The sequence below is a fragment of the Antennarius striatus genome, chromosome 22 (genome assembly GCF_040054535.1).
Source record: "Antennarius striatus isolate MH-2024 chromosome 22, ASM4005453v1, whole genome shotgun sequence".
Lineage (NCBI taxonomy): Eukaryota > Metazoa > Chordata > Actinopteri > Lophiiformes > Antennariidae > Antennarius > Antennarius striatus.
This window is the reverse complement of record NC_090797.1, coordinates 6,380,690-6,505,095: the sequence shown is the minus strand read 5'-3', so window position 1 is coordinate 6,505,095 and position 124,406 is coordinate 6,380,690. Positions and strand designations below refer to the sequence as shown.

The 124,406-nt window shown below is 39.3% G+C and overlaps 10 protein-coding genes across 21 annotated transcripts in view; 3 read left to right on the top strand and 7 right to left on the bottom strand.

The window, feature by feature from the left end:
* Window positions 1-5,061: 5,061 nt before the first annotated feature.
* On the bottom strand, window positions 5,062-39,110 carry apaf1 (apoptotic peptidase activating factor 1). Of its 2 annotated transcripts, none has more exons than XM_068306743.1 (27): window positions 38,979-39,110; window positions 38,457-38,636; window positions 37,283-37,472; window positions 36,995-37,195; window positions 36,672-36,861; window positions 36,139-36,251; window positions 35,851-35,982; window positions 35,494-35,732; window positions 35,070-35,237; window positions 34,817-34,948; window positions 34,540-34,653; window positions 34,163-34,347; window positions 33,936-34,062; window positions 33,585-33,710; window positions 33,344-33,484; window positions 32,806-32,931; window positions 32,502-32,648; window positions 31,784-31,912; window positions 31,350-31,475; window positions 30,362-30,481; window positions 30,033-30,158; window positions 25,791-25,916; window positions 24,098-24,226; window positions 23,878-24,003; window positions 22,063-22,188; window positions 20,627-20,770; window positions 5,062-7,063 (listed from the first exon to the last, which is right to left on the bottom strand). In XM_068306743.1, the coding sequence occupies exons 2-27, from the start codon at window positions 38,598-38,600 to the stop codon at window positions 6,917-6,919; spliced, it is 3,774 nt and encodes a 1,257-aa protein (XP_068162844.1). In that variant the 5' UTR covers window positions 38,601-38,636; window positions 38,979-39,110; the 3' UTR covers window positions 5,062-6,916. The 2 variants fall into 2 exon arrangements, with proteins under 2 accessions (XP_068162844.1, XP_068162845.1); XM_068306744.1 differs by having other exon boundaries at window positions 36,998-37,195.
* Window positions 39,111-40,050: 940 nt separating this feature from the next.
* Window positions 40,051-47,034, bottom strand: tcp11l2 (t-complex 11, testis-specific-like 2). Of its 2 annotated transcripts, none has more exons than XM_068306939.1 (10): window positions 46,924-47,034; window positions 44,511-44,690; window positions 44,086-44,218; window positions 43,524-43,644; window positions 43,208-43,431; window positions 42,471-42,613; window positions 42,191-42,375; window positions 41,803-41,984; window positions 41,494-41,666; window positions 40,051-41,355 (listed from the first exon to the last, which is right to left on the bottom strand). In XM_068306939.1, exons 2-10 carry the CDS (start codon window positions 44,677-44,679, stop codon window positions 41,093-41,095), a joined length of 1,593 nt encoding a protein of 530 aa, XP_068163040.1. In that variant the 5' UTR covers window positions 44,680-44,690; window positions 46,924-47,034; the 3' UTR covers window positions 40,051-41,092. The 2 variants fall into 2 exon arrangements, with proteins under 2 accessions (XP_068163040.1, XP_068163041.1); XM_068306940.1 differs by having other exon boundaries at window positions 46,929-47,008.
* A 250-nt stretch (window positions 47,035-47,284) lies between these two features.
* On the top strand, window positions 47,285-48,628 carry LOC137589293 (cytochrome b5 domain-containing protein 1-like). 4 transcript variants are annotated; one of them, XM_068306937.1, is made up of 2 exons: window positions 47,285-47,357; window positions 47,965-48,628. In XM_068306937.1, the coding sequence occupies exon 2, from the start codon at window positions 47,984-47,986 to the stop codon at window positions 48,626-48,628; it is 645 nt and encodes a 214-aa protein (XP_068163038.1). In that variant the 5' UTR covers window positions 47,285-47,357; window positions 47,965-47,983. The 4 variants fall into 4 exon arrangements, with proteins under 4 accessions (XP_068163038.1, XP_068163037.1, XP_068163036.1 ...); XM_068306936.1 differs by having other exon boundaries at window positions 47,294-47,450; window positions 47,969-48,628; XM_068306935.1 differs by having other exon boundaries at window positions 47,294-47,450.
* Window positions 48,629-49,253: 625 nt separating this feature from the next.
* Window positions 49,254-53,935, top strand: depdc4 (DEP domain containing 4). 2 transcript variants are annotated; one of them, XM_068306932.1, is made up of 9 exons: window positions 49,254-49,342; window positions 49,616-50,030; window positions 50,349-50,500; window positions 50,625-50,817; window positions 50,994-51,244; window positions 51,476-51,618; window positions 51,742-51,867; window positions 52,065-52,143; window positions 52,339-53,935. In XM_068306932.1, the coding sequence occupies exons 1-9, from the start codon at window positions 49,264-49,266 to the stop codon at window positions 52,536-52,538; spliced, it is 1,638 nt and encodes a 545-aa protein (XP_068163033.1). In that variant the 5' UTR covers window positions 49,254-49,263; the 3' UTR covers window positions 52,539-53,935. The 2 variants fall into 2 exon arrangements, with proteins under 2 accessions (XP_068163033.1, XP_068163035.1); XM_068306934.1 differs by having other exon boundaries at window positions 49,261-49,342; window positions 49,834-50,030.
* A 345-nt stretch (window positions 53,936-54,280) lies between these two features.
* On the top strand, window positions 54,281-63,296 carry scyl2 (SCY1 like pseudokinase 2). 2 transcript variants are annotated; one of them, XM_068307006.1, is made up of 19 exons: window positions 54,281-54,420; window positions 55,946-56,142; window positions 56,234-56,391; window positions 56,813-56,957; window positions 57,304-57,453; window positions 57,547-57,768; window positions 57,944-58,060; window positions 58,148-58,273; window positions 58,376-58,552; window positions 58,775-58,786; window positions 58,973-59,095; window positions 59,204-59,317; window positions 59,437-59,569; window positions 59,670-59,788; window positions 59,887-59,987; window positions 60,183-60,246; window positions 60,391-60,468; window positions 60,573-60,695; window positions 60,777-63,296. In XM_068307006.1, exons 2-19 carry the CDS (start codon window positions 55,966-55,968, stop codon window positions 61,374-61,376), a joined length of 2,739 nt encoding a protein of 912 aa, XP_068163107.1. In that variant the 5' UTR covers window positions 54,281-54,420; window positions 55,946-55,965; the 3' UTR covers window positions 61,377-63,296. The 2 variants fall into 2 exon arrangements, with proteins under 2 accessions (XP_068163107.1, XP_068163108.1); XM_068307007.1 differs by lacking the exon at window positions 58,775-58,786.
* Window positions 63,297-63,505: 209 nt separating this feature from the next.
* Window positions 63,506-67,097, bottom strand: LOC137589332 (protein mono-ADP-ribosyltransferase PARP12-like). 4 transcript variants are annotated; one of them, XM_068307010.1, is made up of 10 exons: window positions 67,053-67,097; window positions 66,046-66,090; window positions 65,649-65,862; window positions 65,267-65,411; window positions 65,050-65,182; window positions 64,793-64,913; window positions 64,613-64,691; window positions 64,279-64,378; window positions 64,067-64,187; window positions 63,506-63,993 (listed from the first exon to the last, which is right to left on the bottom strand). In XM_068307010.1, the coding sequence occupies exons 2-10, from the start codon at window positions 66,052-66,054 to the stop codon at window positions 63,938-63,940; spliced, it is 978 nt and encodes a 325-aa protein (XP_068163111.1). In that variant the 5' UTR covers window positions 66,055-66,090; window positions 67,053-67,097; the 3' UTR covers window positions 63,506-63,937. The 4 variants fall into 4 exon arrangements, with proteins under 4 accessions (XP_068163111.1, XP_068163110.1, XP_068163109.1 ...); XM_068307009.1 differs by having other exon boundaries at window positions 66,053-66,090; window positions 67,053-67,090; XM_068307008.1 differs by having other exon boundaries at window positions 65,999-66,090; window positions 67,053-67,069.
* Window positions 67,098-68,823: 1,726 nt separating this feature from the next.
* Window positions 68,824-82,230, bottom strand: epyc (epiphycan). Its single transcript, XM_068306949.1, has 10 exons — window positions 81,986-82,230; window positions 79,275-79,472; window positions 74,851-75,022; window positions 74,094-74,516; window positions 73,605-73,808; window positions 72,680-72,811; window positions 71,533-71,691; window positions 71,224-71,426; window positions 70,977-71,072; window positions 68,824-69,833 (listed from the first exon to the last, which is right to left on the bottom strand). Exons 2-10 carry the CDS (start codon window positions 79,464-79,466, stop codon window positions 69,663-69,665), a joined length of 1,752 nt encoding a protein of 583 aa, XP_068163050.1. The 5' UTR covers window positions 79,467-79,472; window positions 81,986-82,230; the 3' UTR covers window positions 68,824-69,662.
* A 1,497-nt stretch (window positions 82,231-83,727) lies between these two features.
* On the bottom strand, window positions 83,728-89,887 carry kera (keratocan). 2 transcript variants are annotated; one of them, XM_068307139.1, is made up of 3 exons: window positions 89,629-89,887; window positions 84,973-85,847; window positions 83,728-84,827 (listed from the first exon to the last, which is right to left on the bottom strand). In XM_068307139.1, exons 2-3 carry the CDS (start codon window positions 85,832-85,834, stop codon window positions 84,658-84,660), a joined length of 1,032 nt encoding a protein of 343 aa, XP_068163240.1. In that variant the 5' UTR covers window positions 85,835-85,847; window positions 89,629-89,887; the 3' UTR covers window positions 83,728-84,657. The 2 variants fall into 2 exon arrangements, with proteins under 2 accessions (XP_068163240.1, XP_068163241.1); XM_068307140.1 differs by lacking the exon at window positions 89,629-89,887 and adding an exon at window positions 86,874-86,932.
* Window positions 89,888-94,493: 4,606 nt separating this feature from the next.
* lum (lumican) lies at window positions 94,494-98,758 on the bottom strand. Its single transcript, XM_068307116.1, has 4 exons — window positions 98,601-98,758; window positions 98,327-98,405; window positions 96,319-97,197; window positions 94,494-95,926 (listed from the first exon to the last, which is right to left on the bottom strand). Exons 3-4 carry the CDS (start codon window positions 97,190-97,192, stop codon window positions 95,772-95,774), a joined length of 1,029 nt encoding a protein of 342 aa, XP_068163217.1. The 5' UTR covers window positions 97,193-97,197; window positions 98,327-98,405; window positions 98,601-98,758; the 3' UTR covers window positions 94,494-95,771.
* Window positions 98,759-108,132: 9,374 nt separating this feature from the next.
* Window positions 108,133-124,406, bottom strand: part of dcn (decorin) — a 16,664-nt gene continuing 390 nt past the window's right edge. The window contains exons 2-8 of the mRNA XM_068306782.1: window positions 117,657-117,889; window positions 114,350-114,462; window positions 113,325-113,538; window positions 112,426-112,539; window positions 111,916-112,009; window positions 110,628-110,766; window positions 108,133-109,513 (exon numbers count right to left, since the gene is read on the bottom strand). Of these exons, the coding sequence (XP_068162883.1) occupies window positions 109,313-109,513; window positions 110,628-110,766; window positions 111,916-112,009; window positions 112,426-112,539; window positions 113,325-113,538; window positions 114,350-114,462; window positions 117,657-117,870 (1,089 nt within the window). The 5' untranslated portion in view covers window positions 117,871-117,889 and the 3' untranslated portion in view covers window positions 108,133-109,312. The remainder of the gene's footprint in view (window positions 109,514-110,627; window positions 110,767-111,915; window positions 112,010-112,425; window positions 112,540-113,324; window positions 113,539-114,349; window positions 114,463-117,656; window positions 117,890-124,406) is intronic.

The following is a 124,406-nucleotide window of genomic DNA, read 5'->3' as shown; positions in this document are numbered from 1 at the left end:
CACCATCGTGGAGATAATAATCACACTTGGGTCTCCTCTGCAGCTTTGACTGGATTTCCTTCTGACTCTGAATATTACAATGAATATTTCGACTCTCTCATTCATTGAAGCCTTCCAGCTGGATGGAAGAAGAAGAGCTCAGCCACCCACCCCTTCCTTCCTGTGGTGTGTCAGTGTGGGTGCTGCTGGTCTGACTGGGAAGCTCCTGGATGAGTGGAGGTGCAGGTGGACGTAGCATCTGTTCCTCCTGGACGTCGCTCTGTTGCGACCTCTGATCCGTTCCTCCTGCATCCTGACTAGGACACATAGCTGAAACTAGATTCTGATTTAGCCGATTCCCAAATTCTGCTCCAACCATCTGGGCAGAGAGGTGAGGAAAAGTGAGGAGAAATAGGACGCGGCCCAACGTCAAACGAGTTGTGGCTCTTGGCCCTGTGGTTCCACAAGAGAAAGCAATAAAGGTGGAGCAGAGCAGAGCCAACACCTGCCAGGAACAGGAACCAAAGCCAAGCCAATGTCAGGTGAAACACACACACACACACACACACACACACACACACACACACACACACACACACACACACACACACACACACACACACACACACACACACACACACACACACACACACACACACACAAATCCACCAGGGTTGAGGATGGTACAGCAAAGCAGGGTCAAAAGACACCAGGCAACGAAGATGAGGTCACCAAGTGCTCAAGGGAAGCCGCAAATCTGATGGTCAGAGAGGAGAAGCAGCTGCTGCCACTGGCAGGAGTCACCAGATGGAGGAACCACACATACGTTCATAGCCGGCAGCAAAAACATCGAGTGCAGCTCGGCATTGAAGTCTGTATTCAAGAGTTCTGCTACAATACTTTGTGATGTATTATGATAGGTAAAATTGTGTTCTTGAGGGTTTTTTGGGTTTTTTTCAAAAGCAACCTGATGAATTTCAAATCAGCTCAATAAAAGTTGTGCTTTCAATGTAACAGGACATTCCATTTCTGTAAATAAAAAATACTGTTAAGATATTATTGTGTATATGAACTAATAGTGATAAAGGTTATCTGAAAATTATGTAAGTTAGAAAAAATTAGACTGATGGATTGGATGTCATGACCCTTTCTTAGGATGATCAACAATGTATTTCATTTTCTTAGTTTGATTAAAAAATAATTTCAAGATGTAAGTAATGAAGAATGAATTCTTGTTTGATCAGAGCTGATGATGACTGACATGTTCGAGTTGCATTTACTGCTCATTGATCCTCGCTCTGGATGGTTCCCCTGCAGCCCCGGACCCCCAATTACATGTCGTGTAGCCGTGAGCTTAAAGCGGTGAAAAATTAATGAGAGGAAAGAGGGAGAGAAGGGAGAAAATGGAAACAAAATGAAAGACTTAGACAGCAGACGGAAAGCCGGAGGGGAGCTTAGTTCTTTTGAAACAGAACCTTTTCAAATCTCCTGGGAGTCCACGTGTGACTCGCTGGGAAAGTAGAAAGGCTTAAATATCAGCCTCACATTAGCCCACCACACCCCAAACAGATACGCAGCTAAATCAGGTTAATTATTCTAGGAGGCCCATCAATTACATCTAAATGAGTCTTTATGTCCTAGTTTAACTTTTTCACTGACTTTACTCTTTTCTGCTTTTTTTTTCATCAAAACAACTTCACATTCTTCAATCAATAATGATTGAGTGTCCTTTGTCTGCCACCTCTGTGAGGACAAAATGCATTACCTCTAAATCTAAACCACCGTGAACCCAATGGATGGACCGAAACACTATTGTGAGATCGTACATTTTCCTGCTTTTGCTTTTAAGTTCTACACACACACACACACACACACACACACACACACACACACACACACACACACACACACACACACACACACACACACACACACACACACACACACACACACACACACATGCAAACAAAACCAAGAGTTTCCAGGAGCTCATAGGATGAATCCTCTGTTCTCCTTCTGCTCCTGGTCATGCCACAACGAATCAGTGCAGACGGTATGACAGCTGTCACAGGCCGTGGGAAGAGAATCCCGGCCCAGCTGCAACGGAGAGTCGAAGGTGGTGTCGGTGTTGTGTAGACACTCAGACAGCCTGATAGCTGTAATTACTCCAGCAGCAGACAAAGATTAATTAAGGAGGAGAGAGGAGAATTAATGAGGTTAGCTCACACCTCAACCAGACTTTTAAAAGTCCCCAACATTCCTGTGGAGACGGCAGGATGAGTGCAGTGTGTGAATGAACGTGAGAATGGAAGCCTTAGAACCCAGTAGGTTTTCAGTTTTAAATGCTGTTTTTACACAAATATGCACTCTGGGAAAACATCCGATGATGTAGACGTTCAAACAAGACACCTGGGACTAATCCCCCGCGTTCAAGAGCTGGAAGTATGAGGGAATGAAGGAGAAGCGGTCACACCTGATTATCTACATTTTGGCAAAGCAGTCTGCATGGATGTAATTGCTGAGATCAATGACATTAACAACAATTTAAGGTCCTCATTCTTTCCACGCGAGCCCTTGGCTAAATGCATGCTAAAATCAGACACCTAAGCCGCTTTTGTGCTCATGCAAATGTTTCTAATCGTAGCAGGAATGTGGCTAATCGTTTGTGTTTCATGCTGCGTGTTTCATCCCACATCTACGTAAAACCCCTAAATATGTCACATTGTCTTTCCTTTCTCAAAACCACTCTAAAATTCAGGATAATCTAAATAGGGCCGTGCAACAAGAAAAAGAGGGCATCTTTGCATCACTATTATATAAATAGGAAGTGCTGACGTCTAAAGGACAGCTGGTTACATTGCTTTAGCATGTCGTATGGCTGCTGTGAGTTCTGCACCACGATTGGACCAATTCCCACATCTGACTGGCAACCAGGATGCTCTGCAGTGCTCAGAATGTCTAAAGAGCCCAAGATAAATGGTCTGAAGGTTGCTGTCAGAGCATAAGTAGGTGATGGCGTCCTGTTTTGGCCAGATAACAAGGCCTCTTGTTGTGTGGTGGCACTCATTGTCATTCTTTATATAAAGGATGGATTTACCGCAAGCACAAAGAGAGGGCCGTCACGATGACATACAAGTGATGATGTCATGGAAACCGCATTTTTAACAAGGAATAGATCTTGTTTTGCAGGTTTTCAGAAGATTTCATTTCATCCAGGGTGTACCCCGCCTCTCGCCTGTGGCCAGCTGGGAAAGGCTCCAACGTGACCCATGACCTGCATTACAGAAAAGAGGCTGAAGACGAGATGATTACAATCATTTCATCTTCAAGAAGAATTGATGATTTTAGTCGTCAGTTAATTGTCTGTTTAATCAACGATATTTTTTTTTATACAGGGAAATTCATTGAAGTGGATCAATCACTTCAGATGTCTTCAGATACTATTTTCATACTCAAACTATTCACTTTATAATTATATGCTGTAAGTATAACCAAATCATTTCATTCAAGCTGGAACTGGATAAGTTGCTCACATATTATGTTTGATCAAGCATTGCTATAGCTATAGTCAATGAATTTTCTCCCAGGAAAACAGGATGAGACAGTAAGTCTTAGAATTGCCTGATAAAAACAGATAAAAGCTGTTTAAGATTATAGGATGTAGCAAATCAGGAAAAGCCCTGAAACATATAATTTATTTGTGGCTATAGATCAAATAGAAACAGTGTGAAAATAAATTGCTGTCATAACCTTAAGTCTTTTAATCAGTGCGTAATGTAAAACTATAAACACAAGCATAGAAACGACTTTCATTATCTAACAGGTCCATAACTTTATGGTGGGGAGTCATGATGGATCCTGATAAAGATGTTACATCATTATCACTTCCTGCTCTTGGAGAGTGTGGAATTGGTCACACATATCTGTCATCGCAAAGAAATCTAATTAATTAGGAGCTGATGAATCTCACCGTGGCTTTATCAATCACTGCTGCAGCGCATAACTCAGCTGACAATCCACCCAGTGATACCAGTTCATCAAGGTCAGCTAATGAATGACAGGGAGGAGTTGCGAACATATCTGCTCCGTAGCCTTCATTGGGTTTAGACTGAGACTCGTCGTTGGAGATCCCAGACCTCTGATGTAACCGTCCAGAATCTGGATGGTAATCCAGCCCCACTGCAAGGTCATGAAGCTTTTATTTTGTCCACTGGTGTCACTGTTCTAGGGTAGCTTAGAATTTACCGACCTGGCGGCGATGATTGGTTTTCTTGAATTAGTTGGATGAGACCATGATGGCAACTGTAAAAAATGTGCTTTTAAACCTACGCTACTCACAAAAATCAATCAAGAGGGAGCAAACCTCAATAAACTGACCTTACATAAAGACGTGCAGTCAATTTTAAATGAAGGAATTCTTCAATTTGGGCAGAGAAATAAATAAATAAATCACTAAACGTATTGAAATATCTTTTTTTCACAAATTCATCTCTATGTAATGAGTGATGACAGCTCCAGTTTCAGTTTCAGCTGTTATTACTGAATTACCCAGTGACACAGGGTGGTGGTTGTTTGATTGGTTGTTGTTTGGATGGGACACTGCAGACTTTTGAGGCACAGAGATGATAATGGACGTCTTGGTGGCGGCTTGAAACAGTCTCTTATGACAGTGTTCAAAGTGTCAGTCAACTCATATCCAGCCAGGGATGTTATCAGGCCCTGCAGCTTTACTCGCTGGCCTCCTCATGAGAGTTTTTCTTAACATCTGCTGTGGAAACCGACGGTGGCCGATCCTCTGGAGGTGGACTAGACCTGACAGCTGAAGCTTTGTTGGGGAGATCAAAGCGAGAATAAAATGTCATCTGGCAGCATGTTCTCCTATTGATGGAGGCGCTACTAAAAACTCAGGTGGGAATTTGATCTCAGCCTTTTCCAAATTTAATGAATCAGCTGATGGATGCAAGGATGGGAAATCAAACACACAATCGTATTGCTTTAATTAGATGTCAACCTTTCTTGAATATAAAGAGCTTTTACACCCAAAGAGATTAAATAACACCTTTTTTCTTGTTTTACGGCTTATTATAGTACATTATTACAGCATATTGATTAACGTATCATGGCAATGACTCTTCCTCATTTCATTTCAGGTGTGTGTGCATTTTCTATGGGTGACATTGGGAGCTGAACTGAAGTTCAAGACCAATCCTGAGTCAGCAGTTCAGCGACTGATCGTTCATTCATTCACTTATCAATCATTAGACCAATAGAGTCATTATCAAAATACAGAAAATCCATTTAGAATAATGAAGAAGGACAAGTCAGACACATGCCATCATTAGAGTTTAATTTTTTAAAATTGTACTCATCGTATTATAGTATCAATGCATCCTGAGAAGACAGAACTTTTCAATGTAAGGAAATCTGTTGATTAAAACTGACAAATTTAAAGCACCAATTACAAAGAGCACAGCAATAAACTGACAACAGAGCATAGATCAAAAATTCCGATATGTATCCTGACTTTTATTCATCCATTCATCGAGAGTTTATTAGTCCAGATGGACCTGGACTCGCCTCTCAGTCTTATACTTAAGAATCAGCTCTTCTGTCTTGTCCGATCAAAAGTGAGGATACACTTATACACAGATCAACAACAAGCTCATGAACAAAAAATTCATATAAGATTGTACACCTGCTTCAAAGTGCTTGGAACAGCAGAAGGCTCAGTAGTTGGATTAAAAATATGTAGTAGAGTTAAAAGGACTCTAAAACAAAATTTAAAAAGAAAAAATAGTATATAACTTCAGAAAAATGGAAATTCTAAATATAAATTATAAATCAAATAAGGCATTTCTTTTCAGTAAAAACATTTACTTTTAATTTTTGATCAAAAGTACAAAAAGAGTGGATGTACAAACAGATCCACAGGTTTTCAAACATTTTTTAATTCAATGTCAGATCATTAAAAAGTTAATCTCAGCATTAATGTTGAATGCTTATCAAAGGGGCACCAGAGGTACCATCTATCCTGGTGGATTTAAAAACGAATGTGTATGACATTCAGCACGTGATTCTCTGGTACCTGCAGTATTCCTTTCAGATTAAGGCTGCAGTGTTTAGGCTCAAAAACAGCTCATATTAAAGACAAGCTTTCAAAAAGGAACATGCAAATGTCCAAAATCCTCATAGTATAAATGTGCACAGTAGAAGACAAAGCCTCTCACATCACATGAAGTAATGCTCACACCTAAAGGCAGTATTCACATTTGTTATTTAAATCTCACCTGATGCTCACCTGCTCGCATTTACCTCTTAAAGAGGTGTCAAATGATCTGCCTGATAATCAAACACCAATGTTCATTTTCAACATCTTGATTTTGATGTGGCGTTTCCCATTCTCAATTTACTACAGAAAAGGAGCAGGAATATTTGGGATACCCTACTGACTTTAGGGTTTTGATAGTGCCTTACAACAGGATTGTGTCTTAAATGCTCTTTTGAGTTGTCGCTGCAATTGAGTGCAGTAAAAATGCAGATTTGTGCAATTATGGGATACCGCAACTCTCAGTTTAGCCTTCTTAAAGAATCTTTAAAGCAACTGAACTCAGAAGGTAAAGCTGGGCAATAAATGGAAAATGTGTTCAAACAGAAATCTAGAACCTCATGACTACAACTCACATTGAAATCCATTAATACACTGCACAAAGTTGTGTGCATTAACCGTCTTTAAAAATGCAACTGATGTTCGACAATGAGTCCAGTGAAAACACAGGTTCGGGTAAAGATGACATGAGCACGAAAGAGGAGTGTGTACCTTCAAAGAATGCTGTATCACACATTTGGAGAACCAAAAGAGGAAATATCCCAATTTTTTACAATTTGTTCAAGAGGATGATGCTTCATTTCTTTCTGTTTCTGGTCTTTCGGAGTGACGTCACACCACTCTCTGTAGGATGTAGAGGATGCCCATGTTGTCAATGGTGATGAAGGTGGAGAAGTCAGATGAGATGTGGATCCTCTTCAGGGCGGTTCCCGTTGGATAGAAGGTCTGCAGGGCTTCTCCTTTCTGCACGTCCCACCACTGGTGAACAGAAACAGAGGTGAACGGATATTGTGAGCTTATGGCAGAGCTGGGTTAGCAGTGAATCTAAGAAGAGTCCTATATCGTAGAGTTGCCAGACTCAAACTCACATGCCCTCAGGCTACCTCACACACAAATACACAGTGGCATATACACACAAAAACACACACACACACACACACACACACACACACACACACACACACACACACACACACACACACACACACACACACACACACACACACACACACACACACACACACACACACACACACACAAAACCGACACAACTCGCCAGGTTCCCTGAGTGATTCAGTTTAATCTCGGTTTGAAGTTGACATTTATCCATTGAAGCTCCATCTCAATGGGATGAATCATCAATGGCACTTCAGGTCAATCATTTTTAGACTAGCTGGAGTGTGTGTGTGTGTGTGTGTGTGTGTGTGTGTGTGTGTGTGTGTGTGTGTGTGTGTGTGTGTGTGTGTGTGTGTGTGTGTGTGTGTGTGTGGGTGTGGGTGTGTGTGTGTGTGTGTGTGTGTGTGTGCGTGTGTGTGTGTTTGTGTGCGTGCATTTTCAAATTTCAATGGTTGCAATGATAACACCCATATCTCATAAAATGTCAAAACTGTGTTTCTTTATGTGTGTGTGTGTGTGTGTGTGTGTGTGTGTGTGTGTGTGTGTGTGTGTGTGTGTGTGTGTGTGTGTGTGTGTGTGTGTGTGTGTGTGTGTGTGTGATAAACAGAAAGATGCTGAAAGTGTGTGACAACACAGAAAGTAATAGTAAAGTTCAACTGGTTGTAGAAAGAAGGATTATGGAGGAAGATAGAGAAAAAGAACTGGTGCAGAATAAATGTTTAAATATATCAGTTAGCTCAACGGAAAGAAAATGTGAAAATGTTGCTCACTTCAGAGTAAGACTGGATTTACTATGAAAGGGGAAAAATCCTGAGCATCACTGTGCTGAATCATTTACACCACTTACACTTTTAAGTGAAGGCAAAAACAGGAAGTACTAAAACAATGAGAGTTCTTTGATTCCAGATGAAGCAAAACAAGAAAAAAATAAAGGGGTGCATGGGGGAATGTAAAAGACAGAAAACACAGGAAGGTGCCCCCGAACCGAGCCTGCAATGAGTTAAAAAACAAAACAAAACAGTGACACACACGTTTCATATGATTCCGTAAGGGTTTGTAATCTCTTATAGGTATACCCAGCAGTTTTTTCCTGTGACACCTAGCGCCTGTACGCTCAGAGCAGATGGCTGATATCCACGCCATCACTGTGGGACCATTGATTTATGAGAGAGTCAGTGATGTGCTTAGATGGTAAATAACTGTAAAGTTTATGTGTTACAGTGGACAATACACCAGGGCATTTAATTTTTTTTTCATCCCCGTTTGTGTGACTGTAGCAGTTTTTTTTAATAATATTGGACGGAAAACATCCAGAGTGGCATCCTAGTTTTCGTCTGTGGTGCAGCTGCTGAAATGAACTCAGCTGATTTATGAGAATGTTCAGCTCTACGTTACATGAATACTAATGCAGAGAAGGCACGTATGGGCTGGAGTACAGTAAGGGGAGGTACCGTATATTAACAAACGGGAAAATGACAAACTCTTAATTTATAATGTGTAGATTGCAATTTTAAAGTTATGTTGGTGTTGTTTACATTTTTGTTTTACATGTTTAAAAAAAAAAGGCATCTCTAAATATAATGAAATGAGAATAAGCAATAAAAGATCAAAATAAGATCTGAAGAATTGAAACAACATAAAGCCTGATTAAAAGAAGATTAAGTAAAAATGCATAAATGTTGATTAAAGAGAATTACAAGGCTGTATATAATTAGCCTGGAATGTAAAAGTTTAATATAACACGTATGCAGAACTCTTAATCATATGCTCCTATCTGTCTTATTATTCACAGAACATTTTGTTGCCGCCTTACTTATGAAGACTACCTCTATGGCATGTTGTGTGTAAAGCGTCTCCCTGGTGGCGAGTTCATGAATATATTCATATGAGACAGCAGAGGCTGACTTCAGCAAGATTTCTTCTTCATAAGCATTTTGATGTAGGATGCTTTTTGGAAAATAAATCTAGAAATATGCATTTGGATAAAATCAAACAGAATGTCTGTTCAAATTCAAACAACATGCCTGGAGATGACATATCCCTCAGACATCTCCCAAAAACAAACAAAGAAACACATATATATGTATATAGATATAGAATATAAACACTTTTCTAAAAAGGCTCAACCACGTGAGGAGCAAATGAGTTTGAGAAGCTTCAATAAGATGTGGCCAGGCAGGATTATGCACACACACTAATGGCTAAGGCAAAGGTCAAGCATGCTGAGTAGACATACTGTATGTAGGGTTGTTCTCTGAGGTATCTCCCCTCAGTACTTCTGCAGGTCATTATAAATTAAGAGTGACATGTGAATAGAAGGTGCCCAGGAGGATGGGAAGCAGAGTATACCTTAATGTCATCTACTTCGTTGGAAACATGATGACACAGAAAAAGAGGGGCCACTTAAACCTTATCTTTAAAGCCACGCCATTCTGCCTGGGGAGATAAGCCTCCTTCCTGGTGTCAAAATCACATCTGGGGAAGCTGAGTCCAGGAATAAATCCGATTCCTTTCATTGGACCACCGAATCCACTCTGACAGGCCCTCGCCGTTCCCTCTCCTGAAGTTAAATAGGTCTACTTATTCAGGTTACCTCAGGGAAAGTCAACACTGTTTACATAACACAAATACCTGTCCGTGTGTTGTTGTGAGGGCCGAAGAAATGCTTTAGCGTGAGCAGGCATGCAGTTGTGGAAGAGGTGGAAGGAAGTAATTAATCCTTGTCTACATAAATAGCTCAGATACAGAGTCTGAAGGGAATAAGTGAAGTTTCTAATGCTTTATAAGGAATTATAAAGACTCATCAGCCAGCAGGATGCACACAGTAGGTGGAGGCAGGAGGGGAGGGAGATTAAGAAAGAGGGGATACCAGCTGGAGTAGATTCAGGAAATTTTTTAAGACCACCTCCATTTGAGAACAAATAACAGGGATTTAATGTAAGTGTGTGTGTGTGTGTGTGTGTGTGTGTGTGTGTGTGTGTGTGTGTGTGTGTGTGTGTGTGTGTCCGTGCGTGTGTGTGTGAGAGAGAGAGAGGGAGAGAGAGGAGGAGAGAGAGAGGCCACGCCAAGAGTGTTGCAGAGAGAGAAACAGCAAGACTCCAAGGTTGAATTATTCATCCAAGGTTCCGACCATTTAAATATTGATGATCAGACAATTCTCTACACACCTCTCCCTCACACACAGCCCTTTCTACACTTTCGTCTACCTGCATGCCTTTATTTCCTTTTCTTCTTCACTGATGTGACCAAAAGAAAATGGGACAAAAAAAACAAAAACAAGGAGACCTGAATAAAAATAAAAGAAAAAGTGAAAATGATGAGAAACTGGGAGATGTTACATGTATTCATTTATTCTTTATTCCCTCACATGGTTCTTAACTTAATCCTAACTCTGATGGTAACTAAAGAGAGAAAGATAGATTAATAAAAGGAAGGCATAGAGACAACATAGAAACAAGAAACATCAGAAAACAGACAGATGAAAGAGAGAAAATGAGCTGTTGGGAAATAGAGGAGCAGGAGAGTAAGAGAAATACTTACAGGAATATAAAAAGAATAAAAAGAAAATATTATCCACTAACCCCAGAATAATAGACCAAAATGACTGGTGGAAGATTAATTTTAGTTCTGTGAGATCAGAATCTGTACGAACAGATTTTATTACATCATTGGTGTCATTCTAAGATTTCTTGCTGCTTATGATGGTGTTACAGATTAATACTTTGAGTTCATATCAGAATGAGGATTAAAAATGCTTTGGAGAACAAAAAAAAAATCCTTTTCCTTCAAAGGAAAATCATGTGACTTCACCACCACTTCTGACTTTTTAAGAAACTCATTTGCTTACTAAGGATTAGAGAATAAGGCTGCTTTCAGACTGCAGGCATTTCGGATTTCCTTCCATATCCGATTGCGATTTTTAGGGATGACTGTTCACACTATTTTTAGCAAGTGTCCAAATGCGATCTGGTTCTGTTCAGACTGGGCAACATTATTGGCCGATCTGAAAGGTTGCCGTACCAACGACGTCAGGGTGGAGTCGTCGTTCAGTGCGTGTAATGTGTGAGGTCATATAATTGCGATGGCGGCAACAACAACAACGACGGACGTGAAGTTTTGTTACCTTACTTGTCAATGGGCTAAAAATCCGATATAGGCAACCAGTTTGAAGAGTTTAGTGACTTTGGCGTCTACCTTGATATTTTGATTTTGTAAATCTTTTTGGCTGCGGGGTTGAAGATGTGTGTGAATCATTAGAGTTTTAGAATCTGTATCTTTTTTGCAACATTTGTGCCATTCCCCACCACAAACTCATTGATTTCTCTGATACTGAGGTTCAGGTAATTGTTGGTGTAACATGTATATACACAGCGTGACTCTCGATGCATGAAAACTGCTGACTGGTACAAGAGGCCTACAACTGTGAGCAAGTAAATTCGGCTGAGATGAATTTGTTCATAAATTTATTCTGTTTTGATTCAAGAATTAGAAAATAAGAAAATATCACCAGGTTTTAGACGAATATCCATAAAAATGTTGTTGTTTTCTGATGGCAGTAAACACTACAAAAAAGTGAGTGACATTCCTGAAAGCACAACACAGACTGAACAAAGTAAATAACAAAAAAGGCAGCATGTGAGAGCGAGTGGGAAAGATGAGGCAGAGAGACAGTGTAAGAGAGTGTAAGTTTGTGTCTATGTATCCATGCATTTTACAAAGTATACGCCATTACCAGCTGCCTGCACTTCAATCACCGATCTCCCATCTACACTCTGCCTCATCTCAGTACGATTTGCACACAAAAAGGCCTTTCTCCTCCAGCCAGAGAGACAATTAACCTCGGCTTAATGAGCAACACTGGGGAAACAACTGCCTCCCAGAGACAGATAAATATTTCACCAGCCTGTGTTTATACCCCAAGCGTGACAACACAAGCACAGAAACAAGGCCAAAGATGAACTCTTTTAAACTTCTTCACTCTTGTTTTGTCTCAGTTGGAAGGGAACAATGGCCTGAAAAAGTAGAGTGCAAAGGACCTTTAGAAATGATATTTAACCTGGATAGATTTTATCCACGTGACAAAGAGCATGTGCCTCCAAAAATAATTTTTGTTTTAAAGTCTCTATGATAAGAGAAAAAATAGAACAAAAGATTATGAGAAAAATAAATAAACGCACGTCAAGGAGTTGTTTTGCATCTCATGGCTGTGTAGGTATTTTTAGAGATCAGTCTGTTGCTATGGTGGTTGCAGCACGGTGGGGTGCTTCATTCTCCAACAGCATGATTGCAGTAAAGCACTGAATGAAATCAAAACTGCAATTGCAGCCTCAACCAATGACCCTGTTACACATCCTCATTTACATACAAGTCCACTCAGGAATAGCAGTCACCAAAATGGGTCATTTTCATCTTAGGACCAAATGTGAAGGAGGTGGGGGTGCAAAAATCAAAGTAGAATCCAAGGGGTGTAACTGGCCTGTTAACCAACATTCAGCAGTCATAGCTGAGAAGGATATTTTTGTTATTATACAACTGCAAAAGATTTGTTGTTGGATGATCAGATAAAAGATCACTGAACCCTTTTGAGCAAAGTCATCCATTGCTTCTGCAAATAGTCAGGATGTTTAGTTCAAAGCAGCAGTGAAGCGATTAAAATTACAAAGACAGAAAACAAAAAAAATCAGCCTTGCTGCCAGAAAAACTGTCACAACTGTCAATAAAATGTGCAAGAATATTAATAGACTACACAAAAAGCACTCTCGAATTAAAAATAAAAAGTGATCTGGACACCGGTGTACATTTTTGTCTTCATCAGACATGTCAAAACTCCCCTATAGCACTATACTGTTCAAAGACCAAAACAGTCGTAAATTGTGACAGTCTTACAGCTCATATGACTTTAAAAGACCTGGCCTGCTTAACTTCTCTTTAATCACCTGAATCTAAACATGAGTGTGTAGCTAAGGTTAACCTACAGGATTGTAGGTATAAAGCTGTGGAAACTAGAGAAGAAGGATGGAAAGGAAGATCAACAAACCAAGACAAATAGCCACAGTTCATATGCAACTAACAGCATACATGCCTGAAGTCAGAATGATGACATAAAATGTCCTCAGATGGAGGCATATGAAGGTAACCTAAGTCTCATTTGAGAATAAGAGATGAATACTTTGACTCGAGGCTGTTTAGCCTTGTGAGAAATCATGAAGGTCTTTGCCAGCAGGGCTAAATGACTACATTTACTCATGACTTAGTCAATATCATTATACCGGACATCCTGACAGCTTGATATCCCATCCATCCCTCTGAGAGGTGATTGCGCTTCTTCTCCACTGTCCTTTTTGCCTTGTGCAAAACTACTAACTACCACACAACTGTTCAATCTAAGTCTTTGAAGGATCAACAAAAAAGATTGTCCATCAAATGTCTCTGGAGTGAAGGTAAGCCAAACCTTCACTGGTCGATAATATTCATGTCTTCCTTGCCTCACTTTGAGACTTGGCTTAGAGTGATGACTCCCTGTGACAGTTCATTAGCGGCTGACGCCTCATTAGGAAGAGTTTCATGATTACTCAGGCTGACAAAGCACAAGTGAGACAAAGTCTCCTTTACATAGCCTGTTCAGAGTGGGATTGTTCTGCATACATATACTGCACCTCGGTGTTTTATATAGATGGTGCAACATCGCTATGGAGGCTGCTGTGCAGCAGTGTACATGCCAATTGAACATCCGTCTGGATTATTATGTGTGTGATCCACAACGGGAAATTTACAAGGAGCAATTAGCAGCTAATACAAAGAAAAAATCAAATATAATGTTTGTCATATTCTTTCCCTCCAGACAAAGACTGGCGTCAAACAGCACATCACAGTAAAGCTAAATCATTGGGTTTGTGGTATTACTTTTTTGTTTACACCACATTGTTCAATACTTATGAAAAAACTGCGTTGTTGTAAAGAACTCCTATTTATTAATACGCTAACAACAAGAAGTCATTCCAAGACGGAGTGATGGTAATCAATAGATGCTTTCAAACAAAAGATGCGACATCTCTTCTCAGAGCTGCGGCGCCGTGATTTGGCAAACTTCCACAACCTGGCATCAGAGGTGGAGATACAAAGGAGATTGACAATTGTCTGTCAGAGTTTCACACTTTCACAGTTTTATTTGCTCAATCCAATCGAAAGCATGCATGTGCTATCCTTTTCGGGAAGATGCTGAGGTTGATTCAGTCGCATTAAAAATTGCAGCAGTTTCACCTGAATGCTTCTGGAGTGGAAGATGAGATTTTAAAACTACAAGCCAACATTTGCTTGAGGCTGGCTTTCAGCTACTGTCCGGAGTATGGATCCCTGGCTGATTCCATTCAGTGCAAGTTATCAGAATAAACTCATGAACATGGAAAAAATGTACATATCGATTTTTTGTTATGCAATATGGGCTCGTGCGGTTATTAAATGTACATTAGCATTCATTGTACATATAAAGAATTTTCTATTTTTTATAAATAAATATATATTTTCCATTTTTAAAGCAATCTTCAGAGTTCTGAAGTGATTTTATTGTAACCTGCTGCACACTATAAGCATTTTAAAAGCAGCAATTTAGACAGCAGCAGGGTGTCCATGTGATCATCAAAGAAAAGCTTCAGAGGGTTGGCCACCAGCAAAGTGTGGCAGCTTTAAATGTAGGGTCACCAAAGAAGACAGAAAGAAATTGACAGCAGTGAGAAACAAATGCAGGTGTGAAAGACAGAGAGATAGCAATATAAGAGAACACAGTAAGAGCAGGTCTGCTGGGAACTCAGACAGCAAAAAATAGAAAATGAAAACAAAGGGAGTGTAAAAAAGGTGAGATAAGGTGAAATTGCATTTCTGCCTTTCTCCTCCATCAAATGCTCCACTGATAAGTGATGTCTGACAACACTGGTGGCAGGGGAGGACTGTCATCTAAAACACTTCCATCCATCTGGTGAGGCAATGTATGTCAGTGTACAAACATGTGGGTTGTGAGGTAATAAAAAAAAAGAAAGAAAGAAAAAGTAGAGCCATTTAGTACTGCAGTCCTTACAGGGTTAAACATTAATCACAGCCGGTTCACACAGCCTGTTCAATGCAGGACTAGAGCTCCTTTAATCCACCTCACCATTCTGTGCAACAGTAAAAGTATGAGGGCATTATGGATGGAGTGATGTGTAGAAGACATAGTACATGTCACATGACTCAGAAAATTTTAGAGCCGCTAGAAACAGTCAACTCAAAGCAAAAAATAAATATCATCAAGGTGGGGGGACAGGAACTCTTAATTTCGAATCAGACTTTCATAAAGTATGCCAAGTACACCATTTGCACACACTCATAGAGCCGGAGTTATTTTAAGTAACCCCGGTGTCTGATGAGTGCAGACTGTGAATACTCCTTAGAAGTTGATGAGGTTGTCACGGCGCATTGTCATGGCTTACTTGTCCCGAAGGACAAAACAAATAAAGTAGGCAAGAACAGAGTCAGTAACGGATTTAACATCACATTTGTACTTCAGAACTTGAAATAAAGCACAGCTCCCCATGGGGGTCACGTCATAACATGCAATATTGATGTAGAAATATGCCATCGTATATTTGCACAAAGAGTAAACATGTTTATTTGTTAATATATATCCCCAGACTTCGGAAAGCTATTTATTTGGTGTCAGTTTTTTAAACTCTTGCTGTGATTGACTTAAATTAAATGCTTCCTCTAAACATCTTCACTTTAGACCTTTCATTGCTGAAGTAGGCAAAATACCTCATGTAATGAAAATATAAGAAACTGTTCATAGCATTAATACAAAACAGATATGTTTAAAGAGATCTTTACTCCTGTACTGAGCTTTGGTAACAATATGTTAATGTGGTGTGAACTGTTCTGGGCTGTTGGGCTTCTGTGTGTTTGTGCAGTCAGAATGAGCCTTTTCACACCTGCTGCCTCTCTCTTGCATCATGGCACTATGACAGATCGGGTCATTGTTTTGAGTGTGTGTGTGTGTGTGTGTGTGTGTGTGTGTGTGTGTGTGTGTGTGTGTGTGTGCGTGCGTGTGTGTGTGTCAAGATCAGGTGTGAGACAGGTACAACATTTTCTGGCAAGACCCAGAGCAAAAGGACCGAAGACAGTCAGTGTCAGACGTGACATTCTCTCTCACAGGGCTGGACCGCAACACTTCATCACACCCGACACAGAAACACAAAGGCACATTAGCGGTGAAACGAACCATAGTGGATCCATGATCTGTATAGAACCCACCAATAACTTTTACAAGGCTGCTACCAGATATTCCATTTAATTCAAAAATGGAGTATTTGTAAATTCTGTTTTCACATTTTATTTAAACATTGGATATTCAGTTAAAATTGGCCAGCTGTTCAATCATTCCTTTAAGTAATAAATAGAAGGATACATTTATCCTTTTTAGGCTGATCTGGAAAAAGTTTAGGGCAGGTGATTCAAAAAACTGTGACACAATCTGAATCACAAATTTCATTGCCCCTTGCTTCCCTAACACACACATGTTCGTACACACACACACATGCTCGTAGGCATGCATGCTGAAAATTGTACAACCAAATGTAGTGCACCATGCCATATGATGTTTGTTACTATGTGACATGTAATGATAAGAAGCATAAGAACTGCGTAATTTAACACCCTGCACAGGTACCTTCATACAGCAGGGGATCGAACAAGCACATATTCCCCCACACGATAACCCGCTGCTTTTAATTACACTAGCACCATTCATCCAAACATAGAGAGAGAGGGAGTGATAAAATAGAGACAACAAGAACAGCAGAGACTAAGTGGAAAAAAAAAAACAGCTAGAGAAAGATGATTAAGGAGGGAGCGCTGACAGAGTCGAGGAAAAAAAAAAAAGAGAAGAGAATTCTACAAGGGGAGCCAAAGAGACAAATAGAAAGAGGCAAACAATGACGACTCTTCATGCGTCCACCCTTAAGCTGAGAGATAAGCATGGGAGACATCACCCGCTGTCTTCTTCTGCTCTTATCTGACCAATAATCATCCTGTTCAACAGCAGGAGGAGACATACTGAGTCTCTCTGTAAAAAAGTCTTCTGATGTTTAGGGAGACAACAGGGAACATCTTAGAGCTGAAAACTCCACTGAATCACACCCAAACACCCATTCTTCACTCTGGTCTGACTATTTTCTTATTTTTCCAATGAGGCTCCTTTAGGAATAATGTCACAACAATGAATATCTTTGCTCACTGCACTTGTAAGCATTTATGTGAGGTTTTCATCATAGCTTTTGAATGATGCATCTGTCATGAATATAAAAAGATATCAGTTAGAGAATACAGATTCTATTCAATTAAGAAATGCTAAAAGGTTTTTTTTCTGTCGGTACATAATCCAGAATAATTTTATGCAGAAAATTCTGATTCACCGGATCTTACAGCTGTATGTTATTGTTTATTATTAACAACCAACAGGAAATACCGTTTAGAAATACACAGATGTGTTTTTTGCATGTTAATAATTTTCTACAAATGGACTATTTGGTTTAATTTCCATGGAAATATTACTTTTAAGGTGAATCTGAAAGGTGGCTATCTTGAACGTAAAATATGTCTCATTTTTGTGATTATTTTCTTTCCAGGAAGATAAAAAGATAAATTATCTTAGCAGAAGTCTGCTGTGTGAGACTGACCATTTTTATTCAATCACTAGTCTGTTTGTCCATGTCATAAATCTGCTTTATGTTAGTTTTATATTCATTTTCAACATGATTTATTCTTTTTTCATTAGCTATGTGAAGTTTCTACTTTCTTAGAACAATATTAGGTTTGTGCCATTGTGCAGAGCTGTAACGGAATCCAAGCCAAACTTTGTCTGCATCCATGATCCAAATGCACTGTTCATACAATCCCACTGATCCTTCGTAATGAAACCTCTCTCTTACACCAGCTGAGGATAAATAGAAAACAAATACCCTCAGGAATGCGTTCGGATGATTGCCAAGTTTTTTTCAAGACTGACAAACAAATAATTACAAAGATACATGATTTTTTCTCTTTACGACATAAGTAAATATTTTATTTGACCACAATGGTAATCTTGTTTCATATTTATATGGAGATTCTATTCCTTTTAACTTTTCATTCCTTCCCTGAAGTTAAAGTATGAAGGACTGTTTTTAATGAACTTACTAAAAAATCCATTTACAGTGTCATGTCTGAACATAATTGCCAAATTTAAGCTTCACAACATTTTCTGATAGAAAAGCAGGTGATCAGAGTGGGAAGTCTTGGAAATTATCATTAAAATAGACATTTAGCTAGTGAATCCTCTCTCTGCAGGGTATATCATCTGTCATATGTGGTACACAGTTCTATTAATTACAGTGACAGGCAGGATGGCCTCTCATTGCTGCCCGGCCGACATACAGTACGATTAATCAATCAAATCTTGCAGCTCAGGGGGTTCAACCTTTAAGACAGCCATAATAATCTGTCACTGGTCTTTGCAGCCGCATGATGATCCATCATGTCAACATGCCTTACTGAAGAAGCGAGAAAGGGAACACTTTAAAAAAAATCTGTAAATTAGAGTAATGGAGTGATACATTAGCTGATTTCAAGAATAATTATGACTGTCATGATGAGGTTAACGTAAAACAAACCTGATTAGCTCTAAATCAAAGCACATCAAGCGGAGCAGCCGTCTCTTTATGCATAGTAACACACAAATAAAAAAGCATATTAGTCAACTCCAATGGGTGTTGACATTTAGGTTTATGTTGAAATGCAAAGTAAAATATAACTATATATAATTTGTTTGCATGTATATCTACATTGCTAATGACAGCTGAAAGTGAAAAAGCCAGAAATAAACCACACAACAAACCAGTTCTTGTAAAAAAAAACAATCAGCCAGGGGGGTGTGGTTACCCACTGACTCAGGTTTAACATTAAACATACAGATACATACAGTATAGAATTAGAATAATTCTTCCTCATTTACACTCCTCCGTACAAAAAAAGTAAGCCTGCCCAAACTGAAAAATTATTGATTCATTCTTCAATTGATCCCTGAGCTCAGCTAAAATATCGAGTTTATTTATATTGTCATACAATGCAGAGCCTGTGTACATAAAACTGTATCACCATTAAGTTCTTTATGTCGCTCAGCTCTAATACAAGACAACACAAAATCTAGAATAATAGCAAAAACAAAAAAAACATTGTCTGGATCCTCTGCAGTTAGCTTATTTGATTTGCAGCTATTTTAGCTTGACCTTATGCTCATTTCTATTGGATAGGCAGTAAATTCAAACATTTATGTCGTTCATATCACGTATGATGTCATACTTCTGCGGCTGGTGTTCTTTCAAGCACCTCATCTTTCTTATTGATGGCATGCTGACACCTTTTATTTTGCCCTTTAAATTACTTGCACTGTGCTTACCTTGGGTCTGACAACTGACAGTATTCTGAAAATATTCTCTTTCTTAACACTTCAAATAAAATACAGACTAACAAAGTTGTTCACTGAGCTCATTTAGACAAGATTATGATGCACGTTTGTCAATCTGTCTGTGAACAGCTAAGGCTGCCTTCAACGGTAAAAATCTGTCGAACCACACAATAGGATTTTTACAAAGACATGCATACACATATTCTGGCACTAATCAGAACCTGCACACTGTGTCGGGAGTAATCAGAAATATAAAGCCTCATCGATCATTCGCGCTCCCTGGTGCATTACGTCATTGCCCAGCAAATACAATCATTACATAGCTGAGCCCGCCTGCTCTTGCAAAAGAAAAGGTAATAAGTGAGAGCTAAACACACACACACACACACACTGTACAGGTACAGTAGTCCTCAACTTACAAACACAACTGGTGGCGAGTGGCTCATTATTTATTAAACTTCAATCTATTATGGCAGAATACTTATGTCATTGAAATGAAATCCGAATGTGCGGAACGAGCGCACGAGCGCAGATGCCTTTATAGAATGAATTGAATGCGCGTACTGTATCATGTGACTGCCGACCAAAAAAATCCATGATGAGGTGGAGCCGCAATCGTTGATGCGCGATGCGCGAGGTTGCACTGTATATAATATAAAAGCTAATGCTTGACAAATAAATAAAGAGATTAATTAGCACCTGGTTCGGAGTCAAGCAGGAGGAATTTGTTGCATTTTATTCTTGACCTTGCTCTACGCATTTTTTTTTTTACCTCACCACTCTCCTGCTGACTCACTAATGAAGGTAAACCGGTGAAAAATAAAATATACTGCAGACAAATGAATAAATTATTTTGAATCAGGGTCATTCACATAAATCAAATTGAGTCTCTATTTCTCTGTGAGGCAGAATATGAATCACTGAACGGGCCTGAAGCTGCGAGCCTGGTAACGTACCTTTATGTAGCCGCCAGTCGACACCAGAAGAGAGTCGTCTTTGGAGAAGTGCAAATCAGTCGCCCAGCCTCCATGGAGCGAGTCCATGTCGTTGCTGCCTTGGGAGCAAATCCTCAGCAAAGAGCCGTCCTTGACACTCCAAATCTGTGATGGACAGACAAATATTGTAAATCGACCCTTAATAGAACTGTGATACAACAATGGTGCCAAATGTTGCAAATGTTACGGAAGTGAACACCAATAAGTGGTTAAGAGCACAATCAACGCAATCTTGTGCTGAACAACTGCAACCTTTCCAAACGCCATCTGTTCATGAAAGCTGTGGCTAAAAACAAACTGACCTCTAACTTCTACACTTGAGGTCAGGATGAATCTTAAAAAATGAAAAAAAAAAAAAAGCTTGAAAAATTGAAGAAAAAAAAAAGAGAGAAAGGAGAAATTGCATATAAGACATGACTCCAAATAACCCACAATCCACTGCATATGTAAGGAAAATATGGATCAACATCGCCAGTTCACCACATACAGTCAATTACAGTGGTTATGCAACTGTTCACATGTCCATTTGACAATGACACATCACACGTACAGCTATATTTAACACTTGGCATGCTTTTGTACAGAGTGATTCACATTTGTTTCCATAGAAACAGGGTTGAGATTTCAGTGTGGTTTGTGCAGTTGGATCTGATGGATTTGTCCATTTCTGAATAATAGAGCAGTTCAGATTAGAGGCCGCCAAAGAGCATTAACCCAACGTTGGCCGATGAAGAGCTGACAGGCTCCTACAGGCTGAGCAGCGCTTCCTCTCTACCTCTCAGACAAACTTTTTATGTGTTTTTGTATGTCTGTGTGGATCTCTGTGTACGAGCAGTGCAGATTCTAAAGCCTCGGGGATCCAGTTTGGCAGCCAGAGTCCTCTCCTTCACCTCCCACTGTCAGACATCTCCGCCTCTTCCTGCTCTCCTCATCCCAGCTCCAAACAACAACCTGCACACTCCTCGCCTCATTCCTTTCATCTCGGCCCTCCTCTTTGCACTGCAGCAATCATGATGCATTAGTAAGAAGTTTATCTAAATAAATGATGAGATTTGATTACGGGGTGATCTCTGAAAAACTGACGGAATTGGGAAGGGGGGGGTTTCTTGCATTGATGCACAGCAAATTTGATGGTTTAGGCATTTTAAATTCATTTTTCATGGCAGAAATATGAATATTGGTGTTCGGACACATGGATTAAAACATCTAGAGGCAATGTGCCCGTAGGGAGTCTTTAATTGCTCATTTTCCTCATAACTGTGAAAGGTTCTATATCCCTCCCTCTATCACTTCACCTTTTTTGTATTCAGACACTCAGCTGAGGGTGACTTGAGCCTGAATCTCAACATTAGAAAGAAATACTGGTTAAGAAAAGACTGTTTTTTTCAAGCACACACCCGAATCTCTCCATTGTCGTCTCCTGTGGCGAGGTGTCGGCTGTCCCAGGAGAATCGGCAGCTTCGGACACACTCCCTGTGGCCTCCCAGTGTGTGGACATGTTGCCAGGACTCACAATCCCACAACTAGAGGCCAAAGAGCAATAGATCAGGAAGAGTAAAATACATCCAAACAGGAGCAAAGAGCTTTAATCAACACATTGTGATGGAAGTTATAGTCTGTGTTTATCAGACACATTTCTTTTCCCATTGCAGCAGAGCTGAAGCGAGATTCAAATCCTTATTTGTTGAAAAGCACCATTTGGAAGATTCATGTTTCCGTAACACAAGTGAGACTGTGATATACTGTAGATAAAAGTAATTATCAAAGGTGTCACAGCAGTGATTACCTGGAAATAACACATCATCATAACAATAATAAAGTTTTATATCTGTTGCTCATCCAGTCATCACCTGTTAATAGGTCTTATGAGGACAAATAATTGCGGCGAATGCACAGTTAATGTTGTAACAGGGCTGCATCAGTAATGAGATCGCTCTCACTCTGTTGTTTTCATTCTCATTTTGTTTGAATTTGCATTCATTACCCTCCACGTCTCTCTCTATTGTTCCCTTTACATTCCTCCCTTCTGTCTTCCCTCCCTCCTGCTCCTCTCTCTTGTGTTCCTTCCTTACCCCGGTCACATCCTGCGCAGTGCAGAAAATAACATGGCTCATAATTAGACACTTCATTTGGCAGCCGGCTAACTACGTCTGCACACAAAGTACAATTCATCTGAAGGTCGGCAGAAAAAGTAAGGAAAAGCGGAAGGGTGAGGATAGATAGAATCATTTTGTGGTCTTGAACAAAGACACTCATGGTTAAAGTGTGTAGTTTGACCCCTATATCCATGAAGATTGTGTTTTTTGTGTGTTTGTGTGTTAGTCACTGGAGCCTGTACCCAGTCTGGAGAGTACTGTCGATACAGTGTAACTGGCTGCTAACCAACCCAAACACACACACAAGGCACGCACGCACGCACGCACACACACACACACACACCTCAATTATTATCTTTGCCAAATCCATATAATACACATTCTCTCTCACTACCATCCATTGACAGAAGCCGGGTCGGCTGCCAACCCAGCGGCTGTTCTCTACAATGAACATCAACCAAATCCAAATTCCTGTGTGGAACTTGGTGGCGTGGCTCTACCTCAAACTGCTTTAACAAATGCCTTTGGGGTGGTTTTGCATTGTTTTTCATGGCAGACGCTTCAGGAACACCAGTTGTCATCTCTGGCACAAAACTGGACCGAGAAGGAAGTATAAATCTAACATCAAAACCACAGATATTTTCTCCATCCAAGAAAATGAATGGCACCAAGAGGAGGAGGGGGGTCGTCATCATAGCAGCACATGGGCTATGTGAAAGAATTCAAGTGAAATCTGACCTAATCTCCAGACCAGAGCAAAGTCTGGCTAAAGTCAAGAGCAGCGGTGTTGGAAATAGCAGCCTGGGCAACAGAGAGGTGGGTCAGTTACCGGCCAGCCAGCTTGGCAGTCTAATGGGTCAGCAGCTCCACGAGCTGTGCTTAGACTGTAACCACTGGATGTGGGTGTAGGCCAGACTGACCCACAGCCAGCTCTGCAGCACTGGGATCATCTGCTGTAAGCTATCCTTTAAGGTCACTCACCTCCCTAACTGAAGAAACTCTCAGCCTCAGATATCACCCACGGGCAACAAGTCAGACTGCATGTGTCACTACGTTAATGAGAGCAAAAGCCTACATGTCTTATCCATTGATGTGTTTGAGCGTTAAGAATGGAACCTTGGCACTCTTGTCAGCAGAGGTGGTGGCAAACAGGGATCCGTGCGGGGAGATGTGACCAGACAGAATGGCTGCCCGATGAGCCTTGATGTCCTGCAGCTTCTCTCCACTTTCTGTGTCCCACAACTGGTAGTAACCAAGACAGAGATATAAGTGACTTTATATTTTATTTCAGGCAATATTTGACGGTATTGTGGGTCTGTTTCTGTGTGAGCTTTACCTTGATAGTTCCATCAAAGGACCAGGACAGCAGTCTTGTGGTGGGTGAGCTGGAGATTAGTGAGAAGCTTCTGACTTGTTCCTCATGACCCCGCAGGACTTTACATTCCCCTGACTGCCACCTCCACACCTACACGGCCAACATAGAAGCAGTTATTTGTTATCTTTCAGTTGTGGATCGTTTTCAATTATGTTTCCCACATCCACTCTTGTCAACTTTGACATGTTTGCAAAGATGAATTTCTAGTCCTCTCAACATCTTGGAAAAAAAACAAAGAAAAAAAAAAGCATTCTGATTGTTTTTTTCTTTGCCATACAGCTACAGTATAGCCTCGAATATTAGAATAAGGGTGAAGAAACCCAAATGTGGAAAAAATATAAATACTAATTTTCATCTTCCTGAGCAAATTGAGAGGTAAAGTCTCTCCCTTTCAGATAGACAACCGACGGACCATATCTGCGGAGAGGCATTTTTTATTCCTCTGAAATCGGAATTGATTAAATTACAGAACATATAATTTTTGATTGGTTTAAAAAAAGAAGTACATAATTAAAAAACACACACCTCTCTTTTCTGTGCTGGTTAACATACTTTGAGAGATGTGGTCATTCAAAGAGCTAAATGTTTCTTTGGTACATACTGTATAATAAGCATAGTTAAAGGCACACATGGGATCAAATAGTAAATTATGTCTCCAATAACAAATATACACCTGTACATATAAAATAGGAAAGGGAGGGACTCTGCCTTTCCATCTAAGCTGTGGTGTTCTCTGCTCATCTGGAGTCTGGACATGCACATCTGTCTACTTTTTTAAAACGCTGGAGGTCTGTAAACGACCACAGACAGGAGTTCAGCTGGATCAGAGCGTGTGGGCTGGACACACAATGGACCTCTTCTCATACTGAACACAACCTGTCATTGGTTTAAAGGTTGCAATCCATCACCAACTAACATCAGTGTCATTACGTTCCTTTACATTCACTGGGAGTCTGCATTCGATCTAAATACATACTACTATTTCCTTTGAAGCACACGTGGAAATGCATGAATATGAATATCTTTTGTATAAGCTGCACACGGTGCGAGAATAGTGATGGGACAGGAAGCAGCCGCATGAATATGGAACAGAGCGCTGCGTTTTCGGAGAGTAAAGGAAACACTGCAATGGACAGGTCTGTCAGCAAGAAGAAATGATGAAGAAGGAGAAGGAGGACGAGGAAGAGATGAGAAGGGAAGAGAGGAAAGGGGAAATGAGCAACGAAGCATGAACGGTGGGGTAGGCAGACCGTAACAGCCCCTGCACACACATACTCATAGTTACACACATTACAGTGAAGAGCAGAAGGGAGATAAAGAGTTATCCAGAGTGGCACATCCGAAGGCAAAGAGAGGGGGGAAAGGAAGGAGATGAGACAAAAGTGGGATGAAGAAAAAAAAGGAGTGTCATAGGTGCCGGTCAGGTGTAACAGGTGAGGGAAGGTGAACGCACCAAAGAGACCTACAATACTGAGGTTGAGTAATTCTGTAGAGCTGGCAGTTTTACTCACGATGAAGAATGGTGACAGAGGATAAGAACAGCCGATAGTCAAGAGAAAGATGGGAAAATATGGAGGGAGAAGACTGACGAACATGTCAAGGTTTAAAGCAGGAGGATAAGCAGGCATAGAGAAAAGAAAGAAGTTGGGCCTACCCTTATGGTGGTGTCCTCAGAGGATGTGATGAGCGTTTGGCCATCCTGGGTGAACTGGCAATGGAACACTGTCTTGGTGTGTCCCAGCAGAGTGGCCAGGAGCTTCCCTGAGGGCACCTCTAACACCTGAATGGAAGAACCAAACTTTAACACTACAAATATCCACATAAAGAGCAACTCAATCAAGCGTCCTTGAGCAGATTTGCACATCAAATCAGGTCATTTTTGCAATTAATCAAGCTATGATGCTAATGCAGCTAAAACTTTAATGCACTGCTCATGGATGGACTTGTGCATATTATATATATGGTTATTTGCTGAAAGAAAGAAAAAGAAACATAGTAATGTTAGCTCTACTGTACCAAGACAAACAAAGTTCACTCCCTGTGTCTCAAATAACTATACAAGTGTCCAATGACTGTTCACTTGACCACGCTATACTCAGCGTATGAGTTGTTAAAGATTTTAATTTAAAATCTAAAGAGAAAGTTACATTTTGGACTAGTAATTGAGAAGAATAAAAGAGAAGGAGTGTGTCAAGAAATGTGAGCTCCAAAACACTTCAGTCTGGTCAAAACAGAGGAGAAATGCCAGGGGTCTGACAGCCCTGGAGACGATACTGGGGCAGCCAGAGAACAAAATAGCTTTGATGCTCAAAAAAATTCCATCCGCAATTAAAAAAAATGACATTGTGCATTCTCACTTGCTGCTGCACAAAACCCTCTTATAGAAAGCTTGAGATGGGAATTCTTAACAATATGTTCAAAGCAGATTTTGGAAGAGACTCTGGGAATGCCCTCCAGAGGTCAGTTGGATGGCTGGTATCAGAGGTGCTAAATGGAATGTGGTGCTGAGGATGTTTGGTCACTCTGTCTAGAGTGAAGAATCTCAACAACTGGTACACACATTAGCTCCATGATTCAACAAACTTTAGTGGCACCCGAACTGGAGCTAAATGAGTTACAACTAATTAGCAAATGTTGACATGCTAACAGGCAGGACTAAAACAATTCAATGCTTTTAGTAGCCAAACCAGCTACATGTTAGCATTCCAGTTGCATGTTAGTTTGCTGATGTTCATAACAGCTGTGCCTGAGTATAAAACTGGTTTCAGTGACAACTAAAATGACTTTTACAGAAGAAGCTTAATGGAGGTGTTATAATTTCAATCACTGATACAAATTTTATTATATACATTGCAAAAACACATTTTTGTGGTACTTATCAACTTTTCATTATTCCATTTAACCCCAGATGCATCAATCTGAGAACATGACACATGATTTTTGCAAACTTTGCAGACTACAAAAGCAAAGTATCATTCCCATTTTCTTACTCCGCATGCTTAAAAAAACATGTAGGAAAAGACAAAAATCTCACATGAAAATGCCTCAACTACCGCAAGAATGCAATGTAGTTCACCTGCCTAAAATAAAGGCCAGCAACACAGGATTTTAACCCGGCACTAAAATATTTACATCTCTCAAGAAAGAGTTGAATCACCTGAGCAGAACAAGCCTCGGGGCTCGCTGACCCTGATTTTCAAGTATTAAGACACAAGCCTGGAAGGCAAAATTTTAGAGAGCGTTGCACATCCAACCTAAGGGTTCTCGACTGCTGCAGTCAGGAAAATGCCTGTCGGGGTTTGGTAAAACATTAGCAAAAAAAAGTAAGTTAATGTAAAGAAGAAAGATGGGGCACATTTGTTCGAACACGTAATTTGCTGTTATGTCAAGCAAACAGACAGCTTTTCTCTGCAGCAAATAATATGCGTGTTCTCTAATATCGATTGCATATAACTGTACAAGCGGCATGTGTGCATTGTTATTTAATGTGATCTTTGAAAGATCTGAAAGATACATCGTCTGTGAATATCCCTACAGTCTGCATGAACTCCTTGGGAGAGGTTAATAGTCCCATCCTGCAGGCAACCATCTTCAGCCCAGCACACAACCCACACTTTTTACACACACATCAACTGAACTTTTCAGAAAGAAACAGATTTATTTTTACACCAGTCAACCAGCTGTGAATACTGTAATGATGAAAGCCTTCCACTGCAGGGGTCACTGGTACCATGGACATCTTCAGCTGACACCAGGTTGCCCTCTGGTGTTTGCTCTGGGAGCTACAGCCACAAAATTTAAGAACCCTGTTGTAGGCAACTGATCAACTTTAAAACAGCAAATAAAATACTCATTGAGTATTGAGTATTTTATAAAGATGTTAACCGTTCTTTTGTGTTTCATCTTACATTTTGTGTTGTACTGCCTGTTGTACTGCCCGTGTTTTACTGCCTGTTGCCCCACAGATCTGAGAGGACTGCAATTTCATCTGTGCTGTATGTCGTGCATATATGGTACATTTGACAAAAAAGTTGAGTTTGACTTTGAACAATTCATAGAAATGTCAAGATCTGTATAAGGTAACTAAACTGTGTTTGTTTCATTTCAAGCAATATTTCCGGACATTTGTGAGGTGATAATTTGATATGCTGTAATAATGGATATGCAAGAAAGTAGCAGATGTGACAAGAGCAGTAACTGTCAAATATCAACCTTTTTTTTTTTTGCAGGAAGCTGTGCAAGATCAGAGCTCTGGGTTGGGTATTACATGACAAGTTTCAACATGTTTTTGTCTGTGCTGGAAGAGTGGTTGCAGCCCTTGCTGGTAAAGCTTCTCCTATATCTCTAACTCTATACCTCTAAAAATCCCAAATCAGACTGATTCATAAAGGAACTTCTGTTGAAACTCATGGGAAATGTTGGTCCACTCAAAAAAAAAAAAGGAAGTAAATAGAACTAGATTCATATTTCTGTGCATCAACTGCAAGGATTTTATTATTCTCTGATGCTTCTGTTCATTCCTTTCTAGTTTAAAGGAGTCAAATTACTAATTATCTACGCTTCTGGTCCATAATTCCATTCTATTCACATGTCAGAGACTTTAAAAGTTGCTGCAATTAAAATCATAAACTCCTGTACTCATTAGGAAGGTCATTATTGTAATAATTTCTGCTGCAGGATTCGAGCTTGGCCAAAGCCACGACATGCATGAATATGTTTGTTTTAGTATGAGTCAGTAACTTTGTGAGATGTCTTAACAACATACACTCACACAGACACACAAAGAAACACACCTCGGTCACAACCTCATTCCCTGACCACAGGCAACCATTAATCATTAACCTCTAGAGAGCTTGTTGTGCCCATCTGCACTAGATGCACACAGTAGACTGTCAGCATACAAGCAGTGGAGCACGGGGAGCAGGTGGAAGACAAATAAACTGAAGAAAAGGGGAAATTAAAAATGGTAGTGTGACAGGGATGATGGAAAAGAAACCAGAGGGCAGAGGGAAGGAACAAGACATCTGCAAGCTGGTTGAAGGAGAGGCAGAGCAGTGAGGAGGACAGTGAGATGAAAGAGGTGGGTTGAGCTAACCCGACGTACGGCTGACAGGAAGGATTGAAAGGGCGACAAAGTCACACTAGATGATTCAACGTGTTCTGACAGACACCTCCTACGGTAAGAAAACAGAGGGACGTACACATTTGGGCTCAAAAATATTGTATTGATGTTTGCAGAAAGATGTTAAAAGAATATTTTGATTTGATTTTATCTAAGCCCTGAAGAGATGAGAGACGAAACGTCTTCAAGAACTTTCTAAACGTCCAGTGGATTGACTTCAACAGCTTTTGGATAACCATGACCTGGATGACTGAAAACCTACACAGACATCTTACTGACTTATATTACAACATATAGTGATTATTAAAGTCCTATATTAGACGTACACCAAACCACATTTATTAAGTATAGGTGCTGGTCATTTAGAATATCATGAAAAAGTGTATATATTTCAGTAATTCCATTTAAAAAGTGAAACTTTTTGTGAAACTACATAACATTCATTCATTACACACAGAATGATATATTTCAAATGTTTATTTCTCTTAATTTTGGGAATTTTTACTGATAAAAATCCCCAAAATTAGTATCAGAAAATTAGAATATTAGCTAAGACCGATTCACAAAAGGATTTCAAGAAATGTTGGCCAACTGAAAGGTATGAACATGTGCAGCACTCAGTACTTCATTGGGGCTCCTTTTGCCTTAAATACTGCAGCAGTGCTGTTTGGAATGGAGTCGATCAGTCTGTAGCACTTTTTGAATGGAATTGCTGAAATAAACCTTTTCGTGATATTCTAATTATATGACCAACACCTGTCGGAATGTCTCTACCTGCACGGTGCCATCTTCCTGGCCGAGTACCACGGCAGAGGGCTTCCTGCACAAACACGTACACCGGATCCTGGATGACTTCTCCTCTGACTGGAACAACACCAATCCTGTCCTGCCATCACGTACCTGACACACAGACACACACAGTGAGACAATGAGAATCTAATATGAATACATCATACCACAGTAATGTGTGTCTGCACTTGAACTCAAACGTAAAGAGAGCAGTTACTCCAGTATCACAATCCTACTTTAAACAAATCTCTCACTCATTCATTCACTCACTTATTCACTCACTCAGTCTCTATTTCATTTTCCCTCCCACTCACCTGCAGCCTGTTGCAGTTGTCTGCAGCACATATTATGATTTCCTCATCAGTGAAGAGAACATCTGAGTCTCTTTTCAGGCAGACGCCTGAGGAAGTGTGCACCTTCTTAGTCTCCCACAGCTACAAAAGGAAACAGGCATGATGAAATCTAACACAATGTGAACTCCTAGTGGAAGAACTAGCGCCAACGTTATGTTTCTCTTTCACTTCTTTATTTTTATTGCCTTGTGTCTCTGTAGAGGATCTGATCCTGGGTGAGCAAACTTTTATTTTTTATACTGCAAATTGCCTATAAAAATTTTGGCTTTTATTGTGAGACTCAGACAAACTGTGACAAGCTTGTCTGCAGCAGTCATCAGTGTCTGTCTCTTACATTTAGCTTGGCACTTCACAATGAATTTCCAGATGGTGCAACAGCTGAAAACATAAACTGGTAATGGAATGTCGACAGGGTCCAGTATGTTTCCCTTTTTGCCCTGATATATCAGGTTAGGTCGAAATTCAGGTTTTCTCCTAAATTACTTATAGAGCAGAACTCATCCATCTTTTCACTGGTTGTATTTCTGTGGGTGGGCATTTTTTATTTTACACTCAGGCTAACCCACACGTACTGATTTATTTTGACATATTCCAAACTAAACTAACTTTGTAGTCACTGATGGTTCTTCATTATTATTGGTTCCTTTTATCTGAATAATTCCTGTATGTTATTAAATCCTGTTTATCTAAATAAAAACCGGAAACATTACAGCTACCATGTTCATTTTCAAGAGATCAAACAACATCATATTTTATAAGATGCTGTTGAAGGGATCCAAGTAAATGAGTCAGAACAAATCAAAAGCTAATACAACCGCAGGATTAAAGATGAGCCAACAGAGTGTCAAATCGCTGAAAATCCATGCGTTCATGTGACATTGAGGAAAATAGAATGATGCTGACACTTTCTGTGCAAGAGAAATGAAGTGATGTGAACACAGTGCATCACCCTGATAGTCTGGTCATCAGAGCAGGAGAGCAGCTGTGAGCCATCAGGAGAGAACTGGACGCGCTGGACCCAACTCAGGTGACCGCTGCAGTCGGCCATCTTCTTATTGGACTCCAAGTCCCACAGCTGAAAGAGAACCACAGTAGAACCAAACACCCTGAGTCTAACATAGCATTCCAACAGGAAAGAAAGGCAGAAAATGTCAGAAAAAAATAATACATAAAGCAATTTCAATAAAATACATTTCCAACGTATCTTTAACAGTATGGTGTAAAATTAATGGAAGACTTTGTATAATATAATAATACAACAATAATAATAATAATGATAATAATAATAATAATAATATCTATTACTTTTGAAAGGATTTGAAAAATAAGTTTAAAAAAGACATCACAAATATAGGATTTGTATGTATATAGTATGTTGTATACCTCCACAGCGTAGTTTGAGAAAGCGATAGCCAGCAGGTTACTGGTAGGACAGGCGTGGCAGTATTGTACGGTACTTATACGGTTTGTTTTAATCTCCAACAACATGTTTGACGTCTCCACATCAAACACCTGACAAAAAGACAAAAATGACAAAAAAAAATTTAGTTGGTGAATTGTGACCAAGATAACCATTACTGTACATATACTATGTAAGGTGAAATTGACTGCATTACATTTCAAATCTAGATCAGTTCATCATGTAGTATACAGTATGTGTGCGGCACAACACAAAGAACTCTCTTCTGCCTGAAGACTTACACATTCAAGTCTCATTTTCCTTTGCCTGAAAGCTAAAACGTGTCTGCAGCGTCAAGGCGGCTATCGGAACATGATAGAATGACTAGATCGACTCATTATGCAGCAAGAATGAATGACCGTTAGGCTCCTCGCATTTAAATCAAAGACACACACTGTGCAACACAACAAACTAAAAAAACAGTCAAAATAGATAATAAAAAGGAATTCTTGAAAGACAAAGTGAAACCTGCAGTCTTGGATTTTTATAAGTGCCAGTCAGAAAAGTATGGTAGCACATTTCCAAAACATCTTCATCTTTCTTCACACATTGCATTGCAAACAAAAACAAAAATGTTTCAACTCATTTTAATCCATAGACACACACCTTTTATAACTTTAGTTCAGTTTCTAACATGCTCACCAGAACAGCATTCCTAGCTGCGCATATGATGTTCTTGCCATCAGCACTCCAGGTGCTGCATTTGACAATGACGTCTTCATCGTTCTCTGCAATTATGTCGCTCACATTGATCGTCTTCCACTCATTGGCAGACGATACCTTAAATAGCTGCAAGTATGCAGGAACAAATAAAAACACAGTCAGAAGGCAGCATTTCAGTGCAGGATATGTTCTAAAAGTTAAGTTCTTAGAACTAAAGTCCAAGTCTAATGCTAAGTGTAATGTTTCAAAAGCTTTGAGTAGTTACTTATTTAATGACAATCACCTTAACTGTACCGTCGTTTGAGGAGGTGGACAAATAGGTGTCATCGGGGGAGAAACAGCAGTGGTTGACTGGCTCAAAGTGACCAAACATTGTGTTCTGAGAGGATGGTCTATTGAGGTTCCACAACTGTATAAGCAGAGAAACACAATGAGGAAAAGAAGAGCACATGAGAACTAACCAACAGCTGCTTTTAAGCAAAAATGAGAAACTCACTGTTTTTTTTTTTTCATTTTAATGAACTTCATTAATCCCCACTGGGGAAATTGTTTTCATGCTTGATATAAATAAACACGTATATGGGCTGTAGCACTTACACACACACACACAGTTACACAAAGGGCTTATAGACATGCAATCCTTGTGGACTGAGCTAATGCTGCCCCAATGTCTGCTTATAGTTTTTTACTCTTAAAAGTGTACTCTTGTATGGCAGCAATAAACCCTAAAAAAAAAAAAGACAGAGCACACTAGGAGGAAAGTGTAATGAGAAAGATTAAGCCATAAGATCATTATTTGAATGTACAAGAGACTTTTTCACCTTGACATTCATAACGTCATCCTTGGAGCAGGTGGCTAGTAGGAGGGGCTGCATTGTGTTCGTAAACTGACAGTGGTTGACCTGCTCCACGTGTTCCTCATCAAAGACCCGTATAAGCATTGCTCGCTCCACGTTCCACACCTCGATACAAAAAAGAGTTTCATAATCAATTTCTGATGACAAAATGTCATATTTTGCACGTATTTTTCTCTCAATTTTCAAGTGTTAGTTATCTTCTCACCTTAACTTTCCTGTCGCTGGAGCACGTCGCAATCAACCGATCATCCGGGGAGAAAGCACAGCACAGCACCTCATCATCATGGGCCTGGATCTCTGTGAGCTTCTCACCTGAGGTGCTTTTAAACACCTGTGAGCAGAGATAAGTATTTTAAAAAAAGCAAGGAAATGTATCTGCATATCAATTGAAATGTTTGAAACACAAAAAACACATCAGTTTTAAGTGGACACAATCTCTGACAAAGTAGATTACCCTCTCTATTTTTCTGTTTGTCTGTGTGATTGCACACAGGATGGTCTGTGTGATTGCACACACAGACATTTATAAATATACTCAAATAAACTGCTCTTATACCTTCAGTGTCTTGCCGACTCCACCGGAGGCAATTTTGGTTCCATCATGGGAAAAGCAGGCAGAGCAGATTGAGCCTTGGTGGGGGTGGATCACCAAACGGGACAGGCTCTCTACACTGCTCTTGTTGCTGGACATAAAAAGTACCACAAATAAGAGTTCAACCTACATAACTTTGTTTCAGCTTTATAACTATAGTGTTATAGTGAAATATTAGCTTGCTTGCATACAGCCAGTCAAAATAGAGCTGCCCCATTCTGGCCCGGTTCTGTGCCTGCAGTAGTGCCTGTTTGTAAACCTCAGAGGTGTGTGGCTGAGACAGAGCGAGCTGAACCACATCAGGGAAAGGTCGCTGCTCAAGGTGGTGGCCATTCAGGGACAGAAACTCCTGGAACTGACTGCGCTCCTTGCTGTTCTGAGGGAGAAAAAATCGGCACTTAAATGACTGAAAACATCATGGCTGGCCAATCAACATCATATTGTTACAAAGACATTTTATAACCAATAGATGACGAAGTGACATTATAGCAGATGCTTCAATAAAAAAGACACAGCCTTGAAATGTTCTCAGCAGATTCTGTGGTGTGCAGTTTTGTTGTCTGCTTACCTCTTTGTCCAGAATGTGTCCATACTCCACATAGTCATTGATGAGGTGAGCTGGACCCATTATCTGGGCCTTGATGCTGATCCAGTCCAGAGAAAACATAAGCAACCGGAGCTCCTTCACAGAGAGAGAAAAAGATTTCTGCCTCTGTCCAGTTTACATTACAGCTGTGCAAGAATGTTTTTGTTGTTGTTGTTCTTTTGATAAATATATGAACATTAAATTAATACAAGTGGAACAAGTTGTAAAATTTTAATAATTATAATACTGTGTGTTTTACCTGGGAGAGATTGGCTTTGGCCATGTGGTAGGTTAAGAATCGGGTCCAATAGAGACATTCCTTATCTCCTGAGGTGGGATGACCATCTCTATAGTACTGCTGGTACTGCTGCACCACCTTAGCATGGAGGCTCTGATTATGAAAGAGTGTTGACATAGTTATGTTTTGAGAAAAATCACTAAAATCAAACAGTGTAGTCAACACAATTACATTTCCATAATGAAGAGTTGTCAACACATCAAATAAGAATAACCTCAAGCTGATTGCGATTCTGCTCCACCAGGAAGTCAAGCTGGAGGTCATGGAGGTAGTACAGGTAGGGTTTACTGTGATTGTCCACAAAGAGCAAAGACTTGTTGGCAAACTCCTCAAGAATGTCCTCCACCTCCTCTGGGTCCAAGTCCCACAGAACAGACAGCACCTGGAAGATGGAACAGTGTTGTAACCTTTGTGTTTTTATCACATCATTGGCATAAACTGCCTTGTCTTCTCAGGGAAAGTAAAATAAAAAATATGTGTAAAAACTGGGTCACAGTGTTTTCTGTAATGGTGTCAACATAAGAAACCTTAGGAGAATAAAACTGTTTAGTTCCCTAAAGAGAAACTTCAGAGACACTACTTTTGTACAGTCTTATGGGGTCATTTCAAATATTTGATGACTTGAAGTGAAGCCACACCTTAGCAGGAATTTTGATGTCCTTTTCGAGAACAGTAAGATCCTTATAGAGCTCTCGATGCTCCTCGGGTAAGACTTCAATGCTGGCGGACATCGCTTGGTCAAGGGCGTCATAGTCATACGATGAGGACTTCCTGATACGTTTGAACTGCTTTTTCTGTAGCTGACGGAGGTAGTAATCCCAGCGGTTGGGTTTCTCTTTGAGTAGAGCACCGATCAGAGACACGACTAGAGGGGAACCTACAAGGATGGCGCAAAGAGGCTTAAAAGTGTTTGTTAAAGATACAAAGATCCGTATGTTACACTGATCTGTAAGTCATGTTGTTAAAACAATAGACTGAATGTTTGGTTTGCAGACCTTTGCATTCTCGGACAATGCTCCGAGCCTCATCGGGAAGTCTGTTGGCTTTGGTTTCAGTATACAAAGAAAGAATTTCCAACGCCTTGTTTTCATCTAGACCGCTCTGCACTTCTACCTCATATTTAGCACCTACAAAATAAAGTCATGAGCACAGAATATTTAATGGATGCAACTGTTTCCAGAGTAAGTAAAAAGAAGAAACACAGAATGTCACCTTAATTTAATTTATTTGTTTCTGTTTGTACCATGTCCGAGGAAAAATAATGAAAAAAAAAGGGTACATACCACTAACAGAATCGGTCAGACTTCTATTCCTGGTCGTCAGAAGTATTCGACAGTGAATGTCAAATGTCTTCAACACTGTGCTGTCCCAGATGTCATCTAGAATCAGCAGAGCCCTGAAGCCCAACAGAAACAGACGAGTGGTCAGAGGCAAGGAAACAATGGAACACTGTTTATCACAGACACCTACAGTGGATTACAAATGAATATGTATAAGAGGTAAATACACATATACCATATATGCAAGTCTGGTTAAAGATCTGTCTTTCAGTTCAGAGTTTACAATCCTGGTTTTAATGCTTTAACAGGCTGCTGCCTCTCTGACCTGGCCCCAGATTAATGGTTGAAGATGGATAAATGCATGGATTATTTAAGATAACAGAGCAGCATCAAGTAGGTAATGCAAGCTATTATTTATAAGCCTATATGATTTAATAGTCCATCTACAACAAGCCTTTATAAGTAAATATGTATGTATTGAAGATTAAATACAATATCTGTGCCAAAAACAAAGCAGATCATGTTTTAGCATATACCTTGGATATCTGCGTAGCATGAGAAAGCGCAGGCGCTCCTTGGCCTCATCCAGTGAGTTGGGGGGCCGTTGGAGGTGCTGGGAATCCAGACTTTGCTCCAGTCGAAAACACAAAGACTTGATTTTAATCAACAAGTCCGGTTTGTCCAGCTGACCGATGGAGAGCCAGTGGATCCCTCCAGGGAAGCACTCTGAAAATGGAAATGGATATGAAAGGGCAGAGGTCAGACAGGTTGGAGGGGAGCGAGAAGCTTTTAAAAGCCCAGTTTATAATGTTTTATGAATTTGAAATGAACCAATAATTTGAGCCAGTCAAATGCTAACCACCTTCGATGAGGCTATGGTGTCTGACGGCTTCAGCAGCCAAGACTGACTTGCCAGAGCCTGCCATGCCAAAGACAGTCACCCAGCCAGGCTCCGTTTGCAGTCGATATAGTTTGTCTCTGATCCAATTCACAAGCTCTGGTCTGCTGACAAACACCACGGGCCTCTGCGGTACACCTCCTTCACTGAGCACTGTCTGGACTGTAGGACAAACAGGAAACAGATTGACAGACCACACCAAACGTCCATTGCTCACACTAAAAACTCATATAACTTTTAATTTTGTACCATAAGGTGTGACTCCATCAGCGAAGCTCTTTCTTGAATCAGGAGACAAGCGTGGTAAGTCATCATGAAGCAGGTTTGCCAAATCATCATATGCCTCCTTTACCAGGGCATTGTAGAAAGAGATGTAAGCACGGTTGTCCTTTCTCAGCAGAAGCTCTATCAGAGACACAGCCTGATCCTTTCTGGTGGACTGGATGAGTGACAGAGAAACTATAGTCAAGGGGTGCTCAATGTGTTGATTGAGATAGTTCGGGTAATTGCATGACAACAAAAAAATAAGACATCTTGAATTTAGGTCATGGTGCATGAGCAATCAGCAGTGTTGAGGCCAGCAGCATTATTAAGCTATCTGCTGATTGGGTAGATCACATGACATTAAAATAGACATCACGGAGAGAATAGATGGAGAGGAATAGACGTACAGATGGTGAAATAGCATTTGTTTGAGCAGCTGACTAAACAAATTAATAAATAGGAAAGATGCAACGTCTCTCCTCAAAGCTACAGCGCCATGATTTGACACACTTCCAGAACGTGGTGTCGGAGCTGGAGATGTAAGGGGGACTGACAACTGTCAGTTTCGCAACTGCTTTCAATGGCTGATAAAATAAAAAATATACATAGTTAATTGTGTGGGGCTCATGCGGTTACGCAAGGTACATCAACATATATTGTACACATAAAGAATTTCCAATAAATTTATAAACCAATACATATTTTGCATTTTTGTATGAGGTAGATCATTTTGATTTGGTCATTTTATATATTGATCGCATGCTGAAAAGTGTGAGGTCCCCTGCTATAACAACAAATTACAATGGTAATAATTATAGTATTGTACTGTAATAAAGTTACTAATGTATCCCAATAACTCCTTTAATTTTCAACACATCTACTGGTTATGCTGCTAAACATTTTACTGCTGTTGCTAATTTGAATTCTGTCACTACATCCTTTGGCAAAACACCAATGGTAAATCTACTGAATCATAATCCTGATAAGCTAAGATAAGCAGCTAAGTGGTGAGGTAAAATACTGTAAATAGCAAGCTAAAGACACAATTCATTAAAACGGAATGAATCAGAAGGAGGCTGTGGGTCACTACACATAAATTCCAAGATGTTAATAACGTGACATGAATAGAAAAGCTAAGTTACAACAGGCAGAGCCTCACCTGGGTCCTGATCCTCTGCTCCTCATCCACACTTAGAACGCCATCACTCATCATGTGGTCCATCAGGTAGGAGGGCTTGATGTCCTGCTCCAGCTTGTGGCGAAGGCGCAGCAGACAGCTCCGTGCCCTTTCCTCCAATGCCATATTTGCATGACACACCACCAATGGAACCCTGCTGCACTGCAAATGAATAAAATAGATACCAGGAACTTTGTTGAATGTCAACAATATCATTTACTGGGGTTTTCCTATAGTAAGTGGGAAGACTTTCCATGGAGCTCTGAGAATTTAATTAGATATCTCTTTTCAATATCATGGAAAATTAATAACGGACAATTTATTCATAAACACTGTAAATCATGGATAAAGCTAATTGCTCATTATACACTTTATCACCCTTTATATATTTCCCGTAACTTGTGCACCTTAGACTGACAGCTTGCTTGTACTTGTCTCGACAAGTTTACTCACTGAAACAAGCTACAAAATGAAACAAAGAGAGAACCACAAGTAGACACTTACGAATGTCGGGTTTTCTTCGGCGATAAAGGTGTTCGGTCAACTTTATATGGTCATAATATGTGAAGTCCAATGTTTTTGAATATAATAAGCAAGCTGGCAATTATTCCTGTCTTGACGTTCTATACCCAATTTTTAAGAGGTCTTCCTCATTCAACACAAAAACAACTCCCCGGTGCGACGGAGTAGCCAATTGTGTGGCTACGTTTAAATCACGTGACCGGTGAGGTCACGCTGTTAGCGAATTTGTAACTGGGGAAAATTATGTTGCATTTCGGTGCACCTCGGAAAGAAGGCGACTCATTTGTTTTCAATTGTTTTAGCGTTCAAAATAATCGGAGAAAAAACTATAAAAAATACACATTTTATGATAATAAATATCGGTATTTAGTCTAACTAAGATGTCATATGTGATACTTTCGGTTGAAATATGGCATATGCTGGCATGCAAAAGTCTCGGTTTGTGTTTTTCCCAAATATTTCCGGGCCACATTTAAATGTAACATTACCGCCTAGTTACAGCAAGACACTACTGTGACGCATAGTAATGCCATTATGAGTAAATACAAATAGAAAAACAGTATACACCTAAAGGTCAATCAACTTGTGGTCCAACTAATTTCTATTTAAAAAATAATGAAAACTAAAGAATCAAATGTCCACCACTATACTGTATGTACTGTAAATATAAATATCGCGGTAGTTTTTGTTTTAAATGATTGTAACTTCAAGAAAAATAATCACTGTGCATTGAGATCCTGAATTTATGCAGTGTGCCTACCGTAACTTTGTTTTGAATAATAAATAACTAATAAGAGACAAGTGCGAAGGTATACATTTAAAGATGAGATACAAGGAATGATTGTTCCATTGCATTTTGTTTGCATATTTCTCATCTGATTAGATTTCTCATGTGAGGATAACCACATTGACAACTACATACATGCTGTAACTACAATTATATTTTAAAATACTATATGTGCAACAAAACACTGCTTGGATTTGTTCTTATATTTTGGTAGCATCAATCAATCAGAGCATCCAAAATGTGACCTTGAATGAAGAGTTGTTAACATTTCTTTTAATACTTTTATTATATAATGTATAACGCAAGCCCATAGCAAGTTCCAACATTTTCATGTAAACGTTCATATACATATATTAATAACTTGTCGTTATGCATCACTGGAATTTCAGACACACCAAGTTCAGCACCTTTCATTTTGTTAGCAGGTTATATAACCTGTTAACATGCTATAACAGCCAACATAGCAATACTTAAACTACAGCGCAGCAAAATATAAAACACAGGAAGTCAGGCAATATGACATGTAGTCCACTGGCAGATTAAATAAAACCATACAACATATGAATAATACTATATCAAAATAGTCAAACAAAAACCAAAACGACTTTAACAAGACAAAGCTATTCCTGTAGACATTATTTTTCACAAATTCCCATTATTATTCTGTTTTCTTAAATGTCAACAGTAAAAAAAAAAAAGTTTTCATTTCTGCAGTCACTAAACTCAGTCTCTCCATTTTTTTGCAAACTACTTGCCAAAGATGAAAAATACCAGTACTGATACTAAAACTATTCAAATCAGTATAAATATTTGTGTAAAAGAAATTAGGTCACCAAATAACATAGATGTAACATTAAGAGTCGGACATACCATTTTTTAAAAACAAACAAAAAACAGTTCTTCCACTTTACTTCACAAAGTTTATTGTATCCTTTATGCACTAAAGTTTTGACCCTTTTTCCCTCCATATGATTCTCTCCATAATAACAGAAGTTAAACCTCAGACAAATAAATGGATCACTCTCAGAAATGAATCATTATAAAACTGGTTTTCCAGTTTGAAGAATACATTTTAGAACATTATCAAAAAGAATGCCGGTCATTAAATGTCATCTGCATTGTATCTACAATGATTTGAATTCACTGCTGATTGTAGTGATTTAAAAGCTACATTTTTCATGTCCCATGGGTGGAAACAACAACTAGTGGGACACAGACTGAAACAGCAGTACTTGCCTGACTATCATTGTAATTCTTTAGCGTTACGTGTGTCTTAAAGCATAACGACTCTTTGAGCCAAAGACTGATTTTAATTGAAGGGGACAGCTTCCTGGGCGGTGTCCTGAGGAGGATCTGCTGCTGGTGAGCTGCTCCTGAAAATTAGCTTCTTGATGATATCTGCATAAAAAGGTCCATAGACAATCCTGTTATAGTTGATCAGGGCAATAAACTTAGCTGCGATTGATGTCAGTTCAGGTTTGATGGCAGTCAAGCCTGCTGGCACTTGTTCAATTTTGAGTTGAGGTTTGGGATCAGAGATAACTGCCTTAAAGAAATGCTGGACCCGATCCTCTGCAAAGAATTCAATGGAAAAACATATCGGAAAATATGTTAGAAAATGGCAAACTAAACTGTTCAACTTGGATAGAATTTTTACAGTCCAGCAAAAGGCTGAAATAAGCTCAGAGTCACGTTCTGTATGTAACTTACCCACAAGAGTGCGGATGGGATTGGTCTTCTGAGTAATACTGCAGATCTGGCCTTTAAGAATGGCCTGCAGCTCTGGGGTCAATGAAGTGTAGCTCCTCTCAGTTAAAGTCTTATTGAGCTCACAGCAGATTTGAGCACTGACACCCTGTAGTGCCTCGTCTAGGTTAAAATTACTGCATATAGGAAAAATAGGATATATGTGGTTTGAGATAAATTAATGTAAAGTAAATAGTTAATAAGTTGTGATGATCTAATGTCTGTTTGACTACAAATGATCGATTTTAAGGTTGATAAAAGGAGTCAACTAACTGGTTGTGCATTCCGTCCAACAGCACACTGGTCATCCTCTTCAGACGGTCAGACAGAGAGGGCAGACCCTGGATGGGCCCCCCGATGGTGTTGTAGACAATGAGCAACACCTCATTCACCACCTGACACTGCTGGAGCTTTTGCTGAATCTCTCGTAGTCGAACCTCATCAGCCATCAAAGTCTAAAGGTAAACAAATAACAGACTTAAAACTTCAAAATAGTGCTACGGCTGCACACGCTTAATAAATCTGGCAGGATCTGTATAGCTTCTCATTGGGTATCTCATTGTAAACCTATTTACAATTTTCATTTTGTAAATAGCTTTCAAAATAGTCTATCATTTGGTCTCTTTCAATTACTGTACATACACAAATTTGCAACACTCACCTCAGGCAGCTGGGCCACATTGTAGTCCCATCTAAGAATGGTGAGAAAAGCGGTGTTGAGGATCTGAAAAGGCCCTGGAATCACCTTCTGCTCCTTTCCCTGCCCTTCCGTCTGCTCTGGGGCTATATTTGTTAACAGCAGCTCCAGTGCAGACTTGATCCATGTGGTTGTGTGGTCCAAAGCACCTGCATAATGATAATGAGTGTAAAATTACTTGGGGGTTTTTTCTCCCCACTAAATTATTACAAAGACTAAAATGACTACATGCTCATGGACTCACTGGGCATTTTGTCCAGGACGTCCTGAAATGTTGCCCTCTCATATTCAACTGCTGTGCCCCCTGAGTGCAGCACAAGTCTCAGATTCCTTATTTCATGGTCGACTATGTCAGCCTTCATTAGGTCCAGCACACGGAAGATCTCCCTGGTGTGTAAAAGAAGCTTCACTGATTATCCCCTCAACGCTTAAATTATAAGGAGCAAAATCTTACCGCGTGCGAACTAATATGAATTTAAAATGATGGTGTGAATCACAAATGATGCTTAACAGTAGATAAGTAAAATTATCTGCTTTTATTATTTTTTAGTGACTCTTAAGAGTCCAATATTTGTGGCTGACAGACATTAAGTTGAGTGAAATGACAGAAACTTGATTATTCTGTGTATTTTTTTGAAAACTAAGGTACAATCAAGAGACTTAACTCAGAACTACTGGTTCCTGTATCTTATTTTGTGTTGTTTTTATGCCGTTATTGTTTCTGGTAAGTCTTAGGGAATAGTAATTTAATATGTAGAGTGGAAATGTCACTGAAAATGACCTCAAATGGCAATTATAGATTGAAATTTTATAAATAACGACTTACAGTATGAACAATTCAACTTACAAACAATCTCTGGAAACCAATTGTGTTCATATGTTAAGGATTACCTGTACCTCAAAACAATTTCTTCTTAGAGAATGCACAGTCAAATCTGTCATAATATCTTAGTGTGTTCTGAACGCGGAGTGTGTCCTTACCTGAACATTGTCACTATATTACTGGTATTTTCTCTCAGCTTCCTTATGTCCTCCTCCCTAATTGGTGCACACAATTTTTCCATGGTAGTAATAACATAAGCAGCAAGTCCATGGATGTCAACAGCGTCATTGTCAGCTTGCTGCTGGATCAGGTCCATATCCAGAACTTCCATGATCTGGGTCCTCATCCGATTGGCACCAGGGTTAAGAAATGACAGTAAAGTCTGCAAAGATTTGCAAAAAATCATCACGGAATTTAGTGCTTTTATACGCATCCTCTAGAGACATTTATAAACATCAGATTGTGTGTGCTGACCTCTCTGATCTCCCCCAATAAGGTGATTGCTTGCCCATACTCGGGTGGGTCATCGTTCAACTCAGACTCCAGGATGTCCCAGAATGCCTTGTGGACAGTGTCTCGAACTAACTTCCAAAGACTTAAAAAAACATGGATTTAGTTTAGTAACGTTTCTGAACCATTTGCACTGTTTAACTCATTTGGTGCTGGCGCTTTGCAACAATTAATCTCCTTCAATGGACTTTCTCCGACGCTTTATTGTTGATTTCTTTCTGTTCATGACCAAACAGATTGCAAGATGCTTGGCTCAGAGCGACACCATGTACGCTCCCGGGTGGGCCCTCACATACACAAATTTTGAAAAAAAGTCCGAGATGTGAGCCATGCTTCGGGACACCACTGCTAATTGGCAGACTGATGTAACATCAGCTGAGACCGGATCTTGTTCGGTCAATAAAAGTCATGAAACTTTCAAATAACTTGAACAATACTGCAAATTCAACAAGCTAGAAATTAGGATTAGCTTTATGACAAAATATGACCAAGAGGTGAACAGATGCAAATCTTTTTTAGAGTATACCTGTTATGAGGTAGACTGTTTCGCTCCAAATGGAAACTGGGGTTCACGGCAATTTCATGAGCCAAGCTGAGATTGGACAGGTCTCTGGCACAGTCAATGACTTCATCCATGGTTAAGGTTTTTGGTGGGCTTGCTGTGGGAGCCAAATATAGTTAGAAATAAGAACTTTTGAAAAATCTAATACAATCTACTTTAAAGTTGCACAATGTTATAGGTGGATGGAAAGCGATAAAAAAAATGACAACAGAAGCTCTGAAAATAAAAGTTCCAATAACACTGATAAAATAAAAAGGCCAACATTATTAATGTCATTTTTCAAAGTGCACTCTGGGACAGAGCAGAAACCAAATTCACCAGAAGGCCCTTGATGGAGACGGAAAACACTATTTGCCAAAGAAATAGAGAGAGTAAGTCCATAAACTCACAGGAAGGTGTGCAATGTTTGCTTGAGCTATCGCTTGTGAAACTGTCACGAGAACACTCCTGGTCGCTGCCTGATGTCAAGTTGTCGCGGCCCTCCGATGACGACTCCACATCACTGCCTTGGTCATTTCCACTTGATGTAGAGGCAGGTCGTTCACGATTTAGAGGCATCTTGGTTAGAGCTGCACATGAGAAACTAATTAGAAACCTGTACTTGACCATTTTACCAGCAGTACTTGCTGATATAATGGTCAGCAAGTACTGCTGTCACTATAACTCCTAATATTTTCTCGAATTCAGTAAGTCAGTTAATGGATAGTTTACTCCAAAAGCAGACATAAAACGTTTGTCACTCTTCCTTTTTTTAAACGATGTTGATGAAAGTAAAGCTGAACCAACTAGAGTTGACTAAAATAGTCTAAGACAAATGTGTAGTTCATTCCCCTTGAAGTAAAATCTGGTATGACTTTAAATACCCACCTGGTTCAGGAAATAAATTAGCATTTCTTTTTCAGAAAGAAATTACCTCAGGCCTGGGACACTAACAGAATGCATTTTTTACCAACATATTTGACATAAAAAAACAAAAATGCCTTATCTTACTTGCACCTGTGTATGCTAGAAGGAGGTATCTAAAGGCGCATATGGGAGCACTATCTATCCAGTTAAACTATGGTTTCTATAGCAAAGACAGTCAACATGTTGTAACAAAACACCAGTCAGATCCAATAAAAATCCTTCAGACTGGTCTCCATGAAGCCTCCGAAGCTGCCTTAAGGTAAATGATAAAACCACACATTCTCACCTTGATATTAAACTGACAGATGGTGCATGAAGTAATACAGTATAGCAATTAAATGTATTACCGTTGCAACAGAGGTTAACGCTATTCAAAGTGAGGACACACACAAAAAAAGATCAACTTCCACAACTAGGTTCAAACAATAGCTTCTATTCCTTGAGGGTAAAAGAGACAGTGTCCAGGCCTATCTGAGTTAGACCATATCTCCAAGGCAACACAGGACAACAGACGGCCTTCTCAACCATTTCAGTGATCTTGTTACGCCTGTTTCTGTGTTGTCGGCTGATTACAAGTCGAAAAGCAGGAAATGATTGTGACAAAGGAAAGAAAGACACTGGTGGTTGCACATTACAATCATGAACACATAAAGCAATCATAATGTGTAGGTTAAAAACAGGAGATGTATCTTGATTATTTGAACACCTTTAAATAGGATGAGCTGTACCTCTATGTTATAATCTGAGACACAGAGCAATGGTAGATTTGTTCCCATGCCTGGTCTCAGTTATCTGTTGCCAAAAATGAAGCACACACCCTTGAGGCTTTCTTGGTTCCAAGATAGCTAAAGGGGTAAGGCTGAGTGTAGAGAGTGTGCAACTTCCGTGTACATTCACTATATCATCTGTTCGATTTGACAGCTCTGTTACAGAAATGCTGATTTTCTGAGATTATCCAGAGTGGTTAGTTCTATATCATCATCATCATCATCTGCTGTTTCATTTTTAGAAATCGACTACAAGTATTTTAAAAAGAAAATTGCAAATATGTGCTACGTACTGTTAGCACCGAAGAAATAACGATTAAAAAACGGAGACCGAGAAAGAACAAAGCCCTGTGAGCTACGGATCTGACTGCAGTACAGTGTAAACAACACAGCGCCACTGGAGACGCTGACCAAAGACGAGGCCTGTCCTGATTGGCTGCAGCCACCCGTCACTCACCACCACGTGGCCAACGTGGAGACGTTTGTTGTGAACATAGACGAAAAAAAAAAAGAAAAAAAATCACACACACGTTGGAAGGGGGTACACGTGATTTAAGTAGAAGATAAACACAAAGTTCCCCACGTACACATAAAGTATGACAATGTTTTTGAGTGTCAACCTCAAATCTAGAGCAAAAAAGCACATCTGATGTGAAATGAAATGGCATCAACTTTATCGATCTTCCCTAGAGGAAATTATTTATTTACTATTACTCCTCTGGTTGTTAATCGCATACAATATATATATGAACTATATATATATTGCACTGCCAAGTTCAATGTTTGGGCCCATATGGGCTTTGAACCAACAAACCTCCGGTCCCCAGCCCGAGACCTCGGTGAACCTGAGCTACCCGATGCGTAAAGCCATCATATCCAATGTCTTTGTTACGTGTTGTGGTTAGGGGATGACAGATATATAGGGATGACAATATAATAAACTAAATTATTCGACATTACCTGCAGCTATACTTCAGCGTTGATTTTGTGTTTGTTTGAACTTCGACTATAAACGGCTTCTGCACCGTAAGAAAGTCAAACTAAACAAGCATAGAAGTTACCAGAAAATAACATAAAAAACCCTTCAACTTAAAGTTACATGAACGTGATATTCAAAAGTGATGTTTACCTCACCGAAGTCTGAAAGTGTCGAAACAAATCAAGAGTGTTCGAATGGAGAAAAGGAATACGTCGTCGTCCTGCGTTAGTCTGTGTATGTCCTTCTTTAGAGCAGTCGGGGATGTGAGGGCGAAACCATTTCATTCATGAGGGGGTGTGATAGTCCACACGGCGGGTATTTAAGAGTCTGATATTCACATTTTCTGTCAGAAATGTAAATATATAACCATTAAAAACAATTTAATATATGTGTTTGTAGTTGATGAGCAAATCGAGGGAGATTTTCTTCCCGTGACACCGTTCGTTCAGAATGTACGCCCCCCCCCAGTGCTTCAAGTGGGACGGCTGTACGGATGTGACCTGCAGATGGGGTTGTTATGAAGAAACGCTGTCCAACTGCGCGGTGGACAGTGGGCAGCGCTCACCGCAGTTGTGCGGCTTGAGGTTCGAGTCCCGTTCTGTGAAGAGTTTGCATGTTCTCCCCGTGTCTGCGTGGGTTCTCTGGCTTCCTCCCACGTCCAAAAACAAGCGCTTCAGGTGAATTGACCACTATGAAATTGCCCCTAGGTGTGAGTGTGTGCGTGAGTGTTCGTCTGTTTGTGCTCCGCTGGCTCTACCTGGCGTCATGTCCGGAGTTTCCCCCGCCTCACGCCCCAAGTCGGTTGAGATAGGCTCCAGCACCCCGCGACAGCAGACAGAATCGCGTACAGTCAGTGGATGGACGGACAACTGTATTGTGTTCACTGTATTTATTTATGCCTCTTGAAGGGTTCAAAGAACACGTTTATCAAAGGATTCAAAGCGTTTATTGTTCATGTGAACAATAAAGAAACAGGGTGTCCCTGTACAATGACAAAGTCACTTTGTCATGCACATGTAATCCCACCAGAGTTGTTTAAAAAACATGTACATATTGACAGTTATTCAAAAATGTGCATGATCGATATAGCAGCAGATTGTTGAATACCAAGTGTGCAAAACTGTTAGAGGTTGAACTTTTATGTAACGCTGGATTGAATCTGGATTGAATCCGTTTCTTCGGTGTGTGAAGGCAGGTTGTTCTGGGAGCGATGGACCAACGGTACTTCACCCCGGCCGAGGTGGCGGAACACAACACAGCTGCCGACCTATGGGTGTCGTTTCTGGGCAAAGTGTGTGACCTGACCCCACTGGTGACCCAGCACGAAGGTGACGCCCTCCTCCTGCCCATCATGGAGGTTGCGGGTCAGGACATCAGCGGCTGGTTCGACGCCGAGACCGGAGACCTCCTGAGATACGTGGACCCAAAAACTAACTACTACCGTTACTACACCCCCAGGGGACGCTTTGTCCACGTCCCGCCCAGCGGCCCTCGGTCTGACTGGGCCACCGATGTGGGCAAGCCCTGGTGGAAGGACGATCGCTACCAGGTGGGGCTGCTGTCGGCCGAACCGCGGTGGATACGAGTGATCAACACGCTGACGTCGCAGGAACAGCGACTCCAGGTGTGTTCCGAGGAGACCGTGACTGAGATCCTCCAGCGTTACCTGCGCTACAACAGCCACGCCCTTAGCTACACCTGGAAACACGAAGGCGTGAATCTGGACATGAGTAAGACGCTGTACGAGAACAACGTCTTCACCAACGACACAGAGCTCCAGCAGCTGCAGCTGCACCCCGACCAGTTCCCCCCCGCCATCCTCCTCCACTTCAACGATGACCTCACAAAAGGGTGATGTCATCAAGGCTGGAGGGAGGGGCTGAAAGGCCCACGGGCCAAATGTGGCCCACGAGGCCACATAAGGTCAGAGTGTTTTGAAATAAATAGGTCAAAAGTTTGTTCTGACCAAAAACTACATTCAGTTTCAGTTTATTTTGAGTTTATTTTTTTCTTTCCAGACATGTTATTACAGCAGACTTCACTTTCATCAGTTTTGGAACATCAACAACAGAAAAAAAAAAAGTGTCGTTTCCCACAATGCAGTAATTAAGCCCATTTTAACTTTGAGGAAAGGTTTTGAACAAAGTTAATGTTCTAACTTGTGTTTGATTGTTATTTTTCTTTATTCACTTGGATAGTTTGATCCTTGATTGATTGAGTTATTTATGTGGCTTTCATAACCAACAAATTAAATGGATTTAACAGACCAAATAATTTATTAATATACTGTGAGCAACTGTAGTTAAAGTACAGTACGTAGTACTACGTGTACAATTTCCGGGATTAATAAAGTATATCTACTGTACTTAAATTGAGGCTGTTTTTTATGATAAATCGCAGTACACTTTATGTCCTGTAGAGGGAGGGCGCGTCTCCCTTTCAGTCATTTTTAGCAGAAGAAGATAGTTGTTGACGTCACAGGCAAAGCTCATGATGGCGGTTGATTTGACTCCTCGGTTTAGAAGGTTGAACAGCCAAACAAGAAGTTTTCGTGAAAATATACAGCATGGTAAGATTTAAATATCTGCACAAACAACTCTTATTTGTTTTATATTTAGGTAATGATTTCACGTTCATGTCGTTTATTAGGTGTTAAATGTGTATGTTCTATCTGTCAGAGGCGCACTTCAAATAATGTGCTTGTGTTAAAAAGGAAATAAACATGCATTATGCATCTAAATTGAATTAAATTTCCATTTTTCACACCTACAGTTCACTTTCACTCATAGTTTGTGATGTGACATTACTTTCACTCCTCCTGTTATCCCGTGGCTCCTAATAGGTTTCTCCGGGCCTTTCGGTGCCACGCAGCTTTGGTACAACATCATTCAGGCCCTGCAAACCCAGGTGGAGGTGCGCTGCTGTCGAAGGCACCTCCGCGTTCATGCCGAATGTTTCACGGGCTCGGACGCTGTTGACGCCGTCCTCAGTTATTTGATGCAAAATGTGGCGTTTTGCACAAGTGAGGTGTCAAGACTGAAAGCTGCCCGACTCTGTCAGGCTCTGATGGAGGCCAAGGTGTTCGAGCCGGTGGGAGCGAAGCTGTTTCGCAGAGACAAGGAAGCGAACTTTGAAGACAGCAGCTGTAGCCTGTACCGTTTTCTGGAATATAAAGTGTTACCTCATTCTGCCATGAAGGAATGTGATGATAATGCAGAAAACACGGCACCAGAGGAACAGGAGATAAAGTGGAAGAGGTTCGTTTTACTTACACTTTTTGTTGTGTTGCAACTTGCAGTTGGGTTTATTTAGTGTATTGCATTTAAGTAACATTGAAATAGGCAGACATGGAAAAATGCATATCTGTGTATTAGATCTTAGCAGATAAACCCAGTTAATACATTTGATTTGTAATTTTGATAAAGAAATTACCACAATTTATTTTATTTGGTTTTAATTTAGCGTTATTTAATGTGATCACTCGACTTTCACAACATTACGCAGTGTGATGACCCACCACCCCTCCACAGACCTCAGTTTGATTAATCACTAATGTCTATCATTGGTTTCTGGAGGCTGAAGGAACCGAGGACAATTTCTAATCCCATTGCTGTTGGACCATCAGACAGGAGGATTGAGAGGCTGCTCAAGACCATCAATCTGCGGCCAGCCTTATCTCCTGCTCTACATACGACCCACAGAACTTCTGCCATTCTGTCCAAAGCTGGTAAGATTGAGCTCAGTTGTTGGTATTTGCTAGTTTGATGATTTCCTGAAGTACAGTTAATAATGGCCAAATATTTTCCTCTCAAATTAGATTTTCTCATTACTGCTCTTTCATCTGTCCCCAGTGGTAGCTGAGGTTTGGAAGCAGCAGACACTGTTGCAGCTGCTGCAGATAGTAGAGATACCCATGTTGGACTGCATCCTGACTTCTCCAGCCAGGGCAGGCCAGGCCTGCGGAGCTCCTCCGGCCACCCAGGACTTAATTATTTCTAACACATGCCTGGAGAGAGAGCTGCCTGACACACTTAATCTTCCTCAGTTAGTGGGCTGATTATTACTTTCATGCTTTTCTGCACAGTGGACATAAAACTAAAATTTCTGTATGATCTAAACCGTTCCTGAATTTTCAATACAAACATAAAAAAGTGTGTAAAAAACTTTACTGCCCCCACAGAGGAAAGCGGTTTACTTTCCCTCTTACTCTTTTCTTTCAGTTTAGATGGGTGGCTTATGTCAGCTGCAGACTGCTTGGAGCTGTTCCCCGACCAGCTGATTGTGGTTGCAGGGGAACAGCTCAGCCAACAAGGCAGCAATGCCTTTTCAGAAAATGAACAAGCAGAGCAGAAAGCAAGTCAAAAGAGGCTTCTCTTTGACACCATTGCCAAGTACTACAGTGGACCGGAAAAAACTCCTCTACTCTCTGGACATCACCTGGACATACATGCTGCAATTCTGAATTTGTTGGGTAAGACTAAATAAGGACTAAGGTGACTTTTGGTTTCTCCTGTGTCTTCTTGAGATGAGATTTGACAGTCAAATCTGGTACACCTCACATCAGATGGCAAGACTATACATATAAGACAATAAATTACAGTTCTTTATTTGTAATTTGATATCTGGCATTGTTTTTCATCTCTTCAAAATCCAATTTCTTTTCTGCCTTCTTTTTTATCCACACTTTTTTGTTTCCTTCTAGGTGAAGGAAAGGTTCAGGATGCTATCAGAGCATCACAGTTGTGTTTGCGTTTACTGGAAACAAGTGTGAGAGATGAACTCAGGAGACTGCTGACCTTTATGGCCACGGCTGCTCACCCAGATGCATGTCGTCTTCAGAGACAGGTAGTTTGTCTCCACCGAACTGCACTATCATCTCTAAGGTTTTGTGCATATTTGTTATGTATTGTAAAGGAATACAATTGAAAAAATAGACATTCATTCTCTAAATGGTGTGCTTCCCTTCAGATCGCTAACAGGGCCCTAGTTTGCCGCACTTTTCAGAGAGCAGTTATCCAGAATCATGATATGACTCGATCTCAAATCGAAAACCTGGTGCTGTTTCTCATGGACAATTGTAATGAGCTTTTCAAGGTACACAAATAGACTTAATTTGTTTTTTTTGCAAACACTGCATTTAATGACAGCTAAAAAGCTTCACATAACCTGAACTTTTTTACGTCAGTGGTTAATTAGATCTACAAATACTTGATAGTACATTTAATTACACTCAAATTTGGATGCACCATTTAAAAACATTAGTTAACTTGTTTTACCTACAAAAATTCCAGACTCCCACATCCCTTATTGAAGCTGTGAGGAGAACACTGAGGACCATGCAGCAGGGAAAAGACCCTGATTCAGTTGCTAGTAAGTCTTAATGTTCATTGTAATACATATAACGTCTTTCAAATGCTTCTTTATTTTTAACGTCACCTGGAAATAAGACAAATGAAAGACTGTTTAAACATACAGTTTGTAACTGTCTGCAAAATGACCCGAGTTCTAAGCATACACAGTACTGCATTAGGAGGTCAAAATCCTCTGTCCTCTTGTGTCTTGCAGCGTTCACTTTCTGCCAGCAGATGACGGTACAGGAGTATGAGGACCAGCGAGAGGCCACCACCCTGGAAGGCCTCAAAAAGCTCCTTCATGACATTTCCTCTAGCGAAACCATACCTGTCAAGCAAAAGAGGAGGATGCTGAAAGAGTTTGAAAAACATCACCCTGTGGTCTTCTTCAAACATCTGTCCAGCACCTTTTGATGCACACAACAGAAAGGTGTTTGTTTGACTTCCTAGGTGCTTAACTTCTGTGGTCACACTTAAAAATAATGGTTTAGATTTAATTTTAGAAGCTTTAAAAAGTGGCATACAGTCACAACTATGTCTGGTTGTGTAGAGGGATTGATGCCATTAATGCAGGTTATGCTACTATAGAAAGAAGTGTTGCTGCGTCTGCTGTTGTATTTCTTTTATTAGATATTTATAATTCTCACTGCCCTGTAGCACTGGAGGTGTTGGCTCTCTGATTAATACTGTAATTTAAGGAGGCATTTTGAAATATCTTGCACTAATTTATGAAATGATAATATTTCATCATGATATCAGTTGTGGAAATGGTTGGTAATTTTGATTAGAAATGGCTAGAAATTATGTTGAGTAACATTTTACATTTGCCTTAATTTGTGAGATTGTACTGCTGTTTCTATGGAAACCGGTACATAAAGTATTGAAACTAAAGGGACTACTGACTATTATTTTTCCTCTTGTGGACTAATTTTTTTTAAAAAACTTTCTTGGTGTAATAAAATAGTGATTTGATATATCCTTAGATATTTAAGTGAGGTTGATTGGGGCTTTATCTGTGGTTTGCAAGATGCAAAAGGATAATTGTATTTTATAGATTTTTGAGTTTGTTTTTCAGCCCTACACTCATATCTGAATAAGCATTATTGTTTTTAACTTGGCCCTGTGACATTTTTAAAATTATAACTCAAATCAATTGAAGGGTTCAAGTGTACCATAATATATTAGGCCAACTATAGCTCAGGTTGATATCTTAAATTCATTAAATTACTAAATGTCAAAATTCTTCAGTTGTTCACAAAAAGTACTCTCCTTGCTAGCATCAACATATTTTTTGGAAAGATGATATTCCACTTCCAAAATAAATCACAAATGTTGGGAGCTAACTTTTCAGGTGGTACAACATTAATCTTGCACTGGAGCTGTATTTAACCTGTAATCTGCCTTTATTGTTTAAAATTCTTACACTGTTAAAGTATTTTCTTAGAGCAGTGAACATTGTGCATTATGAAATGATGTATGTACAAATGATGGCTTAATGTTATTGATGGCTACTAATTTCATCAATGCTACCACAGCTGGATTTTATTGTTGCTGAATCAAATCATAGTAATCCCACGGTAATTGTATCGTCGTTATAATTTCAATCAGCAGCTTCTGTTTTTACTATACACTGAAATAATGATAGAATGCACTTTACAATAATCAGACATGCTTTATTTTGTCTTTGTGTAATACAAATACAATAAAAGTTTAATTTTTTTCTTGATCAACATTGCTGTACTTTTGTGTGTGCAACCTGCACTTAGTGTTCCTCTAATATAAAATCATTTTTTCCTTCTCCCCTCATCACCTGCCACATTAATCTATGCGTCTCAAAATATTCTCTCTGATCACATACTCTTATTTTACAGCTGTCAACAATGTATATACTGTGTAAATATGTTCATGAATTTACAATTGATTCGTATTAAGTTTCTTTCACGGCAAACAAGATTTCTTTTAAAAGAAATATTTGTATGAAAAGTGGAGATGTCAAAAATAAACGAATTCATGGTCAAATATCCGTAGCTTTACTTATAATTTATAAGGTGTAATAGTTACTGTAATACTATTTTATGTATTTTAATATACAGTAGTCAATAAATGTAAGTGACGTATCACGTGACTGCGTTAAAAACCCGGAAGTGCGGTTACTCATTGACGAGCGCACCAACAAATCTCATTTCGTGTGCCACTGGGAGACATGGGGGCTGTGTTTTCTTGTCGCAACTGACACCCCCACAGCGGATAACCTACTTTATTTAGAAATTTATCCGTGACCCCCTTCACATCCGAGGTAAGCAGCTGGAGGGTTCCAGGCTGTCAGTTCCTGGGTTAATAAACACAATAACGTCGTATTGTTGGCTAGTTGGGCTAGTTAGCTAGCCAGGGTCCGTAGCCATCGTGAGGTGTTTGTTTAAGAAGTGTTTCATGGTGGACAACGATGATGTCAGTTTCTGTAGGTTCAAGGGTAGGAATGACGTCGGAAGACGGGTTGAGAAGATAACTGCTGTCTGTAAATGATGTGTTTAAATGTATGTTAGTTTTTAATGTGTTTAGCTAATGAAGATATTGGCTAACAGGAAGCTATCTGTCAGACTTGAGTCATCCACCTGACCATCAGTCAGTGTCAACGACAAATGTGGTTTGTGTTGAATTTATCCAACCGGAAAAAAATATTGTTTAATCTCACACGAATAAACTATAAAAAACACAACCAGTTCAACAAGCCACTGTTATGTTTAACTCTGTTATCATTCCAGCTAACTAGCTAATCACCAACTACGCTAGGAGGAAAGGCTCTGTGCCGTCGGCGAGTTGAACGTGAAAAACGCTGTTTGTAGTTTCCCTGTGTATTTCCTGTTAACATTAGAACAATGGCTATGAACTCTGTGTATCCTTTTCTAAATACAACAAACCTGTTGCAGATAAACATTTGAAACAGTCTCAGATATCTTACAGGGTATATGATGAAATTCTGTTAAAGAACTTTGCCTTACAGTCATCTACGTTGGGTAAAGAAAAGGTTTTTTTTTTAAAAAAAAGATGTTGGTTTTGACCTCAGTTTACAAGCATAGACAGCAAAGATCTTTTCAAATTTCATCTGCAGTAATGCTGCATTGCACATGTCACATTCTGTATGCTTTGATTCATTTCATATTGATGCTTAACAAAATATAGTAGTAATGTATTAGAATTATTATGAAAACTGCACACAGTTAGCCACAGTTTCCAGAAATACACCTAGTTGCAGTACAGTTGTTATAAGCCCAGTAAGGAGTGATGAGTGAGTGTGGCACTAAAGGAAGAATGCTATTTTTGCCCTCAACAGATATTTTTTTGTCTGTTGTCCTGTTGCTTCACATGCTGTTATGTCAAAGGATTTCGAAAGAGAAACTTTAGGTTGTTGGGTTTGACTTTGCTCTGAGTCATTTTATTTTCTGGTTGAGGCATGGGCTATCCTGTGTTTTTATTAATGATATGCTTATTATTTCAAGAACAGGTTACTGTAAGTCATGTTTTTGTAATATTCAATTTTGCGAGTCAACCAGTCAGCACATTCTTAAAACATTGCACACAATCATAATGACATTGTTTGCACTCTATTATACCTATCAGCATATTGAATACAACAGAACTTTAGTGCACATTTTAATCTTTGCGTTTTATTTTACACAATACTTACAGGAAGCAATATCAACTCTTTTGACAAAATTCACAAGGGCTTTTGACATTTGAACAACTGGTCTTCACCACTTTGGCTAAACTGTGTTTTTCTGGACCTGCTTTCCTTTCCTGATTGATCTGAACTCCACCTGCAGCTGCCACGTCAGACGTAAACATGGAGTCTATGCTCAATAAGCTAAAGAGCACTGTCACCAAGGTGACGGCGGATCTCACCAGTTCTGTCATGGGCAACCCAGTGACACGGGAGTTTGAAGTTGGACGACATATTGCCAGTGGGGGTCCTGGTACATGCTGGAGGATCTATGATGGCATAAAGAAGTCCACCAAACAGGTGTGTGTGTTGTCCAACTCATCAGAACAGTCGTACTTCAAAGGTTTCAGTAACAATGTAGTTTCAGCTTGTTTGCCTTTGAACCCCCCAGGAAGTGGCAGTGTTTGTGTTTGAGAAGAGGATGATCGACAAGTATCAGAAATTTGAGAAGGACCAAATCGTTGATTCCCTGAAAAGAGGGGTGCAACAGCTGACCAGACTGCGTCACCCCCGTCTTTTAACTGTACAGCATCCTCTGGAAGAGTCACGGTGAATAATGCATATACATCACACACACAAACATCACACACACACACACATAAAAGTGTGCATATTTAGAGGAAAATTTAGAGAGTCAGCACTGAAAGAGGAGCTAGGCATTGCAGGTAAAGAATGCATAATGAATCTGTGGGTTTGCCCTTGTGTGTGAATGTGTGAGCAGAAGCTTCTCATGATCAGAGGACTGTCGACTGGCCTCTGAATAATGCATGGCCTCTGAGGCTGTCCTCTGCTTATTTTTTCTTTACCAGTCTATCTTTCATTGTCAGTCATGACTGCTGCAGATTCAAAGAACGTATTTGTCTTAGTTGTTGCCTTTGTTCATGTTGCCAACTGACAAATTGCCAATATGTCAAGAACAACTTCACAAGTGTTTCAAATTTTGCTGATGATTTCTATACTTGATCTTCAGGGACTGCTTGGCGTTCTGTACAGAGCCGGTGTTTGCTAGTCTGGCAAATGTGCTGGGCCAGTGTGAGAACTTACCTTACCCCTTGCCTAGTGAAATCAAGGATTATAAACTATATGATGTGGAGATGAAGTACGGCTTGCTACAGGTGAGAGGCTTCTAAGTTTCCTTACGGCTGCAACTAAGAACTAGATTGGTTATTAATTGCTTGTTATTTTTTGGTATCAATCATTTGGTCAGATATTTTAGAGATGTTCAGAATCATAATTTATCAGAGTAAAGGCTGGGATTACACTTGTAAACTGTATTTTGTGACCAGGACCCACAGATTGTATTTGTTATAATAGAAAACAGACAACCAGTAAATGTCCAATCCAGAGGATAATGAGCTATGAATATGGTTTTGACTCATTCGTTGTATTTTCATATGTGCATTTCTGTTTTACCCTAATCTTCTTTGAAATTTTCCCAAATTTTTTTTTTTATCTCTTCAGATTTCGGAGGGTTTGTCCTTCCTCCACAGTGGTGTGAAAATGGTCCATGGAAACTTGTGTCCAGAGAACATCATTCTCAACAAGAGTGGATCTTGGAAGATCATGGGCTTTGACTTCAGCATCTCCTCTACCAACCCCTCAGATGCTGAGGTGAGCCAGCAGGGCTTCCTGCCTTTTAAGGTGCTCTGCCAAAATAATGCAGATAAATATTTTCACACTTTTATACTCTCATTTCCTCCTCAGCCTAAATACACTTGTAAAGAGTGGGAACCCAACTTTCCTCCTCTCTGCCTTCCCAACCCTGAGTACCTGGCCCCCGAGTACATACTGTCTGTCAGCTGCGACTCTGCATCCGACATGTATTCATTGGGAGTGGTCATGCACGCCATCTTCAATGAGGGCAAGCCTGTTTTCAAAGTCAACAAGCATGACATTTTTAAGAGTTTCAGCAGGCAGCTGGATCAGGTGAGTGAAGCTGTGAACGTTGACACAGTCTAAAGTTCTTAAATAGGGCAGAATTTAAGACATGAAGTCATCCTCATCACTGATTGACATATTAAAAGAACTGCTTAAGCTCAGGAGGCAAAGCAGGCAAATGCTGATTATTTTCTGCTGGTATTCTGCTTTTTTCTCAATGCAGTTAACCACCATGAATCCAGCTCTCTTGAACAAGATCCCAGAGGAGGTTAGAACTCACGCAAAAATGCTGCTCAGCGTCACGCCCAATGTCCGACCAGATGCAGACCAGATGACCAAGGTTTGAATTCATGATGATCAAAAGAAAGTATATTTTATCGTATGTGGAAATTCCCATGTGTTTTGATTTTGTTTGTGTGAAAATCAGATTCCATTTTTTGATGACGTGGGCGCTACGACCCTGCAATACTTTGATTCCCTCTTCCAAAGAGACAACCTACAGAAGTCTCAGTTCTACAAAGGTCTCCCTAAAGTCCTACCCAAACTACCCAAGGTAGTACGACTAAATCTGTAGGATTACAAAACAATGCAGTGATTCAGTTTGAGGTTATTCTGTCACAGCTTCACAAATCCATTCTGATTTTCTTTCACACAGAGAGTGGTGATTTATCGAATCTTGCCGGCGCTGACCTCCGAGTTTGTCAACCCAGACATGGTTCCATTTGTGCTCCCCAATGTGCTCCTGATTGCAGAAGAGTGCACCAAGGAGGAGTATATCCGCCTCGTCCTGCCTGACCTCTCACCTGTTTTCAAGCAGCAGGAGCCGGTTCAGGTATAGACTCACAAAGATCTAAAAGAAATCAGCTTGTTAAGTGTACCTAAGCATATCAGGATCAAATTGTTAGAGGGACATTGCTATCGTAATTTTTCCCTGTGTCTTTGCATGTTTTTGTTCTTTTGGCTGTACATCAGACTAAAAAGCCTGCTCTGTGCTTGATTTGACATTGTATCAATACTGGTTTTTCCCTGTATCCTTCTTTCTATGCTTCCTCAGGCTAGCAATATGGTGAGTGGTCTCTGCTGTGAACACTCTGGCACTATTTGCAGCATTAAACGTGTGTGTGTGTGTGTGTGTGTGTGTGTGTGTGTGTGTGTGTGTGTGTGTGCCATTTGATGCATTTCTCACTTGTAAAAAATATCGCGTTCTGTTTTTGATTTTCATGATTTTCATTCTGCTAAATGGTATGTGCAGATCCTGCTGATATTCCTTCAGAAGATGGACCTACTATTAACCAAGACACCAGCAGATGATATCAAAAACTCTGTGCTACCCATGGTCTACAGGGCCCTAGAAGCCCCTTCTGTACAGATCCAGGTACAAGGACGGGAATTACAGCTGCTTGGAAGTTGAAATGTGACAGTTTTTGATGCATTTTACATCATAAAGCAGATTTCATAATATCCTCTCCTCGTTGCCGAGCAGGAGCTGTGCCTGAACATCATTCCGACATTTGCAAACCTTATTGACTACCCATCTATGAAGAATGCCCTCATTCCTCGAGTCAAATCAGCCTGCCTGAAGACCTCCTCTCTTGCTGTGAGTCTCCATGAGACATTTTCTGCTCGTAGCTTTCAGGATGTCTACTAAAGCATCAATGAGTTTTCTGTCCTCATGCCTGTTTTTCTACGTGTTTGCCTTCTTTTGGTATCATGTAGGTACGAGTGAACTCTCTGGTGTGTCTGGGGAAGATCTTGGAATATTTAGACAAGTGGTTTGTCATCGATGAGATCCTGCCCTTCCTACAACAGATTCCTTCCAGAGAGCCAGCGGTACTCATGGGTATTCTAGGTAAAGAAACAGTACAAACTTCATTCCTATTTCAGTTCCTGTGAATTGACACAGTTGCGCAACCCCTTGTGTTTGCTAACTTCCTCACTCCCCACTTCAGGAATCTACAAGTGCACCTTCAGCCATAAGAAGCTGGGTATCCCCAAAGAGCACCTTGCCACCAAAATCCTTCCCCACCTCGTGTCTCTCAGTATAGACAACAATCTCAACCTCAACCAGGTAATACAGAGCTAAACACCAGCATGCTGTAAAATTTTTTACATGTTTTACTGAAACATGGCTCAAATGTTAAATTTTATTTATTATTGATGTTTCAGTTCAACTCATTCATGGTGGTCATACGGGACATGCTGTCTCGCATGGAGACGGAGCACAAGACCAAGTTGGAGCAACTGCACCTCATGCAGGAGCAACACAAGTGTGTATTACTAATTAAAATGATTTGCCTCCCTTTTTATTTTCTGATTGAAAAATAAAATGCTTATACGTATGAATGGATTTCAAAACTTGAAGGAAATTGAATCTGTCTTAACAAGCAGTTGATGAGTTTGATATTCAAATTTATTCAAATTCATGCTTTCTGATTGTTTATGGCTTTTTTTTTCTGCAAAAGGACCATAAACATCTCAAACCCAGGGAACCAGTCAGAGGAGGTGAAAAACAGCAGTGGCAACCAGGTAAGAAATCAGTTCTATGACTGCCATGTAAACGATTAAAGAGTACAGGTATACGTGGTGCACAATGAATGTTCTTTGCCTTAAAGGTTCCTATAAATGCATCAAATCAAACGTTAGGTGTGATGTTTTCTCTAATGCTTTCAGATCGATGATATATTTGGCAGCGCCGGGGTTAACGGGAAAGAGAACGGCTCTGCATCAACATCCTCGCAGCCTAATCGAGTATGGAAACACCAATTTTGTCCATTTTGTCCATTCAGCATGCAGTCCAGTTTGTTCACCATCTGACATTTTCTGACCCCTCCTCGCTCTCCCCTCCCTCCCAGATGTCTCTGACTCTAGAAGAGAAACAGCGCTTGGCTAAGGAGCAGGAGCAGGCAGCCAAACTGAGGAGCCAGCAGCCATTAGCGCCCCAGGCTATCAAATCGGCCTCCACTACCAACACAAAGGTAAAAGCCTGGACACACCGTGCCTAACAAACACTTCCTGAAGCACTCATGGATTGTGATGCTAAATCTTTCTAATTTCAGACTAAAGATCTAACCAGCAGTCTTCTGAACAACATGACTTCGCTAAACAGTCTGGCCTTGGCCAACACGCCACGACCAGCCCCTGTGCAGGGCAGCACCATTTCTGCCTTCCCCTCTCCCAATCCCATAATGGGCCCCATGGGCGTCCAAGTCTCCAATGGCTTCAACCAGCCTATTGGCTTTCAGACAGGAGTCATGGGGATGGGAATGCGGCCGTCAGGCCCCGGCCTCTACAGCGGCATGGCTACCACCACCAGTACCCCAAACTTTGGAGCCCTTAATCAAGGAACAAATAAAGCTCCGGACATGTCAGCCCTGGACAGTCTTTTTACACCCAGCCAACCCAAAGTCGTCCTCAACCAAATGGGTCCAAAGGCAACACCTGGCACAAACACCCCATGGCTCAATCAGTTTGGTTCAGCCCAGAACACTCAGACTCAGATAGGTATGGGAAGCATGCCCAGTGGGTTTGGGGTGCAAGCAAACCCGTTTTTCAGCCCGCAGAACTTTTCTCAGCCTGCTGCTGCCCCTAGCCTGAACCAAAGTGGAATTAAACATAGTGCATCTACCAACAACGATTTAAAAGACTTATTTGGCTAAACAAAAGTTTAAAAAGACAGGCCAGGTTGATTATATTCTTTTATTAACTCTGGATCAATGAGCCTTGAATTCTCACAGAACGGAGCGTTGAAAACAAAATCCTTCCATGGTTGTTGTTGTCTTTTTATTTTTAACTTGGCTTGGTGTGAACTCTGGCTCCCGCCTCAAATTCAGCTGGCAAATTAGCCTGCTTCTGAATTGAATTTGTATTGGACCAGAAGAACAAATGTTCGGGATGGGAACTCTTTCTTCTATGCTGTGTTCTTTACATGCTGGGGGTTTCCTACTGTTTTGTACTGTTATTCATGAAGGTTTGTGTTATTACGGACGAGTGTATGGATGAACGTCACTCTGTTAACAAGTAGCATCAGTATTGCCGCTTAAAATGAGCTCAAAAAGATAGAAAGAAATTGCTTCCATGCTTTGCATCTGTTTAGTTTAGGCTTCTGTTCCTTTTTTGGGTGTCTGCGGAGTATTTTGGGATTTGCTGCATGACTAAAGTGATCAGAGAGTTGGCAAAAAAGACCAAAAAAAAGAAACTATAAAAACATCTGACGTTGGTGGGAGGTAGCTGGAAGTGTAACGCTGACAAGCTTGCAGTCATTTGCATCCAGGAGGAAAAATGATGAAATGGGGTGTAGGAGTGTGACAGCGCCGCTGTTCTCTGGCACAGAGGAAATGAAGATGGGTGATCCAATCTGCTGTACATTTTTCCTTTTTGGTTGCAATCTTTTTCTCTTTAAAGACTGCAAAAACCCCTGAATCGTCATTTTATGTGACATCCAACCAGGCTTGTTAAAAGCTTGACCAACCATTTCACATCCTTTGGTAACAGAAGACATTTCCTGCAGTATGAATATATTTCAGATGACAGCGGAGTAGCTATAACACCAGTGATACTTTTAGCTGATGATAAACAATTGAAAAAGAAGGTATGTACTGCTTAGACTAATGTACCACACATGGGTACATGTGTAAAGCTCGACACTCATCTGTTACAGAGATATAAACATTTCTCTTTGAATCAGCTGCTTCTTAAATTATTTGCTTGATTGCAAGTTTCTAAAAATAAAAAGTTCCTTTTTTGATTTTATAATCAAAATCAAATAATAGTGATTCCTAATTATTCCATTGACCAATGTCATTTTATTCACTGAGCTGCATTTGCTCAGATGTCGTTACAGGACTCAAAATCCTCACATGCACCATTTCTGTACATTTGTAATTTCATTTCAGCACTTTTCAGCTGTGAGGGAAACTGCTGGTGACATTTGTATTCAGATGTGTACGTATACAGTCGTATGGATCATTCTGTGAGGGCCTTGGAATTTTTCTGTCTTTGTCATAATAGTTAAGAGGCCTTAGATGAGTCGTGTGCAATAATTCTGATCAGTTTTTTTAAAGGTGCACATCGATAGGTTCGAGCATCCGTGGATGTCACCTCACCTTCATCTCCACTGACCTGCAATCATTATGGTCTGACTTTCTTAGCTTAATATTAATATGCACTCATTCTAAATTACACCTTTGAACATCTTTAAAGAGAATTATATATTCTTTTTAGACGCACCTTGCTCACACTGTTTGTGCTGACTAGTTGATAACGTTCTGAACTGTAACTTAATTTAATGAGTAATTTGTTTTTGTGAAAATAACACCACCTACAGCAGGTGAGCTCTCAAGCTATGTAGTGAATTTGGATCATTTCTCCATGATCCTCAAACATCTATGTACTTGGAAATTTTCCATCGTGAAGGTCAGCATTCTGTGTGAGGCAGTTAAGATTTTATCAATAAGCGAATGTGAGCTGTGATGTGTTTTCCCTGCAGAACCTCAAAGCAGCAGAATAAAGATTATTCTTCTACAAGATTGTTTGTATACCACTGTTGTTAAATGTTTAGTCTGGCCCTAGTTTTATGTGTTGGTCTCTGAGATGGTCCAATGATCATTGTACATATAAAGGAAAGTACACACTCTAATACTTTCAAACTGTTGTCATTATTTGTAATGGTTTTAAAATTGTGTGTGGGTGTGTGTGAGAGAGAGAGACTTGGAGAAAAAAGATAGAGGCAAAATGCAGTTATATAGAGTTCTTTCAACACTTTATCAGTATGCAATACGCAGCTATACCACTAGATGTCACTAAAGCCCTCACACGAGATTCTTGTCATTAATTAAAGACACATTTTTCTTTGCAAGTTAATACGGCAGTGTTTAAGAATCATTAGCATTACCAACTAAAATAAAAGTATTTCCTGGTATAATTGTGTCAATTTTTCACAAAAGCTCATGCAGTATCAACCGAGTGAAAGCTGTTAGTAGGTATGAGTTGGTAAATTTCAAAATATTTAATGGCAGCTGAGTGTTAATTATATATTTATATTAAACTAACCATTACAATACTATAAAAGGGGCTGATGATCAGTAGATGACCACTGAAGCCAGGGTTAAGTCATGCACCTCAGACACTCAGAGTAAATCTCTTATTAAGGCAATTGCATGAGTGCTGTTTTTAAACCGTTGATTGTAAGTTTTCTCCTTTAGGTGTCAGACGTAACCCTCTAGATACGTCTGATCTTGCGTGACTTCTTGGTGTTGAGGTTGGTTTGTTTCATTTCTGTGGAGAAAAAAACCCCATCATGTTTTTGGATTACTATTTAAGTGGAGATAGTCACAATATTTAACCAAACCTTTAAAGTCCAGCTTGTATAGCTCTCCTTTCACGTTGAAGAACATGCCTTTGTTTGGGTTCTTCTGGTACTGCTGCTCGATGTCATCACTAGTTATTGAGCAATCAGTTTGAGAACAGCTCTGTCGAGACAAAGCTGTTTAGAGCCTAATTTTTCTCTCTTAATGATAATGTTTCCAGATAAATGTAACTTCTCTTTTTCTGACGACTGACCTGTTTGAAATCATGCCAACCTCCTCTTTTCTTCTCAAACTGCCACTTTGGTCCAGAGCCCAAAGAAAGATTGTGTAAAGCTGCAGCTGCCTGAGAAACACTGGAGAAAAACAGACTCAGATTGATAACTTTTAAAATGATGCTAACATTTCTGCCACTTTCACATCTCTATGTTAAATACGTCCCTTGGGTCAGCATTAAAACTAAACAACATAAATGGCTAACATGGCTTTTTTCAAAATAAATCTGAATAATTTCTCAGAAAATGTGTAAATTCAATATTAAATCCTTTAATTGAACTCCTTTAACCCCAATGGGCAAAATACAAGCTCACCCTGCTCCTGCTTGCTTGTGACGGTACAGCGGGCGACGATTCACTTTCCTGCGTCTTTTTTTCCCCACTTGTTGCATTTCTGGCAGGCACAATGAAATATTTTTAGCATTTGCACAGAAAACAAAGTTCTTCATTTCAAAGTCAGCATGATTATATGACAATTTCCTGTCTGTGCTTCACCTTCGAATCTAATTTCCAAGGTTTCACCAGTGATGCTGAAAGTAATAGAACCTTTTGGGTCAGTCTTGAACTTCTTTTCTATATCATTGCTGGTTACAGAGCTGCAGGTTCCATATGAAACCTGTTGAAATTAATGTTAGTTAACGTCTGAGAAAATTAGAAAAGAAAATTTCAGGTCACACACTGAATTTTAATAAAAGATGGGAATTTGGGTAATTTTGTACAAAAAACAGAGGTTTAGGTGGGACTCCATTTACCTTGGTTCCATATTTGTTCCACTTCCTATGCACGGTGAAGTACCAGATCCACTCAGTGTTTCCATCATCTAAACGTCTCACTCTCACACTCTTCCCATCGACTCTCATTCTATTGAAATCTATATTCACTGACCTGTGGGGACAAAAATATTTGATTTAATCAGAAATCTTTTTTTCCCTTCTGTGCTTAAATTTATTTTAAATTATTATCCTTTACCCATAAGGTGTGTTGTAGATTTTAATGCTTTTGGTGTGGGGCAGTGAGTACTGGGCCTCAATAACGTGATCATTTTCAATATCCTTCCAGGAATTTCTAGCATTCAGCTGCCACTGGTAGAATCGACCATCATTAAGAATTGGGCCTGGATTAAAAAAGACAAAGAACTGAGGGTCATTGGGGCAAACTCATCACATCATCTACTGAATACTGTATGCACTAATGTGAATCAAAACCACACATCATTCTCACATCTATTACAAAGAATGAATTACAGAAGCAATTAAGCACATAGCAAATGCACACATATAAAACTCACACACATAGAAAATAAAAGTTTGCTGTTAAGATGGGGATCAGAAAGAAAGATTAATCATTCAACCTTTTGTCCCCTCGTCATTTGTTGATGGCTGGTGTGAATGTATCCTTCTTGCACCAAAGGATGATCCTCTACCCGTGTTGTGGTTCAGCTTACATTTGGATCCATTACGGCATTTCCCTCGCAGTGCATACTTGCAGACGTGCAGGTAACGACACCTGGGCCCATCCCGACAGCCACCACTGTTGTAAAACCTGCAAGCTTGTGTCTCAGAATTCTGAAAAAAAAAGATAAATACGGAGGATGTTCGTCAGCACTGGAGTGACAACTATAGTAATACACATCAAATAGATGTATTTCAATGAGGGTCATAAAATAAATGCTGTCAACATCTTCTCTGCCCATAAACAAACCCGACAGTCATTTTCTACATCTGAATATTCGTCACTGTCCAGCTCACTGCTGACATCTAAGTCCTCCCCAGAAGCGCTTTCCACATCAGAGTCTGAAGAAAGAGCACAAAGGACAGAGGAAGAAAAAGGTTGGTGATCACTTATTTGTAGTTTCCAGTGATGATGGAATGCTTCCCAAGACATTAATGCACATCACCTTGTTATTCTTTATTATTTTGGAAGGCAAAATGATATATGGAACAAGGTTTGATGTTGAGAAGATTTTCATTAAAATCTATAGCATTCTCCAGAATGCTTAGAAAGAATTTGACCCCAACCAGCCAGGCAGGTCACTGACCTCATGTTTTAAGGAATAAGACATGCAACCATCACATACAGGTTAGAATTATTAGTTGATCAATGTGCAAAATTCACAGCTGGTTCATGTCCAAGTCCTGTAGTGAAGAAAATAAGACCCAATCACGTATTAAAAACACAAAACAGAAAAATGAAGCGTTCCAGTGTCCCGGTCCTTATGACACATGTAACAGTACCCTCTAGTGGATGTTTAAATTATGAGCTGCCCGTGGTCACGTTGAAAAATACTAGTTGATAGAAAATATTTAAAATAAAAAATTTAAGTACAATTTAGACAATAACAATTAAACGGCGCGTATAATAAGAAATTAATAAGAAGCAGGCATTGAAAAAGCATATTAATTGTACTGCTCGGCTAGAGGAAAAAATAAGAAGCGAAAGTGAAACCAGGTTGTAGATTTTCTATAACGGTGAATTTTGATAAATTGTGACCTAGGTAGAGTTAAAGCCTGTGTCATTTCCGTTCATTTCCCCCCTAATATGACATATTAATAATTCTATCATGATACAGTTTTCATGTGACGTCAAGATTAACCAACCATAAATTTAAATACGCCCATTCTATTTAATAAACGTCACTAAATACTGTAACTCCCCAAGCATAACGATGATACAAATCTCCTTGGCTGAAATCCGGTTCAAATACAAGTAGAGGGCAGATGAACACCAGAAGAAAATCACAGTAAAGTGTACTTACCCGTTGCAGAGGCCATGCTGTGGTTTGAAGCACTTTCGCTTTTAATTTACTCACATTTATATAAAGACAGGCCACGCCCACTTATGGGAAATAGGCTCCTTTTTAGAAACAAGGCATAACGTTTACTAAAATTAACAACATGAGGTAATGTCATTATATTTAAGAGAAAAACAAATGAAATTGTGAATCGTTGAGATTCTCCAGGAATATGTTTTTGTGCATAATTCTTTATAGGGCACTCATAGAAATATTTAAAATCAAATTATTCAACCTTAGAATGCTATTGGATGGCATTACAGAATTTTATTCTTGTTGTAACCTTTTTTTCTTCTTCTAATTTTCAATGTCATTAAGAAAATCTATCCATCCATCCATTTTCTGTTACCGCTCTATCTGCTGTCGCGGGTTACGGGGAGCTGGAGCCCATCAAATGATCTAAAATGCACTTGTCCGAAAAAGGGCATCGTCGTCGTTGTCTCCTCCTTAAGACTAGGGGGCGGTAGTGAGAGATACTGCCTTTGACGCCTCTGATTATAAAGTTAATGGTGACGCGCTGCATTCAAACAGAGAAGAAGTAGATAGGCTCCTTCTAAAGGAGGAACGACCTAGCAAGACGTATACCGAATGAATATTGAAATAATTATGTCAAAGTAGGTGCTCCATGTTTGCTACAGCCGTTTTTGAATGCAGACCTATGTAATTTTTTTTGTTTACTAAAATTTTTCTCTCTTACTCTGTTAGTGAATTTAAAACAGACTGACAACTTTGTGAAGCTGAGAGTTTCTAATAAACATCTCTGGAGGGAGAAACTCGGCCATGCGGCATGCGGGCATGGAGGTATGTCAGTGTAGTGCTGAATGGATATGAATGAGTAGAATGTATATTTATTAACTCCATTCAGATTTAAAAGATTTTTTTTCTTTCACCTTTTTCTGTTTTTCAAATACATGTTACGATTAGATTGTTACACAATAAATGAGAGTTGTGCATAACATAAAAAAAAAAGAATAGAGTAAAGAATAATAATGACAGTCATTTACCTTTTAGCAGCTGTCCCCATTGTTTTTTTCCCTCTTTGGTTCATGCGCTCCTATCTCACGATGCCGAACAACAGAGTGAATTCCAGTCCTCCTTTTGAACTTATCCAACCACCCACGCCATGCCTTAAACTCTTTAAACTTCCTTTTGTTTTAATAACGTGGCGATTGTAGATGCATTACGGCCATATTCTTTGGTGAGATCAACCAAAGGCATCCCTTTCTCATGCTTTCTATGATCTCTTGCTTTGTTTGTATGGACAAGAAATATTTGCGCAAAACTATCAGACTACCTCATGGGTCGAGTGCCGAATGCCGGAGACACTCCATAAACACCTCTAGCTCCACAGAGGTGGAGTGGCATCCCTCTTAGCCAATGAGATGCTAGGAAGATACGTAATGGGAGAGCAGCTATGAGAATGTTGCGTTCAGGAACATGTGAGAGATTCGACTATCAGCCGATACTGTGTTTTTATTCGAGTATCAGCCGATACTGTGCTTTTACATTACGTAAGTCGAAATTTCTTTCATAAGTAGAGGTAATATGTTCCTCCTGAGAAATTTCGTAAGTAGAAAATTTCGTAAGTAGAGACATTCGTAAGTAGAGGAATCACTGTACTTGTAGAAATTTTTTTACTCCGCCCACATTTGCTGCATCTTCATTCACATTTCCAAATGTGAACAAATTTCTAACTTTTCAATGAAACCATTGAGCCACTTTTATTTCAGAGAGGTCTTCAAAACAACTTTATTCACTTGTGGTTATTCCATACAGAGCACACATTAGCAAGCTTTTAGACTTATTCTTAACCCCATCCACAATCAAAATCAACAACCCCCCTCCCAAATCAAACAATAATCTGAATTTTATTGACTCTCAGGAGAGGAGTCTCTGGTTTAAGCTACTGTGCATGGTTAAAACATTACCTTTTTAAATGTAATGTACCAAATATTGCAGTTCCTGTAAAAAAAAATCTATTTTTATATTACAGTACAGACTTTACAACAAATGAGTGTTTAAATGCATTTTTTATTGCTTTAGCTACTCAGTCTGTCTTCCATTAAGCTCCAGCTTCAATAAGTTTACACTAGTATACATGTCCAGAAGTGTTAGATTTGTTCATTAATATTTATATTATTTTTTATTTTTACAAAACAAACATATTTAAAAAATATTACTGGTTGTTTTCTCTTGCCAGTCATGAACAGACACTGAACATTTGCCATTTGAGAGTTTTAAAATACTGATGTCTTTGAACGCCATCCATCAGTTACTCTTTATCAGGTTGGGGTGCGATTTGAGAATGTTCTTGTGTGTGTGTGTGTCTTTGCGTGCATAAATGTGTTTTGTTAGAACGAGAGAATGAATGTTTCAATGTGTCCATGTGTGTTTTGTTCGATCACCAGTATCTGATTGATAATTGATGTGTATTCATATACATAAGCAGTATTTGACAGATCTGAAACATCAATTAATTGAGGACGTTATAAATTGGATGCATGTCTGCCTGTGTGATTGTGTGTGTCAATATGTACAAAGATGTGTGCAGTGTGTAGATTTGTGTCTGTGTGGTTAAATAAGATCCCCGATGGGAATACGAGGCAGGCAGATGTAGGCCTGCGGGGTCCTGCTGAGGTTGATGGGGTTGCCGTCCAGACGGATGTCCTCCAGCGCATTCCTGATGTAGTTGAAATCTTTCAGGTTACAGAATGTGTCCTCGTGCATCATTTGAATATTGTTACGCTGCAATGGGAAATTTAGGATACACAATGAGATACTGTTGCCTGAGCTGTATGTAAAGGCAGCATTGACTGTATCATTTTTATTTGATTTCATGCACTTTAAAAGTTCAGTCATTCAAATTTGAAATAATTTGTTGGAATCCAAAATTGGACGAGGATTGATATTTTGGGAAAAAAAACATGTTCAAAAAACTATTGTCAGTTTATTCTTTGAGTAACTATTTTTTTTGTTAGGGTTGTATAGTAATAGAATCTCAAATTATGCAACATTGACAAAAAAAAATCAGGGTTGCATAGCGGTGGGCTGTGTCTGATGGCCTAACATAACCAGAAATCATGATAATATTTATGATAAAAAATAACTATATTTTTCAGCATTTTACTTTATACACACACACATTGGGATATAATATGACATGGGTCAACATTGGGTCAGTGTTCTATTTTTAGGTTAGAGAGGTTTTATCCAATCCGAATTCAGCTAGCTTGTGTTGCCAGGTTGAGTGAAACTTGTCCAGGGCCTTCACAATCTAGAATGGAGGTGTCCCTGCACTGTAAGAAAATGGGTACATAGAGTTCATAGATAAGATAGCCAATCAGATCACGAGTTGGGGACTCTGGGCATTCTAGCTGGCCTCACATTCACCTGACATGTAAGTGTCCTTTGATTGGATACTCACTCTGAGAAGGCAGCACTATGCAGATCCTTTTTGGTTAGAGTGCAGAGATTTAGCGGAGAAATCTGCATGGATTTTGAGCCTGGAAAATCTACTTGGTTTTGGCTCTCACAATGACTGAAGGAGGAGAAAACGAAGATTTTGTCGTCCAACCCCTGAACTAGCTAACCTGTCCAACCCTGGAAAAGGGTTTGTCCACCATTTCCAGACAACTAAATACAATTGGTGTCCATGGCTGACAGGCTGCCTTTTGTTTTAAAAGGTATGATTTGGTGTTTGGAGCCACGCTGGATATGTAAAGTCTGGACATACCGGTAGATTAGATTTTTTGTAATCCTGTACTTTAAATGGATTTACAAGTAATCTGATCCAAAACATCCTTGTGTTTATTGACATAACCATCCTGATATTATTTTTGCCTTTGCTTTATTTGGCGATGATGAGACGTGAGGTCAGAGCTGACCTACCTGTAGGTGTAGAGATCGCAGACTGTCTGGTAGAGGCACAGGGATGTAATCGAGGTGGTTGTCCGTTAGGTACAGGTACAGCAGACTCGTCATATCCTGTACACAATGGGAAAACTCATTGTTGACTCAATTAACATGACTGTATTTGTGTATAAGTCAATACTGTGGCAAAAAAGGAATGAAAATGTAAAGAGTAAGAATTTATCTACAACTAGCCATTTTATCAGCTTTTGGTGGATGAACATACTTTGAAGGCCTCATTGTGAATGCCCTTGGTGCCGATGTTGTTGTGACTGCCGTCGATCAGGGTCATTGTCTCGGGGAGAGCAGGCAGCTGTGAGACGTGATTTTCTCGAATCACCAGCTCCTCAAGCTGAGGCAGACCTAAAAATGCTGTGTCATCGATGGACGTTATCTCGTTGGCAGTCAAATCAATCCTCTTCAGCTTGTCTGAAAACAGCACAAATCACAAACGCTTGAATGCCTGATGTGCATCTATATATCTGGTTCCCTGTTCTGAGATCTTCATACACTTTCATTCAAACGAAAGGCATACTCATGAAGGCGAAGTCCGACTTGTTGATCTTGGTGATTCTGTTGTAGCGTGCGTAGAAGTGAGTGGTGTCTTTGGGAAGAGGTGGGACGCTGTCCAGTTTCAAGTCGTCACAGTAGACCGAACCACCAAGGCACGTGCACAACAAGCAAGTGGGCATACCTGGAGTGCATCAGTTGGAAGGAGTGAGACGGGAAAGTATGAGATGAAGGAAATCCATACAACATTAGTTCCCAGGCTGTTCAAACAAAATTCTGTAATGATTTCCGTGGTGACATACTTTATATTTATACCAATGCAACAAGGGCAAAGAGCACACTACAGAAAGGTCTCCAAAATAACATTTTATTCAGATCTGCCCCATACCAGGTTACTACCAACTCATTTCTTAACCGTGGAATCCTCCTGTTGAACTTTGTTTATTGTCAGAGTTCTCAACAATAATGGAGGATCCAGATTTATTTATTCCAGAAAAATCAAAGTTTTAGAAAATAACAACTTAATGAAGCCTTCTGAGAAGTTTGTAATTTATTTACATAAATTTGTATATATGAGCTTAAATTTGTATAATTTTTGCTAAATCTAATTTTTATTGCATGCAAAATGCAGAAGCATCCATCTGATTGTAAACATCAGGTTTTACAGAAAAAAATCTCACTTATGATGTAGAAATCTCGAAAATCCTGAAAGGCCAATTACATTAAATATGAAACATTTGGCATTAAAGGGTGGTTTTGACAGATGAAATTGGCTGTAACAGCTGATTATCTCAGCTACATGTTCGTGGCAGTGCCATGACTCACAACATATTGCTCAATCTAAATATATATTTTAATCTGTGCAATCTGTTATATTCCAATAAAAATGTGTGGTTTTTCTTCATGATTTTTCAAAAGGTAATAAACAATTTTTTACAAATTTTGTATTATGGGAAAAATCAATCTACATTTGTATCCGAATCCACCTCAAAATTGAAGAAACTCTTCCCTTGTCCAAGATTCACCCCTAAACAAAATCTCATCAAATTCAAATACTTTATACACATTTGTGGATATAAAGCATATATCTAACAACAGATCAAGATTCAGGGTAACACATGATCCAAAGGGCTGTGATGAAAACTTTGGTGCCTGTGTTGTTCAGTACTGACCTGTTCTGTCAACCACAGGCTCATCAGGCTCATCGGGTTCACCAGGCTCTGGTAAACCAGAACTCACAGACCCTTCTACAGTGCCAGTACCCTCCTGAGGGGTTTCTGGTGTGGGTGGAAGCAGCCCCTCCTCTTGTTAGAGAAAAGATTAGGTGTTAAAGAAAACGGTTAGATCAGCGTGGACATGGAACATGAGGTCTGGCAATCAGCAGCCCACTGTTTGCCATTGTAAATTAGCAGTGTTAACCAAATATGACATTTAACTGAAGAATAGACGTTAAATGAAAATATATTTTTTGTGTTAATGACATGAAACATGAACTGCTGAGGAGTTAAAAAGTACATTTGTTAGCAAGAACAACAACAACAACAAAAATATGATCATCACAAACTTTTGATTTTGTAGGATAATCCCAGCCCTGACTTCCTGTCATGAACATTTTGGGTTTTTTTCTATCCCTTTAAAAGCTTGAAGAAGCCTCTTGGATGAGAGGCGAAATGTCTTCAAGAAAGTTTCTTAAAGTACAGTGGATTGATTTAAACAGCTTTGGATATCCCTTTAATGCTTTGTTTCCATTCTGGCACCAACTTTCATGAGCTGGTTTTTCAGCTGTGGGAACATGGAGAACTGGTTTGTAGTTTGTAACTGGCTCTGACCTGTCCCTGGAACCGTGTCAATGAAAAAGACCTGAAGATGATGCCAATTCATTTGAGCTAAAATTGTTTGGTTCAGTGCATGAACAAAAAATATCATCTGCTGGTTTCTCTGTGGACTGATCTGCTGTGGATGAGCAGTAGAACTGATCTTGTTTGTAGTTGAAAGGATATATGCGTATGATGGTGTTTTCTTCCCCTGATACAACTAGAACTTTAATTTGTAACCTTAATTTAACATATTTCACACAAATCCAGTTTAGATACTGACCTTTATCAGTGTCAGGGACCAGAGTTACCTCAGGGACCTCTACATCTCCAGAAACAGAGACACCAGAATCTCCAGAGAACTCTGGCTCTCCAGATGTTTCGGGATCCCCAGAGGCCCCTGAGGTTCCTGAAGCTCCTGAGAATCCCCCAGAAGCACCTGATGCCTCGCTGGGGATAGTCTCGGGAATGAGGGGCAGCTCCTCCTCTTGTTAGAGCCAAGTGTTGGGGTTAGGAGACGTGAGATTAAAGAGGGTGAGAAAGACAATCAATCAAACTATTAACCAATCAATCTCACATTTTAGATGAAGACAAATGTTAAGAGAGCATGACACGGAAACAAAAACACATGGTGGAACAAATAAGTGAGATTATAAGCAAACAAATCAACATTTAACATAGTTAAATGGAATTTAAGATAATGAATGAGCATGAATCACACATAAACAGATCAGATAATTATGGCAGGCCTCTGGTCTTTAAAGGTACTAACCTCCAGATATCAATATTATCCTGGACTCATCAGAATCCCCAGAAACTTCCCCAGAGCTTCCAGAAACCCCCGGGATCAAGAGATCTCCTGAGAGCTCAGCACCAGACTCATCCCCAGACTCTCCAGAGCCAAAGTCCCCGGAGGGGATTCCTACTATATCCCCAGATCCTGAGAGATCTCCAGATATCAAGACATCCCCAGATATCACTACATCCCCAGATATCAAGATATCCCCAGATACCAAGAATTCCCCTGATTCCCCAGAGCTGAGGAGCTCCTCAGAATCTCCAGATACCAGGACAATATCTCCAGAAGTCCCAGAACCTCCAGACCCAGATTCTCCAGAAGCCCCAGACCCCATGGATCCCTCAAAATCTCCAGACACATGGAGGATATCAATGGGCGTCAGACGCAGCTCCACCTCTTGTTAGAGACAAGATTAGGTATTAATAAACAGACAAAGTGAAATGGATCAGTCAGATCTGGAGCTCACAGTTATGATTAGTTGGACATGATGATTAACAGCACACATTTAACCATTATCAGCTAGTTAAATGGAAGACATGCACATGGACAGGTGACTATTAAAGATGCAGAAGATGATGTTAGAGAGTGTAATAGTCTATCTTGGCTTTGGATGGTTTTCTCATAATGGGTGCTGCCTTTACTCCACGAGAGTAAGACCCTCACTAAAACCAGGTCATCGTTGACCGTCATGTGACTCTTGGGTTGATCAAAGGTTTGTGCTTTTTCAGACCTTTCTGTGTGTCTGGGCCCATGAGAACCCCAGATCCCCCTGAACCCTGAGGGGCGAGCTGGGGTGTCAAAGGCATCTCTTCCTCTTCTTCCTCCTCTTGTATTTGTTCTTCCAACGTGGCCTCAGGTACAGGATAGTTATAGTCAGGTGGGGCCAGTGTTCCAATCTCTATCTGAGGTAAAGACAATTTCACTGAGTCAAAAATGTAAAAATAAGTCCAACAACATATATCACACAGAAAATAGTTCACTTTAGTGTCCGGCATTTGATAGAAAGAGAGTGCCCCTGGTGCAGCCTCCAATGCCTTTCTTAACTATAGTGATGGTATGTTTATGTTTTATGGAAGAAAAGTGTACGGTTAGTGAATTCTTGGATGCAAATGAGAATCATATTGATAAATTAGGATTTGTTGTTCCAACGTGAACATGGCATGGGACTGAACTTGCTGTGTCATGCAGAAGAACGGGGTGTTTCCATCCCTTACATCAGCACCTGTGTTTGTTACAGACACTAGTGCTAGTATCAGGTGTACTATGTGACCATTTATTATAGTTAGCCTCTATGTTTGCAAGTTTCATTGGTGCAGTTCTACCATTTTCCAGAAGAGGGCAATAAACCTCCACACACAGTCACAGGTAACATTGACGTTCATGAATTCCAAAGACTAACTCAAGCCTGCTAGAAGGGAATGGTCCTTGTGGAACCAAGACTCACATGGTAGCTGCAAGAATTCTTATTTTACTGGTTTCAGATTTTAGCAACAATTATCAGATGACAAAGAGCCAAGAAGCATCCGAAATGAATGTGAAAAGATACAAGCCACATTAAGTCCAATCTTTATAATACAAAATGTACTGTAAGAAACCAAGAATCATGAAAAGACATTAAATGCATCAGTGCAGAGATGACCACCACTGAAAGTCACATTTTAAAGCTTGGCAGACATAGTTTTCAGTAAAACAAGGCAGGCCATTGAAAAGTCTCACGCAGTTAGCTTGCTGCAGCTCTCTCTTTCATATCCCTCTTTCCACTAAGCAAACATATACACCCAAGGGGAAAGAAGAGGTGAAAAACTGGCAACCAGAAACTACTGAAAAAAGCTCTGGAAACAGCATGGGAAAACAGTCTAGTGTACAGGGAGAGACGTTCGACGTAAGCATCCATCCAACACCAATGCTTGTGCTGTAGCACATAGCCTAGCAATCAGTAGATACATTCAGCAGGGGAACATTCTCACTGCTTTACCAGCTGCATTATGAACAAAACGACAGAATATCCAACAACTAGATGGGGAGCATTGGATAATCGCTTTAAAGGCCCAGTAAAACATGCGGAAAAATCATAGTCATGGCTTTTCGGGTCAAAGTGAAAGTAAAATTTATCTATTTAAGAAGTTATAGTAATGTGCATGTTGACTTTCTAGCTGCAACTTAATAAGAAGATTGATAAAGGTCATCTGTCTCACAATAACATCCCACTGGTTGGCAACCTCGCAGCAACAAGATACTGTATGAAGAAAGAGTCTGACAGTTCAAACCCAAAACCTTGCTTTTATACTTCTATTTTTTAAAAGAATTATACAAACAGTATGTATTGTGTCAGTAATCCTGGAAAGTTTTTTTACTGGAGTTGGCTCATAAATGGCACAGCTCACTTTCACTTCCTGTATTGTTGTCACATGGGTTTTGTCACCTCCCACCCCTTTATGAGACTAGTAGCAGGTTTTGAGTCATTCATTAGAATAAGAGTGAGCATGAGCTCAGATTATTACAAAGAAATTCACCTACACTTACCAGAATAAACACTGAATCTGTTTTTGTTTTTTAAGCAACATATCTTCCCAACATTATGATATAAAAATATGGAATCGGAAGAGTGCTAAATTATCTTGGAATATGCAGTTCTGCATCAAGCATATGAACGCTAGCAGATTAAAATGAGCTGCAAATCAAGTTTCAATTGTTTGACCATATCTGTTGTGTTGCTCTTTTTACATGCACTAGCAATAGTCTTCATGACCAGCGCCAATAGTTGGGAGACGTAATCAGAGATCAATGCATCATCTTTTTTTTAAAAATATAAAATTGTAAATAGACCTTTGGACAGAGCATTGATTGTGTTTCCCAACTATGATGAGTTAGGCAAACTGGCCAGCTTCATGTTAGTTACAAATGCTTGAGGGCAGTGTTGATTGTCTATTTGATGCAGGCAATGCCCTGTATTTTTTGGTTATTTTAAGACTATTGTGATAACTTACCAATTAGTGGATAAGGATGAGACATGTACATTGTTTTCATTTAGCTGATTCCCAAGTGGGACAAATAAAGTAGTATAGGTGTATAGGAGAAATGTTGACCTGATTCAACAGCAAAGCTGACAGCAGTTACAGAATTACAGGTAATTTTGTCAATACAGTCTTAATGACTGGGTTAGGGTATATCATGTGCAGCTGTAAATGTTATTTTGCACTGGCTTTTGTGTAAATAAAGTTAAACATTTAAATTGCCGGCTGTAATTAACTAAAACAACTTTTTTCACTGAAACTGGAGTCAAGGCAAAACAATGAAAAGCAACCTGAACGTGAAGCTAAGGTGATGCTAAAAGGGATCTGAAATCAGTGATTAAAGCATTTGCAAGACGTCCTTTTGTATGCAGCAGACTGAGGGAAATTTGCTTGTATAACACAGAAGATGAGCCTTCGTTCCTCTGAAAAGTGATAAGCCCTGAGGAGAAAGAACAGAAATACCAACAGACGGATGTTGGAAAGTTAGGAGTCAGCATTCCAGAGGCATGGAGCTCATCACCGCCTCATTTCTCGCCTGATATCTGATGTTTGTATGAATAAAATCCATTTAATCCTCACTCTTCTTGAGCACCCAGCCTATGAAGACCTACCCTTTCACTACATGGTGCCGTCAGCAAAATACGTCAGATCATTGCAATATGCAAGTCCTACCTAATGAGTGCTACAGATGAACTACTAGTCCTTAATACGGACTGGAAAGATTCTGGTAATTGTTCTGCCTCTCTTCTTCCTGCTCCTGATTCCCACAAAATCTGATGCATCAGGCTTTGCTATATCCATACATGTTTAATACAAAAGGCATTACCCAAGAGTAAAGACAAATGTCTCATGTAGTTTTCTCTACTATCTCTCTTTACTCCACAACTAATACCTGCAAAATCTACTTTTGGTTGAGGATTGGTCTTAGATAACAGTCATGGTATGAAGGCAATCCACATCAGGTTTTATTTAAAATTCTGGCCCACATGATGCCTGTTGAAAATTAAAGAATGCTTTGCCTTTGCTTTGCCTTTACGTCCTTGTCATGAATAAATGGGGAACATAGAATCCAAGGCTCACCATACTGATGTGATCTCCAGACTTGCCACATCACACTCAGCTTGAGCTGATTTAACAAATCTTCTGGACTTCATTATCTAATAGATAACTCTGCTGCCTCTCCTTTCTCTGTCTTTTGCTAGCTGTTATGTTCAGCAGAAAGTCAGTTAGTAAATCCCAAAGGGTACAGTAGTCCTTCAGTTTTGCTCAACTAACACAGGTTCTTTCACAATGTTTGACATGTATTGAGTATCAAGACAGAGCAAGTTAAACTCACAGAGAAACAATCCTGCAACAGCTTTATGAACAGACTCTATGTTCTGCTGGCTTGCCGTGGGAAAATTACACATCTGAGTTTCCTGTAATTGCCATGTATACCTACTATAGTTCCAAAATATGTAATCTGCACACCAAGGGATGTTTTTCATTTGCGAGCAAATGAAAAATATTTTTGTCATTGAAACACAAATGTTGCTGGAATACACACATTTAAGTCAGTCCAGATTCTGAGGAATTTAGCCTTGTTGAGATTCCGAGACATGGCTAACTAAGATTGAAAAGAGAAATGTGTTGGTCATAATAAGGCTGGAAAGCAGTTGAGATCAGCTGGATGTCTGTCTCTTCTGTGGACCTGATGACCTTGGTTCCAAACCAGCCAATTAATCAATGATAAGACGACACTGAGAACAAGGAAATCAAAGAGTTGTGACAGCCTGTGTGTTTTAAATATATGATGTTGGTATTGCGTCAGTAATATTTTTTGTCTGTCCTCATAGACAAATTGGTAAAATGAACATTACACTGTATTTCAATTATGAGATTAGGTAATCTATCGATGGACTATTGGTGATTTCTATGGGTAAAAAGCCCCAATAACAGCAGCAGCAATTGGCACTACTACTACCAAATGACCAAACACAAACCGTTGTTTTGACTTCAAATTCTCAGGAGGTGAAATGTGAAAAATTGTAATACATTACTCTTTTCATCAGTATGACTGGTGGAACTGTGCAATCAAAGAACAAACTGCTTTGGCCAGATATTTTCTCTTGAGCTTAATGATCGACCGATGAAGCCTTACCTGAGGATCGTCAATTGTCAGCCCGTCTTCATAGTCATAGAGATCCTGGTTTTCCAAATCTAAATTGTCTAGATCCACATCGTAGCTGACAGTGTCGTATGTGTCCAAGTCCACTTGTCGGGAAAATCGGGGGCTGGCCACCACGGCTTTGAGGACGAAGAGTCCCAGCATGAAGCGCACGAGCATCCTCATTGTCCACTTTGACACGAACAGAGAGATAAAGTCAAAGGGGAAATGCATTTGTAGGTTTACAATAAAGATGTAGTGCAGGTCCTTGCATGAAAATTTTAATGTAACAAAATGAATTTTCCATTACTATAGTCAGCTATTTATTGTCATTTGTTACCTTGTGTAGTTGAAAAAAACCCCGGAAAATATTCAGATCTTCAAATACTAATATTGCAGATGTTGTGGTATTGTCCTATTATACAACAATGGGTGCACTTCACTTGTGCATGCCTTCATGATACTTGATACTATTACTATTGCACATGTTACAGACTAGATCTTATTAAATCACCGAATTAATCACAGGGGCACTGACACTTTGAGGAATCACAATATGCATGGCCTTCTACCTGGTTGCATTAGGGAGCTAACTGTTCCAGAGAAGCAATCTTGGCACAAGTCAGTGCTTGCTTATGGAGTGTCAAAGGTTGGAAAGGTTTAAAGAATCCTGACATCTGCACAGCTGAACTGTTCCAAACAGTCTACCTTCAGCTTGTAGGATTTGTGGGTAATTGTTTTAAAGGTATTCGAAGGAGAATGAATCTGAGGTTTCTTGTTTTCCAATAAAACTCTGTTACAAAGTTTCATTTGCATTCCAGTGTTTTTGGCTAACACTTCAATATTTTCCTTAATCACACCAAAAAGACAACCACTTTCTGTATTTCTTCTAAGGTATGCATGTATGAATTTCACCAAGTGCAGCTCTACTGTGCACTGCTGTGCCCCAGCGAACTGCTCTTCATAATCTTGTTCTTTTCCTCAGCAGCAAAAATCTGCTGAGCTTTGAGGGTCATTAAGTTTATGAGCATGAATCAATGGGCACGTGCTAATGAGATTAGCATATGTTGACTACTATTAGCACAACTGGCATCAGGTGTAGATTTCAATCAAGTGTCCCTTGGGAAAATCATGGCACATTAACAGCTGATCTGAAATAGACAGTGTCAAGCATAAAGAGAGACCCAAAGGCTGGGTCAGAGAAACGGAGAGCAAGGGAAGAGAAGAAGAGCTGAAAAGTGTGAGATGGAGAGAGACGCGGACAAGATGCTGGCCCTCAGGGTTGCATGGAGAGAATGAGGAAAGAGGATAAGACTCAATCATAGAGAGAGAGAGAGAGAGAGAGAGAGAGAGAGAGAGAGAGAGAGGTTTCTAAGCTAACTTGACCTCTCACCCTTTACAGAGGGTCTTTATGAGGCCCAGCCACTGACTGTCTCAACACTCAAACTCCAAATTCCTCCGAGGTTTGTGGACAGGATGGCAGTGAGTTACAGCTGCAAGGAAAAGCTTCATTTACACACACACACACACACACACACACACACACACACACACACACACACACACACACACACACACACACACACACACACACACACACACACTCACACTCACACACTTGGAAAGACACATCATCACACAGATGCACGTTCTTAACACACGTATCTTTCATCAAGAAACCTCCGCTGCTATTTTTGAAATGAGGACAGATTCAAAAAATACACCTTCATGAGTAATTTAAGTTATGAATCTAATCTCTTGTTGGAAGGAGAAACTAGTCATCCAAATCAATCCTGCCATTGTCTTTTGGACATGTCCAAAACTGACTGAGTGAAGCCTACTGAGAAACAGGTATCGGTTGAGAAAGTATCTTTAGTGAAATTGACTTTGTCATGAGGCTATGAAATCCACATGGTCACACTGAAAGAGGGACTATACTTAAGACAGAGGTGTGCTTTTATGCAGGTCATCACAGCGCGCAGTGTGTGGAAGCTGTGTATGTGCGTCGCCTCTGGACTACCTCAGTGTTATGTTTGGCTCCGTGTAGGGCATTCCTGATATCCAATGATTCTATTTTTTTTTTCTTGGAAAGCCACAAACAAACCTGACAGACGTCCCTTTGCAACAACATACAGAAAATGGCAACTTGGTGTATTTTTTGAAGATTAGAAAAAAAAAAACCGCCCTAAGTGATATAGGTGAAAAAATAAATAAAATTCCTTTCTGAGTGAAAAATTATTTTAAAAAATGAAGAGATATAAGTTTCTGCAAATCATCAGCATAAATGGACAAAAAACATTTAAGAATTTTTAAACTCTCAAGTGAAAATTCATCTAGCTTTATTGGATATTGTATCAAAAGAATCTAATGCTGGAGCTGTCAAGACTGCAAAGTAAGGCTATATCACCAAGGTTGTCGCTTATCCAAAAAACACCTGTTGAACACTCGCACATGAATCTACAGCATCTTAAAAAACTACCAGCCTACTTATCACAACCACTGAGAATGCCAAATGGACCCAAGGCTCCCAAAGCAAATTCCTGAGAGAAAATAAAGCAGCTGCACCACCAACCAATTAGCCCAGTGGCCTCAGCAAACCCTGAGAAGCAGTGTTTTCGGAGGGGCTCGTCCGGCTGCTGCCCGTCTAATCTCCTGCACCAGAGATCCATTGAGCCAGCATGATAGATAGCCTCAGGAACGCTTACCTCTGTCTCCTGCTTTCCCGAATGGTCCCTTCAGCCGTGATGGAGATGCTGAGGGCTCCGGGACTCGGCCAATGGTGAGAGGTCGTGCAGGGTGCCTTGGAGAGGGAGGGTGGGTGTGTAAAAAAAAATGTGTGTGTGAGAATGTACAAGTGTGTAGCTGTGTGTATGTGTTGGTCTGTGCGCTCTGGCAGACCTGAGTGCCCTGCCGCTTATGTGTCAGGGTAGGCACTGAGACCGATTGGACCGGAGGAGATTGCTTTTGGTCACTTGGAGTGCACCCACCCCACGCTGTACACACACATGCACTACCCTCTCAAACACAAAACACACATAGATGTTCGGACGTTACACACAGAGAGGGGAAGAGAGGGGAAAGGTCCTCCAATGGCAAAATACCCCTTTATCCCTGACAAGTGTATTTATTTTTCTAAGAGTGTGACTCAATCAGACTGAAATATTTGTACATTTCCTGGGGTGAGACTTTGGCATGAGTTGCTTTCATGTATGAGGGGATCCACAAGGCCTTTGTACACAATGAATCCTCTGTGAGGAGCCCCTGTTAGTGTGCCACTGAGAGGAAGTCCACGTTTGGAAGAAGGCCTCTGCCCTCCCTACTGGTTGGAGTATGACTGTGAATGAACTGATGTATGTCACAGAGAAAAAGAGCAAAGCCAACTGGTTGTTGTGATGGTGATATCAAAAAGAATCTACATGAACTAAAACCCTAAAAGATCTTCAGAGTCCATTGTCAAAGCAAACAAACAAACAAACAAAAAGAAAGTATACTTACAACTACAGGTTAGTTCTATGGGCCAGTTTGATTTGGCCATGATTTTGTGTCAACCTGCCCACCCCTCTCTCTCACGGTAACTCTACACCTTTTGACGATTGAGGGGGAAAGGACACAGTGAGAGTGCCCGACATCCTTCCACACCTGCCATTTTAGCTGGGATTTATATCCAAGGCACTTGTTCTGCCAAGCACTGTCAAAAGGCAAAAGAGCGAATAGCAATTTACACAAAATATACCTTGACATAATGATTCTCTCAGTATACTTCAGTACAATGATTTGTAACTCTGTATAGGCATTGATGTATTAATAACCAGTGAGATAAAAAGGCAACATGGACTATATTTCGGGGTGTGTGAATTCTAGACTTATCAAATTAATCAGTTAATTCAAATTTCTGGTTTTGTTTTGTCTGACTAAAAATGACTAGTTAGTGAAAATTGAGTTATTAGAGATTATACAGAGGTCAGTATGCAAACTCTAGGTTTCCACTGATCATTATTATTATAAAATTGAATACAGTATCTGTTTTGCTATTTTTTTAAGCAAAAAATAGTAATCGTTCATAACTTTTTTTTTTGTGAAAAAAATAATTACATTTTACAACATACTGTATATCAGAGGTGTTTTTGGAGTATATCAATAGTTATAGACAGCCTGAAAGTTTTTGGTGTTCAGAAGGATTGAAATTGTGGAATTTTTTGGGATGGAGAGCGCAGAGACTGATAAAATTAATTGGTGAGTCTGTGATAACTCAGTATTGAAGAACTAAAGTTGAAACAAAACTATATTTGGAGATACAACTAAATAATTAATTCACACTGAAAGTATGTGGATGATGATCTACTTTATATTCCATTTCTAAGATATGGCTTGTGTTCATATTTAGATAAATTTCATGCAGGGTGCTCTCCCAAACAAAACAAAAGAAAAAATCAGTCTGGGTCACATGCACATTTTAAGAAATTTAATTCAATTGAAATCTTTTGCCCTCTATTCTCAAAGAATTACCAAAATAAAAAACCCATTGGCAAAAAGTTATCACATTTATTTTCTAAACAAAACATTACAGAAAACAATTATGAATATCCACAAGACTGTCAGCTTTCTATTCATTTTCCTACATTACTAAATAGAAATAAATTGCCAACAGTAGATAGTATTTAGAGTAATTTTAAAAGTTTTTTAAAAAAAGAAGAGGGAAACAGGACTGATGTAGCATAAATTTTGATTCAAGTCAACGATATAAAACTGGGGTTTTCTTGAAATAAAAGCAAAACTTTCCAATTTTTGTGATACATCAATACGTCTGCCTTCTGCTAAAGGAAGTATGTTGACTATGGATCTGGAAAACCTTCATGTATTAATACTGGAATATACTGTCCTCCTATTTAAATCAATGTTTTAATCACTGTCATGCATAAGTATACGGTAATCAGTTCATTGTTAATTGTACATTCATGAAGTTGATTTTTATCAACATAAGGCACAACTAGTGGTAAACAGACTTTCAACGTCTAAAAGCTTTTGACCCATTCTTCTCTTCATAATTTTGTATTTTCTCTTAAATCACACACACACACACACACACACACACACACACACACACACACACCACACACACACACACACACACACACACACACACACACACACACACACTAGAAAGTTTTACAAACGTCACAGCAATGAAACAAGTTGATGCAAACCAGCTAATGCTGGTTTGAGCTTGATCTTCACAATCATGCAAATATCATAATAAATCATAATTTTTCTTGCATGGATTCAGCCATCTCATTTATCAAAGAATCGTCCACATGAACAAATCATCAGATGTACTCATTTAGAGTAAGCTTATTAGATAATGATGACTTTAGATTGCTTATATGACAATGGACCTCAGGAGACGGAAGCACAGAATGACATCCCTGGGAATTGGTGGTTTAATTTCATTGCCATCCAGTCTGAGATAGCGTAGTTGAGGAACACTATCGTTGATGAAGTCGTCAACGGTGTCAATAGATACAGGACAGATGTTGGAACCATCTACCGCTGTAAATGCAGAAAGGAAAAAACGTAAGACTTGGTGCTAAATCCTATTTAACAGATGCATAATAAACACAAGCGTCTACAGTTCAAAGTATTTACTAGGATCATTAATAATTAGTGCATATATCAGGGAAGTCTCAAGACTTACTTTTGATACTGTTGTGGTCAAGGTGAAGGTGCTCAAGACCTGAGGAAATGTCAGGAACCTCCGTCAACTGATTGTGGGACAGCTGTAAGTCCAAAATACTGGACACATTAAAAACATTTTTGGGTATCCCATTGCTGTTAAGCTTGTTGTAGTTGAGCCTTATAAATGCCACTTTTGGTAAACCTTTGAAGTAGCCAGCAGGGATCTTCTCAATATTGTTGCCATCAAGGAAAAGCTGGGTGGTGGTAGAAGGTAGGCCAAGAGGCATGCTGCTCAGCTGGTTCTTGGCTAGATTAATTTGTACCAGGTTGTTTAGACCCTTCAGATTCACCTCAGTTACGGCATCATCCATCAACTTGTTCCCCTGGAGGTCCAAGAGGCTAAGTTTACCCACACCAACAAAGACACCAGCAGGGATCTTGGAGATACGATTGCGAGAGAGGCGTAGCTGTTCCAAGCTGGTTGGTAGAGGTGATGGCACAGAAGAAAGAAGGTTGTCATCCATGTAGAGGTGTGCCAGGTGAGACATTCCACTTATGGCACCTGCTTCTACTCCCTCACTGGTGATTTTGTTACGGTTCAGGTTCAGCCAGCGCAGTGATGTGGCATTTCGTAGGGCATCTGCTGACAGAACCTCAATATTGTTGTTTTGAAGGTAGAGATACCATGTATGTGGAGGGATTTGAGGAATACTCTTTAGGCCTTTATTGTCACAGTAGACGGCATGGGGAAAGTTGGGTGGGCAGCGACATTCCTTAGGACAGGCTTGCAGCTGTGCCAAATATTCTTCGTAAGGCATGTCCTGGCTGAGAACTGTCCCAACCAGGAGCACAATGCAAAAGAGGTTTGGGAGCTGTGCCATTTTGCTGTTCGACCTATGATGGAGAGAAAGTCGAAAAAACATTGTAAAAAGCTGTGGAATGAGATCTGGAGAATTACTCATACCTTAGTACAGCAATGGTGAAATAAACTGGAATTCTCTAGACATCCATGTTAACGAGGATGACAAAATACCATCTACCCTCCAGACATATAACATTTAGGTCGATAAAATTCTGTGGATCATGTGGCATTAGATGCAAAAAAAAAGTTGGAAAATCAGCCAAAACTACCAGCGTATGTGGCCTATTGTACGAATAATGTTATCATTGTTACATTCAATAACATATGCCCGGAGAGCCATGCAACCTGCTCTTTCCAGGTCATTACTTTGCATGCCAATGACAAGTAAAGCTTCAAAGACAGGATGCAGAGCCAGGCCAGCTTAACTTGCATTAGAACAACAGCAAAGCTTAGACCTTAACACGATGCATGACAGTTGTAAGATGCATGCTATTCAACAGGTTGTTTGCAACATGCATGGCTAAGTCTGCCACTGAAGTCATTTTGTCTAAGACTGTATGATCACAAAATGATGAAACAAGAAAACATCCACACATTCAGGTACACACTGAACAAATTCATTTGAAAAGAGCACCCTTCCAATAATTCTGGGCATAGGCAGACAGACTTGGGAGTGCTGCACACACAAAGATTGGAAAGTAGAAATCTCTGAAATGAGCTTCCCATTCCTTCTTTATCCATCTTATATAGCACTACTCCATTATTTTCAGTTATTGGGTGCCTGTTTAAGTTCTTAATTTATTCACTGTTTCTCAGGAACTTATTTCAAGTAGCCCATGCTTTTTGCTGCAAGTTTACTGCAAATCAAAGATAAAGTCAGCACACGTGTTTTTGAGGATGTGCTCATGCTTTCTTGCTATATAAGGCTCAAAACGTCTCGAGCCTGCCTTAAGGTACCATATGTGGTACAAATAATCAAGGAATGATTCTGTGTAGCTAAAACCCAAGAACTCAAGTTGAGTACTTGGGTTTCTTCAATCTCCAAAAACCCAGCTTACCTTAAAATCTGTAGGTTCCTTCTTGGCTATATCTCTTCCCGGTTACTTATCAAGGATAGTCCCAAATGATGAGACTGTGCCTTAGACTGCCCTGTATTTGTACCACTTGTATTTTCATTCACCGTGTGCCAACCTGTAACTCAGTCTGACACTAAAGCTCCTCCTGACCAATCAGATTCACCTCAGATCAAACGTCAAACGTGGTGTGTAGTGTGCTAAACCGTTTTGGTACTTGAGACATGGCCCACTTAGAAACAGGCTAATGCAAGCCTACCTGCTCTTTGTTTGCTAACTCCCACATGTACAACCCTTCCCCTGTTGGTTGACATGTTTGAGCTCTCTTTAACTAGACTCACAAATCTGTTTGAGACTTTAGTGCCCTTTGTACTAATTTTGTTTAGTCTGTTCTTTGCGATCAGGATTAATTAATCTTCTTACTGTGAGTTATTATGTCTAACAGTGTTTGGAACCAGCTATGACTGAGGGATAAACAAAAAGTACACTAAAACAAAGTAATTATAAGGAGGCATCAATTTTAGATTTATGAGTATCCAGTAAGAGACCATCAAGCTTGTCTAAAATGATTTTAGGAACATGATTAGCTTGATTTATAATAAGTAGGAAAATTTCACCTACAATTGATAAACATTGTATTTATAATTTATTTCTGAGCACACAGCTCTCACCATGGTCACTGTTAATCCTACATTTATGGCAAAACACTTTTAAGATGCTGATGAGCAACAGTATTTGGATGCAAGCTCTACAAGTCATCACAGAGCGTAGAGCATTTTTCTGAAACAGTCCTCATGCATATACTGCATGTTGGTTTGCTGCACAGTCAGTACAGTAATATTAACACAATAATACTGTACATTTATCAGTAACTTCATTTATATTCAGAAGATATTTAATATATTTTTCTTGGTAAATAATAATTTTGATGATGTCAGATTTAATTGTTAAGAAAGAAAACATATTGTACTTGCTAAAGCATCAAGTACAATACATTGTCTTCAGACATGAGATGTAATGCTGTTATCGAAAAGAAGCCAGCCTTAATCTGTAGGGATTGTTTGCATGCTGCTGTGTAGACCTCAACTAGTGTCAGGTGACCTTTGAACATGCCAGCATGAGGTTGCACTAATTTCCAGTGATGACGGCAAAGGCTTGAATGCTGCAGGATAATCCCAGCTGAGTTGTGTGAGGATAGAATCAACACTTATCCACAGTCAGCCATGCAATCCCATTACAGCTCCTCTTGTGTTTGCCAATGTGCACTTGTGAACAGTGTTCACTTCCCTACACATGAGCGTAATCTTGTGTGATCATTTATACAGCCACACTGAGTACAGCACATGTTTATGGAACTTTGCGTCAAAGACTCGATATATGAGGCACATCCTTGCATAGTTAACTGTACAGTCCTAATAAGATTGGCTTGTTGGCTGATTCAACGGAAGTCTATATATGTTTATCTAATAAAGAAAGCAACCAAGTTAGTTATTTCATTTGCTTGTTATTGAAAAGTAAAAGCTGTAAGGCTGCAGATGCTGCTTGGTATGCCACTTAGTCTGTTAAGCAACAATAAGGCTGGCTGCCAATCCCTTTAACAAGTGTGCATCAGTCTTTCTATTATTGTGGCCAACAAACAAACTTGTTTTGGAATGAAAACCATTGTCCATTCTGAAAAGTTTCAAAACATTATGGACAGGAGGTTCAAAACACTGCAAAAGTTGTGAACTAGTCAAAATGCCAGTTTGGATAACTTCAGAGATCAACAGGTTTATATATAGCAGGTAATAGTATATTGATCAGATGTGCAGCCAGGTGAGGTTCAGTGATTCAACAATTAAGGCTGTGGTGAAGATCACACACATTTTTAAATGATATAAAACATGGGCTGCACATTTCATAAAACAATTTTTGAGATACAGTATTAAGTTTATTTGTAACGGATTTGATTCTGTTTTAATTTCCTTACAGTGTTTGTAGGGCTCATCAGTGTGAATACATTTGAAATTCAAATCCTCAAAATAAAACTGATTTAATAAGAATACCTAACACCATTACAATTACAACACAACACGTATTTATAATAAATGCTAAGATTTAAGTATTACATCTGTAGAAAATTGCAAGTCATGGCTTCACAGATCTCTGCAAGCTGGAACTACAATTTGCCTGAGAAACTAAAGAGAAACACGTGTAAAGGAATATAATAATAATAATTTCCTGCCAGCAGCTTTGAATGTGAGCCTACCAATTGTATTTTCTCTGCATTGATTTTGCAGGATCAGTTCCAGCTGAGGGCTTTTCTAAAATCCACTTCATGACTTTGAAACATTTAGAAGAGTTTGCATGGCATTCTGTATCCAGTACAGAGAAAGTGGCAGTGTTTAAAGATAATTATCATGTGGAAAAGCACCGGCTTGTCAGTAAAAGTGGCTTTCCACAAGGAGAGAGTCCTTTGTACTGTCACAGCTTATTTTACTTAGTACATTTTTCTACAGTATATTTTTTGTAAATTGATTGATTACAAAATTGTCTTTGAATTTATATGTAATAGTAAGGGACAGTAATACAGTAGTAAAGGATCCTACTGTAATTCACTAAAATAAATAAAATGACCCATGCAATTAAAATCTGGATCCTTCATTAGTGTTACCTAAACACAAGTCAAACCAGATGTAAACCAGCTGAAAACACATCACACCCTCTTCTCTCTAACAGATTTTTGATAAATCCTCATTACCTGCTTCTCCAGCTGGTGTGAATGGTCTGAATGCAGCCAGGTGAAGTTCCGTTCCTCCTTTTCTTCAGGGATTAACTCTGATGATTGTCCACAGTAAACAACAACTCTTAACAGCTCTTAGCCAGCACAGGTAGCTTTACAGTATTCTATATTGTTATTGGCTTGAGAATGGAGCTTGTGTTGTCGGTGGAAAGATGATAGTGTGTGAGTTGGGAGGTCCTTTGAGAGAGTGGTGCTTACTGCCCTACCAGCCCAGCTGTTTTTTTTGCCCACCTCTTTCATTGTGTCTCCTTTTTTTTGTAGACACTGAAGTCATCAGGTTTGAGGGTCACTCCACCCAACTGCTGTTGGGGGTGGGAGTGGGTGTTTGACTCATTTCAGCTGATAGACTAACTGTGCTAACTGGGCTGCTAGATGGGGTTAGAGATGAGCTGAAATGGCTTTTAATGCCAAACAATTTTCTTAAACTTCTTTTTTTGTTTTTATTTTTTATCATTCCTATTGTTAATAATATATTGATTATCACTAATGGCCATTGTTAAAAGTATCTTCACAATACAGTCTATTGTAGTTGGGAAGACCCTCAATGTTATAATTAGATGTAAGCACTTATTTAGAAATAAATGTCTACGTATGGTTCACCTGGAAAGTTATAATTAAACTAAACCTGGCAGAACAGAAAAAAAGTTATGTGTGTTCCTCATTTTCATCTTCATTGTTTTAGCCTCACACGAGCGTGATTCTTTAGTTTGGTAATTAATTGTTATGAGGACACAGAAATGTTTCTTAGATGATGAACCCTAATGACATTTCTTTGTCACCAGGACATTTTTTATCCTGGGTAAGATGTCTTCTTAGCTGCAGAGACTAATAATCCATCTATCCATCCATGCATTTTCTACAATCATAGCTGGGAAACATGTCCTCAGGATAAATACTCTGCAATGCACTAGTGATGTGTACGGAGCGTGCTCCACCTCTGGTCCACAGTAATTTGAGATAGGCTCCAGTAAAAGCAGAAAAGTAGCTATACATGAGATGATTACGGTTGTCTCGCATATGAGAAATTGAGATATGAGAATATTGATGGATGCATGGATAAATGCTAACATGCTAAACTAAAGTAGATCATCTTAAATAGCATACCTGCTATAAATTGTAGTACAGTCTTGCCATTGTGAGCCTCTTAGGCTAAAGTGGTGAATACATGTAACCCAAAGCCAGGCTGTGCCTAATACAGTTTCACCGACATGCTAGAAGAAGTGCATTGCAGATTTTTTGATTAGATAGATAATGGAGGATATGATATATCAAACAGGTTTACTACAAAACTTAAACACTTTTTCCACTCATATAATCCATTTTTAATGTTAATGTCACCACTGACTCAGCTTGATATACCCTAGATTAATATCCCCTCTTTTAGCTGCACTGACACTCCATTATGGGAACTTGTGCAACAATAGAGGCAATCCTGAACCTGTATTCGTCCCTGTGTGAATTGAGACCTGAATATTTCATGTGAAAAAAATCTTGTCCAATAAAATGTTCTTTCTGGGCATAAAGCCTCCACATGCTTCATCACACTTCTGTTGGACCGAGAACAGCATGCGCACCAAAGTAGCACTGGTTGAGAGGTGCATCGGAGACCATCACTGCCTGGCCTTCCTATTTGCTCCTTGCACACATTAATAGTATAAATTAAACAGATTTTTTATTGGCAATACTGACTACAGCAGCAATGCTTTCATTAAGCCAACATCATTCCCTGGGGAAGCAAAACCAGTCTTAAGTATTTGCTAGAATACACATTCGTCTTTTGTTACTACTACCTGGAATCAAGCTTTGTTTGATTTGTTTGTATGTTTTTTTGGTAGTTGACCAGAAAATATTTAGCTGGCATTATCTACTCTAAGCAACACTTAAAAATAAATAGAAAGCGATATCCAAGATGCAACTTTACTTTTTATTTGACACAAAGATGAACATTGAAAGATTGATCCTTCATTGTCTTTCTTTTTGCTAATGTAGCACCTCCATATCTTCTTGTCCTCCTTTACTTATGTCAGCTCCACATGTATCTTGATTGAGGGCTCAGGCGGGACATCTGGAGCCCATAGCTGCACTTTTTGGTGCAAGGGTAAGAAAAAGAGAAATGTACAACAGATGGCTCCTCATCTGTTCTACATTGAGCTTGAAATAAAAGAAGAAAGACAAATATTCTATAAAAATTAGGAGAAAACTGTAGAGATCAAGGTGCATTGAAAGAACAACTATAAATTAAAACTGAGAACAGCTGGACTGAATGATAATGATCTTTGAAGTAGGGCTGCCAAAAGGCAGTACTGTAGCTGAACATACTGTACTTTCGCTTTCTGTCTCAAACAGGAGTCTGTATGGCTTAAATCTTTATAAAGGACTTCATTGTCCAGCCATGGGCAGCAGGAGCTCAACTCCACTTTGGATAATAAAAGGGCGAGTTCAGAGGAAGAGGAGGAAATTGTCTTAAATTGAAAATCGGTACAAATGACTGTAAAAACATGTGAAATGTGAAGAAAAATGTTAAAACCAGCATACGACATAGTGTAATGGTACTAGAAGCAGGCATTGCTGATGTCTTTACCTCCTGACTTGTATTGGATTGCATAGGGAAGTGCTGAGTAGTTTAATTACATTGCAGCTCCTACAGAAACACAGACTGCCACTGACGCTCATTCACAAAAGTGGGTCAAAATTTCACTCTTAACTGAATGTTGGAGTTGGGCCTAATTACAAACTCCAACAGGAATCAAATGGGCCATCTGGAATCCAACTGTGTAGAAAGTATGGAAGCACGTTTCCAACCAACAAGGCTGCTTTATGCAGATTAATACCAAACTCTTGACTAACACTCAGAGAAGAAAGTAATGGTTCCAGCACATTGCACATATCAGGATTATGTGTGTAGTTTAGTGTAGCGCCACGCAAATGTGCACCTTATCATAAAAAGGATATTAAGTACACACCCAAAGCCGTGATAATTTTCTAACATTATAAGATAATCTTGTTACTGGAAATCTTCTCCAATCCATCAGTGACTTGCTCACTTTTAGGAACCCTGGACCCAGATGACTAGAAACTGCAATATTTCAAATCTTTTTGATGCAATCGTTTGAGAACTTTCTGCTGTGGCTCCCAGACTTGCTGGACAGTGAAAACTCTTGGAACATATGAGCTGGAAATGAATTGCAGATGTTTCTGATGATGGAGGCACGGATAAGTCCAGTTAAGTATTACTAAATACACATCGGCTTGTTTGACCTGGTTAGAATCCCATTTTGCAACACAGATAACTCTTCAAAATAGAGATTGCATGGTAAATGCTATGCAAAGAGTGTACTATCACATATTTGACAGCAGTATCATCTTTGGTTCATCTTTGTTAATACGTTCTTACGAATAAGAAATAACTTATACCAAAAAAATATAAACATAAACCAATCACATAAATGTTTTTATCCAGCTTTTTCATTAGTAAAATTAATGGCACATTTTGAACCACATAGAGAGATTTAAAAGAATGTGCCAATTTTGTTATTTTACTCTCTGGCTTAGCAATAAAAAAAATCCACCAATCTTGCTTCTTGAGTTAGTCAGAGGTTTTAAAAACAGTGAGTATCATTAAGCTGCTAGCCCTAAGAAGACAAAAAAACGAGCCAAAATGACTATCAAAGGAGGGAGACTTGGCTCCCAGGACGAGGATGGGATCAGTAATAACAGGACTGGTTCATTGTTCACTTAGTATTGTTTGATGCATATGTAAAACGTTACGTTTATTTGCTTGTGGAATGCTGACGTGTTAATAAGTGTTGTTTTGCTCGACATGAATGAACAAAGGCCACACACAGGTCTTGCCATGCTTTAGTGCAAACTCTTTAGAAAGGGCTACAAAGTCACTAACTGACTTTCTGTGGGAGGAGGCCAGGACACCCAGTGGGAAGTCACGTAGACATGGACAAAACAGACATCCTCCACATGGAAACACTTCAGGTCTGGATCTTACCACTTTGGTTTTCTGAAAAATGCAAAAACCTTTGATGATCTTGTAAAAATCATCTTTAAAAATGACTCAGGGTTGACCGTAAAGGAAAGATGAATGTTCTAAGAAAAATGATGATGATTTTATCACATTAAACCACAATTGTGGTAATGATCGCATATCAGATTCTCCATCCAAAAATGCAAACTAAAATCCATCTTAATGAAAAAACACTAAGGCAGACCCCTCAAAATGAAACTTAAATAACTTGTGTTGAAGCTCCACAGTGAAAAAATAAAATTCCTTAAAATCATCACGAGATATTTGTGGTTTCTTTCCCAGGCAGATGGTAGGTTGAATTTCAATAGAAAGCATCTTGACGCTGCAGGACTGTGTGAAACCCTACAACCCCTGCATCCCTCCAGGACCAGCAGTCACTCCTCCTCACTCTATGGTTAGATGATAGTTTCTCTGTCATTATTGTGGATCAAAGACACTTTGAAATCTTGGGAATACAAGATACGGTTGCAATATATGGTTCCTTGAAAAGAGCTGGACAAACAGTATATCTGACACACATTAATAGATATTGGTAATATCTGATATTGATACTGATAGATATTGATAACCACGAGTTTTTTTTTATTTTTTAAGTTTTGTACTAGGATTCTGGAACTGTTAAACAACTAGTTACAAATTGAAAGTCCTTCAAAGAGGTTACCTGTTTATAAATTTGGTCAGAAATTCAATTTATGTCTGTCGTTACTTAAAAAACTTAATTTGACAATCTCCTCAAATGTAAGGCTAATTAATTATAGCAAGCTTACAAAGCAATATCATACAAATATATTGAAAATATATTTTATTCAACTGTGTTTGGTTTCCTCACATTAAATCCAAGTTCAAATCCAGTTACTGAGTCGTAGGCCACAAAAGAATTCACGATGAAATGAAAAACTAAGTAAACAGAATGTGATATTCCAACAACATGACTTTTCTTAATATGACACGGCTGCCAAGTTGACTTTGTACTGATGAGAAATATTTGTTTAACATGCTAAACAACAATGTAACAATGAAAGCGCCTTAACTGCAAAAGCTGTAGTTTATTATCAAAGAATGTTACCATTGGTTGCATGCAAGGAATTCAGATGTATACAAGTCAGCAATGCGCCTGGTAGTGGACAGCTAGAAATTAGGAAAAAGAAAACAATCGACTCATGACTATCAGAGAACGTCATACTAACATTTTAAGGTTTAACTGAGCACAGTCAAGGATATAATACCAATGTTTTTTAATCAAGTGCCATTACTTCTATGCTTCTACACCAGGGACTTAAGAAACACAATGTCCTTCTTAAATTTGTCTTGGATGGAGATTTCTGAGCTATATATTTATACCCAGTAACATTTGACTTTGACTTGGGTAAATGGCATTGGTATCAGATCCACTTTAATTCATTCAAGATGTTGCATATGTGACTGCTATGTAACAGCTATATTACATTTGTTCATCATTTCTCACATTAGACATTATACACTGGAATATGAGTATGCAGTCTCATGTGCTCGTCCTTTGCACAGCAATGGATTAATTATTGTACCACCATTGTATTAAACATGCGTAACACTGAAACATACAAGACAGAAAACAAAAGGACACTACGACTGAGACAATGCACACATTTACATTGGTTACTCCGTTGTTCCCAAATATAAGCTTGGAATGTTTGAAATGCGTGATTTTGTTTTTTAATGAATTAGCCATTTGTAGACACTTTGGCCATTTCATTTTTATATGGCCTATAATTAGATTTTTCCCCGCTTACTTTCAACAGTTAGCTAGAGCTAAATGTTTTAACTTCAGTTTTGTTCACTTTTTGTATGAGAAATATTGCTAAAAATGTTGATAACTTGTGCCTATCTATCTATTGTGTCTATTTAGTCCAGATGCACATTTATTTGTTGAATATGTCATACCAGTATCCCAGACTTGCACCATGTGCAAATATGAACAATAAAAAAAGTGATGCTGCTAAACTTAAGTCCAGAGGACGTTGGACTAAGCTGTGCCGTGGTAGTAGATAAAGGCGTCATGGATACGTCACTGATGTAAAGGAAGCTCTTATTCAAACATTATATCTGAAGCTTGGCGCAGGCAATTGGAAGTTTCAGGGGGCATGTTGCTTTGCGTGATGTTGTTGGCGTCAAGACGCAGATGCTTCAGATGAGAAAAGTTGGAGATTCCAACAAACTTGCAGAAACTTGACAGCTCAAACTCTGCAGAGAATCAAAAATGTATTGATTGTTAGACATAAATACACAATACCCAAAAGTTATTGCATACCTTTGCTGAAGGCCAGTGGTTTCCTTATCAGTTTTACTGTGTGCACTTTGGTTTCATGCTATTCTGTGTGATCAATGATGATAATTCACAAAGAAGAGAGGCATGCAACTGCAAAGGTGGTGAAGAGGACACCTGACTAGCAAACATGGATGTCGACAGTGATGATTAGAGTTTTGCCGGAACTAGACTTCGCAAATGTTTTATGGAGAGGAACAACATATATCTAAGGGACACCATAAATAACATAATAATTTGAAATATTTAGAGTTGGCTTTGTAAAATGGTGTCATAAATCTACTGCAAATGTGTAAACATGTCTGCTTACTGCTTATCTCATTGGCCTGGAGGTAGAGTTGCTGCAGCTCCTCATTGATCTCAGGGATGGACTGCAGCTTGTTGAAAGAAAGGTCCAGCTCCAACAGTGATGTTACATTGAACACTCCAGCAGGGAGTCCAGAGTCTACCAGCTTGTTGTGGGACATCCTCAGGTACTGTAGTGCGGGCATCTTGCTCAGGTATCCTGCTGAAACACTGTCAATGTCATTGTAGTCAGCATAGAGGATTTCCAAGGAACTGGGGACTCCGGCTGGCAGCTTCTTCAGTTTATTGTGGCTCACATCGAGGGATACCAGCTTCTTTGGTCCTTTGAATGCCCCGGCAATTCCATCAGAGGTCAGCTGATTGTACTGAAGATAGATGTAGGTCAAATTCTCCTTGTCGGCCAGGAGTCCAGATGGGAACTTGGACAACTGGTTGTGCATTAGCTTCAGCTCATCAAGGGACTTTGAGGGAGGGACAACTGGATCTGTCAGGTTGTTTTGACTGAAGTATAGCTTGGTTAAGGCTGTGAGTTTGTCAATTGTGCCCGCAGCTATCTTAGAATTGGTAATTTGGTTTTTGTCAAGTATCAGCCAGCGCAGAGTATCAGTAACATTGTCAAACACACCTGCCTTGATCTCTTCTATCTGGTTGTTCTGGAGGTACAAGTACTTGATCCCTGTTGGGACTGGAGGAACAGCTTTTAACTTGCGGCTGTCGCAATACATGGCACTGGGGAAGGTGATTGGGCAGTCGCAATCTGGATTGCAGTTGGGGCCTGAGGGTCCTAATATGGAAGCAGGTCGGTAGTCATAGTCATAATACTGGCACAGGGTCAAACTGACCAACATGGCCAACAAGGGTAGACGGAGAGGAAACATGTCTCCTGTGGATCCAACAAACACAAAGGAAAGGGGGGCAGGCCATTACTAAAAAATAAATAGCACAATCAAAAGCAACAATGTATGTAGTTTAGCATAAAAGTGCAAACAGCGATAGATATGAGTGGATTTGTTTTGTGCATACTTGAGTCAAAGTTAGTGGGATGGTCAAAATGTATGATCATACCATTATGTTTGATAAATACTGCTACAAAGATATGGTATGTGGTCCCCATATGTACAACCCTATGACTACACCCACTGCCCAGAGTATTATATAAATGTTCATGAGTTTATGTAAACAATTTGAAGATAAACCAGTCGTTGATTTCTGGATTAAATTATCCGTATCAAGCCACATCATTACAGCTGCAACTTGAACCAAGCTGCACAACCACATGATTTATCAGTGATGATAGACATGTATATAGTTCTGCATAAACCAGCAATGGGAACAATAATGCAACACAGATGTTCCAAGATTGTTACACAATACATATGCATACATAAGTGCCATACCGTTATTCAAAGTAGCATAAAAAAACAAAACAGCACAATGACTTAACTCTAACACATATCTAGTTTAGGATATCACCTTTGTAAAACCAACAATGCAGACGAAGAGAAATTAAACTGATTCATTCAGGATTCATGAAAAATGCAGGGAGAATAGATAGATAGATAGATAGATAGATAGATAGATAGATAGATAGATAGATAGATAGATAGATAGATAGATAGATAGATAGATAGATAGATAGATAGATAGATAGATAGATAGATAGATAGATAGATAGATAGATAGATAGATAGATAGATACTTTATTAATCCCGGAGGAAATTGCATAATTGCAATCTGCATCCAACTACAACAGATAATTTTTCAAACTCCGCAGGTACTCAAAAATTTGAGATGAGATCAATACAAACATACTCGATCTATCCTTATATATTTTCCCCCAAACAATATTCAAAGCATCCAACTTCTACCACTTATTATGCACTAGTATTTTTTGGCTTCTTTGTTGTAAAACTGACCACTGCTCAAAAGCCTGACAGCTGATAATCCCAACATAATACAGCAATAAACGGCAATATTCAAACAGAATTTCATGTCTTTTTATGTAAGCTTACCTGGGGTTCTCTGTCTTCGTGTGTGTGGGGTGGAGGGCCAGTAGGTAAGAACAGTGTGGTGTTCAAACGCTGGAGGTCTCTGGAGAAAAACAGAGAGAAAGAAGGAGAGAGGGGGAGGAGAGAGAGGGGAAGATGGAGAAACAGAGAGGGAAAATTAAATGAGGAGGAGGGGAAGGATTCTTCGGCAAACCGAAGTCTAGGCTTCATAGAAATTGAAGGCGTCATTGGTATGAATGTCTGGGGAAGCATCATCCAAGAACTTGTGGTAACTCACTTCGAGCAGGTGCAGCAAGGAAGAAGAGCATTTCAACACAAAAGCTCAAAATGTGCTGATGAAATTGCACCAACGTTCTTTTGTGTCGATCAACACCCTTATGAAGTAATGCATTCCACTGAATGTCCCACAGTCAACCATCCCAAAGTGTCTGGCAAGCAAAGGACCGAGTTTTAGTTGCACAGACTTTTTGTGGAAAAATCAGCAGTGAGGGAGAAGGTATGTGTGGAAAACTGTTCAAATGATCTCTGGCAGCCCTTTAACCCAGACGTCAGTTGTGAAAAAGAATAAATTCAACTCTGAAGCTGTGAATAAGGGTTTGGAAAATCTGACAAAAAGGTTATGCGTCGGCCAGAGATGACTTACATAAGACTTAATGGAAACATTTCTCCTGTGTTTGAACAAAGGCGTCTGTAACTGTAGGTGAATGCAGACTCAATTGAGTCCACATGTCTCTACCATGAATTATTTTACTTTTCACTCTTGTGGGTACATATTTTTCTTCTCCACCAGCCTCAGCAGTCAGATGTGTTTGACTCATTTGATAGGTGCAGTTAAGAGGTTTAAGTGAGATAAATAGCCAAGTGGTAGATGTCCATCACAGCATCTCAGGATGCCTGGATGTAATTGGTCACAGTGTGTCTGTTCCTCTACTTTACATACCATTTATAGAGGCCATCTTGGAAGCATTTCCTAAGTGTGGAAAACTTAAATGCCTCACAATCTGACATAAATAAATCTGCTTTATCAAGATGGGTTTTTGAATTTTATTTTTTCGCTTATGCCAGATCATCATTTTAACATAAAAGAAGAATTATATGACTGCGTTTTTAGAATCGATGTATTTTTCATTGCATTTGCAGCCTCCTTTGACTCATTAAGTCATCTTCTCTGTTGTCTCATGCATTTTTGAGAAGTAAGAACACAATTACACCACAATTGCAGAGATTTTTTTTTATCATTTCACTTTTATTTTGATTAACATTTTAATTCTTATCTTAAACTTTTTAAAAAAAATCATTTTGAGCAAAGTTCACAAGAGTAACAAAGACGAACACTGAAAGGCACATGGAAAAAAAGAAGGATTATTCCCATTGTCTAGATGACATCATTTTGTGATGTGGTAAAACCAGCTGGAAACAGTATGAGGCCAAAGTAAACAGAGATTTGAGCAAACAGCAACACAAAGTAGCAAAGTTAGAGCATTTTTTTGGAGATGGTGAAAAATGTCCTTCAATGATGTATCTCTCTCTCTCTCTCTCCCTCTCTCTCTCTCTCTCTCTCTCTCTCTCTCTCTCTCTCTCTCTCTCTCTCTCTTTCTCTCTCTCTCTCAAATTAAACTCTATTTTATTTATCTTTTTTCTCTGACACTTTTTCAGCCCCAATTTAAAGTTTTGAAATAACTCCTTTTTTTAACTTCATGTGTGTGACAGCTGCCAGGTTAATAGGCTAGGTTAATATTTTGGAGCCCCTTGATGTTTAACAAACATGTAGATTTATATATTAATTTAGCAAAAGCTATGGTGTTTAACATTTGCTAAAACCATTATAGATGCATGGCAGACATTGAAACACACTGGGAACTGACTTTACTCATATTTTCTCTAGATATGATTACAATCTTCAAAGATTTCAAGCAAAAGAGTAAATTCTACATGCCACGTTCATATGCATTTGTTATTGAGTGTACTGAAGATGTAAAAAAAAAAAGTTAACTCCACTCTGAAGTCTTCAGTTAATTGACAAGTAGATTTTTCTTTGTGAAATGACAGGTATTGGTTTTTATTCATTGAGAATAAACATCTTGTTGTGCAGGTCACAGCCTGAATTACTTTACGTTGTTGGTTAATAAAAAATAAGAAGGTAATCTGGACAGAATTAACAATATAATAAGTTAATTTATTTTGTATCTGCATCAACTTGCACTGGATGCATTCCAGCTCTGAAAATACTCTTCATTTACTGACTGAACATACTGTAAACACCTGCTGATGCTTTTGAAACTAATTTTCATTCTTGCTTGTTTAACGGCTTAAGTTGTCAGTAGTTCATTGTCTCCATGATGGAATTTTGCTTTTTATGATGCCACAAAAAGCACTTCATTCATACAGAACGGAGTTTGAATATGGACTATATGGGATATATACATGTATATATACCATATATATGGACTTTGTGAAAGCTGCCTAAGGCATGTAAGGTCATCTGCATTTAGTTGTCCCTTTTTAGTTGTCCCTTTTCCCTGGTTAAAGTTGGGTTGCTGCCACACCTTTGTGTAAATGTCTTGGCACCTTCAGGGGTGATTGTTGTTCTGCCTCAAAGTCTTTTCAGAAGCAGTGGCACAAAAGGGAATATAGGACAAGATGACCTTTCAATGACATGTTGCATGTGGGATCTACATCCAGTGATTTAAATAGTGGCTAATAACAATTACAACCCAAATGAAATAAAGCATTGGTAGTATATTCTGAGAAGATGGGATCAAACATCATAAAACATAGATGTCATGTTGTTTCCTTGGGCCAATGTTGGTTTTAACCTTGTTTCTTGCATACAGAGAAGTTACCATTAAGTCATTCTTGTTTTGTAGCGATAAAGTCTTTCAACGTTGCCCCATTCATGCCCAATCTCAAAGACTAGAGGGGTTCAATACTCAGCTAGTTTTTTGTTATTGTTAATGAGGCAAACCAGGTGTCATATAGTTTCAAGCATAGTGTTTTTAGAAGAATTTTCATCTCATTTTTCCATATTTAAAGGCCCACATTGTCAAGTCCTAGAGTTTATTTTAGCCTATACGAATGACCTGGTCAGAGACTCGATTTATCTTTGGCACATGCTAAATGCTTCTTGACACATTGGGGGCACCTGCTGTCTAGCATGCTATTTAACCTAGATTTCTGCTCTTCCGGTCAGAGTTAATACTACACAGGTCTCAATGATTAAAACCTGCATACATACAATAACTGGGTCACTTGACAGCAGTGCAAGAGGATGCTAATGCTACATTGACATATTACCACCTTGTAAAGTACCTTTTAAAATGGTCATAGAGAGCACTTAGTCATTTACACATTCAGCAAAACCGACATTACTGTTAACAAGGAGTTTCATTTATGGCTGCCTGACAAACTTTAACACCAAGTTGAACAGCTTTAGCTACTAAATGCTAAATTGCCTGTTTGTTGCTTTCTTCTAGGTGTTAATGTAGTGTTTTTTGCTAATGAGACTGTTTACTGCTACTGGAAAAAGTTGTAAACGATGAACTGAAATACGACTGTAAACTCATAGACCATAAAAACAGCAATGGCACAAAAAATGTTAAAATACCACAGAACTGAATGCAACTGCAAAAAATGTAAATTTAATTTCAGATTACCCATTAATAAAGTTATTAGCAAAGTATGTCTTAGAGTGCATCAAGCTATGTACACAAACACTTGATGCATTCTTTCCAGGGACATTTAATTGATGGAAACTTCAGATCCCGACACAAATGGTCCAGACACAATTAACATTTGTGCCCTTCATCAGTAAACTGCCCAAAATATTTATTCCTCTGTGGTTGTTGGCAGTGTTTGTGCGTGAACCCAGACTTAAGCTGTTCCAGACAGTCGGTACATCGCAGGCTGAAAAGCAGACATTTTGTTATTGCTCTTTGTCGCTGTGCTTCTTCCCCTCCAATGTTTTGATGTCTGCCATATGCTCTCACATCCTTTCCATTAGGCCAGCAGACACTGGTTTTCAACCCTAGTCTCCAAATGCTTTGTTTGTACTCAACTTCAACATGTAAATTCTCTTTTAGTAATCCCATTTAATCAATTATATGAAAAATACATAAATACACATTGTCTTTGTATTTTTCAGTTGTTTTCTTACACAGTTCACATAGAATAGACAGACAGCAATAAATTGAACATCGAAACCAACATTAAAAAATAATTCCATATATTTTACTAAAGTGCTCCACCCAACATGCATTACCTATTACTACTCCTTCAAACCCAGAATCGTTTTGCTGTGAGGCAACAACGCTAACAAACACCCTCTACATATGTAGCTGAAAGCTTGTATTTATTTTAGCAAGACTGAAACAATTAAAGATGCAGGAACCAATATATTTCATGCCAGAATAAATTGACAAATGCAAGAATCGTGTCAGAAATCAGTTGTGTTCCACAATTGACTGTTTAAAGTCTAAGCTTAAAAAAACAAACAAACAGAAAACACCAGATGGCCCTCGGCCCCTGTCCCGGTGACCTTCGGACAAAACACAGGCCTCACTTCTCATGTGGTGTCCTGCTTTTAGTTTCAGTGATCTGTAAAGTTGTTCTTTTTCAGTATATTATAAAACAGGGATGTTAAGGTCAATTACTGCAGAGAATTTATTTTAATCAACCAAGAAGGAAATACATGAAAGTCTGCGGTGGTGCTTCGACAGAAATTCTCAAAGGTTGCAGTATATGTGTTTATTTCTCCAAGAGGTAAACTCTAAACACGGCCTTGTTCTTTCCATTGGTGTGCACAAGATTAATGCACATTGTGCCCTGAATGTTTGGTTCTTTGAGGGTTGCTTGACTTGTGTTCCTGGCAGTGTTTTTGTGAACTGGAGTGAAGTTTTTCCAAAACCTTATAGTATGCTGGGGAAATTTGCTGAGTCAGACTGCTTCTTTTCCCTTCAGATGTGTTCTCAGTAGCTTCAACCGTTCTCATTGTTGCTTTGTCTTCATTCAGGGATTTTCTTGAGGTCTTTGTAAACAGGCCAAATGAAGGGTGACGATAAAGTCTAAATTCTAGGTTTCTGAACAGTTAATTAACAGTTAGTAATCACACTCACGTTTCATCTGGTCTGTAAAAATAAACTGTTTTCAATCCAATCATATGGTATCTAAATGTGTGACATGTAAGCAAAATTAAATTAAAAAAAACAATACTTATGTCAATGTATACGTATATAGAGCAACAGCAAAAGAATTCTGCTGTTAAAAAAGAAGTCCATGTCTTATTCATATAATGCTTGAGTGACACAATAGATACCATAATAAATGGCCAATTGATAAATAATCAGCTCAGAGATTCAATCTTTGTAATAAAGTGATTTTGGATATTGCGAGTAGTAAACGTTTTCCATTCAGGAGGGTGTTTTTCCTCTGAGTCCAGTTATATATGGTGACTCTAGGTTTGGTTGATATCCATATGTTGTTAGCGTGTTGTTATTCTGATTCGAAGGAGTACTACAGTAACACTCAAATTCAAATTCCCTTGAAAATGTCTTAAACTAATAAAGAAAGGCTTTGTGACATTCCTTGTGACATGCCTGAATGTAGTAATGACTTTATTCACTTTAATTCACTGTAATGGAGATTTGCCTGGGACGTACTCCCACCTCATAAATTACATGCTTCTTTTATAAACTTTTTTTCTTTGGATACAATAGAAGGTGTTCTTTAAACAAACCATTACCATCTAGTGATTAAAACTCACTCGTTAACTGTTTACTGGTAAAAAAGATCATGTCATCATTTTTGCCCCAATTTAAGAAAGTATTTTAATTTTAGTTTCACATCCATATGCTTGAAATATATTGCGATTTTTCTCACTGAACCCGGTTTGGTCACGTTTGACCGATTTCTGTTTGCAGTTTTGAGTCTGGAAACACAACTTATTCAGGAAAAGACAATAATTTATTTCTCTGCCTAATCATCTGCAGAGATTCCATGTCATCTAGGTCATGATGTACTCTTTTCCTCCAAGTCCAGTTGACTTTATTCAACATAGAGAAAAGACCCGTCCTTGTTAAACTAACTCAATCCTGTATAACACGCCAGTGTCTAAAAATAAATAGGTCAAAATGTGCTTTGACTACATTTTACACAATGCAATAATTAAGCCCATTTTGACTTTGACAAAAACAATTTGAACAAAGTTTACGTCCAAACTTTTTTCTGTGCAACTTTAATGTTTGAATTTAGATTATACCTAGTTACATTTAATTACATTTATAAGTTACATTTGTCCCTTTGAAGATAGCCATTATGCTGATGTGGCCCTCCGTGAAAATGAGTTTGACACCCCTGTTGTAAGAGAACATCTACAACAATGCCATCTGCAATAATGGGGACATCTGACTTGGTGCTAGTAGCAAACTGAAGGTGGGCAGTCCAATAGCCAATTTGCCAAGGTGGTGAATACTTTCTACAATACATTCTACCATAATAAATTCATGGTAGTGTTACATGATTAATCCAGCATCAGGATGAACTGCACTCCATGAGGAGGAGGATTACTACTGAAGTCAGTTTTGTTCGATTAAAATATTCATTAAAGGTTTTAGCAGCAGCATGTAGGTTATTTCCATGCTACACAACATAACAAAGCAAATGATGCTTTTTAAATCTTTTGAATGCAAAATTGTTGAAATGTGATAGATAAAAATCAAACTACATGATTCTTCCCTGTCAACACCGCACACATAAACCACAGATATACAGTAAATGTGTGAGGAAAAAAAAATGCGCACATGCCCTGACAGAAGCATACAGACGGAGATCCAAGCAAGCATATTAGCAGACTGGGATATTCTTGGCTTTCTTGGCACAGACAGACAGAGGCTTCTCTCAGACGGCACCCAGACACCACCTTCTGCTCCTGCCATGTGGCTGTGTGGTAAGCATTGCGCTTAGAACAGAGACTCATCCTACCACGCTGGCCAAGTCATTCACTCACCTTGCCTCTCATGGTTTCACATGTGCAGCAGGAGTGGACCCACACTAACTAGACCTCTGCTCCTCTAAGATTAAATCATCAGCTCCTATCACCCAACAACAACTTACAATCCCTTTAAGGAATTAAAGGATGTAGTGTTATCTACAACAGCTAAGGTCTTTGTTTTATATAAATTCTCTTGTATGCTATAATTTCACATTTGCACATTGCTGAGGTGTCATAGGAGGATTTCATTAAGGAATGCAGAGAGTAGTCAGACAGTATGAGGGTTGGATTTGCAGACTGAGTTTGCTTTTCAGCAGGATCTCACCCCGTCTTTGTGAAGCAGCTCAGGTTACTTTGGTTGCATAAGTTCCACAAGGCGGGCGCTTCACCTACACACACACATGTACACTCACATGTGTATCTAAAAGCACATTAAGCCATGAGTGTATGTGCAAAGGGGCTAATATTTGCAGAAAACTATTTTTCTCCAATATAATTCTACTTACATAATAATTTAAACCTTACAGACACAGAATCGTGTGTCAACACACAGTCATACTGGCAACTGGCCTAATGCATGAAGACTGCTTAGTAATGGTTACGAAGACAGATGTCTGTCCCGGGGATCAAGCCACATCGTGCTTGTACATGTGTGAGCTTTATAAGGCAGACATAAGAATGAGAACTGAACTACATATATTATCCACTTGGGGGCAACAGCTTGAAATACATTCATGTCGCTGTACAGAACCAGCTGAGGTGATGGGGTGAGTGCCAGCTCTCACACACTGATCCTTTTTAGTCTGTCCATCTCTGAAAAAAGTTGAAGCCCCAAGTCATATATGGAAGGGACTTTGAGACAGTCATAACTCATAAATGTTGTTTTGAAAGTGTTTTTTTTTTTTGGGGGGGGGGGGGGGTGATCATTTGCATTATTTAGAATTTAATTCCAGAAACTGGCACTTTTTAGTGAAAGGTGTTGGTTTACTGTAGACTCACAAACATGACAACTTTCATAGTTTGTGTCAGAGTAAAGATGAAAATTTAATAAAAATTAACACCCAATCCTCTGTTTATTATTTACTTTCTTTGTTAGATGTGTCATTCTTGGTAAATAATAAATAGAGAACCAGAAAGAGCTGTGTTAATAACCAAAATGAAATGTTAGTGTCAGGTATGCAATGATACCTTTAGGTACCACCTGTGAAATAAGAAACAGAATATAGTCGTGAGAATATTTTTAAGTACATTGTATGGAAAAATGTCAAAGAAAGTGATAGTAAAAAAGGAAAAGATAAAGACCATAAAGACCAAGACCACTTAGGAGTGAATATTGATGGTACTGTAGGTAAAATCAACTGAAACTTAATGTCCCAACTTTATAAATTGTCTATTGATTGGGAACTGATTAGTGGACGCATTACTGTCTAAATCCAGAGGGTCAGCTGAGTCTCAACTACTTTGTGTCTCAAGAGATTATATATTTTTAAACCAAATACTTCCATTATGGTCTCTTAATGACTGAGTCATTACAAATCACAGACCAAGGACCAGAAGTGGTCCTTCAGTAAATATGTTGATACTTCAGTCCACAAAAGCCGTCGGTGTTGATGCTACAGAAACAGTGAATTTATCTGAATTTTATCTTTTGACTTCTTCTGGTTCCATCGCCAAAAAATGTTCCATTCAGCTCAGAGATTCACATTGAATCACCACGGTAACAATGTCTGTTCAGATTTGCTGACTGTGTGGAGTTTTCATGTTCTCCCTGTCAGTGTTATTTCCCTATGGAGTGTCAGTTTCCTGCCACACAACCTAGATGCAGTGGATTGAAGACTGCAAACTGAGTGTGTTGTTTATTTGCATACATAGATGCATAAGTTTCCTGTGAATATACACAGTACATCTTGTGATTAAGTGTACCTGGACTATTCCTGGGATTAGCTCCAGCCTATAAACCCATAAACCCAACAGGGTAAGAGATTTTTAACATAGAATAAAAAATGCGTGTTTTCCAAACATCAGCAGGACCACATGAATAAAAAGATTGTAAAAATGGGCTTTTGAAAGGATTGCTGATTTGATTTACACTGCTGTAAACATAGTGAAAAATGTTACTAAGACACACCTATTTTTACAAGACTGACATTTAATGGCTTGCAATATCCTGACTGGATAAAACTAATAAATTAAGGATTTCTTTAAGACATATTGGATGTGGAGGAAGGATCCAAAGCATATTTACTCTATGACAGAAGCACAGTCTGTATTGTCCAATGCAAAATCTGTTATTTACCAGAGGACAAAAACAGAGTGCTCTGTCAAAAGCTACTGGGTAATGATTATGCTAAAAAACAAACTTGATTTATGACTTATAAAAGTGACAGCAATATACTTGAAGCTGGATTTTTCTTTTCGGCTACTTCAAAGATCCATCATCAGCTTGGGCTGACACCTCGTAAATAACATGTGGAATGTTCAAAGAAACATAATGCATACATATTATTGTTGGAGTGCATTTCTCTACATTAATACGCATACACATCCCATACTAATAGAGAATTTTATAACTGAATATCTTTGAGTAAAACAAGATGTTTCTTCATTAAGTTTTTCTTTCATTAATATGAACCTAAAACCTACACATTGCTGTTTTTTTACACTTTACCTGTGCCTCCTCTTGACCTTGTCCACCAGGAAGCCGCTGTCCTCTTTGGTTTTGCACTGTTTTTGATGCAGAGTCATCCAACGACCAGGAGCTCAAACCTCCGCGCAAATTATTCATCATACTACAAGTTCTCCTCATTACATCCATCAAAACGGCTCCTTTTTCCATCAGTACTTTTATTTTGTTTAGGACACCTTAGATGGAGCCCCCGCTCCGAGAAATAAAGACGAACACCTCTGTAGCAGATATATTAAGTCTTAGCTATGGTAAGTGCTTGTGCCTTTGAGCAATGAGAGGTTTTTATACAGCATTTATGTACAGCGTCTTTACATGTAACATTCACACCTACATATGTTGCAGTGGGCATGTCAGTCCACATACACCCTCTATTTTTTCTTGACTTTAACAAAAGGAAATAAAATGCAGAGAAACATGTCGAGAAATACATACACGCATTTAACAAGATATTCCAGAAAGCATCAGTTTCAAGTTGATAGGAAAAAAAAATAAGAGCATGCATATAAATCTTTGGGCATGGCCTCTGTTTAAAACATATATGGTTTATTCTACAGTTTTTAGAAGCTATTTTCACCTTCTTTTTTTACGGAACAACAAACACTAGGAGAGAAGGAAGAAGCAAAATGTGATGAAGAAAAAGTGGCAAGTACATCAGCGCTTGAGTAAGCACAAGAAATTAAAATGTAATAGAAGTAACGGTTGCTTTTATGTCTAATTAAATTGACTACAATGCAAATAAAAAGTTCTTTCAAGGAATGCACTCAATGACAATGCTATTCCTAGTACAAAGGCAATAACTAATACATTCTAGTATACCAGTTGTTAAAGGTATTGTCAAACAAGTTAACCCCTCGCTGCCTGCTCTACAGGTCAGCCCTTTCACAATTTAATGTCTAAAACTGGGATTTCTAACATTTTGAACATTTCATGAAGGATTGTGTCCTCATTTCAATCTGTCCACTTTGAAACACACATATCATGCTAGTAATATGTTACACGAAATATGTGATAACTGCTTCTGAGAATGATATGCTGTGTGTGTCATTATTATATGCTGGTGTTTAGTGTAAGCTGTGTGTGCTACTGTTGCAACCTGGTATCTAAATAATGAAAATGATGCATTCAAGGTCCATGTCTGCTAAAGTATTGAAATAAGTTTGATTAATGACATCCAACTTTTTTTTTTTTTTTTTTGGGTGGGGAGGCAGTCTCGGTAGGGGGTCAGTGTATCGGGGCTGTGGTCACACATACATGCTTACAAAACATTCACACATTCATTTATGAACACACACTTCCTCACAGAACTAATTGGGACCCTCTACTTCTTCCTGTAGTTGCCGAGCTGGATGGCGGAGCGCTCAAACACGCAGCGGAAGGTGATTGGCTGAACTTCCCAGTAAGGGACGGGGTTGCTGAACAGGCTAATGCCAGAGTATATGGCCTTCTTGTGGTTGAGGCCAGGGGGACAGAAGTCTCCTGTTCCCACAGCAGCAATTTTGTTGGCATGGAGGTAGACCACCTGGAGAAGAGATTGAAATAATGACAACCCTCAGACACAGAGTGGGATTACGTGGCAACAATTTCCACAATAAAGTAGATAAAGAGTATAGTGATCAGTCGCCAAATGACCAGTAACAGGTGGAGAAAGATGTTTTTTATGGTTCTGTTGTAGCAAAAACAATGATAAAATGATTTCCCCCTTGAGTAATAATCAGAGCTATTTGGTGCTTGAGAATGTGAAGATAGAATACACAGAAGCATGTATGATCACAAGTGGCAACAAAAATTATACAGCCAGGCATTGTGTTTTGAGTTGGCTTTGATTGTGTAACTCTGGGGTAGATTCAACTGATAGGATGAGCAGAAGGAGGAATGTGCCGCACACTCAGCTGAAACCAAACTAATTAGGGATTCCAAATTAAATACATCTAGAAATACCCAAACGTACATATAAATTCCACTTGCAGTGAAGTGAAGAATGCAAAGGACACATGAGGTAAGTGGAAATCTCATGAGTCCTTACTCTCACGTGTTTAAGCAGAACCATGTGGAAACTTTGGTGCTCACAAAAGAACAGCAAAAAGGTGGTTTACAGCTGTGCAGCACAGTGGTTAGTGAAAAGTTAATTTAAAATGTCAGCCAAGGAGAGGAAATTACATCAAAAAAGGTTTTTATGTGGATGGGATGGATGCAGCATTTACCCAAGCTTGAGCAAGACTAATAAAATGAAACAAAGTGAAGCCGAAATGAAGTTAAAGGATCTTGAATCGGGTCTGTTGACACAACCCCCCACTGCTAAAATCTGTCGCGTTATATCATTACAAGCTACCTACACTTTACTCCATAAACAAACTAAGTGAATCCATGTGATTTTTGCTTTAGAAGGCTTGGTCGACTTGTAATTCTGCAGCGAGAACCTAAACAACTCAAATGCAAAAAAATAAAACAAGCTAAACTTTTCCAGCTTGGTTTAGATCATGGAAAATAAAACACGTGCGATGATACTGCCAGATAATAAGAAACATAAGTATAATGATTAAGCAGGGGTAATTTGGTGAAATTAAACGGTTACAAAAACAATGTTTTTGTGATCTTCTTGTGTATCCAAACCTGTATTAATAACCAATGTGTACCTGGATGTATTTGTGGTCGGATAGGCCGGGAGGAACGCTGGTCAGAGCGTTGTTGTCGAGATGCAGCTCTCGCAGGTGGGGGACGTTAGCCAGCGTGGCATTTTCCACAGAGCTGATCTCATTGTAGCTCAGACCAAGTCTGTTGGAAAAATCAGCAAGAAAAGTGAAACAAAGTGCAAATGTATCAAAGAACAAGGAACACAAATGTTACGAGTGGAGAATATTATTAATAATAATGACATCAACGTTTATTTCAGGCTGCCAAAGATGTCATTTGTTAATAACATATGCATAAACTCCCACACACGCACACACACACAAAATAATCTGAGGAAATGAAGATGCCAAATGGAATCTACACCTGTCACTGAGATCATTACTTCCCCTGTCTGTTTCTTTATTTGGAGAAATGGAAAAATAACCCATTTTTCATATCTTCTTGAGTATGTAAAAGAAGCTGCGTCAACGCCTTCTTTCTTTCACTTTAATATGCCATCTTAGGCACAATTCAAGCCAGGATCTTTCAAACACATTATGTCCAAACTTTATAGGCGAACTGGTTATTTTTGATTGTCCAAAAACTACTGTTTAGATCTTCGATTTGGTTTTCGGCTAAAGTAAAACACTTAATACCAGAAGTACCGTTCCAAGTAAAGCTAATAAACGTCCCACCAGAGAATGAAAACAAGACAGAGAACCTGGAGCCATGTAAACAGAATAAAAAATGGATGTTATCATTTCTCCAAAGAGAAAAGTATCTTTTCCACACATAAATTAATTTCCTATGACTGCTTATCCATTGCAGAGTTGTGGGGTGGCCGCAGCTTGTTCATAACAAATACTTCCCCTACAAATGAAACTCTGAATTCATCATCACAACACTCACACAGCTTTCACACGCCAGCCTTAACTAACCTGGTTTAATGCAGTAATGTATGGATGATGCTAACATTATCTAATGTTGTTAAACTGACTGAGTACACTCATATTTTTCATACACACTATCTTACTTGTGATAGAATTTGCTCATTGTTTCATGTATTAACTGCCCAATAATAAAATGAACTTGTGCAGATTGGCACCTTGTTTCCAAAATTTGTCCAATGAACAGGAAGGCTTAGATATCGTGGTCACATCCTGTTTAGCCCATTTATGACTTAAAATAGACTAAACAGTGTCTGCTGTGTGTTAAGATACAAGAACATTTGAATGGTTGCATTGCAACATCTTAAGGCTAACAATTTTTAGAAATGACGGGAACAAATAAGATCTATAATTATCTCATTACTTTGCAAGGTTCTTCAAGCCATCGAGGCTGACAGCTGTCACCTTGGTGATCTTGTTGCCATCCAAGTGGAGCTCAGAGAGAGAGCCGGGTAGACCTAAGCCACAAAACAAGAATTAATGCCATGACCAAGATGATAATTTAGCAGATTATTCAATCATGATGTCACTTGCATTTGGAAGTAGATAATTAGCAATGTGCAATATTCTGTATCTACTGAAAACCTAAAAATCAGAGTGGCTGTTCTAAAATCTGTAAATCCATAGAATCTTCATGCAATGTGCCATTTTATTAAATAAACCAGATCAGTCCCCACCCTGAACTAGTTTTGGATTACTTAGACAACACAGTTTGTTTTTTCACATTGAGGCAATTGTACTGCTATAGAATTGTATCCAAGTATGCATTCTTTAATGGTTGTTTTTGGCCGAGTTTTGTCTGAATAGAACTTGGATTAGGCTTAATTCCTCTGTTTTCCAATTATTTATGTGGAAATAGATATTACAGCTTTACCTTTGGGTATTTCTGTAATGCCAGTGTCTGCAATGCGAATGTAAGAAACCCTTTTCAGGTCAGAGAAAGCGCCTGCATCGATTCCTTCACTGTTCAGAGGGTTGGACCCGAGCTCTGAAATAAAATAAAAAAATGAATGAAAAAAGAATTTAGAGCACAGAAAGAGATGGAGACAGAAACAGAGAGCACAGCTGCCACTGATCACATCTACAAAGTTTATTTCTCTCCTGGTGTGTTACTGGAAGTTTGAGCTGAGTCAAGAGTAAACAAAATCTTTGGTATGAGAATTGCTTGTGTGTTCAATGCAGGCTTTCTCCACGCCCGGCTTCCTGTTTTATAATGGATTATATTTCTCATGATTTTACATCTTTACATGACTTCAGTCTTTCAATTAATTAATGACAAAATGACATTTTTTAGTCTCAGTATCAGGACGCTTAATAATCCCTATGGGAAAATTAGTTTTAAGAGTACATTTCTTTTTCTTTACAAAGTCAGATGAGTTATCAAAGTAACAGCAATGCAGAGCAAAAGAAAGAAGGACCTTTATGGACAAACCTGTTTTTTCAAAAAATAGCACATGTAATGTGATCATGCATTGATAGTCGAATAGTCTATCGCAGTTTAATGACTCCTAGAATGTAATGTTTAAACCCTATATTAGTGTTGAAATGCCACCAAAACAAGCTTTACTTGAGGTCTTTAAAAAGAATGATTGAAAATAACAACGAGAATTACCAAGTAGAAATGGGTAAACTCTAGGTCAGGCCTCAGCAAATATTGGCCCACAGGCCTTAAACACCCCATTAGGCTTTGCAATCCAGCCCACCAAACATGTTTGCCTGTCAGAAATGGGATAACAGGAGTACGTTTTCAGAGATGTGTCTTTATTTACATACCCATGACAATGATGTGGGACATGCCCTCAAAGGAGGCCTTCTTGATCTTGGTGATCTCATTCTCGTGGATGCGCAGCTCCTGCAGGCTCTTGGGCATGTTGGGGGGCATCTCCTTGAGCATGTTCTTGGACAGATAGAGACGCTGTAACTTGACCAGAGGGCTGAGGGCTTTGGGATGGATGACGCTGATTTTGTTGTTCACCAGGATCAGAGCCTATAAAAGAAAGAAGGATACAGATGTAAATCTGTATTCCTGTATGGCAGATCGGAGGTGAACATTGAATCGTAGAGTGGGTCTGCGCTTGTTTAAATTCGCATTGGTTTTTAAAGGTCAGTTGCGGAACTCAACTTTGTTTGAAACTTCACACCTTAGTGGTTTCCTTTGCTTTTTCTTCCACTCAGAAACAATCACGGCTACAAATGTACCATTGGGTTGTTAAAAAAAATGAAATTTCCAGATGGGATCCAACAAAAACAAGAAATTTAGAGTCCAGCAGATATTAGATTCTCCATGTGGTACCATCAAAACGTAAGGCCAAGTTCAAGTCCACTCTGGAGATGTCCAGAGGAATTTCATTCCTGCTGTTCCAAACTCATGCATGCACACACAAAGCAAAGTGAGGTATGTGATCCATTCCCTTAAGAGGCCAGTTACATTACAGTGGAAACAGCTCTCGCTGTCAGACATAGGTATTTATTGCATTAGTTTGAGGAGTCTGAAAGCTTGAGGGTGCAAGGCCTATGGGCAAATAATTTCCATGCACCTGGTGACTGTGGGAGTAGTGGTGTTGGTGTATTGGTGGTGCATATAGGAAGAAAAGTGCACTGTGGGTAGCCAAATGAAGGAGGATGAAGATAGACAGAATGGGAAGAGGAAATGGTCCATGTTTTGAGAATGGGAACAATTCAGGTGTGGTCTGTTGATGAAGTGTAAGAGTATTGTGGTTATGTAGGAATATTTTGTATAACTTAACAAAAAACAGACCACCATGAGGTTTTACAGTTGGAAGTAAAGCATCTCTTACATGAAGTCCTTTGAGATGCTTGAAGTCACTCTCCTTGATCTCGGTGATCTTGTTGTTCTGCAGGTCCAGCAGGGTGGTGTCGTCTGGGATGTCCATAGGAACTTCCTTCAGACCTGTTTATTTAGATGAGAGTGAGCATGTAAATGCGATAAATGTATTTAAATGATGGGTAAACTGATAACTGAGGCAATGAACTGGTCTGTAAAATATGATCAGTTTTCATTTCTTTTCTTGTTTTTGTCAGAATTGAGCAAGGCTCCGTTGCAAAATGGTGTCAGGAGTACATAATATTTGGACTTCTTAGACTCCGAAAACAGAAAGGGACACACAGTCACCCCTGACAGTGACAGAGTTTACAGAATTTACACTGAAATTAATAAAGGTAATTTTTTTCAACATATCATGCTACATAAAGTCTCAATGATTGGGACATAGAGCAGAATGGGTTTTGTGTTGACATTCCAAAGAGACCAAATATCTGTTTAATGTGCTCAGAGGCACATATGGTGGAAATGGACCCTAAAACAAATTTCCTTTGGAGGAAGTGACTGCATATCTGAACAATAAGCTCACGCTAAGTCACTTTGCTTGGACTTAATTATGGCTGACGTTCGGTGAACTTGTACAAAACAGTGAGTTAAGACAGCAGGTTGTCATAGTATATGTTTTATTAAAATTGAGTAGTTTATATTTCAGAGGAAGCGACATAGAATAAACTGTTTATAACACTCTATGTATGTGTATCTCTGATTCACATACATACGGATGTTATACATATTTTAACTTACAAACTTGCGATGACTTCTGTTCAGCCAAACATAATTTACAGCTATGGTTTCTCTCCATGAGCTTTTCCAGCTCATCAGTTGATGACTCACAAACCATCACAGCTGTTTGTGGTCACACCATCATGACAACATAACACTCTATATGGCTATAAATGCACTCATGGTGCTCTAACTTACACAATAAATAATAATGTCTTAGACAAATAAGGAGATATGTGGATGTGTTGACTGAAAAGTCAACCTCAAAACCATGGAAGTTATAAACATTTCAACAAACAGTCTATCTTGCTAATGTATGATCTCAATGTCATGTTTGCTTAACATCTTAGTTTTTCCCTGAGAGCAACTTGACCAGAAATGGGACATAAACAGTTGTTAATTATTATTTTCTTAAGTAAAAGTAGTGTTACTAATAATTGTGAGAATACTTTCTAGAAATGACAACCATTCACACCAATTGACGGACTATAGACTCATCACTTGGCTTATATTGCATGTTACTGGACTGGAGTAGGTTGAGGAACCCAAACCCAAATGCTGTGATGGGACAGCGCTAACCACTAAAAGCCAACTTTAATCTGCTCAGAAAACTGTCCCTACTGTCTTGCAACAGGGTCATGTTCATCATTTTGAGCAATAGTGACAAAGAATGTCCTATTCTTGTCTGACATCGATACTGGATGATTCAGGTTGAGCAAATTCATGGGGTCTGTTAAATTGAGATGTTTTGGAGAAGGTCCTCAGAAGTGTGGACAGACGTGGCGTGTATGCCTGCCACCTTAGATGACCACATGAAGGGTAAACATATAATCAGAAAAGCATCTGAACGTCTAACTAAAGTATATGCCAACTCCTGTTGAATGAGGTTTTGCTCATCCACAATCACAACTCATTTGTACCCAAAGACAAGCTTTCTCTCCTAACTGCTTTAGCAGCGATTCTGCAAACTCTACATCTACAAAAGTGAGAAGCTGTTGCCCTCTCCTCTGTCCTGTCTAGACTCATGTGCATCCAAATGAACACGTATTACTCTTGATAATGTGTGTCTAAATGTATTTGTGTGCCGGCCAGCAGGTCTGGGGAACAGATGGAGGTTTGGGGCCAACAGGGCTTATGCAGGAGTTGAGAATCCAGCCATGGAGCTGCATCTCTGAGGGAAAACACCACTGCTGACCAGGGGTATGGCAGGAGGACTGATGTAATGGAACTGGCCTTAGTCTCTCTTGCTGTCTGTGGCTGTGTTCAGCCACCTGCCTAACTGGGATACCCGTACGTTTCAATGCGCTCCTTTTACTTCACACTTTGTGTGATACTTTTATTTTTCCATATTAACTCTGGCTCTTCTGAGCTAATTAAAACAAGTGTTTATGAGCTAGTTATGTCCACTTTTTTATTTTATTATTCCAGTTTGAACATCTTTACCCTTTCCTCCATCTTTTATATGTCTCCTAAAAACTTGCTTTCCAAGCAAAACTTGAGCCAAACAAAGCAATTTTATGAAATGCACCAGAATAAATGAAGTCAGGGACTTTTCTGTGACTGAGAGTGTGAGGTGACTCAAGTGCTTGTGTATGCCATACATCAGGTTACACAAAGAGAGGATTTGCTCCAAACAAGATGACAGTTGAGTAAATTGTTGTGACTGCACGAATTTAAAAGGTTTCAACATCGATGAGTAAGCTTTACATTGAGAAACAAGTTCTGAAACTTGAACTCCCACTCTTGAACGATGTCTTTTTTCATAATGGGCACATCATATAATCATCACAGGAAGTGAATCAAGCATCTGGGAGCATTTAAGATATCAACATTGGTGCCATGTTCCTGACCCTTGGAAAGACCCTGTGGGTTTGGGTGGACAGTGGAGACAGCTTGTAAATCCAGTGACTCTTTCTGCTTCAAAGCTATTAATGTCTCAAAACAATAAAAGGACAGTAAAAGTCCAGGAAACACCCATCTGACCTCGGCATGTGACCCATCAAGATGGACTCCAGATGGAGGAGTAGACAAAAAAGAAAAAAAACCAAATCTGTACTGTACATTTAAAAATCTTTTTATTTCTCTTTTGTCACTTTCACCGAAACCAGTTTGTATTTCCAGCTATGTATGGAATATTCTTTATAAGTACAGACAACTGTGGTTGAAGCCAATCTGTTGGTTCTGTCTAAGCTGGACAAGGAAAAAGTCCATTGATGGAGAAATTGAAGACATTTCAGAAGTGCGAATGTGTGACAATAATATATGTATATATTATTTACATGTGTATTTAATAATTTTAATCAGTGTTGATCAGATGCACTGATTAACTTTTGAGAAAGTGCATGGATGATTGACCATAATACCTTGGAAAGCATTTTTCATTAACACTAGTTACTTATGTTTTGCAGGGACCATTTCTTTGCCAAAAACTGAAAACTATGGAATTCAACACATAATAAAAGGGGTTTCAAGTTTCAACTAAGGTTTGTCTCTTAATAGAATCCCACAGTAGATAATGTTGACTGTGCATCTCATCTTACCAAGGTCAGAGCACTGGACCACGCGCAGGTGGCACTGGCATCTGAATGGGCACTTGGGACCTTCAGGAACAAAAGGTACCATTACATCTGGAGCTGCTTCAGGGACACCAGATCCTGCCTCATCCTCCATCATGAAGTCCAGGAAGCCAGACTGGCGGAAGGGCAGAGCCCAGCAGGCGGTTACCAGGAGCAGAGAGAGACAGGCTGACCTCATGGTGCTGCTAGCAGGGAGCCTGGAGGATGAGACGACACAATTCAAAGGTTTGGGTGGATACTCTTTCAAAACTGTCTGTGTATGATTAGTTTTGAAACCAGAACACTCTGTTTAATTGTTTTTCACTCAAAAAAAACTGAAAATACATTTTCCGTGTGGCAGTTAATCAGAGTTGGGGAGAAAGACGCAGACATAAAGAGAGGCAGTGACTGAAGCCCAGACAGCCAAAGGGCAGAGGTGAGAGGTGAAGGACCAGAAGGTTAAGCACTTAGGTGTGATAGTTTAGTGCGGTTGGTCAAATATTTGACTGGGCAATTTTAGGCAGAAGGCGATAGGCTAGAGAAGGGGGCTTATGCAAACCCAAAGAAAACTACAGAATATTACTTCACATTGTCAGAAAAGACAGGTATTAACTATTTAACTTTTTGTGAAAATAAGGAATGGGAAGAAACCCAAATAGTGATACTAAAACTATTAATTATAATGGAGGAATTCCAATGTTGTTTTCATGACCTGTCACTGTTTAAAACAGTTAAATAGATTTTACCAGATGGAATGATAGATGGTGCACATTTTAAACATTTATCAATTATCCAACAGGGCACCTTATGTCAAAGTATTATCTATTATTGTTGGCTAAATGTCAACTATTTATCCATTACTTTACCGATCAATCAGTGCAATCAGAAATAATGTTTACAGTTTAATCTTCAGTAGCATCATCCCTTACATCTAGATATTTCAAACATTTATCCATTAACCTACCTTTTAGTTAACAATAGTATTGCCACAGTGACAACACTCAGTTGCTCTTCAGCAGGCAGTAGGCAAACTAGAAAGAAAACACAATATCTATCGAAATTGGCTTCAGTGACAGCCTTATTGCAAATTCATCCATTCATCCATAGATAACTACTGCATTCTCAACTGTGTCATTTAAGTTTTTGTTTTTCCATTATTTTTTACACATTCAGTTGCAACAGTGTGTCCCCAGTAACTAGATATACTGAGTTTAATCTTCTCTGGGCACTAATATTTCCAGCCACCTCCAGTAGCTTTTAAAGGCTTTCACCGTTATGGCCTGTATGGGGAATGTGCTCTATTTTTTAGTGGAAAGTAATAACAGTGATAAGTTGTTGGCAATTAAATTCCATAACTCATTGGGATACAGTGTAAATACTTTGAGTGGATTTACCATTACTTTCTAGAATCACTGGGAGAATCCTACTGCCTTATGTGGTCACCTCTTTCTGAAGACAACCGCAACCCAGTTGACACATGCATGCTCTCTCTGAAACTCAAACAGTATGGAGATCCACAAAGTTCCATGACCTTTCACACAGCAAGCAGACAACAAGTCTAAAAAACCCAGCAATCTCCTTGTCATCTGTATAGCCAAAAGTTCTTCCTACCCTCTCAGTGCCACAATAATTGAAGGGAGGACTTGAGCCGCAGCTGCCAACAAATGATTCGGGTAAAGCTGCTCTTTAGTGGACCTTGACCTGAACACATGACAGGGATGATGAGGTTGACCCAAAACCATCAGTTGGCCAGAGCTGAAAGTGATTCTGGGTGAGTTTATAAGTTGTATGCATTTTCACGTTGCAGTGCAACTACTCATTTCATCACATCTCCAGGATCTAGGCGGTAATAGTCCCTGTCCATGAGGGAGTCATCTCTTTAACCTGCTGTGGAGCTCTAGTCCAGTGGATACATAACTTACATAAAGTCTGAACAGGCCCCAAATCATTTTTATTCAATAGGGACTTGTTTTGGCAGTGTTCTTGATTTTCTTTTCTGCTCTTGTTCAGTTGCTATGATGCAGAAAAAGCTGAAAATCACTCAAAACAGTAATTTCATAACGTGACTCTTTGTGCCAAGAATTGTATTACACATTGTTGAATGTCTAGATGTGGTTTTCCATATGAACTGTTTTCCATTACCTCCTAGGCCTATGTAACGCGGTGGGAGATGTTGCAACAAAGAGTACTGGTCTTTATATCCAGAGGACATGTTGTTCCACTCTTCAACAGACTGAGTAATCTTGGCTGAGTCAGGGTCTCTTATCTAAGTGCAGCTGAAAACTCAATCCAACAAAAACCTTGTCTCCAGACTTGGCCACAGCATTTTGCCATCGTTTTGGATTTCGGGCACTCCTGGGTCAAGCAGTGTTTGTTGATGCTTTTGATGTTTTATCTAACTGTGATGCCAGATATCTCAGGCTTGTCTCACGATGTGATAGTTTAATTCCAAAATCTTTAAAGCCTAGTTAATCACATTTCAGAGATGTGCTGATGTTGTGAACCCTTCACATCTGGTGCTTAATGCTGGCAGAGTCATTCAGAAGGATGTTTGGTGTGCCATGGAGAAACACACAAATAACAGGAGTTTGACTGCTCATCACTGAACCCTATCTCCCTGCTCTGACCCATGGCCACAAGGATGTAAACAGATATACATGAACATGTGGAATGGTGCAAGATTTCAACTCCATGAGTTCCGTCATGAATCCACCCAGCTTTGTCCATCAATATTTAATGTTTTGAGCCACAACTGGTTAAAAGAAGCTGATCTCAATCTAAGCTCTGTAAACATTTACGTTAAAGGCAGAAATCACAGTCACTATTGCTTGAGATCTTGGCTAATAATGTTTGAATGCAAATGCATTCAAACATTTTTGTTAGTTTTCTAAATGGGATTGTCCTCTGAAGATAATGCATATGACCACCTTCAGCTTTGATTCTATATTATTGCTCAGATACGCCTGGAGGGTTTGCAGGCTGGCCTCCTCAAATGTCCCCTTACCTCATTACAGACTCACACACACCTGAAGAATCCACTAGACACCACAACACAGGCTCCTTATGTATGGAGTGCAAGTTAAACCCAGGCAACTTTCAAAGCATGCTGGAACATGACTTGGCCATGCAAACAGCATCAGTATCAGCATTGAAGAGGTTTCCAACTTATTATTTTCACTTCCTAGAGGAATCCTGAAGATCACACTAAACTGGAAATTAAAACGTTTTGCACCTTAGAAAAACACAATTACAAGTGGAGATGCACGTAGATTTACTTTACCCTGTAATTTAATAATTTCTGTTCGAATCATGATCTTGATATCAATTATTGAGTCAAATGTGTGACTTAATTCAGGAACAGGGCCAGAGACATGTTGGTTTGTGGCTCTGTGCCAGTTTACAAGATGGAAACGGTACACACTTTATTCACTGGAAAAAGGCCTGACACAATTCAGTACAAATGTGGCAAAAGGATGACACAATCGATATTTTTGTGACAAACATTGCCACTGTGACAACCATTTAATGCAAAATACGAACAACAGAACATGTTTTCCTGAGTTTGAAAGAACATGAACAGTGTGGAGGAGGGATGATGAATAAGGTCATTTTGGTTTCCCTAATTATGACAAAGCAGAAGTTTGTTCTTTTAGTGATGATTCTATTTGGGCGAGGTGTGCAAGGAAATGCGGAAAAAAAAAAAGCAAAACTTGTTATTTTATCAGCAAGTCATTTCACGCATTCAAGATGTTCCAAAGATTTCCAAACAGCTTTGGATGGTGAACAGATAAACTACTAAACACGAACTATGGTGTTTTTCATAGTGACTAAACTTTCTCATCAAAAGAGAAAGTTTAGTCAGTGAACATTCACCAAGTCTCTTATCCTCTTGTGTGCCTAAACTCTGTGATTCATCATGCTGGGTGGAGGCTGATATTTCCTGTGGTGGTGGCATCCTTGTCAATCCCCCTGTGTCCCTTTTTTGTCTTATATCTCTCTCCCCTCCCTCCACTTCCCTCATGTCTGGCCCCAGCATCACTAATGATTCCCAGACAGGAAGCGGAGCTCACAAGAGGGAATAGAATAATTTTCCTCCTTTTTTTTTGTCATTTTCTCCTCCTTGTCGCTGCCTTTCTTTAAAACTTTCAAGCTCAGAAAATCAGTGAATTAACTATAGCAGGATTATCAAGTCAAATCCAACCCATTTTTCACTCATGGTTTTGCATAATGAAATAATCTGAGTTCTGATTACTAAAGTGTTGGATTGAATCATTTTTGAAATGAAAAAAAGTAATATAAAGCAGACACCATCTACAAGCCACTGTCATTCCCTGTCTACTACCTGCCCTCTTCTTTTTAACACTCCACAGGCCTGTGTCTGCCTCTGCAGAGTGTCTGTCAGCAATGAATCACTGGAAGGTATTTACTAGGCCACAGGACGTTTAAACACGTGTGGCCCTTTCAGCTCATGAGCAAATTAAAGTGAGCTCTCCTCCCACATGATTGCATAAGCCACATATTCTCAGACACATAAGTGTGATTGATAATTTTGTTAAAATGTAAAAAGGGACTAAGGGACTCTGAGGAGTTGGTGGTCGTCAATGAATTTCCAATGTATCGGGGATTTGAGGAGTGAGAACATGTGAATCTGGAAAAAAAGCAAAAACAAGGCCAACAAACAATTTCCAAGCCAAAATGTTGTTTTATTATTCCAAATTAGTTCTGTCTGGAAAATAGCTGTCCTCGCCCCTACTTACGTCTGCAGGGAAGGTTTTTTTGCGGCAAGGATGCCCAACACAATCTTTTGTCAACTACAATCAATTCAATATTTTTATGAAAAAAAGATTCAGAGCAATGGTTGGTCTTGAAAGATTGCTTTAAGGTCTATAAAGCATGCCTGTAAACTGGAGCCATAGTGTAAAAATGCCAGTGAGTGGTTAAGCCACATTTCTGCTGTTCCATGAGAAGAGTTGTCGGCCTGCCATCAACCTCAGTCCCATTATCAACAGTCTGTGCTGCATAGACGTGGATGAACTGCTCAACCTTCCCTCCGTTGCTTTGCTGTTCATCTTTGCCTCCTCCTTTTTTCCTTTTTCCCTTCTTCCCCAGCTTCTTTCAAACAGCTTATGATACTTTCTTTTTGTGTCTAACAATTAAAAGTTTGGCAAGAAAGACTGACATGTGGAACTTTCTGGTATTCTAGAGAGCAAAAGAGGGGAAAACCTTCATGGCTGAGGTCCATTTAGCTCCATTGTTCTTTTTCTGCTTTTGACCCAGAGAGTTGAAGTCCAGATGGAAAAAATGTAGTCCCTGAGTGCAAATCTGGGCCTTGCTGCCTCCAAATTTCTTTTCACTCATTCCTGGTTCAAATATTAAACATCTGTTTTGCTTGACTGAAATGTATGAGTTTTTGAAGTACTTATTCTCTGAGTGAGTGTTTATTTCTTATCTAGCCTCTATTCCAAGTGTCTTCTCTAGTCATAAAATTTCCTTTTGTGTCATTTTTCGCTAGTTTAGCTTCACTTTAGCTCTTTCAATGTAATTCGTTGCAACCAAGCCTTATTAGTTTTTTTTCCCTGCTGGCAAAAGGATGTAATGAGTTAGCTGAGAGTTGTGTGGTGGCTTGCCGGGAAGCCTCCAGACCTCTCTTTGATAGAGGAAGCTGTACCATTACAGGATTAATGGGACTGCGTGTTGGCAGATACAACTTTTTTTTTTCCCATCTCCTCTTCAAAGCCTCTCACTTTAAGTTGCCTCTAGCAATTTGGGTCCCATTCTGCTCCTGTGAAAATACAGTAGCAATTGCCACGGTGGACACAAAGGGTTGAGAAGAAACAGAGATGCACAACAAATAGATAAGAGATTCGGCTGAGAATCTTCTATTTGTAACCTGAAAGGAACTGTCGGAATGGGAGGTGTTACAAGACAGAGAAACAGCTCCTCTAAATCAAAGTCTTGACAAGCTGTAATGGCTTGAATCAACACAAAGAAATCCTCATTGTTGTTTCGACCATTTGACTACATTTTTGCTTGAAGGCTGTCCAGATACCAAAGGGAGAGAACAGAAGGTGAAAACGAATGAAAGAGTCTACGCAAAGAGAGACAAGCAATGCTTTAATGCAACAAGTGGTCACCTTTTCCTCCTGACTTCGTTTCGATAGGGAGAAGTGAGCTCTTGATACTCTCTCTTCTCCTCATTAAACACCTTTTATTAGTCAACGTCACTAATTTTACATTATCATGTATCAAACATGCAAAAATAGCTTGGGGTCTGCACACAAACAACCAACAAACTATTGTCCAAACTCAAAACAGCACATTTAAGAACTGGGAACTGGCAGTCATTGGTGGATACTTTGGAGATTAACAAATGACCAGATGGATAGATTTTCTGGCAGAGGAGTGACGTATCGGCATCAACTAGGCTACCACACCCCCTTCCCCCGTTCCCCCTTCCCTTGGCTGCATGCAGATTGGACTGGAAATGATTAAGGTCTCTCATCTCCCATAGCAAGAGAGCTGTGGGAAAAAGACCTGGCAACATGTCTAGAACATACATAACACACAAGACTGGATCAGGGAATGAATATGAAAGAAAATGTGTTTGAGAGAAAAACACATAAGCTCAAGTATAGCTAAGAAAAGAAGACACTTTTGTTTGTACAAATTATATGAGAATAAAATGCGACTTGTAAGCAGAGTGTGTATTTATGTAAAATAGTTAAAAATCGCAAA

Bases quoted from the DNA above. Each gene is read 5' to 3' on its own strand.
- apaf1 (XM_068306743.1), bottom strand. From the start codon at position 38,600: ATGGCATTGGAGGAAAGGGCACGGAGCTGTCTGCTGCGCCTTCGCCAC. The intron at 35,238-35,493 runs GTGTGGCTTCAC...TCCATCTTCCAG, and splicing joins ACATCAAAATTCCTGCTAAG to GTGCTGTCTGTTCTGTGGGA. The intron at 25,917-30,032 runs GTAGAGACATTC...TCTTCCATTCAG, and splicing joins AGGAAGATGGCACCGTGCAG to GTGTTAGAGGTGCCCTCAGG.
- tcp11l2 (XM_068306939.1), bottom strand. From the start codon at position 44,679: ATGCCTCTAAATCGTGAACGACCTGCCTCTACATCAAGTGGAAATGAC. The intron at 43,432-43,523 runs GTCAGCACACAC...AAATCTTTGCAG, and splicing joins TATTGGGGGAGATCAGAGAG to ACTTTACTGTCATTTCTTAA. The intron at 41,667-41,802 runs GTTAGTTGACTC...TCCTATATGCAG, and splicing joins TTGGACGGAATGCACAACCA to TAATTTTAACCTAGACGAGG.
- LOC137589293 (XM_068306937.1), top strand. From the start codon at position 47,984: ATGGACCAACGGTACTTCACCCCGGCCGAGGTGGCGGAACACAACACA.
- depdc4 (XM_068306932.1), top strand. From the start codon at position 49,264: ATGATGGCGGTTGATTTGACTCCTCGGTTTAGAAGGTTGAACAGCCAA. The intron at 50,818-50,993 runs GTTAGTGGGCTG...CTTTTCTTTCAG, and splicing joins GACACACTTAATCTTCCTCA to TTTAGATGGGTGGCTTATGT. The intron at 51,868-52,064 runs GTACACAAATAG...CAAAAATTCCAG, and splicing joins ATTGTAATGAGCTTTTCAAG to ACTCCCACATCCCTTATTGA.
- scyl2 (XM_068307006.1), top strand. From the start codon at position 55,966: ATGGAGTCTATGCTCAATAAGCTAAAGAGCACTGTCACCAAGGTGACG. The intron at 58,061-58,147 runs GTTTGAATTCAT...TGTGAAAATCAG, and splicing joins ATGCAGACCAGATGACCAAG to ATTCCATTTTTTGATGACGT. The intron at 59,318-59,436 runs GTGAGTCTCCAT...GGTATCATGTAG, and splicing joins TGAAGACCTCCTCTCTTGCT to GTACGAGTGAACTCTCTGGT.
- LOC137589332 (XM_068307008.1), bottom strand. The intron at 64,692-64,792 runs GTGAAGCACAGA...TGTGCCTGCCAG, and splicing joins CTTGGAAATTAGATTCGAAG to AAATGCAACAAGTGGGGAAA. The intron at 64,379-64,612 runs GTGAGCTTGTAT...GTTTTTCTCCAG, and splicing joins CACAAGCAAGCAGGAGCAGG to TGTTTCTCAGGCAGCTGCAG.
- epyc (XM_068306949.1), bottom strand. From the start codon at position 79,466: ATGAGGATGCTCGTGCGCTTCATGCTGGGACTCTTCGTCCTCAAAGCC. The intron at 74,517-74,850 runs GTCTGAAAAAGC...GTCTCTAACAAG, and splicing joins GGGCCCAGACACACAGAAAG to AGGTGGAGCTGCGTCTGACG. The intron at 71,427-71,532 runs GTATGCCTTTCG...TGCTGTTTTCAG, and splicing joins GTCGGACTTCGCCTTCATGA to ACAAGCTGAAGAGGATTGAT.
- kera (XM_068307139.1), bottom strand. From the start codon at position 85,834: ATGGCACAGCTCCCAAACCTCTTTTGCATTGTGCTCCTGGTTGGGACA. The intron at 84,828-84,972 runs GTAAGTCTTGAG...CTGCATTTACAG, and splicing joins TGACCACAACAGTATCAAAA to CGGTAGATGGTTCCAACATC.
- lum (XM_068307116.1), bottom strand. From the start codon at position 97,192: ATGTTTCCTCTCCGTCTACCCTTGTTGGCCATGTTGGTCAGTTTGACC. The intron at 95,927-96,318 runs GTAAGCAGACAT...GATTCTCTGCAG, and splicing joins CCAGGCCAATGAGATAAGCA to AGTTTGAGCTGTCAAGTTTC.